The sequence below is a fragment of the Ursus americanus genome, chromosome 34, assembly GCF_024610735.1.
Source record: "Ursus americanus isolate L20-20 chromosome 34, mUrsAme1.1.p, whole genome shotgun sequence".
Classification (NCBI taxonomy): Eukaryota; Metazoa; Chordata; class Mammalia; order Carnivora; family Ursidae; genus Ursus; species Ursus americanus.
The window spans coordinates 21,212,585-21,356,763 of NC_142160.1; the positions used below are offsets into that span (position 1 = coordinate 21,212,585).

Genomic DNA, 144,179 nt, shown 5'->3' on the forward strand with positions numbered 1-144,179 from the left:
TGTATAACAAACAACAAGAATACCTTAAATGGCTTAAAATAATAATACTGATTTACTATCTCTCATGGTTTCTGTGAATCAGGAATTTAGGGTGGGCATGGCTGAGCAGACCTAGCTTGGTTTGGTGTCTCTGATGAAGTTGCAGTGAGATATGGATGGGCTGAAGTCCACCAAAGGCTTGGCTGGGCTTTAAGAATCTGCTTTGAAGATGGCTCACTCACATGGTCAGCAAATTGGTGCTGGTTGTTAGCAGAGCCCTCAGTTCCCCTCTACAGGGCTGCTTGAGTGACATCACAACATTGCAGCTGGTTTCCCCCAAAGGAAGTCACCCAAAAGACCAAGGCAGAAAATGCTATGCTGTCACTTTCTTAGTATTCTATTGGTCACATCTTCCTGACTCAATGTAGGAAGAGATTACACAAGGCCTGAATAGGATACTGGTGGCCATCTTGGAGGCTAGCTATTATAGTGTATATCCTCTGGTTGCTACAGATAGCAAGTTTGTTCTCAAGGAGTTCACAGTTTTAGGGAGGAAGAAAAATAGTAAGCAAGTCCACAAATAAGGATTTAAAACAAGTACATGCATAAAAAAATAACAGGAGACAGATGAGACAGTGACTGTAGATAATGAAGTCAGGGGACTCTCTGAGGTAAAGATAGTTGGGTGAATGATGAGAAGGAACCTCCATGCGGCAACAAGACGGAAGAACAGTTTGTGCAAAGGCACTAGAGAAACCTGAACAAGCTTGGCATGTTTCAGAAACAGAAAGAAAGGCGAGTATGTCTAAAGGGTAGTAAAGAAACAGGGAGTGCCAGTGAGGAGAGGCCAGCGTCCAGAAAGGCATGACCCCTACTTACTCCAAAGCCAAGAAAAGAGAATTTCTAAAAGGAACGAGTCATCAACTATTTTAAAAGCTGCTGAGACTCTGAACAAGAAACACATAAAACGTTGGTCAATGGGTTTGGCAACAAGAGCATTGGAGACCTTGTCAAAAGCAGTTTTCAGGTGTGGTTGGGATTAGAAGCTTGAGTGTGTTAAACCAAGGCTGGATGTGAAGAAAGGGAAGGAACTGGTACGGGATTACTCTGAGAAGAACGGATGTGACACAGAGAAGACAAATTAGCAGTCCCTCAGGGGCATGGAGTTCAGCAAGCTCTTTTGACTTCGGGCTTCAAGTTTGGGTTTTGAACTTTTAGTAGGTTACCCCTACATCGTGGGCTGAAAGTAAGATATGGAAGTCTCTGGAACACAGCAGTCATTCAGTATATGCACTTTCCATCCTTACCCTTGTGACTGGATTTTATTTAGACCCACTAATTTGAGACAGCTAATTTGGCAACTTGGGACATTTTTATTCCTAATTTAATTGAGGATGGTTGCTCTTCTGGTAGCTCTTCTCATTTAACCCATAAGTAGCTATTGAGATTTTAGTGTCTAATTTGCTGAGTTTATGGAAGTAATAAAGGAATCTTTTTTCTACAGTATGCAATTTTAAATTTAGACTTGTCTCTTTTCTTACACTCTTTGGCTTATTCCTACTGCGTTCTCGTGACTAAATGTGGCTGGGTGCAGATTCACCGCCCCAGGCATACCCAGCCTAAGAAATCTCCAGTGATCTCAAGGGGTAGTGAGAATTTTCCTACTGATTATTGAAATAGTCAACCTTTATTTGCTTTAATTATATATACATGCCATAAAGGAGGTATTTTGGTTTTGTTTTTAACAAATAGCCAGATCTCCCATTGGTTGCCCTGAGGCACCCTGGAAAACACAGTCCCCTCTGTGGTTGTGATACTCACCATCAGCAGACTCTGTTCCGCCATTGTAGCTTATTAATATTTTCCTGTTCTCTATGTGCCACAACCTGAAGGACGTTAGGAAATACTTAAAAACACTGAATGGGAGTCAAAGGTCAGACCAGGCCTTCTTGCTTTTATCCTAACTCCTCCTGGGCGGGTCCCTGGGTGTCCCTCCCCCTCACCCCTCCAACTTCCATTGTTTGCCCTGCCCTTCTCCCGTGGAGAGTTCTATCCTCTTTCAGGTCAACAGCCTTGTACAGGACAGAATACTCAAGTTTGGGGTTGCTACCTGGAGAAAGAGGTGAGGGAAGAGACTGATAAAATCAGTGATCCACACGTGCACGTAGGTCAATGGCAATCTCCCTGGTAGCTGAGAAGTAGCATGAACCCTACTCAGGAATCCCGACTCCAAGGGCTCCAGGAAGTGAAGAACCCTAATCAAGAGTCCATACTCCGGATTCTGAAAAATAGTATCTAAATCAGTGCCAAGTTTCCTTAATTAGCATAGGGATGTTAGGTTTAAGTTTTTCATTGGAAAAATAAGTATATTCAGGCTTATAATTATATACATGTACCACCATCCTGCAGGAACAAGGCAGTAAGCCTGCAGAATAACTTCAGAACCTCTCCACTTCTAAAATGCCTTGTGGTCCTGCAAGGACTTGTTGCCTAATTCAACTAGAAGACTTGCTGACCCTTTCATGCAGGATGCTGTTCAGAACACCCATGAGGACAGAGTACAGGGACTGCTTAAGCCTAGAGGAAAGGTTGTGTCATGTTTTTGAACCTGTTTTCCTACAAAAGTGGGCACATTCTATTGGAGGCCAGCTTCCATTTTTAATAGACTGCTGCTTCAGTCACCCGTTGCTGTGTGATGGGCCACCCCAAATTTAGTGGCTTGAAGCAGTGATTTATTCATTTTCAAAATTCTGTTGGTTGGCAGTCTGGGTCATTGTTCTTCTGGTCGCATCATTCAAGTATGGTCATCTGATGGTTTGACTGAGGCCATTGGTGCTGTTGGTGGGGCCCCTCATCCACCATTTGAACACTGAGCCCCCAGGAGGCTACACTAGAATTCTTCATAGATGATGACCTCGGGATTCTCCGAGTGTGAGTGGAAGCTAAAAGGCCTCCTTTTAGGTTAGAGAAAATAACCCAATATGTCTTCCGTCCTCTGCTGTTGGTCAAAGGGAGTCCTAAGACTATCTCGAATTCAAGGAGGCAGAAAAATAGATCCCGACACTTGATGGGGCTAGCAGCAACATCACAGGGCACAGAGGCGTGGCCACAGGGAGGAATAATGCCTGAGGCCATTATTATAGCGATCTACTCCCCCCTTGGTAGTGAGGTGGGGCAGGGGCGGGATACAAAGAACTCTCACATACTCCCACCTCTGATCGTTTAACATAAAAACCCAGCACGTGAAGTTCAAGTGCATCCTTAACCAGAGTAAATGTAAACCTCTTTTTTCAAATGGTCTTCTTGATAATTCTGAACTTTCCTTCTGGAAAAACTTCTTGTGAGATCTAATGAAGCCCTCTTCTCTCCCGCCTCTTTTTTCTCATAATTTATCTGACGAAGAGTTCCAAATATTCCACGTAGGACAAGGATCAGCACGGGCGTTTTTCGTTGTGTATGTTTGTGTCCTCAGCATTATTTTCAGCCTCCAGCTCCACTGCTGGAAGGTTTTTAAGTCACCTCTACAAGTGGTTAAGGTAGTTGGTTAAAATTAGATTAATACAGAAATCTACTTCACCCGCACATGGAATTTGCAACATGTGACAATTCGCTCTCAGGACACCACTGTCAACCCCCACTCCACTGCCCCTGCCATTCCTTGAGGCACCTTGTGAACTGAGTGGGGCACGTGGTGGTCGGCATACGGACTCAGCAGGGATTACACCTGCTTTTAAATATTAGTAAGGCTTATTTTACTATTTTATAAATATGTCAACTTATATCTACATATAAATATATAAATACTGAAGTAGTAATATTTATATACACAGGCATGTATGTATATAAATAGTAAATCTATGTTTATAGATTAAAGCTATATTTTCTTCCCATGCTTCTAATGGAATATCTTTCACACCTCTCTTTGGAGACTCTAACAATTACCTTAATGGAAAGTATCATTTGTTACCTTATTTTATAATTAACTGTGTGTACGTCATCTGTCATACTCAAGGCTGAAAGTGGGGTGAGAGGCATTCACTATGGGCACAAAATTTAAAGGGGTGCCAGAAAACTCTGTAATCAAAATAAATATTAAAAAAAAAAATCTGAGGCAAAAAAAATCCATGATGAACACAGTGTCAAAATTTTAAGTAAAGCCAGGATCAAACAGGATCAAAATTAGGGTGAGGTGAGGGGGGCAGCAGTGTGCAAGGACAGGGTTAGATATGCCTTTACTTAAAATATTCATATTGTGTTTATATTGTGTTTATGACAGATTTTTAAAAATCAACTTTATTTTTTAGAAGTTTTAGGTTCACGGTGAAATTCAGTGGACGTACAGAGTTCCCATATACGCGCTGCCCCCATGCAAACGCAGCCTCCCCACTATCACCATCCCACACCCAAGTGGTTCATTTGGTACAACTGAGGAACCTCCACTGGCACATCGTTCTCACTCAAAGTTTCCATTAGGGTTCACTCTTAGAGGTGTACATTCTGTGAATTTTGACAGACGTGTAATGATGTGTGTCCACCATTTTAGTTCCTGACAGAAAATTTTCACTGCCTTAAAAATTGTGCTCCACTTATTCATCCCTCCCTCCCCTCTACCCCCCCCCCAGCAAACACTGTTCTTTTTATTCTCTTTGTAGTTCTGCCTTTTCCAGAATGTCACAGAGTTGGAATCATACGGTATGCACCCTTTTCTTTCTTTTCTTTTTTTTTTTTTTTAAGATTTTATTTATTTATTTGACAGAGAGAGACAGCCAGCGAGAGAGGGAACACAAGCAGGGGGGTGGGAGAGGAAGAAGCAGGCTCTCAGCGGAGGAGCCTGACGTGGGGCTCGATCCCAGAATGCCGGGATCACGCCCTGAGCCGAAGGCAGACGCTTAATGACTGCGCCACCCAGGCACCCCAAGTATGCACCCTTTTCAGATTGGTTTCTTTCACTTAGTAATATCCACTCAAGTTTCCCCCATGACTTTTCATGGCCTGACAGTTCGTCTTTTTTTAGTGCTCAGTACTATTCCTTTGCCTGGATATGCCACAGTTTTTTTTTTTTTTAATCTATTATATAGGCCTAGGTTTTTCAAGAAACAGAACCAATAGGCAATATATACATATATATATACACACACACATATATGGACACAGAGAAAGAAATTTATTTTATGGAATAAGCCCATGAGATTATGGAGACTGAGAAGTCTCAGGATCTGCAGTCAGCAAGCTGGAGCCCCAGGGGAGCCAATGGTGTACTGCCAATCCAAGTCAGAGGCTAAAAGCAGGCAAAGACTGTCCCAGTCTGAACACAGCCAAAGAATGAATTCTGTCTTTAGTCTTTTTGTTTTATTTGGGCCTTCAACTATTGCATGAAGCCCACCCATATAGGGGAGGGCAATCTGCTTCATTCAGTCTACCAATTCAAACATTAATCTGATCCAGAAACACAAACACACACACACACACACACACACCACGTCAGAATAACGTTTTAGCAAATATCTGGGCACACTGGGGACCAATCAAGATGACACATACACTTAACCATCATATCCACCCACCTACCAAAGGACATCACGGCTGCTTCCAAGTTTTGACAATTCTGGAGGAAGCAGCTATAAACATCTATATGGAGGTTTTTGTATGGATGTTAGTTTTCAACTCCTTTAGATAAATACTAAGGAGCACTGACTGCTAGATTGTATGGTAAAAGTATGTTTAGTTTTCTAAGAAACTGACAAACTGTCCTCCAAAGTGACTGTACCATTTTGTACTCCCACCAGCAATGAATGTGAATTCTTTTTGCTTCATTTCATCACAGATTTTTGCACTAATTTTTGACATTTTAAGAATTTCAGTAAAACATTTATCTTGATCACTGAGTTTTTTGGTGGCACCCTAACTTGGAGCCCAAGAACGGTCCTTCCTCATCTAGCCTAGTCCTGGCCCTGAACATGGCTCCTTTAGGACGGAAACCACGTCATATTATTATTCTCAAAGGAAATTTGGCAAATACAGTAGTTAGTAAAGTAGCAGACATATAGTAAATGCTCAATAAACGTTAGCCATAGTATTATTCTGTCCCTCAAATAGCACCTTCCAGAGTTACCTGAACATAGTAAATGCTTGCTGAATGAAGTATGGCTTTCTACACAATTGAAGTATCCTCTAAACTTTCATGTCTTTTAAAAGCATGCTATTATCTGTTTTGTCGGCTGAGTAGATTTGGTGTTTTGGGCCTGTCCATGTTTGTACATTTACCTCTAACATTTCAAAAGTTGGAAATCAAATCTACTGCTTGTAGGTAGTAAATGCTTCCACTGAGTCCTGGATGGGAAAAAGAAAATATTTTCTATTCAGGCTGGAAAAAAACCTGGTTTCCTTTGCCTTTCTTGTTATGGAGCGCAGTGCAGCTATGCACTTGCTCTGGGATTCTACTGGTGATTAAAATAACATTATGATTCAGTAAAAAAAAGTGCACCAGGCAGCGTCCCTTACACGTGGATACATGTCACTGTGCTTATTTTCTATTTCAAGTTCAAAAACTAAAGGGTAACTCAATAGTGACTTTAGGGTTTGCTCTCCTGTGTTTATCAACTCTAGTTTTACTTGATCAGCATGTATTTCTTCTAGGATTTTCCTCACATCCTAGAGTCACTGAAATGTTGATCCAAATGACTTAGGAGATTCTGGCAAATTACAGAATTACAATTCCTCATGTCGAAATAGCCATAAACTAAAGTAGCTCAGAATATGAATAACGATGACAAGAGAACCTTGTGAAACAGTCTATGGAAATGCCAGGAGAAACACTGACTCTCCAACAGGATACTTACTGATATTTTTGTGACTATGCCAAGAAGTAATTCCGAAAGTTCTCACAATTGCGCAAGGCAAGCTGTTTAATAACCTGCTTTTGAACAGCTGTCAATCGCCGACACAAGGAACCACGCATTACGTACAATGAAATTTCTGTTCAAATCAAACACACATTTCTTGTTTATACGTGTTTCTGTATCTCTCAACCTAACTCAAAGAAATCACATGTGCATCAAGGGCTTTTGTCAAGCCCGGGGGGGATGTCAGCCTCGCCCACTGCACCTTCAATGTGAAGAAAGATAGAGAAAGAGGAACAGAGAAAGTGGTAAGTTTAATGTTTTTTAGCTTGTGGAAGTATTAGCTAAAACTGGTATCTTAACGTTTTTCTGCCCCCATGAGGGGGAAGAAAGGCCAGCACAAAAATCCACGTCAGCACTTTTTCTGTGTGGGTCATTGAACCAACTCAACTAATTCTCCATCACCTCGCCCCCAGAAAACGTGTTGAGTTGTGGCTAGTGGGAAAGCTTCCCTCAGCTATGAATGCTAAGAGGAACGTAGCTAACAAGGGCAGCATGGACTCAGGGCTGAGCTCATCATGTGTGAATACTGCTCCATAGAGGAGTTTTATCAGACAGGCAGGTATGTGCTAAAAAATTTCAGATTTCATATATTTCATACCACCATTAACAGGTAGCAACTGATATTTACTAAGTGCAAATAATCCATTGATTAAAAACGTAGTCGATATCATCTGAATAATTTAAGCCTAATGTCAGTAGAAGAGCCCAGAGAAGATGGTAGACTGAATTGTATTTTTATTTTAACGAAAGCCGGCTGAAAAGGTAAAAAAGTCATAATCTAAGTGACCTAGCGTCTCTACACAACGGTAAGGGCTGAAATCCTTTTGAAGCCCTCCGTTCCTTTTGAAGAGTCCCTACTGCTGCTAATGTGTCCATGTTACTAGGAAATGGGCATCCGTGTTGAAATGTTCAGTTGGATATGGCCATGACAAAGCAGTTTTTTTTAAAATTTTTTATTTATTTATTTATTTTTAATGATTTTTTATTATATTATGTTAGTCACCATACAGTACATCCCCGGTTTTCGATGTAAGGCTCGATGATTCATTAGTTGCGTATAACACCCAGTGCACCATGCAATACGTGCCCTCCTTACTACCCATCACCGGTCTATCCCATTCCCCCACCCCCCTCCCCTCTGTAGCCCTCAGTTTCTTTCTCATAGTCCATAGTCTCTCATGTTTCATTCCCCCTTCTGATTACCCCCCTTTCTTTATCCCTTTCTTCTTCTACCGATCTTCCTACTTCTCATGTTCCATAAATGAGTGAAACCATATGATAATTCTTTCTCTGCTTGACTTATTTCACTTAGCATTATCTCCTCCAGTGCCGTCCATGTTGCAGCAAATGTTGAGAAATCGTTCTTTCTGATAGCTGAGTAATATTCCATCGTGACAAAGCAGTTTTAACAGTATATCGCTTACCAGTAGGGGATTCAGCTCTAGGGACCACGTAGAGCTTTTTAACTATTTAGATGTGTACGTTAAGATTTCCAACTATTTCGGGGTACCTGGGTGGCTCAGTCAGTTGAACGTCTGCCTTTGGCCCAGGTCATGATCTTGGGGTCCTGGGATCGAGCCCCACGTTGGGCTCCCTGATTCACGGGGTGCCTGCTTCTCCCTCTCCCTCTGCCTGCCACTCCCCCTGCTTGTGCTCTCACTCTCTCTGTCAAATAAATAAATAAAATCTTAAAAAAAAAAAAAAAAGATTTCCAACTATTTCATCCTTAGAGTCCATGTCTTCTAGAATGCAGAACATCTAAAATGGATATAAATTAGTATAACAATGTGACCAAATGTTTAGGCACTACTACAGAGGTTAAAATCAACACTAACATTTACATTCTATGCACTGAAAATTCAGAAGTCCACACATTCCAGTGTCAAAATATCTGATATAGTAAATTACAGCCCAGAGAAGGTGGTCATCATGCTGTGAAGTATTAGTTCAGAAATCAGAAAGACAAACACGGTAGACAAGGAGGTTTGCACATCGACAAAGTGGCTATCATGGAAAGCAATAGAAATCACCTGAACCATATTCCTGAATTATTTGTTTGATAGAAGTTAGAAGGACAGACATCTTGGCTAGGTAGAGTCTCTTTTATTCACTCTTCAAATAAGAGTCTTTCCAGCCCAATGATATGTCATGGGATTGAACAAATTGGCATTTGCGGTTATCAAAAGGATGCCTGCCACCTAGAGAGACACGTGAGTTTACTGTCAGTGGCTGGCTGTCAGCGGCCTTTCTGATCTTGTTGCCATGGAAATTGACATTAGATAGGTGGGGAGAGGGGGAGTTATAGGTTGCATTCTTATTTCATTATTTCAAATAAGATGTTTGAACCTTTTGCCTTCTTTGCACCCATCTGAAACTGGTTTCCCTGGTAACAGAATCAGGGATGCCACCCCCCTAAGAGCTGAGAGCAGGAACTCTTTCTTTGCTGATCTCAGAAGACAGCACTGAAGGGGAGAGCCCACAAAGCTATGATTCCTGGGATCGGCCAAGAGGTATACAAGGAAGAAAAGGAACTGGAAGGCACCTGAAACTTCCTAAGGTTTTAAAAAATATATACAAGGTTTTCTTTAATTCAGGATCTAGTCATTCAAGTAAAGCAAATATCCAGGTGGTAGCCTGCCACCAATTTTAAAAACTGCCATCACACGAGGTAACTACCTAAACCCCACTGGTCCACACAATTCCTCTCACCATAGCGCAGACAGCCTGCTCATGCATTCTCATATATATGTCATGCTCGCTTTTCTTAAAGGGGAAAAAATGGGAAAGGAAAATTCCAGACAAGGACTCATTGGGTCATCTCTCCCTGTAGATCAATGTTTTCTCATCCTAAGTGGTTTGCTTTCCAAGGGACTATAAGTTGTTCTTGAAAGGATTTTCACCGCAGAGGGGTATGTTCAGTGAAGAATGTGGTAGCACTAAAATGGCTGGTCTGCTTAAAAAATAATAATAATACACAAGAAACCATAGGGGAAAGGAAAGAGTGGCCATTAAGCTGAACTATTAAGAATGGTTGCACTTTACATTCCCAATATGAAGTTATGTATCGGGGCTATTACAATCGTAGAGTGCTGCGTGGTGGATTCAGTAGAATGGCCGTGTAAATTGAAAAGCAAACTAATGTCTCTTCAAGCTCTGGAAACCACAGAAGGAATTTGCTCCCAAGTGGAAAACTCCAGGCAATCAACCAATGAATCACTCACCCAAAGAACAAGAGCTTTGTCTTTCTCATCAACTGTCTTTTATGCACAAGTAGGATATGGGTCACTTCATACAGTATCAGAAAGAAAAGGCACAGGAGGGCACAGGTTTCAGCACGTAGACCTTATCTGAATGCTGATGGTTTGTATTATGGAAAGGGAAACAGTGTGTGCCTTTCTTTAATTTTGCATATAAAACATTCCCATGAAATATTATAGCCAAAACACTTGATAAAAGTAAAACTCTTGGTTTGAGATTTTGCTTTTGTGCAAACAAGAAAGCCAACTACAGAAATGAAAAATAGTTCACACCCTATGATCTAGCAATCCTAGTCCTGAGATAATTCCAAGGAAATAGTTCAAAGGAAGAAGAAAGCAGTTCTATATGTGGAGATGTTTAATGCAGCAGTAGTTAGTAGAGCTGAAATGTGGTCAAAATAGTCATGCAACATTGCAGAAGTAGTCTAATAAACAGTGGTGAGTCATTAGATGGAGCCAATAAAAAGAGCTGAAGACTGTCCAGAAATATGGGGAAAGAACAGACTCCTGATAGCTTAATGAGAAGAGAAGAATGCAAAATGGAACGAGTGCTGTGCTCATGTATGAATGAATGAATGCATGGGAAATACATCAAAAATAGAAATACTAGGATGGAGATGTTTTGGGTTTTTTAAATGTTTTGTGGCCCCTTCCTTCAATTTTATATATATAAATGGCAATAATTTGATTTTTGGATCCTTCCTGCCTCACTTTTACAAGTGGCTTTGCACGTTGGCTGTTGCTTATTGCATAGCATATAGTAAAGCTGGGTTGTTAGACTGGTTACTTCACTAACTAGACACAGAGTGAGGATAATAGAGAAACAGAGAAATAATAGCATGCTTGCTCGCAGCAAGGGCAATGGCCATGTACATCAAAAAATTGCTGACACCCTGGGCACTTGGGTGGTGCAGTCAGTTAAATGTCCGACTGGGTTTCAGCTTAGGTGGTGATCTCGGGGTCCTGAGATCGAGCCCCGTGTCAGGCTCTGCACTTAGCGCAGTCTGGGTGAGATTCTCTCTCCTTCCTCCTGCTCTTCCCACTTGTGCTCTCTCTGTCAAATAAATAAATATTTAAAAAAAAAAATTGCTGACACCCTAACAATTAATGGAGTAGGTGGAAATTCTGCAAGCCTTAGAGTTCACTCCTTTTGGGTGAAACGCGTAATATAGCCTTTAAAATGGCAAGAGATGCATACCCCCCGAACTCTAAAGGATACTGAAACACACATTTTCCTCTTGGACAGGATGGTCCGAAAGATTAGTGTTCTAAGAAATGAAGGGAACCCTCCCGAACGAACCTATTAAGTTAAAGTCCACTCACTGGCACAGCCAGCGTTTTCCCAGAGCCCAGAGCGAACAGACACAAGTTGTCAGCAGACGGTGCCAGGACGGCTGCACCCCTCCCATCTGAACATGCAATTCCAAGTTTCTTTACAAATTGCCTTTTCAGAAGGTGATATTTGAGTATGGTTATTTCTGGGGAAAGATGCCAGTGCAGAGGGTCCTGGACACAGAGGCTTGACTTTACAAGATATTCAGATATGCTTGAACAGACTGAACTGGAGTTACCAGGGACTGTCCCAGTTACTAATGGGCAAGCTTTTGTTAAAGTCTGCCCTGAGACTATCAACTCAATGCCCAAGACATTCACAATTAAAAGCCAGCTGATGAAGTCAATGGTCAGCTAAACTTGACCTCCAATAGCAAATAAAAGAGAAGCACGACCAGTGCTGTGTTAGATTCTCAAAACAAAGTCTCAAAAGAAAAGAAAAAAAAAAAAGATGAAAATTCTTTAACATTTTTTAGAAATTCTCAAATTTGTTAAAACTGTTATCAGAAAATGGTACTTGTTTAATCCCTTCAACAGCCCTGTAAGGTAGGTATTTTTATTTCAATTTTGTAGTTGAAGAAAAGTCCTGAGAGGGACTAAGGGAGTTGCCCAAGGTGATACCCAATGATAAATCCATATCACACCTGGGATCTGTGACTGATTCCAAACTTGGTGTCCTTCCAACACATCAGTGTGCAGTGGGCTATTTCCGGTTCACATTCTCATTACACGTAAAGCATCATACCTACAACTACAAAAGAACCTTTGGTTTTAAACAACAAAAACGATATAGAGGTAGGTGATAGTTCCCTACTTTTAACTCACTACTAAGGTTTACCATCACTGGGGTTTGTAAATTACCTCTTCGAAGCAAGCAAAGGATAATGGTGGAAAATAATGAACACACTTTCTTAATATTGAAAATAGAACACACAAGCTTATGTAACAGAAACCTATCCTGAGAGAATTAGACATCCACTTCAGGTCTGTAAAAGAAGCTATCCAGGCTCTATGAAAGGTTTCCTAGATCCGCTAATGGGACAGATCTCTTAAGTATGGGGATCGGATGGTCAATGAGCTGACCTCGTCAGGATCCTTTCAAAGAATGAATCTAAGCTCAAGCAAAACTAAATGGGAAAATGAGGTATTGCTTATTGCCCAATCATTAGCAAATATTTTTTAGAGTAAGAACAATGTGGTTGACCTGAGGCAAGCTAGCATTACCATGCTCTGCTGGGAGTAGTATAAATAGGCCCAGGATTTCTAGAAAGCAATTTGGCAGTGTATATCAAAGATCTGAAATAACATTTTATCTTCTGATGCAGTAATTCCATTTTTCTCAGGATTAATTCTAAGGAAAGGAACAGAAATAAGGAGAGAAAATTATATATGAACATTTTCTTTACAAGGATTATAACAATATCTCAATGTTTGAAATAGCCTACATACCTAACAAATGAGAAATGAGCAAATTATAGTAAATCCAACATTGTGAGTTGTTTGTGAATAAATTTGAATAAAGAAAAATGAAGTCAACTGACTTGCAAAAAAACCCTCCAAATAACCCGACTAAAAAATGGGCAAAGGACATGAATAGATATTTTTCCATAAAAGACATACAAATGGCCAACAGATACATAAAAAGGTGCTTAGCATCACTATTAAGAGAAATAGAAATCAAAACACAAGGTGATATCACCTTACACCTGTTAGGACGTCTATTATCAAAAAGACAAATGCTAGCAAGTATGTGGAGAAAAGGGAACTGCTGGTGCGTTGTTGGTAGGAACGCTCACGGTGCAGCCACGATGGAAAACAGTATGGAGGTTCCTCAAAAATTTTAAAATACAACTATCATGTGATCCAGCCATTCCAATTCTGGGTTTATATTCAAAGGAAATGAAATGACTATTTCAAAAAGGTATCTGCACTCTCATGATTGATGCAGCATTGTTCACAATAGCCAAAGTATAGAAACAACTTAAGGGTTCATCAGTGGATGAATGGATAAAGGAAATGTGAGACACACACACACACACACACACACACACACACGATTATTGAGCCTTTAAAAAGAAGGAAATGCTGCTATTTGCAACAAGATGGATGAACCTAGAGGTCACTATGCTAAAAAAAAGAAGTCAGAGAAAGATACTGTGCGGTATCACCTATATGTACAATTAAAAAAACGAATGTTGAACTCATAGAAACAGTACAGGGGTGATTGCCAGGGGCTGGGAAGTAGGGGGGAGAAGGGAGAGGTTGGTAAAACGGTACAAACTTTCTGTTTTAAGACGAACAAGGTCTGATGATAACACTGTAGTGTGTAACTGAAATTTGCTGAGAGAATAGAACTTGTGTTCTCACTACTCCCCCCAAAATAAATATTCGAGGCAATGGATACGTTAATTAGCTTGATGGGGGGAGTCCTTTCACAATATATGCTTGTATCAAATCATTAGCTGCACACTTTAAACATCTAACACTTCTTTTTTCAATCACACCTCAAGCTGAAAACAAGAAAAGAAAAAGAAAGTGAGAAACACATTATAAAACCACACAGACAAGGCGATAGAACAGAATTAAGACACTAGGCTTCGCAGTCTGGCTGCCTCGGTTACAATCTGACTCCAACCAACAATTAGCTCTGTGATATCCAGCTAGTTACTGTCTCTCTGTGCCTGTTTCCTTATCTGTTAAATCATCTTGAACGCAATAACTACCTTAGTTCTTGAAGATTAAGTGAGAGAATACAAAGTGTTCAAATGTCCTTGAGTATTTGGTAGTTGGGAACTAATCAACAAATGTTCATTATTATTAATCACCTATATTATACTGAACATATTTGGTATGAAAGTATTGTTTCGAAGGGGCACCATTATGGGGTTTATTTTCTTCTTCTTACCTTGCTATATTTTCCAAACTGAAATCAGAGGTATATGATACTTTTATGAATAAAAAAAAGTTATCATGCGGGAACATCTGGAAGCCCCTGGCCCAGTGCCCAGCACACAACAGTTCTTCCAAACGCCTGCTGGAATGGCACAATGGGTTGTCCCAGACAGCTGATGCCAAATGAGTAATTTACATCCACGACTGTTGAGAGCTGCCTGTCAATCCTTTACTGTTGGGCTTCCTTAGGACAGTGCCTCACCCATATCCCCCTCCATCACCATCAGCCGATTCTTCCCCAGACCGCTCACACTGGAATCATTTCACCTCAGCCACCAGCCTGGTAGCCGCCTTGCCAAAGGCCGAGGTCACATCCTCAATAAATGCTGGTGGATTGACTGAATCTAATATGATAATCTGAAGAATAAAAACATTCTATAAAGTCAGCAGCTTATTGTTTTACACAAAGTATTCCAATTTTCAAAGAACAACTTTTAATTATTTTTTAAATTATTTTTAATTTTTAATTATGCATCACCACTCCAATTAAGCATTCTTAAGGATTCCACTACATTAGGTCCTTATAGTAGGTTTTCTAACCCTGATAGAAGACTCATGAAACTCAGATTAAATTATGACGAGGTGAAAAAAGCAACTTTTTAAAGTACTCAAGTTGCGTTTAGCTGTATTATAATATTCAGCTTCAGCTTTAGTTTTGGGAGCAAAGACTAATGCAAGCACAGCCACTTCAAAACAGTGTGTCTTGCATTTTATTGTCATTTTAATTCTAATCCTTACCCCAAAGCTTAAAAGATGGGAGAGTTCCAGTCTTAAGAGAATATGAATATACCCTGATAGTTTTTGGAAACACTGATAGCTCCATTGTGAAGACAACTGTTCTAAATCAGCAATTCTCAAAGTGTGGTCTCCACGACAGCAGCCTCATGATCAACTGGGAAGGCGGAGAAATACAAATTCTTAGGTCCCACCCTCACCTACTGACTCCAAAACACAGAGAGATGGAGACCCAGAAATCCGAATCTGTTCCTCCTGGTGATTCTGATGCAGACTAAAGTTTGAGAACAGCTTTTCTAGAAATGTGAACCCAGCTAACAAGCATTTAACTGTTCACGTTCCAGGACAAAATACGAAGCCAAAGCTTTGGTTGTCTGGAGAGTAAATTCCCCAGGGCAGAAAATAACCCTTACCTAAGCTTCATCTTGCTCAGGGAAGCCCGAAACTGTGGTGATCTGACAATTTCATTGCTGAGCGAAGAGTGAAGAGAAGATAACTGAGAAGAAAAAGTCCGTGGAACTAGAGCAGAGTGGAGGGTTTGGAATGTCATCCCTCAATTTCAAGTTGATGACGGAGGCAGCAGTCTCCTGATGGCATGAAACAGCATGCTGAGGTTAGGAATCGGATCTCTCCGATTTGTTGGAAAACTCATTTGGGAAAGTCACAACCTCTGCGTGCCATTAGCACAAGTGTCATTTTTAAAATCCCTGTATGAATGCTCGATGCCTTTAAAACCAGATGCTACTTACTGGTCATGAAATCTTAAAAAAAAAAAAAAAATTAGGCCATCAAAATCCCATCTCTCAACCACTGTGAAGATTGTAATTTATGTCAAACACTTCCCTACCACCTGGCAAACAGCACAAACTTAAAAAAAAAAAAAAGTTAATTATCATATTGATGAAATATCTTCTCCTTACTCTAAGTGCTAGAAACCTCTAGTTACAAAATGGCATTCCAAACCTAATCTGACTAGGATTTCAATTTTTACCCAGCAAACTTCAGTTCCATGGAAGAGCTACAGGGCAGAAACTCTGCATTCAAGGTGCAAAGACTGAGAGTGACAAAAAACCAAGATTAAATACATCCAGGGATGATGACAATCTCCTAGCATTTTTATAGATGAAACTGCCTAGCACGGCTCTTGGCACATACAGGCGATCGATGTCTAGTTGAATCTGAATTTACTGAACCTGAATTGTAATCTATATTCAAGGCATGGGGTATACCAACATCTGGCTTACCAGGATTTCAACAACCCGTGATTCCAGGCAGACATGAGCGTGGGGACAGGAGTGTGACCCCTAATTTCACAGTTTAGGAAGAAATCGCTTTCCCACTCCTACCCTCCAATTGGGAGACAGTTGCCACTCTGTCCTGCTTCACATACCTGCTGCTGCTTCTTCTTCTTTTTTTTTTTTTTTAAGATTTTATTTATTTATTTGACAGAGAGAGAGACAGCCAGCGAGAGAGGGAACACAAGCAGGGGGAGTGGGAGAGGAAGAAGCAGGCTCCCAGCGGAGCAGGGAGCCCGATGCAGAGCTCGATCCTAGGACTCTGGGATCACGCCCTGAGCCGAAGGCAGATGCTTAACGACTGAGCCACCCAGGCGCCCCCACATACCTGCTTCTGATTCCCAGGACTGGGAGAAGCAGGCAGGACTATGGTATCATTCCCATTTTATGAGTAGGGAAGCAATTGTCTCGGCAATTCCCCACGATTCCAAACACCCTGAGGAGAGGACTAGGACTAGCTCTAGAATGTCTCTTCCAACATCACACTAGTAAATGAAGTGGTTTCATCAGATTCAAGATAGTCGATGAGCTGGTCTAGACCCTCAGAAAATCTCATTAGAGAAAGAATGTCAGAAGCTTGGGAAACAAGAAAGCATGGAAGGAAAAAATGCACCAACAGACCGCAGGAGTATTTCTTTAACCCAGAGTCCTTTCAAATGTGCCCCCTTCTCCTTGATGGGCACACAGCTGCACAGCAAGCAAGAGACCCCACTTCCCAGTCTCCCACGTGATTAAGTCCCAACCAATAGAAATAATGACCAGATTCTTTAGTCCTGCTTGCAAGGACATCTGTTTCCTTGGACTTTCCATTTCCCCACTGCTGGCTGGAAGTGGGGGCAAGGGAAGCAAGCACAAAAACACGGAGCTACACTGCTGGCCTGGGTCTCTAAGGGGAGACACAAACCCGTTGTCTCTAAGCCACTGTACTGGTCGGTCTCTGTTGTAGAAATGTAACTTCTTCCCTTCTATTAAAGAAAATAAGGGAGGCAGGCAGGAAAGAAGAGGCAATGGAAAAGATAAATAGTGCATTAATAAGCCATCAGAGTCTGTAGTATAGAAACGTACTTCATTATACAAGGGATGAGAGAGAAATCAGCCTTAGTAATTAGGGCTTTGCTGTTCACTTAATGAGAAGAGAAAATATTTAACAAACTCTCTGCATAAACAAATATTATTTTGGCAAAAAGCAAACAAAATAATGTTAAATGTATAAAAACGAGAAGGTCTGGATAACAAATGAAAAATATTAAGACAAACTGCCAACAACTTGCTGGATCCTAAGAAAACAAGAACATTAAAAATTCCTTAGGTGCTATTTTTAAATAGCCAGGAAACCTGGTTTAAAAATATTAACCATTCTTTTCTAAAATATAACAGTAAATAATAGATATACAAAGAAATGAGTCGTATAGTCTTTTCAGGAGGAAACATGCACGGTCAACTTATTAAAGCCTAGGGTTACGGGTTTCATCTAATCAAATTAATAAAAGCTGGTCCACCAAGAGGAAGACCAGACTAATGAGAGATCGCAATGGCTAGAAGCTGCAGGGAAAGCCTTAATGAGAAGAACGGGGCTCAGTGCTGGGCGTGACTGGTTCAGGTCGACCCATATGACAGATTAAGTATTAACGAGACAAAACCAGCTGGCAGCCCACCTTTCCTTTACAGGTTAATGAATCCCACAGCTTTGTGAACATCATCAGTCTTAACACTAAACACAAGTCACCCACATGTCTTGAGATGTGATGCTTGCCAAGGGAGACAATAATGATTTGAAGATGCTGGACTATCTTCGAGAAGAGAATGGTCTGTCTCCCAGCGAGTCACCAAGAAAAAGCAGAGCTTCAATTTGGGACCTCCAATCACAAGAGTATCTTTAAAAAAACATGAATCTTGATGAAGTTACTTTAGCTTCCCAAATAAGAGTGTCCTTAATAAACCTTCGAGTTCTGACTATTCCTAGTCTTGAGTCCGCAGTAACTCAGAAGCGTGGACTAGGTTCTAGTGCAGTGCGAGTCCACAACCAAATCTATCTGCAAATTCAAAAGTGCATGTTTAAACTTCCTCTGCAAATGTGTGGACTTTGCTTATAAAACCCACACAAACGATCCCGAAGCTTTGATAAAAACAACAAAGAAGGAAAAGGAAAACCACTTATTGGTACTAAAGCCTTTACTGTAATAAACCAAATATATTTACAATTTATACAAATGTTTAACCTTCAACAAAAATACAAAAAAACATTTCACAAGATGCAAAACCAGGAAACAAGTTCATTGGAGACACCACTGCCCTACCAAGCACAGAACGTGAGGGGGACTGCAAGGAACAGGAAGGTAATCTTGGCAGATCACACAGACAGGAAAGAACAGGCTCTGCCTCAGCCCTCGGCCCCTCTGTCCACTCTGCCTCGGTGCTCCGTTTGGTCTAAGTAGATAGGTGACCTTCAGCTGATGGGACTCGTCGCCTCCTCTTTGTAGACTCAAAGTAGTTTTGTGTCAAGGTTTGGAAACAGGTTTTCATGTTTGTTTGTTTGTTTTTCCTTTTAAAGTTACAATTTTTCTATTTCTACAAATTCAAAACATTTTGGCCCGATTCAACTATAAACGTTAAACCACATCATGTTTTCAGTAGATGACTTCATAGACCGTAGCCTTCTTGTCCCCTGAGCCAGTGACTATGTACTTATCATCCACAGAGACGTCACAGCTGAGCACAGACGAGGACTCTTTGGACTGGAAGAGAAAACAATGGGCGCAGGTTTAATGTGAACGGAGATGCTCAGGGGCCCTGCTCCTTCCGGAGGCACCTTCACTTCTGGAGTCATGGTGAATGCCCCGATCAAACGGTCATTCTAGGGAAGGACACTGACTTACCTGGAATATACTGGCTCCATAGGGGGTCCGCCAAGCATTGAGGAGGTTGTCTTTGCCAGTACTCACAAACCATTTACCTAGAGTTAGCAAAGGAACATGGAGGCGAACAAGATTAAAATTCCTCCTATACTGTTAGCAACCTGGCAACCTGGACTTCATCATACTCAGAGTATTTCTTTCCTTTTTTTTTTTTTTTTAAAGATTTTATTTACTCATTTGAGAGAGAGACAGGGACAGAGAGAGCACAAGCAGGTGGAGAGGGAGAGAGAGAGGGAGAACCAGGCTCCCTGCTGAGCTGGGAGCCCGACATGGGGCTCGATCCCAGGACCTGGAGATCATGACCCGAGCCGAAGGCAGACGCTCAACCATCTGAGCCACCCAGGCGCCCCCAGAGCATTTCTAATCATGAACTATCATGGCCAAGAGCTTGGGCTAGGATGGGAGTAGAGAGAGCAGGTTTTAAATCAGGGCTCCACTGTGAACCATCTGTGGTCTTGGGTTTTGTCTAAGCAGTGGCAGGGACCGTGTCAGCCCCACGAGCCACCGTATACACTTCGGACAGCATCACACCAGCACACAGCGGGTCCTCAAATAGTGAATCGATGAAGCTGCTGTCCTCTTAGCCTGTTTCCTCATGATGAAATAAGACTAGGAAGGATTACATGATGAACTTAAGTAAAATGCCAGACATGAACTATGGGACACAGAATGTGCTCAGTGACTAACAGCTACTCATCCCTCCATCCGTCCCGAGAATAAGTATTTGACTCCACGTGAACTTCCTCTCTCTTCGTCTTCACCGCAGAGTGTAACAGTGTGGGGCAAGCTGAGTCCTATCCTGCTCAGTCCGTAAGGATTTAAAATGTGGCTGCCCCAAGCTTCTATAAATCCTGTCCCCCTTCAGAATGGTAACTAATTGCCTTCCACCTCTGCCCCAGACTAACCTGCTAAAAAAAACAAAAACAAAAACAAAAACCTGTATCAAAACCTTGTATTAGGCAACTGCATCCCCTGCTGACTTTTCTCACATTAGGAAAACAGGCTGAAACGGACATCACTATGCTCTGAGGGACATACTAAGACAATAGAATTACTGCATCCAGCTGCTCAGAGAACGTTTTTTCCAGACAGGATCTCTACTGTATTTTTTTTTTTTTGGAAGTATTTTCCATTGAGGCCATTGGCGCCCTCCAGTTTCCTTTCAGCTCCACTCACCACAATAAGCAAATTTTAGAGATAGCACGCAGCTCTCATGGAGGTGCAGCTGGTACTTGTCAGGCTTATTTACGTGAAGAACTTCCACATTGCTACTCTCCATGCCCACAGCCAGCCACTCCCCGGTCGGGCAGTATCCGAGGGAGAATATCTGTAAGAAGCAGGAGAGGCTCGCCAGTGATTTTGCCCAATAAACTGAGAAGTGAAATGACAACAAGAAACGGGGGTAAAACAGCAAGAAGAGGGGGATGTCATCAGCAAACTCCACACTGCAGTAGAGTCCACAGGACATGACACCCAATGCAGACCAGCCGAGTGTTGAACACCTCTATGGAAACAATCAGAAAGTCTGGAATATGTACATCACATGTGACGACATTATCTTAATAATTTTTTAAGTTTACTTCTTTAAGTCATCTCTACCCCCAATGTGGGGCTCGAACTCATGACCCCGAGATCAAGAGCTGCGTGTTCTACTGACTGAGCCAGCCAGGCGCCCTAAGAAATTATTCTTCATAATAACGACATCTGTGTGTATGTGTTTTATTGTGGGCTTTGTCTTTTGCAGATACTAACTGAGATGCTTGTGATGAAATGATACGATTTACTTAAAAGAATCCAGTGTTCGGGGGCAGGGATGATACAGGGGACAAGCTGTGGGTTCGCAACCGCAAAGCTGGGTGACGGGCAAGTGGGGTTTAGTGGACACTCCTCTGTACGTCCATATATGCTAAGACATTCTCTGCACTCGTGTGTATTTGAAATTTTCCGTAAGAATTTTTTTTTTTTTTTTTTTAAAGACAGACCTTGAAAACAGTACCCTAACTCGTACTGGGAAAAGGGCTGGACTGAGGAAGACTATAAAGAACCCCACAGGAGATTAACGGGGACATGAAATTGAGTAATATGCACAGCTGTACACAAGGAATGATCAAAAGGACAATTCCACCCACAGAAGACACTTCAAATGGCACCGTCTTTCCCAAAACAAGTCTGGATTCAGAGGCTCCACGTCTCACTGAGCTCCACAGCCCACAAAGTGGCCGTTTCATACCATTTCTAACCTCCATCAGTCGAGTCAGCCACGAGTCCATTCTCCCAGGGATGAATAATAAAATGGGCTTCCGCGGAGATGCCGCCCCAATTTTTTAAGCTCCCCGATGCAAGGGAAATGAATTAACTGTCAGAGCTGTTGTGATTTTTCTCGACTCCTCATGGTAACTCTGCCTGTTTTTCAAGCTCTCTTTATATGTGAATCAACTAATCATCTCTCACCCCCACACTGGACGGTGGGAATGTGTTACAAAAGGTCAGACTGTCGGTTCTTTACTGAATGAGTTCCTTCGGTGAACTCGTACATACATGAAACTAACAGGTCTTAACCGACAGGGTTTTAGAAGCCACTCTAAGCATTTCGGGGACATTGCTTGTGTGTCCGTGGGGGTTTCTGTTTGTTTTAAATCGGTGTCTCAAAGTTAAGGCTGGTCTGTCTTGTTCTTGCTACAGTGGGGTGTGAGGGAGGGAGAAGGATGCCACACATGGACCACGTTGGACTCCTGGGTGGGGGTGGGGAGCCCGTCACCTGTGAGGTGAAGTCGTGCTGCTGCAGCTGCCGCCCCTCGCGCAGGTCCCAGGACCTGACCGTGTTGTCCAGGCCGCCCGTCCAGAGCTTGGTGCCGTCGTTAGAAATGTCAATACAGCTGGCCCCGTCTGTGTGGCCCTGGAATTGCCTGATAAAACAAACCAGATTGAATACTGATTTCCTGCCAGAGCTCAAGGTAAACACTGTTGTGTTGTTGGTTTTGGACTCGGTGTGTGTGTGTGATCTCTTCAGAGTGCCGATGTGCAACATCACACTAACCCTCCCCTGAGCAGGAGGCAGCACCTGCAGATTTTCCTTAGCTTTTTTCGAGGTCCAAGTGCTAAAGACGTGGAATGCCATTTTAGGTCATCACACGGGAGAACTTAAATACGCTCTTATGGCTCTTCTTACAAATCCGTCTGGAAGGGAAAATTCCTCCCAGGTCTGGAAAAGTGTTTGAGTGTTAAAGAAAAAAAAAAAAAAAAAAAGGACAAACACACGGACTCCCGAGTGTATTCGGTAAAGAAAGATGTAGGCCTGCATCACTACATTACGAGCTCGGGGTCCAGAAGCACTTACTTTTCCATGAGTGAATCCTCACAGCAATGCCCTTCATGACAACAAAGCATGAGCTCACATAGTTACTCAACCTTGCTTTCTGTATTAGAAAAAGCCCTGCATTAGGAAATCTGGACTCCCAGAGACAAAGGGTCATGCTGGCCTCCTGACTCAGGGGCCAGCATGAGACAAAGCTAATTGATAACCTGACCCACGGGCACCTTAGCAGGGACTCTGCTTTGAAGCTGAGTGCAAGGTTGTTCTCTTAAAGGGAAGTCTTGTGCTTCCGTCAAAAAACACTACCAAGAACAATCACCCAACAGGGATATGCAGAGCCAAAGGGTGTGGGGGGGGGGGGGGGTTTGCTGGGGGAGAGGCCACGGTGAGCCACCGTGGGGTTGGTGATCTGTGGATCCGGACCCGGTTTTGCATGCAAGAGGGAGCCAGCGGGGACGTGACCAGAACAGGCCCAATCACTACGGTGAACCAGGTGGGATGCATCAGAGTGGCTTGGGAATTTCAACACCCAAAGTTTCTATGTCTGTCCTTCCTCTAGGTTCCCCTCACCTCACTGTTCCCACTTATATATAAACTGAGCTTAGAATTTAAAGAGTGTGGAAGACAAGACAAAAGCACCAGTTGCCACGAATTCTGAGACAAGATAAGAATGATCACTTCAAAAACCGTGCCCCCAAAAGCTGTTCTGAAGGAACAGCTTAGTCCTCTCCCCGTGCACACCCGACCGTCCCCACCCTGTCCCATGCGTATGTACCCCAACCAGCCCCACTTTCCTCCAAGACCCCCACAGGTCATGCAGGACCACTGAAGTCCCAGATACATCTTCTGAAAGTTCTGCTATTCCTCCCCTCAAACTGCTCTGGAAACCCAAAGACCAATCTGCATTTCACCCTCTGCCTTCTCTAGAACTCAGGAAATACTTTTACTCCTTGACTACAAACGCCTTTCTCCACGGACCTCAGGCGCCTAGTGGGTGCTCCTCCAACCCTCCGCCCACAAATCTTGGTGCTACTCTCAGGCTCCCAGAAGGCAGCTTCAGACCGTGCTGGGTCTCGGCAGACACTAAGAGACTCAGCGGACTCCAGGCCACCCTCTCACACAGAGTAGCCATTAGACTCATGTGGCCAACTCAAACCGAGCAAGACATCCATAAAGCATGACCCCATTATATCCAGCAGGTGTTTACTCCCGGGGGCCGACACAGAGCAGGGGTTCAGAGCACAGACATGAGAACAGCATGCCTGCACCCCATCTTCTCTCCCCCACACCCGACTGTGTGAGCCAGGCAAGCAGACTTAACCTTTCTGTGCCTCAGGTTCCTTGCCTGGAAAATTGGGATAATAGCAGTGCAGATGTTATAAGGATTAAATGGATTAATATTTGAAAAGCCTTAGCATTAAAAGTTTGAAAGTGCTATTTATTGAGTTTTTAAAGAAGAAATCAAAAAAATAAAACAGCAAACACTAGCTAGGCTAAAAATTTGAAGGGGCTGTCAGCTCCAGCTACGTGTGTCCATTCTACTCATTCTGAGCTGCCCAGCGCATGGCAAGAGAAAAATAACAGCCACAACGTCACTTACACGCAGGAACAGAGCCCGGCTCGGTGACACCGGATTCCTATGGAGGAGGTTTGGAGGGAGACTAAGCTGCTATCATGACTTCTAAAGTCCATCCCTTCGCTCTGGCACATGGACCCAAAGCATCAGAGGAGCCCTGCTAAATAATCCACCAGTCCAACACCATGCCATAAACAAAGAGCATTTCTGAGCAAAGAGAAAATATGGAACAAAAAAGCGGAACACATGCCAGGTTTACCTGGAATGTCTAACTAGTGCTTCCCTTTGTAAAGACTTTTCTGTAACATCTCTGGTGTGAACCCGGACTTCAGTGGAGGGAAGGAGCTGGCCAGACCCAAGGAGAGACGCAGAGGTGGCAGGACTGCAGCTGTCACCACAGTTAAGAGGACAGATTCCTGGGTGGAATGACCCCTGGACAGCACTGCTTTAGTAATTGAGAAACATGTATATTTTAAAATCATTTTGTGGGTGAAGTTCATGGAATCTCTCTCTCTCTCTTTTTTACTATTTATTTATTTGACAGAGAGAGAGTGTGTGCTCCCAAGCAGGGTGAGCAGCAGGTAGAGGCAGAGGGAGAAGCAGACTCCCCACTGAGCAGGGAGCCCACCATGGGGGCTCAATCCTAGGACCTGGGATCATGACCTGAGCCGAAAGCAGATGCTTAGCCAGCTGAGCCACCCAGGCGCCTGTGGAATCTACTCTTCTGATGTCCTTTTGTTAATTTTCTGTTATCCTTTATCACTTGGCTCCTGTTTGCACAAACAAGGTTCTAGCCAAAGCCAAAAACACCTAGTATTAAGGACCCTCTGTACCGCCATGTAATCCGTGGTATGTATGCTGCCCGTTGGCAAAAGTCAGGAATATTTTTTGAACAAGTCTGGCATCTGTAAGTGGCTGAAGAATGGGGATGTTGGGGAGGTAAACAGAAAGTGTGGGGACACCGAGCATGGCAGCAAGGCTGTGAGCTCCCCAGAGGGCACTGTCACAGTTTTGTCTTCACACTCCCAACACCTAGAGCTCCAAGCCAGCACACAGGAGGCTCTTCACATGGGCTGAGAGCCTGGGTGCAGCCCGAGAAGCAGAGGGGACAGGAGGCCTTCAGGCCCAGGTACCCAAGGAGGGAACCCCCACCCCGGAAAACCACATCTGCTCACCTCACCAGCGTCTGGTTGTGCAGGTCCCAGACGGCGATGTTACCGTCACTGCAGCACGAGAAGCAGACCTTGGAGTCGGGGCTGATGGCCAGGGCGTAGCAGGCGGGGGCCGAGGACGTCAGCTCTGCCTTGATGCGTGGGGTCGGAGCCGCCAGGTCCCAGATGGACAGAGTACTGGCCTCTCCTCCCACAATGAGGGTACAACCATCAGGGAGCAATTTGCAGGAACGGATGTAGTTATCCCTGTTCTGTGAAATAAACATAATTCAATTGCTACGATGCATGACCAAGCAGAAACAATACCATACTCTCTCACTGCGATCTCGGTTTTTGACTTGAAACAGTGGTGTATCGTGGACACCAGCAAAGCAAGAGATCTGTAGCGAAGACTGGGATCCAACTGTAACTTTCCCCTTGGAAATAGTCAACAAAACAAACAGAGCCCCGCTTGGGCACGTGCAAACACTTCGATGGAACTTTTCCTGACATCCAGTTTCCGGATGAGTAGAGAGAACCCAGGTGATCAGTGGATTCGAGGAAGGTGCACAAGTACTTCTCTGTGAAGAAACCACTTTTCAAAGCTAGTTTACACATCTCTGACCTCATCACCCCTCCCTTATTTACTGTTTGGAAAGTGCAGACCTGCTGCCCACGTTCTGGTTTTCACTACTCTTAAATCTCTACCTAAGGCTTGTGCTGACTCTTCATTAGCCACGTGGATCCTTATCAGGACTTTAACGGAGCTGCTCCCTCGAGGGGGAACACGGCTGCTGCCATGTTCAAGCCTCTCAGTCCAAAGACACTGATAAAAGAGGGCACCTATCAAAACCAGCACATACTAAAAAAGGAAGGTGGGAGGGGCACCTTGGTGGCTCAGTCAGTTAAGTGTCCGACTCTTGATTTCTGCTCAGGTCGTGAGATCAGGGTCCTGGGATCGAGCCCTGCATCAGGCCCCGTGCTGGGCGTGGAGCCTGCTGAAGATGCTCTCTCTCTCCTTCCCTCACCCTCTGCCCCTACCTCCACCTCTTAAAAAAAAAAAAAAAAAAAAAGAAGGAAGGTGGATCTAAAATGACCCTCCCTTCCCTGAAAAAAATAACTGCTATCCTTCAACCCAAATAGATAGCACTGAAGTTTTCGCTATGCTTTGACCATGGGCTATTATCACAAAATACTCCTACAAGTAAAGAATGTCAGCCTATGCTGGAACATGTTGAAATTTCATTAATGGAGATTTTTTAAAGTTATCTGATTAAAAAGTAAATCAATAACTACTCAAAAAAAGGCTTTTGTATCTCAAAAACACTGCTGTTCTTTTTGAAACCTCTGGCTCCGGAATCCTCGGTGGCGGCTAGGCAGGCGGTGGGTAAGCCGCACCACCCACCACGGCAAAGTGCAGGCAGGCCCCGTATCAGGGGCAGGGTGGCCCTGATTCTGCTTAAGGCCAGTGGTATGTGGGCTGTAAATTCCGGGGTCACAGTTTATAGAGATCGGAGCATGTCCCAACACGTTCTATGATCCTGAAAAATGCAAACCGGTATTCTCCTACTCCGGGAGCCCGGGATTAGGGTGCTCCGGGAAAGCGTTCTCACCATTCCTGTTTCGTTGGCGGCTGCCCCGTGTTCTTGCAGTGTGATCCATTAACCTTCCCTGAAGTCAAGGTAATAAAACCCAGCCAGCCCTCCCAGGTTCTCCCTGAAAACACAGACCCTGTTCAGAATACTTTTTTATGCCACATTATCAAATGTTTACTATTCAATATTTATCCGAAGGCTGCAGGGAAATTAAAAGTTGAGTGGATTGCAGGGCTCAGAGTCCAGGCCTCGCTGTGCTTTCATCCATTAAATGGGAAACCCCCTTTTGAATACACATTCAAACAAGGACAGCTTCTGTAAACTACTGTAGAATATTTTTTAAAAGAAATCCATCAACTCTGGGATTTAACCACCGAAAGAGCAACAAATGAAACTTTCGCATTTCAGGGAGAGGGGTGGGGGAGCTAAATAGCTAACACAGGAAACAGAAAGGGCTTCCATTTCCTCATAATGGGAATAAAACCCAGGCCCAAACAGCCATTTCCTCATTGAGTCTCCAGGGAGACGTTACCCTCGTGTGCCAGTTCACGTTCGCTCACCAGACAGTCGAGCTGAGAGACGGGGCTCTTGTTGCCGGGGTGGCTGATGTCCCAGACCTTGACGCAGCCCTTCCCGCCCGTGTACACGTGTCTCGTGGGGTTGCTGATGGTCACGGCGCACACCACCTCCCCGTGGTTCAGGGTGTTGATCTGGCGCGCGTGCCGGGGGATTCCGGGTCCGATGAGGGCGTCGGGGGGGAAAGGGACAGGCTGCATCTGACCGTCTGCAGTAACGTGGAAGGAGTATGCACTTTTGGAGAGGAGACAGAGAAAACACTTATCATAAAGCAGTTGGTCATCACCTCAACAGCATCCGTGAGGAAGACAAAGAAGGGACGAGTCTCTTTAGGATTCTCTTGAAATTGGCAGAAGCTCAAGTATTTACCGAAGGAGCAAATTTAAAATACGTAATAACGGAAGTCTAGGGTGTACCAAAAGACAGGTATATTGAACTATATTTTTAAAATATTTAACGATTTTTCAATTGTGCCTAACCATTCCATAAAGTATTCTTCAAATCCCATATAAAATGCTAACTGTGCTTCCAAATTAACATAAAATACCTCCTTCCATGTACCTTGTATAATTGTATGATTTCTTAGCATAATTTTAAATGATTATTTTTTTATGCTTCAGATGAAGCCCTTAAGAACTCGTAATAATTTCACACAGTAAACAGTGTATTTCAACACTGACAAACAAAAACAGTTTTCTAAATGCACCAGTTCCAGGCTTGAATTTACTCTTTTGCATAATCAAGAGACAATAATAAAAGATCCTCTTACATCAAATAGCTTGATGATGGATTTCAAGTTTTCCCCTCGACAATCTCCCTGTCTCCCTTGGCCGCGAACCCCAGTTTTACCTAAGGCAGCAAAGCTACTCCTGGCTACTCTCCCCAGCTTCGCCACGTCTCACCACTGAGATGTACACGGCTCAACATACATGTGCTGCTGGGTGGCACTAAGCTCATAACTTCAGAGAAAGGGGCCCCGGGGGATACAGAAGGTCTCTGTACTTTTGGCTCAATTTTGCTATGAACCTCCAACTGCTCTAAAAAATAAAGTTTATTTATTAAAAGAAAAGGAATTTTAGGGGCGCCTGGGTGGCGCAGTCGTTAAGCATCTGCCTTCGGCTCAGGGCGTGATCCCGGCATTCTGGGATCGATCCCCGCATCAGGCTCCTCTGCTGGGAGCCTGCTTCTTACTCTCCCACTCCCCCTGCTTGTGTTCCCTCTCTCGCTGGCTGTCTCTGTCAAATAAATAAATAAAATCTTAAAAAAAAAAAAAAAAAAAGAAAAGGAATTTTAAAAGGGGGGAGCATCAGGGTTCCTGCCTGCCCTCTTTTCTTACTCCTTCCTACTGCCTTAACTATGAGCAAGGTGACGAGAGCTGCACCAGCCTGTGGGGGCCACAAGGTGACTCTGAAGATGGAAATCACTTGCTGAAGGAAGCAGAATACAAAGATAGGATGACACTACGGGGCTGTGATACCTGCCCTGGGCTGCTGACAGCAGGTATCTTTTATGGGAGAGAGAAATAAACTTTTAATGTTGCTTTAAGCTATTGTTTTCCTCCCCTGTTCAGTAAGAACAAACCTAATCCTAGGACATTCTTGCTTCCACCCCAAAATCTTAAAGCCTATTTTACGCTTTATGATCTAATGACTTAAACTCCAAGCACTAATAGATCACAAACATTATAAAACATGCACAAAGAAAAGATACTTTAGAGGGTGGAAGATACAAGTGCTAATATCCACCCCCAAGATCCAAAAGGATGAATTATGCACAGGGGACTTTGAAGACGACTGCTTTCACTTTCTTCTTATCTGAAACATCACTAGGCATTCTAGAAGCTCAATATGAAGCCTTTTCTATAGGCCTGCATACATAACAAATGAAGGATGTAGAGTTTCCTCCTTTCCGTGACCCTCTGGGATAAATCTGGGCCCTTTCTGGAAGTTGTCATTGGCACCTTGCAGGCCATTTACAGATCTAAAGACCATGGGTATTAACACAGAACTCAAATTTTCATTCCAATGCTAACTCAAATTTTGCAAAATAACTTAGCATGCACAAAATTGAAAACTGATACAGGGTATCAGGTTTCCAACCTGCTCGCACATAAACCCCACGTACTTCCCTAAACTTGAGAAGAAAATATACGCTATTATTTTCACTCTATGGAAGCAAAATATCAAATACATGAAGGCTTGAGAAAGAACTTCCCCTTCTCTCAACCAAATGACCCGATCTTAGATGTATGTTATTTCCTGACAAACTGGTTCCAATAACTAATACAGCTGGACCAAATCCTTAACATTACTCTTAATTTGAGTAGTTGAGCACACATAATGGGAACCCTACAGAGTGTGTTAGAAAATAAATATACAAAACAACTATAGCTCAAAGCCCTTACATCAAACAAGCCACTAACTCCCCTATTTTTAATCCTTTTGTGTCCTTGGTAACACATCAAGCCCACATGATTATTCTAATACATTCGCATTGGAGTTAGTGGAACCTGTGCCATTTATTATGGGGTATTTGGAGTTGGACTCAAACAGCATTGTGTTGCCCTTGAAGATGGGACCACAAGAACTGCAGTCTAACTCTATTCATGTTCCAGAAGAATTCTCCAAGGTCCAGTAGCAATCATGTGACCCAGGTATCGGGCACCCTGAGCTGGGTCTGAAAAGGCCAAACGAACAAGGTAAAGCTGGGGAAATGACCAGAGTGTTTTGATGAAACGATCAAACGGAACATATTTGGTTAGAACAGTGGTTGACATGGGGACAGAACTTGCCTCTTAAAGCTTCCTGTGCTTTGAGAATAATGGCGCACGTGACGGCTCGTTTCTCTGTCTGCCATAGTCAAGCCTGCCGCCTCCAGGGAGGCAAGCTTTCTATCAAGCACCCTTTCAGCAATTCTGGATTTTTAGGGGAAGAAAATTTTACCTTGCTTCAACAGGAACCCCTCTTGTTACGGAGTTAGATGTTCCAGATTAAACCAGAAGCACAAAGCGCAAACAAAGAGCTGTACACGCATTTTTGGAAGACACCCACTTCTCTCCCAGGTGTCTTCTTCTTTAAACCACACAGGAGGTCTGTGATCATCACACTGAGGCAATTTAAAATTGATTCACAGAGCAGTGAACTGCTGCCAGAGCTGGGAACATTTCTGGGTCCCAGGGGAAACGCACATGGATGTTAATACATCAGTCACAGGGGGCCTCGCAGGAAGCTGGTGCCGCCCGCGGGGCTGGAGAGCCTAATCAAATGAACAAACCAGAACGACACAAAGGGCGGATGGGTTTCAAAGAGGGATCAACTGCAAGGAAAAACCAGGGGAGCATAAGAGAGTCTGGAATTAGTTACCCACCTACAGGAAGCACAAGTGTATCGTTGAGAAAAGGCCGCGCTGATGGCATATCATGACGACGTTAAAGACATCCCAGAAGGAAACTTCGATTCTCTACTTATTGAAGAGCCAGGAAAAGTAAAATCAACCAGGAAGGGGAATTTATAAACACATAGTGAGGATTTATAAATATCTCCCAAGCCTGAATTCAGAAAGAGGCCAGCCACCAAGGAATGCATATGGAATGATTAGATTTATAGAATTTCAAACACGGGCAGAATTCACCCGCGATGTTAAGCCAGAGGGGTGGTTCCCCTCAGCTACTGGAGAGGACACAAGAGGGGCTTCTTCAGTGCTCTTGGTGAAGTCACTTAGCTACACACACATGATTCATGTACTTTTCTGTGTGTCTATCTCAATTTTAAAAGCTGAGATTTATTTGTTTGTCCACAGCCAAGTCGAGAGCCCAGACTCGAGTTAAATGTACGGGAGATGCCTGGCTCGCTGGCCTTACTGGGCCCATCCTTCCTGGTCTGACTACCTGCAGCCTATAATGTGTCTGTTCTTGATCCATAAGATAGAAATATAACCAAGCAGAAGGGATGCAGGGGTTGCTCTAAGGGTGAAAAGAGCTGCAAAACCATTGAACACCGTGCTCCACACCTGCAGGGCCTTCAGAAAACGGGAGCATCATTATCAAACACCCATGGCTTAAGAAGAGGAGAGTGCGGGGTGCCTGGGTGGCGCAGTCGTTAAGCGTCTGCCTTCGGCTCGGGGCGTGATCCTGGTGTTCTGGGATTGAGCCCCGCATCAGGGTCCTCCACTGGAAGCCTGCTTCTACCTCTCCCACTCCCCCTGCTTGTGTTCCCTCTCTCGCTGGCTGTCTCTGTCAAATAAATAAATAAAATCTTAAAAAAAAACCAAAAAAACAAAAAGAGGAGAGTGAGGGTATGCTCAAGCAAGGGCTCTTTTATCAACCAGTGGACAACATAAGGGCCAGGAATGCAGGAAGGGAGGAAGATGTGGGGTGGGAGTCAGGAAAGCACATGGCAATGATGAGGCAAAGAAAATCAGGAAATCCAAAGATCCTGAAGGACGAGAGTGGAGAGAGAGCGCTTGGCAAAGAGGAGAAGAGGACGTGTAGCTAGGACCGTGGCACACCGTGAGGCAGAAAGAATGAGTTCCTGGCGCACTCACTAGGGGCTACACCACGCCAGCCACCCCACCTGTGCCCAAGAAAGCCTCAGAGTACTGAGCTCCCACCTGAACCCAGCTTTCCGCACAAGCACCTGCTGATCAGGACCTAATTCCGAAATCTGGTTGGAGAATTGAAAAGAATAAAGCCCCCTGGACAGCACAGATGTAAAAACAGAATGAAGTCAAACTCGTTCAGAGCTGAGGCCGCTTCCGTTATTGGGCACACAGCAGAGCTGAAGGAACCTGAAGGAAGGAGTCCCCACCGGGAAGCCTCTCAGGGACAGTGGCAAGCTGGAAAACAAGACTGCACTTTGGAGAAGCAAGGTGTTTTTTTCCGAGCAGACCGACTGCTGCTAACAAAACTATGCTGTGTTCTGCGGCCAAAGGAAAACAGGTGTTTACAGAGTCATTGGTTTGCTGGAAATAGATGGGAAGGGCAGCGGCAGGATCCAGTAAACAGTGATGAAGAACCACGGTCCCCGGAGATAATGGCTGTGGCCAAGACCCCGTGGCCTGTGGACTTGGCACTCTCGACGGGGAATCTCGTGCTGTCTTAACAGGTATCAAAAATCCAATCATGTCAGAAACCCTCACGCGCTGTTCGGAGCTCGCCAAGCCCTTCACGATGTATTGTGGCTGGGCCTCAGTTCGTGTGACCGTCCTGTATCCGAAACTCCCTGCCACGTGGGACGACGGGCCAGTCCCCTAAAATACCGCACGCTGTCACGTCTCCGAGTTGTGCACAAACTGTTCCCTCCGGCCGAGAATAGCACCGCCTCCCTCCTCAGTGCTCGTCACTTGCTCTCCTCCTCAGTCTGCCACAACCTCCCCAGGCGGGAGGATTCTTTTCCGGGGTCCTGGCTCTTCCTGCAAATCTCGGCTACGGCACATATCACACTGTGGTCTGCGGCATGTGTTTACACTTCTCGTTCGTTGTTGTCCCCACTCCAGAGTTCTTCAGGGACAGGTGGGCTGACTTCACTAGTCAGCATACAGCTGGCGCTCTATCTCAACACCCCAAGTCATTCATCACTACCCTACTCACTTATAAATTGAGGCACAAAGGTCACTCTGGCAAGGAGAGTAAGCTACAAGAAAGTGGAGGGTCCTCCAACCACCTGGGTCTTGCCGGCCAACTTTCCCTGAGAAATTTCCAGTCGTCTTACCAAATGTCACTAAGAGACGGTACCAACATTCCCGAGGGGGGAAAGTGGTCTCTAGAGAGCCGATGTGGACAAAACAAAAGGCAGTGAAAGCAACCACAGTGATGGAAGGAAATCCATGGCCCTTCCCCAAGTCAGCAGAGCCCAGTGGATGCGAGACCCTTCCAGAAGCTGCCACAGGTCACAGGCAAAAAACACAATCCTGTGCCTGGCAGCTGAAAAGCATACCATAGAGTAAAAAAAAAAAAAAAAAAAGGAGGAGACACAGATTAGAGGTTCAGCTAATCACTAATAAGCTGTGGGGGCCATATGTACCTTACTTGTGCCTCGTTTCCCTATATTTACAACATGCCCTGAGAAAACTTACCCAATAAACATGACTGATGAGGAGTGGTGTAAATGAAGTTGCATAGGAAGAAAAGCATGATGCCCAACAGAGATCCGACCTCTAGTTCTAGTGTCACGGGACGTAGCTCACTATCCCTTATTACTTGGAGAGGAGAAGCAGCAGCACAGGAGAGGGTCACTGGCCCACCGGGCTAGTAAGTGGAAGGGCCATGATTCAAGTTCAGAGCATCCTGGGTAGGCCCGCCACAAAAGGAGAGCTCTTAATCTTCACCCTAGCTTCACACTGGCACTACCTTGGACATTAGCCCCTCGAGAGGGATAACGCGTGCCCGTCGGGATGGAGACATGTGACCTACACAAGAGAAACCTTCCTGTCAATGTCATCAGGGCACTTCATTACACAGTCCTGGCCCCGGAGGATTTGAGGGCTGGGGCATCTGGGTCATCCGAAGGTAGATGAGAATAATGTAATTTATGATTGTGGATGATACTCTTAGCCTCAAGAACTAGTATAATGAAGGTGGTGGCAGGGGGACTGCGATGTGAAGTCACAAGGGAATCAGAGCCATATTATTTCTAAGATTTCTGGAAAAGAAAATAGGGCCTTGGGAATACAATTCATCTTTTTATGGTAAAATCTCCTTCACTCCCGATATAACAAGCTTTACCTTTAACATTTCTTAAGGTCTGCATATCTAACCCACAGCATCTATTAAACACAGGACTTTTCCAGTTTGGCATCCCGACATCCTCCCAAACAGCAAATATGCAGGTCAGGGCACAATTGCTACCCTATTTGGAAGACAGCATATCTACATGAATAGAGGGCTTTAGTAACAATTAAATTATAAGGTGAGAACTTAAAGCATTAAGATGGGGAGACTCTGTGTGTTTCCTTATTTATGACTTTAACGTACAACTATTCTCATTTTTTGAAAAGGCAAATGCAGAACCTCTTAAAATGGACTTGAAAAAGAAAATTACCCCAGGAAAGTCTCCAGAGAAAACGGCAGATGGTCTAGTTGAAAATCTAGGAGGTTCTCTAGCGAAGTTAGCATTTATGATTCTGAACTCCAGGCCCTACTTCCTCTACCAACTAAATGTTTGAAAACGTGTGGACGCCTGGGTGGCTCAGTCAGTTAAGCATTTGTCTTCCGCTCAGGTCATGATCCCAGGGTGCTGGGATCGAGCCCCACATCGGGCTCTCTGCTCAGTGGGGAGCCTGCTTCTCCCTCTCCCTGCCGCTCCCCCTGCTTGTACCCTCTCTTTCTCTGTCAAATAAATAAATAAGATCCTTAAAAAAAAAATCTTTAAAAGAAATCAAAATAAAATCTTAAAAAAAAAAAAAGTCTGAAAACTTGTAAATGTGCTGGGCAGCAACAAGGCTCCCATGCAGGACAAAGATTCAAACCAAGAGATTCCTGGATGAAAAGTAAGACAAAGAAAAGTTTAAAATACAGCCTTTTCAAAGCTCAACTTGAAAATTCTAGCAAAGGAACCAACCACTACAGGCAAACAAGCGTTATGTGAGCAAGAAAGAAACAAAGCACACTTCACATCTAATAAACTGAAAGGCATTTCTGAGAAGGGGAAGAGGGAGAGAAAGATGTGCGGGGAAGCCAACTCCCTAGTAGTGACACATAACCCCCATCAAAAGAAAGGGACTCCCATGTCAATATAATCTGGAGAAATTAGCTACACATTCCCAGAAGATCAAAGAGTAGAAAAACAGAAATTAAACCCAAACCCAAATGTGATAATGAGGCATAAAACAAGCATGTTACTTTTGGCATTTAATAGACCAAAAAACACTGAAATATCATAACCAGTGAAAAGAGGGCTGAATTAATTTTCAAATCCACTAAATAAGCCAGCTGTGGATTCTAGGCATGGTCAACAGAGGAACCAGAAGCAAGATCAGGACTGGAAATGGGGTGGGGGAGGGGGAGGGGGCTGGCCATGGAAACGTCTCCTCGGCTGGAAGCCAGGATGGCCTCTCTTCACTGCTGCATAACATGTTTTCCTAAGAGGCAATTTTACCCCATACGTAGTTAAGATTTTCTTTTCTCTATAGGCTCCAACTCCAAAAAGGTACTTTAAAGATTTATTTAAACACTAAACGAGTGGGTGTAAGATTTCTCAATTACATGTCTAGCGTTAAAACACAGGGTGAAGGAACCTGGAACGAAGCAGGATCTTAAGCCAAACTATTATTAGTCTGAGTTATTACTGACCTCTAGGTGCTACTACACGAGGCAGGTAGGGCACAGCCGCCAGGCATGGATGGAAGGGAAAGTGATACTTCGGGGCCAGAACGCGGTCTTGGGGAACGGCAGTGAGAAGCACAGCAAAGAGATGTTGACCTAACTAAACTTCAGAATTTCTTTTACCGGGGATCTCCATGAAAATCAGGGGAACACATTTCCTAAAACTAAAAGTGAGTTCAAGTGAAGCTGACCAAACAATACCAATTAAATCTCGCCTCGAGGGTTGAAAACACAGTCGGGGTCACCTCTTATAAATCAGCAGTGTTGCACTCTAAAATGCAAACTGCGAGTCTCCTTTGGAAAGGATGAGTCACAGTCTTACGCAATCCCGGACTCGTCTCCCACCTACTCAATGCACCACGTATTTGTCTACTGGGTGTCTGTGCTCAAGGGGACAGGGGGACTTCAGGAGTTTCAATTCTTGTAGGGAAGAAGCAGTAGGAATATGACATGCACACATGATGGTAACTCAAGGCCAAGGCGTGCAAAGTGTCACAAGATGTTACAGGGTGCCCCTGGGGAGGGATCACATTTGGCAAGGCATCAGTGAAGGCTTAATGTTAAGGCGGCAATGGAAGTGGTCTTTGAAGGACAGAAAGTATTCCCACAGAAAGAGGTAAGACTGGTGAGAAGGGACATTGCTCCAGATAGGCGGAGGAAAGGCTTTCAGCAAATGGAAGGTTCTCTTTCAGCCCATGCACAAGATGCAAAGAACACATGACATAGGGCTAGAAAAGCAGGCGGGGGTAACAGTACCAGAGGGGCCTTGAATGCCCCATCACGAGTTTATGTGCAAGTGCTGAAGATCTCTGAGCAAGAAAGGAACCTAATCAGGTAAGCACTTTATAAAGGGGAAAACTTACCTAAGACCTTACTGACAAAAGTGAGTAGGAATTAAGTGAGGATTTTAACAATGAAGAAGACTGGTAGAATGTGACTTAAACAAGGAAAAATCACAGGCTAAAGTTCACGCCCAGATGTCAGAGAGAATGAGGATGATGCCTTTAACAAATATAGAGAAGTTAAGAGAGACAGGTGTGGGGGGGGGTGGAGACAAGGAAAACGACCAGGTTGGTTGGGAAACCCTCCTGAGATCTTACGTCACTTTAACACCAAGTACAGAATAGTGGCAACAATAGTCATCTTCTCTATTCCACTTTGACAAAAACAAAAAAACCCCAACAATGTAAGGCCACAGGGCCCTTGCACATGCTCTTTCTTCTTCCCCTATGGGATTAAAGCAGCTCAGAAAACACTTATTCCTTGAAGCCTGTCACATGCTTTTACAGAATAGCGTTTCTCTTGGTCATAGCCCTTCTCTTGATTATAACTATGCATTCAATTTTGTGATTATGTGATTAATGTGGTCTCTCCATCACTAGGCTGAGAGCTTCCAATAGGGTCCCCTATGCCTACGCAGCAGGTTTCAATGAAATCAGTGGGAGAGGGCAAGAGGGAGGTGACCGTTAGATTTCACTGAGCAGATGGTGTGGGAACCTGAAATCACATCCCACAAGACAGGGCTGAGCAATGAACATATTCAGCCAGAAGAAGAGCCTCGTGGCGAGGCGGCAGTCTCCAAATATCTGAAGAGCTGTCATGGGGATGATGGATGAATGGTGCGCTGTGTGGTCTCAAGGGGTAGGAAAGAACCAGGATTGATGGATAAAGGTACCAGGGAGACAGACCTCAGCTCGGGGGCTGGAACAGTTTTCACACAGCCAGGGAAAGCGGCTTGCTCCAGGCACCAGCAAGGCCCCGTCACCAGACATGCTCAGGCAGAGGCACACAGCCACGTGGTGAGACAATCACGGGAGACTAGAACCACAGACGAGCATTTATAGGAGAGGCACTTTCAAGGCCCCCCCAGCCCCACTGGAACTCTCCTGGCTCTGCCGCTCGGAGGAACTCACCCATCTGCACAGGAATCCCTCAAGCTCCCATGTGCTCGGACCATGTGGCACACTGTCCCCTCTACCTGCAATGGTGCATCTTTTCTGCCCACTCTGCTCTGTGGGCTTGTTCCTCTTGTACATGCTTAGCTTTCGGGGTCTCCTCCTCACCCCGAGGAAGCCCTTCCCATCCTCACCATCATCACTCTTTACATGTTTGCCTAGCACCCACTGCTCTGCCTTCACAGCACCTCACCAACGTACCGCGGCACTTGTCCCTCTAACGTTTCCACATCAGCAGGCCCCCAAGGACGGGGAAGATGAACATCCTCGTTCCCGGAGCTTGCCCAGCATCTAGCACAAAGCCTGACACACAGTTCTCGCCCACATGTCCGTGAGTAACCACCCATCGCCCTACCCAAATATTATTTTGATTGGTATTTGTTAGAGGATGACATTCGCAAACCTTCGCCACACCTCGCTCACCCTTACCCTGGCCCTGTTGGTTTGTCACCATTTCTCTTAAGTGCCTCAGACCAAAGCTGTTCAAAGTGTGGTCTGCAAACATTTGCTACCATCTGCACGGAGATCAGCTCGCTCAGGGAAAGGAAGTGTTGGAAACGGTTATACAGCAACTCAGCAGAGTCAACGCATGACGGCTGACTCTTGTAATAAAAAACTGGGACTGGGGAGCCTGGGTAGCTCAGTTGGTTAAGTGTGTGCTTTGGCTCAGGTCATGATCTCAGGGTCCTGGGATCGGAGGCCCTAGTCAGGCTCCCTGCACAGTGGGTGGTCCGCTTCTCCCTCTCCCGTTACCCCCCACCCCCCACTCATCTCTCACTCTGCTCTCTCTCTCAAATAAATACATAAATAAAATCTTTAAAAAAAAACAAAGTGGCACTTATATTGGGTATCCTTCTTCCCCTATTCATCTGTATTTGTCTAAGAGTACCAGTCTTGGTTATGTTGGAAAAAAACTGGTCATCATAGAAGCTTTGAGAAGCACTGCCCCAGGGAGTATTACTTTACTCAACAATGAGGACAGGAAGCCCCCTCCTACTAATGAATGGAGTAAAACAAAGGGAGTAAGATGTATAGCCCAGATCCCAGAGACAATGGTGAACTCCATTTTCCCCTCTGATATCAACTCGATCCTTCTCACATTACATGGCTCCCCTCAAACTTAAAAGAGAATCCTGGGGCGCCTGGGTGGCACAGCGTTTAAGCATCTGCCTTCGGCTCAGGGCGTGATCCCGGCATTATGGGATCGAGCCCCACATCAGGCTCCTCTGCTATGAGCCTGCTTCTTCCTCTCCCACTCCCCCTGCTTGTGTTCCCTCTCTCGCTGGCTGTCTCTATCTCTGTCAAATAAATAAATAAAATCTTTAAAAAAAATAAAAATAAAAAAATAAAAGAGAATCCTAAAAAATATATTTTCATTGTTTTGGAGAGCAGTAACCACTCCGATCCAGAGACTCACCCTCATAAGTGACTCTCACAACTTTGCTGCCCCGCCCACTGTCATTGACCCTGAGCACGTCGTGTTCTAGCTTAAGGTAGCTGTGAACCCAAAGAAATCCAAGGTGATCACAAGCCAAGGGCATGAATATTTTGGCACTAATAAGCATGACACCAGTGCTATCACTCAGAGAAGGCTTCAACTTTGTGTCTAACTGCATTATTCACACACACACACACACACACACACACACACACACACACACCTGTAAGGAGCTAGGTCTGAGCTAATGGTCCTCTGCACACTAACCTTCAAGACCATCAGAAGAGCTCATAGCTCTTCCCACCCTATCCCATCGGCCTCACATTCAGGGTGGGGTCCTGGCTGCCAGACACACACCCACACCTCCGACTCTTGAAACTGGCTTTCCCTAATGGTCAGTTGAGCTTGGCATTATTTGCTTATTATTTCCTTGAAGATTCATCAGTTACTATTAATTATCTCCTCTCATCACATTACTCATTTGCCCTTTATCCACTCACCAGTCTGTAGGACACACAAGAGCTACACTGCCAGAGACCACAGATAAGAAATACCCACTAAGTGCCCGGGGGAATCCCAGGCTGGATGCAGAGGGGCAGACCCAAGAAAATACGCAACATAGCAGTTCATGGTTATTCCATCAGAAGGGATCTGCCAGGTAAGCAAGCATTTGCACCACTGTCCCACCCCTTAATCCTGCTCTTGCCTGAGGCTAGCTGTCACTGCAAATTCTTAACATCTCTACCAGTTCTCAGTCTAGAAAAAGTTTCATTTCATCATGAATCAAATTATCATGAAACAGATATTATAATGCACGTAAAGCAGAGCCATGGGACTCTGCTTTCCAAAAAGCAGGTAATGGAGTAAGGAATTCCACTTTTCCTCATGCTGCTGGTTTACTTGAAGAAAGGCCCCAATCCAAATCACACAAAGATGACCAGGTAGTTGAATGGACCACTTAGCGTGATGTAATATGCCACACGTAGCAGGTGCGTAACTAACACCTAAGAGCAACCACGCAAAGGTAGAGAGCCTAAGAAAAATAAACTGAAGGCCTATGACAAGCGCTATGTGCAAAAATCAAAATTGTAAAAGGTCCTATGGAAGAGCAGAGTATGTGTTGCAAAGTTAGACAGACCCCCCTCCATATTTCAATTTTACTTTGTATGAAAATTAAGGACTTTAGGAATTCTTCAAAATCTCATTTCTAATTACTAACATACGGAAAGCAAGTGATTTTAAGTTACCCTGGAAGAATAACCAACGAGGTTTCTCCAATTCTGCATGCTCTTTTGCCCCTTTAATCTATTTTTCATGCTTTCCCACAAAGCCACTCTGCGTTTTGTAATTCTGGACCTCTCAGAGTAAGGCACACACCAAACTTTATTGGGGGAGGGGGGCACCTCCAATGCTGGGATCCAACAGATGCCACAACTACCCTCTGTACACTCTAGTTTCCACCAAAATAAGGAAAAGGTAGCACTGAGCCGGGTAAAGGGACGACATGTTTCAAATTTCGGAGATTTCAAGAGCTCGTGACAGCTTACTACTGCCCACAGCACAGTCCTGTTGAAAACCTCCAGCAACTACCCTCTGACCAAAGGCAAAGCAGAACGGCTTTCTGAAGGGTCAAGCAGGGAGGGCCAACCACCCCCAGTTCTTGCCTCCCTCCTGGCCCCCGTTTACAACAGTTTCTCTCCAGAAATAACTAAATGCATGAGATCACCCATAGTGAGAAGACGGAGGCATGACACCTACAAGGTGCCTATTTATAGAAAGTGTTAACACTCCTCAGGAAAAGACACTAGAAATCTCCTTGGAAACGTCCAAGCCTGTGCTCCCTTTGGAATTCTAGTCTGCTAATAGCCATGACTAAGTAATTGCCTTAAAACAAAACTGAAGAGTTACAGGTACTTACGGTTTCCCCCCAGGGATTCCTGCCAGGTTTGGAGGGATGGTAGGTACGCGCATGTGAGGGGGGGGATCAAACCCAACCTGGAAACAAAAATAAGACACTGAAGACTCAGTTTATGCAGAGTAGGCACTCTGAGAACATCTATAAACACTTTTCACTAGAAACTCCTGTATCTCCAAAGCAACATAAACAGGAACAGTACATGTGCTAACATTTTTCAAAAGAAAAACTGCAACGCAAGAAGTAATATAACCACCTATAAATACAACAGGCCACGCTTCTTTCTGGAGAGTCAGTTGGAGTGTGGTCTATTTGTACATCGAGAACCAGCTTCCAATAGTAAATACTTCCTGTGGACTTAGGATGTCCTGCCTTGCCCAAGAAAGTACAGAGGGCAGCATGTTGTCTGAGTCAGGATTTCACAACCTTGGCACTACCAATGTTTTGAGCCAGAGACTTGTTTGGGGTTGTTGTCTTGGGATATTTAGCACCACCCCTGGCTTCTACACTCTACATACCAATAGCCCTCCCCACTTCTGACAATCAAAAGTATCTCCACATATTACCAAATGTCCCTAGGGGGGCAAAATCGCCCCCAGTTTCATACCACTGGTCTAAGTCACTGTTTAAACATTCATGGATTCCCTACTTAGTGCACCCTAATGAACGTATCTAGTCCCTTAGCTGCCTACTTTGCTTTAAACTATCTTACCCACCAATGCACAGCCTTTCTTACTAGTGCAACTTAAGGGGAAAAACCCACAAACTTCACTATCGGCCCAAACTGCTGGAGGTCATGCCATCCGAAGAGGGGAGAGGAGAAAACTGAACATGAGCTATTCTCAACAGCCAAGAGAAATACATAGGGACTTCTATTTGCTACAGGTTATCATGTTTCCTTTCCCTGATGCAATCGAGGATTACAGTCGATTTTGCCATTTGCATACAGTTTTGTATCTTGTCGGTCAAAAAAAGGCTATTTACATAGTTGTAAAAGGCTGGGCAAGCTGGGCCTGCTGCAGGGTTCAGTCACCTCTGTCTTCTCCCTGTTGCCCTAAGATCACTGCTTACACCTGAGTCACTCTGTTGGGTTTAAAGAATAATATAGGCATGGAAAGAAAAAGTTACAGCTTCTCAAATATTTTTTCCTAAGAATTAAAGAGGGGGGAAAAAAAACCCTCAAGTAAATGAATGAAAAGGCTTCTGTGAGCTACTTGAGTCATTCCATTGCCTTCCAAAAAAAAAAAAAAAAAAACTACCTGGGGGAAGAAAACCAGATGTCCCCTGAACCGCCAAAGTAGCTCCTAAACACTGTCTTGTTTCATCCACACAGTAAACCAAGAAGCGCCGCGCCCTAACCTCATGAAGCTGCAAGCTGTTGGCGGCGGGTGGGGCGGGGGACACTGGGCCTCTGTGCCGCAGGCGTGGGTTCCTACCCTGGCCTGCCCGCCCGCGGCACCTGCGCGCCCGCGGCACCTGCGCGCCCGCGGCACCTGCGCGCCCGCGGCACCTACCATCGGGGAGCGCCCGTAGGCCACCACGGCAGCGGCGGCGGCGGCCGCGCTCATCTGTGGGGACATGTTGTGCAGGCTGGCGTAGGCAGCGCCGGGGCTGGTCAGCTCGCCGTTCATGCCGGCGTGGGGCACCATCCCGAACGGGGCAGGGTATGGGCCGGGCACCGCCAGCGGCGTCCTCAGGCCGGCCGCTGAAAGGAAGCACAAGCCACGTGATATGACTCAGACGACTGCTGTGGTCCAGCCTGACCGTCAGTTCGAGAGTCACTTCTGGTGCCATTCATGCGGGGCGAGGTCAAGAAGGAAAGCTTGGGAAGGGTACGTGCGTGTGTGTGTGGCTGGGTGAGTGGGCACGTGGGTGGGTGGTTTCATCACCACCAACTCAGCTGAATTCATCTCCAGGAAAGAACAGACCCCAGGGGAAGCACTGCCACGCAGTTCGTCCTTGGCTTGGCAGCACTGGGAAACTGTTAATTAAAATTAAACAGCAGTATTGTACACAATTCGCAGAAGGCAAACCAAGGCACAGGGCACTTAACCTGTTTACCGGACTTACTCTCAAAAGGTTTTGATAAAATCCAAGATTTCTCCTTCAGTCTAAACTTTCCATGGCCTGCTACCAATCCCAAATGAAAACCTGGCCCTGGGTTTATTACCTAAACCAAAGACTGGGTTTAGGAGGAATATTCTGGGGCCTATTTTCCTCTGGGCCCAAGGTGTTAAGAAAGATAAAGTTAGATTCACAGGCTGGAGCCTCAGTGAAACCCTCCCAATTTCTACTGACAGGGAGACCACAGATTCCTGAGGGACAGACCCCAGGAGAAAACCAGCCAACTCAAGAAAGCAAGCAGCACACTTGGGCCAGCTGTTTCAGTCAGTATTTGCGAACTCAGACACGCGGGGATAGTTTGGTAAGGAGCCTGCATGCGGAATAATTATCGGAAACATTATTGAAGTCCCTAGGATTTAGATTATTTGGGGGTGCAGGGGTGGGGAGAAAAGAAAGCCAAATGTAAACAGTCGGAGACCAAACAGTGTGCAGCTGCTGAACCTAAGGACGACATCTGTTTCTTATCGTGGCTTTTCAGGGATAGGAAGGAGACAGGCAGTTGTGTGTGTTTCGTATTCATGGGGAAATGGCGTCAGGAGTGCACAGACGACGAATCAGGCCGGGAAAGGGAAAAACAAAACAAAGCACAACAAGAGGCGAGGCTCTACCCGCTTGGTTAACGAGGGGGTCCATGGCTGGAGGCTTGCCGAGGCCTGGACGGAGTCCTGGAGTGGCACTGGTGCCCGGCGTTGGCATGTCGCTCCGAGGCGTCGGTGTGCTGGATTTCAGAACAGGCGTGCTGGCTTTTTCATGCTGGTATCATTAAACAAATTAAATGAGTATTATTTTTAATCCAAGCCATATTACACAATTTATCACAACAGCAGCTGGGACACTGGGCACCTTCTAGCTACTCCCTCAGCCAATTTTCATAAATCCACACAATGTTGACAGCATTAACTTGTGAGCGAGAAATGTTGACCTTTCCTCTTCCTGCCAGAATTAAAACTCTAGCTAGAGACACAGAACATGATCACACTTCTTCCTCCGCAGATTTTATTTTAAAAAGTATTTTTCCATCAGGCGTGTGGACTTTGGATCCAGGCCAACTTAGAATGATGACCACCCAGCAAAAAATTCCCAGTCACTCAGAAACAAATGGCCGGGTCACCAAGAATGTCAGAGGGAGGATCCTTTTTCTAATCTTGCCTTTTAGTGGCAGTGGGATTGAGACTAACAGTGAGAGGCAGCAGGGCCCTGGATTTGATGAGAAACAAATCAGCATCTCAAAGGCAAAAGCCCTAGAAGGAGTCCCATCTGTTTGAGAGATGTGTGTGGAGGTAAACACCGCCACTCACTTGCCTACATAACAGATGTGGACCCACCAGCACAGAGGCCTTCAGGAGTGTGACAGTAACAGGGTCCCGGGCCATCATCCTCTGCATCTCAACCTTTCACTCTTAAATCCCAGAATGAGGAGCGCTGCGGAGCAGCAAACAGCATGCATGGGCTAGGGAGAGACCGCAGCTCCCTCTGGCCTTGGATCTGACAGGTAGCATAAACTTGGCAAGTTCCTTAGGCCTTCCTCCCCATCGGTGAAATGGGATAAGGCCTAGGAAGGCCATATAAGAATCAAATGCAGGACTGTTATGGCTCAGTTTCTATAAGTTAACAGATGACATGCTCCACATTATTTGTCGAATGGCTGAAAGCAGGAACCCTGCACCTGCTCCAGGCTTCTCTGGACGCTGCTTGAGTACATTCCCATTCTGACTCCACACCCAATCCCAACATGCCCTGACACAGTGGGTCAGTCTAAAATAAGGTAAACACAGGACTCTAACTTCCTACAAGGTTGTACATCCCCCAAATAAGAAAGCAATGCACAAGGAAGCTTGTTGTCTCTCTCTCATCACGACCCAAAAGACACTACCAAGAGGGAGAAAGGAAACATCGTGTGGGACAAAGAGCAGGAGGAGTCGTCTCACTTTTAAACACTTAAAAATATACCTCTCACTCAGTAAAAGCCCACATTTCAAATACTTTAGGGTCCTCTGAACCGCAAAGAAAAATACACTGCTACATAGGCAAAGTGACGGCTCATGAGACCTACCAAGCTCATTTCTTTGGATTTCAAAGAAGTGGAGCTTCCCGAAGAGGCCGTGGATGCTGGGCTGCTGGAAGCATCTTTCTTCAGCAGGCGGTTTTTGTCGATCCCATTTTCCCTGGGTGAATGGGCAGGGCTTGCTCGCGGAGAAGAAGGGTCCTCGACAAGTATAAGCAAAGCTTGTGTGATTTCACTTATAACGGACAGACCTTGCCCTTTACGGACTGTATTTCCACACTAATTCTCTAAATTAAAGGAGGACGTTCTAAGACCTTCAGATCTCGGGGACCTGGGAGTGTGCACCCTGACTAGCAATGTTGTTATGATTAACAGGATGGTGTTTGCAAACACACCCATGAAGATAGCACAGAGGAAAAGGTATCCAGGAACAATCCTATGCGTCCTCAAGCTCAAATACATTGCCCAGAGGGAAGGAAAGGAGCACCAGGCACCCAACTTAGGAATCTGAAATGACTGGGAAAACAGATTTTTTTTTTTAAAAAGGAAACAAAAGTTCTTGTCAGACCACTATGGCTCCATCTGTGAACAACCACTAAGTTTTTAACGTGTAAACTTGTGAGAAACCAAAATACCATGGCTCCACTTTCTGTTTCTCCAAAGTCACTCTGAAAATAGTTTGAGAAAATGAGTAGTTACCTCATTAGACACATCCACGACTAAGTTGTCATCGCTTTTGTCACCATCGCTGTCCTGGAAAAAGAGATGTTAATGCCGTTTATTAAAGGGTTGGAGGCCCAGTTCGATGTCTACAGTTCTTGGTAACAGACAGACTGAAAAATGGCCCAGGACATGCCTACAGGTTCCCTTCCGGATTGCCAGGCCTAGTCATTAATACTGCCTCCGCCCCCCCCCCCCCTTTATCTGACATGGGGCTACCCAAAGCCCCAGGCAGGAATTGTTACACTAGCATACCTGCTGGAGACCATACGGCTGAGGGCAAGTTGCAAACACTGAGTGCACAGGAAGAGCTCAATAAATGTTTGCAACAGCTCCATCTCTCTTATAATCTGAAATCCGCCCACAGCCTTCTATCAGGGCTCTTTTCCCACTGGAGGTCAAATGAAGAACACGATTTCACGCCCTTCTTTGTGTGTATCATCTTGAAGACAGCCAACAAATCTAGTGTTCACAGCCAATTTGTTATTATAAAGGCAAACTTCAACCATGTTCCCATGGGGTTACTAATTACTGAAAGGGAAAAAAGGAACACTAAAAACTAAAACAAAAAAGCTATCTACTTGGCTGGGATAACGGACCAAGATCTAACCTCATGTTAAGAATAAAAAATTTGCAATCATAATGGAATATTTTAGGAGAGATGGAAGAACACAGGATGGTAAAATCTGGAAGACACTGGCATCCTGCAGTAGGACGTTTATTCCCTCTTCATAAAGCTGTACAACTTGCAAAAGCTATTCAGCTATGCGATCACTCCTACGTCAAGTTGAGGGCAGACTGAAAAGGTCTACTTTCTTAGCCAAAAGGCCTCCTGTCCTTTAGATGGAGCCATACAGTGATACAATGAGCTATGAAAGAAGGAAGATCTCACAGTGGGCCCTAATTCTCAAAAAGGAGCAGGTCACTAGTTTACGATCTACACAATCCTTTTACTGAGTCACTGTCAGTTACAAATACATGAAAGTTTGAAAATTTGTACTAATAAGTACAAGTGCAAGTATTTGCCACGTTGGCTTTCTGCGGGGCCTCCAAGTCCAGCTAGAAAGTTACCCTCAACTGTAAATTCGTATCTTCTATGTGTTTTTTTCTAATTGTACCTAGAGTTTTACATGTGGAAGACCCAGTTTACTTTCTTCAATAGTGTGTTACCAGATTTACTTTAATCACTGTTGTTAAGGCACCATGCAATTCACTATAACAACATAAGATGAGGAAGCCTGGGTAACTCAAAATAACAGCCTGCTGAAAGAAATATCTTCATGTAATAAAAGAAAAAATTAAAACTAAAGAACATTTGCTTTTTCTGTTAGTAAAGACCACAGAAAAACACAAATATTTTCAGGTATTAAGAACACAAAGACAGGGTGTGGGGGAGGGGGGGCGCCTGGCTGGCTCAGTCAGAAGAGTGTGTTATTCTTGAATTCAGGGTTGTGAGTTTGAGCCCCACGTTGGGGGTAAGGGATTACTTCAATAAAATAAATATCTAAAGAAAAATGGCACGCCTGGGTGGCTCAGTCGGTTAAGTGTCTGCCTTTGGCTCAGGTCATGATTCTAGTCCTGGGATTGAGTCCTGCCTTGGGCTCCTTGCTCAGCGGGGAGCCTGCTTCTCCCTCTGCCTGCCGCTCCCCCTGCTTGTGCTTACTCTCTCTTCCTCTCTGACAAGTAAATAAAATCTTGGGGGAAAAAAAAAGATGGTGGTGATGAAAAAAACATAAGCCAAAAGGTTTTCCCTCTTAAAAAAAATTTATAGAAAAGGCTCACCTAGTGTAGAAACTGGCAAAAAGTAGCAAACAACTCATTTGTTACAATGGGACTGTGAAGTGAGTCTTTGAGTAGTCTGTAATTTCAATCTTAGCTTTGTTTTGGACCCTTCTGCAAATGTGAACCTTCACAGTACAGTGTGGACCGGTCATCAGGAGCTAAGGTCAGAGGACTTCACCCCAGATTCTCCAACATCATCTCAACTACTTACACATCTGGACATCCTTAATATGAGCAGGTGATAAAACAGTAATGTAGAGCTATGGATTCTAGATCACTAAATATCTACACGAGCCTCATGCACAACAACTCAAAATTGTATTACTGGCAACTTCCAGATTTCTGCATGTCACACACCTTCTGAGTAGCTTAGGAACAGTTGACGGCATATATAAAAGTACCTGCAGGGGACACCAGCTGTGGGCAAAGGTGAGGGGCAACATTATGTGCTACAAAGGCTTGGACTGGGATGGGGAAAACCTACAACTCCAAGTTCTTAGAACGTTATTATAGTGCACAGTGTGGACCAATACAAGGACCTCTGGCAAAACATCCTTCCCCAGGCCCTCAGCTTGGGGATCCTGGCATTGTGATGAAGAGCATGGATTCTGGAGTTAGACCGCCTCCAGGCTTCACCATTAACTCTGAACCTGGGCAAATCACTTACAAGCTCTGTGCTGCAGTTTCCTCATCTACACTGGAGGCGATGGTACTGAACTCACAGAATTGTTTTAAAAAAGTCAAATGAAACAATCCATGTAAAAGCATGAGGTACGTGGCAGGAATGAGCTGTTGCTCAGGAAATACTAGAAATACTAGCCACTGGCCACCTATCGGCTTGAACCAGCCAGCAGGAGGCAGAGAGGTCTAGTAAATTTGGTAGCCCCATCCTGCCAAGACGCCTGCCAACCGTAGCTGGACGCTTCTTCCATAAGCAATGGGAAGTGAACGAATCCCACTTTCTACTCTCATACTGTTCCCGACAATGTGTCCATCTTGAAATAGACACACTTGGGGATACACAAGAAAACTCCAAGTCATCTATCAGCAGCAATGTTTATGACCCTCAGACTTAAGCCAACTGCCATTTGACTTGGTTTGCTCTCCTTGTGAAACATGGTTCCAGCTCGATGGAAGTCAAGAGCCCTCCCTCCGCAGTCATGTGTTCTCAGTCTGCGGGGTCTGACCTAGATGCCTGCCAGGTTTTTTTCCATTTTTACGATGGACTTACGTGGCCCAACTGCTCGCTGTTCAAGAGGATGAACTCTGCCTCAAGACCGAATATGAGCCTCAGTAAGTCAACAGAATAGCATTCAAAAAGGTATTTTGTGACACCGACATTTTTACCCCAATTATCTTAGCAGGACGGACTACCAAATTTGCAGGGGGCAGGACAGCTGAAAATGCAGGCCCTGGTTCAAAAACTGAGAATTTGAAGATGGTGAGAACAGAGCATCAAACCAAGGGCAAGGTCCCTTTAAGAGCAGAGCCCCATGCAAATGCACCGGCTGAAGTGTGCCCCTGCATGCTGGTATCCCCTCTCATGAGGAACTTAGGCAGAAAGCCTAAAATGTAATCAGGAGCCTGACAGAGCAGAGTTTACAGCTGTAAAGGGAAACAGTATGCTTAAAAGAATCTATCCCCTTGATAGTATTATTTCAAAGGATGTGGAATTATCACTAAGATCTTAGAGTATGCTTATATGCTCACTTAGAAGGTAAGCAAGTAAGTAAACAAATACTGTTTCAAGTCCTTTATTTACTTACATAGTGGCTGGAGTCCTTATCATCCACCTTTCTTTTTTTGATGTCATTGGAAAATTCAGGCCCGTTTCTGCGTTTATCTGTGCCCCTTAGACTGTCTGGGACCAAGAGGGAATTACTCTGCAAGACAAAAAAAAAAAAAAAAAAAATCAAAGATTTCTTCCCAGGTCTCTTTGAACACATGAAAACCCAACCTGGATGGGACAGCTATTTTAGAAAGGTGATACCTACACTTCCTTTCATTCCATGTAGTTCATCTCGTCTGAAGACTTTGATGGCAAACATTTATAGAGGTTTAAGCATTTAAAACGGAGACCCTGACTATGCAACAAAACCATCCAGAGCCTGGTGGGTCCTTCAGGCCCTACTCACTTAAAATGCTCTTCCATTCTCTTTTTACGGTTAGAGAGATGGGAGCTTGCTGTTTACATGTGGATGTTTTTATTCTTTCCCACTGCGATTTCCCGGTCAGGAATAGAAATGGCCTAGGAGTGGAACCTTGAGATTATTCTATCAGGCGTATTCTGTGACTGTAACAGTGTGTAGCCCTCGAAAAAGACACAGAGAGAGCAGGTGGGATTAACAGCATGGCTTCCTAAAAGGCAAATCACATTCTACACAGCAGCAATGAAGGAACTCTTTTGAATTCTTTTAATTTACTGTTGAAAATAAGATTTGGTGTTCTTCGCCAACAGCACTGAAATTCAAGACCTAAAGCGAATGTTTCAGCCAGCGAATCTTCAACAGCGAGGCCTGCTCCCCCATGCAAAAGGAGGAACAAGGACTAATCTTTTCAACCAACCACACAGGATACTTTCATTCCCATGTGCTGAGTACGAACTGTTGACCCAAAGAAAACAGGCATTTTAGATATTTGGGGGTCACATGACAAGATCTGACATCCCTTCAATTCCCACCTCCCCTCAGGCTAAAGCATCAGAACATGTTACAATGAGTTCTTTTAAGTACAGGATTAGCATATGCAAGGGGGCAATTTGTTCAGTGGTGTGTTACTGCCTCGAACAATGCTGAAGGAGCTGTGCAAAAATCTCCCGCACAAAGCCCAGATAACCCCAATTTCTGCAAGACGCTGGAGAACTATTACGGGGATGTCCAGGGGCAACAGACAATTATGTTACCTTTCTCTGCCACAATTTTAAATAGAAGGGGCTGGGGGAAACCTTTAAGTCAGACCACCTCTAATGCAATGGCATGCACGAGAAGCGAATTTTAAAAACGGGGGTGGGGGGGTAAGGGAGAAGGTGTGTCTTTGCTCCTAACCAGCCCAAGGTGATCAGCCAGGTGGCTGGGTCTCAAAGCTACCTCATGAAAACTGTGGACCCCACCACAGGAGCATTCCCAGCTCAACCACACACAGGAGGAAATCAAAACTAGGGACCGGGAGGCCATCTGAAGCTGCTCTGCCCACTGCAGGGGCTGACGCTGAAGCCAGCAGAGCTTTGATTCAAGACCGTTCAGGCTACACAAATGCAGAGGCTTACATAAAAGCGGAAGGAGGGACTGGTGCAATTCAATACAGAGTAGCTCAGAGTAATGTCTTCAGCACAGTGTGTGGGGCTGAAAGGTGAACTGGCTGGATCCTTCCACTAATGACCGTGGTAAATGTCTGCTAAACACTAACCCCTCCGACCCAGATCCACTGGCTGATAGGACACGGGACACTTAACCAAACTCCTGAAGTGCTAACGTGCACTCCAAAAAGCTGAGCCACGGGAAGGGAGTAGCAGCTTGAGCTCAGATATAAACAGCGTCCCAATACACCTGCCTGTGTTCTAGATTTTATCGGCTCTCAAAGGTCTCCTCGTCCAGACTCTGACCAGAGGCACTGAGGGCAGCACTATACAGCACTCAACTTTGCATCTGCCCCAGTGCCCAGAATGTGACACAGACTCGGTGTCCGCTGGCAACTTTAAAGTTAAGTCTCTCTCCACAGGGTCGCCTTCATGGCCTTCCTGCTATAACCAGCGCCGGGCATCCAAACCGCTCAGCCATTCAAAGATAGCTTTTTAATGATCTTATTTATTTTTAATGGCGTCAAGTGGTACTGTAAACATAAAAGTAAACTACGCTCCTGTTAGCAACAATGCAATTTCTGTTAGAAACAGTAACATTTCTATAGTTAGAACCCCGAAGCCTGTCAAGCTTTGAGGACTCTGCTTCTATGTGTTAGAAGTTACTACTGTAATTCTTGCTTGAACGGCTTAAATGAGGCCTATAATCTGAATAGGTTTTGAAAAGCTCTGGAAGTTCCTCTAAATTTGGACAGGGCTAGTAATTAGCACCGCTACTTATGTGAAAATTGGCTCCATTCAAAATGGCAGACTCAGACAAGTTGCAAAACACAGTGTCTCATCGTACCTTTGATGCTGTAAAATGGATTCAAAACAAGGCAGCAAAGACTGTGGGCTGGGAAGGCCTGGGGGAGCCACAGTCAGGAGCCGGGGGGGAGCTGATTCACACAGCAGCCCCGCCAAAAATGGACTTCCTTTTACCCCTGTTCCCATGAACCCGGTCTTCTTTGTGTAATTGTCCCCGACATCTTCCAGCCCTGACACTGCTTTCATTGTTGTTCCTGATTTAAGCAAATGGTTCCAGCCTAATGAACTTCACTGTCAGTAACAATAGCTGTTTTGGTTAATGACTGCCTAGGTGACCCTAATCTTCATGGTTCCCTCGTGTGTTCCCCAGAAACCCAAAAGTGACTTCACAGGTGTTACTGGATGTCTCATGATACCAGAAGTTTTGTGTTGTTTTCTTTTTTTTCCCCCCCTCATGCTCTCTGTTTTCCTCACACACCAGCTTATGCTCTTCATGACCCAGGGTGGAGTAACCACCATACTGATGGTCATTAAGAGCCATTTTAGGGGCGCCTGGGTAGCCCAGTCGTTAAGCATCTGCCTTCGGCTCAGGGAGTGATCCTGGCGTTATGGGATCGAGCCCCACATCAGGCTCCTCCGCTATGAGCCTGCTTCTTCCTCTCCCACTCCCCCTGCTTGTGTTCCCTCTCTTGCTGGCTGTCTCTGTCAAATAAATAAATAAAATCTTAAAAAAAAAAAGAGCCATTTTACACACGTTTTAAGAATAAAGAGATTATACCTGGGTATTGAACGAATATCATTTGGATCTTTCAAAATTTATCTTGATTCTATCTTGATTTGTTAGATCTGGACTAGAATAAGATAGGATCACATTTAACATTAATGTTTAGCATTTAATCAACATTTAAGAAGAAGCCATTTGCAAAAGAATGAAACTGAGGTTGCTTGACTTTAAGTTTTTTTTTTTTTTTTCAAAACTTGTGCATTGGAAACACAGAAGGTAATTAGAATCCCACCTTTGAAGAGGCCAAAGCAACCTTTAAAGACTTATTCATCTTCTTCATCCCCCTCCTTTTATCTGGAGGCTGACCAGAGAGGGGAGGCGATTTATCTAAAATCACCAAGCTCTTCCCATTAAGTCAAGGCATCTCTACTCCCAGAGGAGTGATTCTTAAATTATGTACATAAAATCCTTGCCCCCACATACTTATCACTGAAGAGTCACACTGGCTCTTTAGCCATTAACATTTAACCATTTAACATTCTAATGTGACATAATAATGCCTAATGCACCCTGCATGCTTTCTCTGACCGCCCTCCGCAAACCACAGTCTGTCTGTCTGTCTGTCTCTCTCTCACACACACACACACACACACACACACACACACACACACACACACACACGGTTTTATGCCACCATACAAAAACCGCAAACATACTACAAAAAAGTACATTCTACATTAAAATGACCTGAAAACAGCCCCAAATTCCTGCCTTTCCACTCATGAATCCTGCCATTTATAACCCAAGATGCGCGCTAAAACAGGCCTCAGCAGAGAGCAACAAAGCAGTCCGGAGACACACAGTGCCGCTTCATGCGACGTCACTCGTGGCCGCCTGCAGCTCTGAAGACCGAGCTGCCACCAGACTTCTACCAGTGTCCATATTTTGAAAGACTTTAATCTACCAAACAGCATTCATCAAGTAAAGTTCATTTTCAAACATTTAATCTGCCAAATAAATATTTAATTGTGAATCAGTGGGGTTTTTTTTTTGTTTTTTTTTTTTTTGATCAGCATGAGAACTAGTGTTACCACACTGACTGATATACTCTCATTCTAGCCAAGAAACTCAATGTTTTATTCACCTTGCAGCTGGTAAAATTTAAGTGTCTGCCAGAATTTTTCAAAAACGATAATTACTGGGCAGATTTCTATTACAAATGTCCCGAGGTCTGGGATTTTCAAGACTGTATATATAAAGTTTCCCTTTGTTTTAAAATTGTTTTAACTAAACAAAATCATCTTATTTACTTTGTGTCTTCCACGAGAGCTCAAAATTGGACATTTATACAGCCCACAGGGGAGATTACAAATCTGAGCAAATCAAGGCCGGAAAACACACTATCACTTCAAAACAAACTAAAATTCTAAAACCATGATGAGTTTCTGTACTTTACATGTTGCACACACTTATGGGAATGGAGCCAAGTAAAACGATAAAGGGAGAGGTATATCTGACAGGCCTCTGGAGAAAAAAGATCCCCCCTGGAGCATTGAGTACCGGAGTCAGAAAGGGAGTCCACAAGACCCGTTAGCCCCACAGGCGTACCTTTCCCTCCATTTATAGGTGGAAACTACACATGAAATGAGGAGATGAGGGGCAAAAAAAGAGAAAACATGCACCCCAAGGGAACTCTCCCTCTTAAAAAATCTGGAGCACAGAAAATCTCAGTGTGCGCCTTCACTGACCACAGGCCAACTGCTGGCTACCACTACTACATGCTTCCTGAGGGTCATTTCTCTCGCTCACAGTGGTGTGATAAGCTACAAGACCAAAAGAGCTACTCAGAGAAGAAAAGGAAAAGTAGCAGAACTTCTCACGTTACAACTGGTGTATGCTACCTCGAGTTGCCAAATCCAGATCACGTCATCCTAACTGGGTGAACCATGTTTCGTAAACACACATACCACGACTAGCCTCTGCTGTAGTCCTCTGGGTGCAAGGTAACTAGAGAGTTGGCAGAGTGTTTGAACCTAGTGGGCAGAAGTGCACAATTCTTCTCTCAAAGCAAAAACAAACATCCAAATGCAATCCTTAAACCATACCTTCATATAAGAACTTCCAATGGTAAAGCATCAGTCTGTTGCACTTGAGAGAACATTCAGTTGAATCAAAAGAAAACATCACCATCTGGACTCTGTGTTACCTTTATTCTCACTGTTTTGGACAATGATGTTTCTATTTCATGCTCTGAATACCCACCCAAGATTGAGGCAGGGAGACCCAGATGCTTCAATACGGATAAAAGCCCGTCTTGGTTCCAAGACTTCCACTTTTCTTTAGCAATTTAACAGTAATGGCTGTTCATGTAAACGGAGATATTCTGGGAGATAAACTCCAGGAAATATGAAAGAAACAGGTTTAATGGAATGTTACCCTGTCAGTGTTACCAGAACATTCGTTACAGAGCCTTCATGTTTCCTTCATGGATTCTGAGACCTCAAAGCAACTCTTCTGCCAACCATGTCTAAACCTTGAAGCCACCAGCAGCAAATCTGAAAGGAAAAGCCGCTCATGGAGACAGCAAAAGCTAGACAGGTTTCCCTAATGTGAAAATAATGCACATTATTCAAATGGATGTCTTGAGCTGCCATGCTGATTCCCCTTGGGAACTTTCTCCTCCCCGCAGGAAAAGTGTTTGTGTCAGAGGTACAGACTGGAAACTCATGACACCTCATTTATCCTCAGTTACACTAAGGCAGTGGGAACCTAATTTGCTAGCACACTCTACACTGACAATTAACTTCCCGGCGAACATTAAAACAATTAGGTAGTGACGCACCCCCATCACATCTGTGTGCCTTCTCCATCTACACCTGGTACCAATTAAGCCGTCACCCTGCGCTGTACTTTTCACGGCAGTCCAACGGGGTCATTCACAGATTCTGCCTGACATCTCAACAAATGCATTTTTAACCCCTAAAACTAACGGGATCCCCACTTGTCAACGGGGAGAAGGGTTAAGAAAATGAAGATGTGTGGAAATGTGTCCACTTGGCAACCGCATCACATCTCAGGAGCCCTGCTTGTGAAGTGGGTCTGAAGGGTACACAGCGACTTTTCATATAGTTTGAATGCAAAATAGGGGAAGGAACCTGCGTGTTCTTGCACCTCGATCTAGGAACTCGGCACTGTCAGATGCAGATGAGTGGTTCAGTCAGGAGAACTCCCAGAAAGGAAGGTAGCCATGTAGAAGGCATACAGATCCAGCAAATACGTGAGCCGGGAGAGGGACTAGAGCACGAGATAGATACCCCCAGCGTCACTCGCAAAGTAACGTAATATTTTCTATCGGCTTTCTGGTTTTTTAGAGTCAAGATGACCGATGCCCCGTTTTCACTGCGAGCACAGTGAGATAAAACCCAAACATTTCTCCAGTTACACTTGGGCCCCAATATCCACCCGGCGAGCTACAGCATCCACAGTAAAAACACACCTCCACCTGGTACAGGACAGACCACTCCCGACCATCTAGAAACCACTGTCATTTTCCTTTCTTCCGGGGTTTACCCTTCTCACAGCAGTGATGCAGTGAGCAGTTTTCCCAGAGGATCTGTTTTTTAAGCACGTAGTTTTCAATTTTGCCAAAAAGGAAATCTGCCGAGACAACTGCTGAAGAAAACTTAGTGTTTTCCACTGTGCCTAAATATTGAAATTTTAGGTGACTCATCTCAGTTTTATCCTTCACTTCCAGGCAATTCCTTGAAATAAGTCAGGAGATAAATTCATAAACAGTTAGGCAGAAACATTTCCTCCTTTGACGAAGTTATCAGGAGCCCAACCGAGTTCAACACGGGCTGGGGTCAGTCTCCTGCTCTCCACACAGAGAAACATCAGTCACTGTCTGCTTCTCCACAACTGCCTCACACATTTGAAAACAGGAAAAGAAACCACCAGTAACTACACTGAGTGTGACTAATAATGCATTTATGGCTGTCTTGCTACCCCGTAGGTAAAGAGGATGGGGAGGACATTCCTAAAGGCTTGCTGTGCTATGTCTGATGTCTTCCCGCTTGTGGTCCCTAAAACCCCTCACCCCCGTGAGGCAGCCCCCATCACCAATTTATAGATGAGGCCAGGGGAAAGTTCCAAAGGATGAAACACCTGGTCCATGCCAGAATACCACTGACGTCTGCCTCTGTCCAAAACCGGTGTTCTTTTTATCACCCCATGCCCCAGGGCTACTGGGAGCTAATGTGATATTCAAAAACGTAAAATTTCAGAAAAAGGACAACAGTAAAGTATTCTCCAAAGAGACTCATGTCTTACATTCTCCTTGCACTCTATAGCGCTGAGTTCACGTGATTTGAGGAAAAAAGACTAAGGGTGGTCCTTAGTAGGATCTAGTAGGATTTGGTCCTACCAATTAACTAGTTAGAAAGAACAGCTACAGAAGAAACACAAAGACACTACCTCATATTAAGTAAAGTGATGGCTGTCATCACTATTTTTTAACTAAGTTCTAAAGTTGAACTCGGTAATTCTATAAAGTCAGTTTGGGAGTGACAACCCAGTCCCTCAGAAAGACATAATCTAAATCCCTACCTCCATTAATTAACTGTATGATTAGAAGTACCTAGCCTCCTTGAGCTTGGTGTCTTACCGGTAAGATGATGGTGTTGCACCATCGTGACCTCTAAATACATTAACAGGGCTTACACTTGTTGGGGCCAGGGACCCCTTTTGAGAATTTGATGAAAGTTATCATCTCTCTCCACAACTACAGAAAAGAACACCAACCCAGAGCACTAAGCACACAGTTTTAGAGGGGTTCAAGGACCTCCTGAAGCCCACGCATGGACTCTGCCTAAGTCCACAGACCCCGTGCTCGGGAGTCTCTCCCAGACACCTATCCCCATCATCTCATCCCTCTTCCAAATGTTCCAAATAGTGATCACATTCCAATGTTTTTCATTTAACAAATATGTGGCTGTGACATTAAAAGATATCACTGCAAAATGGCAGCAAGTACAACTGACCTTTGAACAACTTAGGGAGCAGGGGCACGCCCCCCCATCTCAGTCAAAAATCCATACCTAGCTTTTGACTCCCCCCAAACTTAAGAGCTAGTAGTCTACTGTGGACCGGAAGCCTTACCGATAACACCGTTGATTAACACATATTTTGTATATGTACTCTATACTGCGCTCTTAAAAGTAAGCTAGAGAAGAGAATGTTAAGAAAATCATTAAGAGAAAACACACTTATGGTGCTGTCCTGTGTTTATCAACAAAAATCCACACATAAGTGGACCTGCACAGTTCAAACCCGTGTTGTTAAAGGGTCAACTCTACACACAGTGCCTCACACAGTGCTCGGCACACAGTACAGGCTCGTTAAATATTCATTAAACAAATAGTATCAAAACACAGGGTCTTACTCATGTTTTTTAGCCCCCATGCAACGCTTTGTCAATTCTCTGATTCCAGGTCTTTCAAGCAGATATATTGGAAGATTGCCTTCAGCCAAAACTGAACACAGTTCATCTTTACATTCACTGAAATATCTGCAGTTTTTATTACTACATAAGAAATAAAGTCCTTTTTGTTAGGTCATGCCCTATTTCTTTGCTCAACTGTAGAACTCTGACAAGTAGCCTTATGTTTAAAAAAAAAAAAAAAGCAAACAAGTTTTGCAAATTAGTAAAAACAATAGTCAGATCTTAATTTAAAATCAACAGCCAAATAGCCCTCTTAAAAGTTATTCCCTTCGTCATTCATCCCCTTCAAAAAGAAGAGAGTTAAAAAATAGTGTCCATATTTTCACTGTCCTTAGTACCTTCATTTGGGGGGGGGGTTTACATTAAAACAGGCTACAGTAAGGCTCGTTTGTTTTCCTACCAAATAATCTTAAAATAAACAAATATAAACTATCTACAAACCAGGTTTAGACTCGCAGATGAAAATCCATACACACTCACGCTCCCTCTGGGTCTACAAAAGTCCCTGACTGCTGCACTTGATACATATAATTATCATGTTTGTTCAATACAGAAAGAACAGCAGGAAAAAATACGACTATATAGTAGCGTGGAATGTTTCAGAACTCTTTAGTCTTATTTATGACAGAGGTTCTCCGTTTGGTCCAAGGACCCTTGAGGTTCCCGGAGACCATTACAAATCTCTACGGGGGCAGATCTTCCTTCTACACCTCAACCAAACCAATGTACTGCAACAGACAGGACGCAAAAACTGATGAGAATACATCTATCCTCTCTTCAGGCACCGAAGATAATGTGCAAACGAGCAGAACAAAGCCACTCTTCCCGCTGTATTTTTTTGTTTTGGAAAATATTTAATTTTCATTAATAATGTTACTTATGCTAACATAAATTAAGTAGCTCTTTATCAGTTCAAGTGATTTTTTTTTTTATTTCATAATCCAGAAAAACTTCAAAATATATAATCCACACAGAGAAAAATTCTCTGGGGTCATCAATAATTTTACTTTAAGATGTAAAGATCCTGAGACCATAAGGTTTGAAAACCACGGCCCTGTTGCAACTGCCCTTAACCCCTCAATGGTTAAAACGGCAGCAATACAGAGTAATCAACTGACTTTTTCTGCCAAGTGAAATTTGACTTCATGATTCAGATCACTTTATTAAACAGAGAAGCACTACAATATTTTGGTCCCTAGCAGTACACATCATCTCATTACCCACTGCTTCTCATATTCAGTTCTACACAAGTTTAAAGAGCTACGTCATTTTCTGTAACTGCAGCAAAACCCCACTTATGTGGACAGCGAACAGTTTCATTCCTCTCTACAGATGGAATTAAATGTTTAGGTTACAAATTAATGTAGTTTTCCCATTTTATATCATCATCACCAAGAGAGGTCTATAATAATTAGGCGGAAAACACATTTATTCTGAAAATGCCCACTAAAATCATCATTAAGACTTGTGAAACACTGGATGTGAAAGAGACATGCAGATAGCACGTTAAGTAACCAGTGACTTCATGTTATTATACAGAGTGGTTTATGCCATGCCTCCACATACTTTGACTTGAAAGTTCATTGGCGGTGAACTCAACGTGAGGACCTACAAACAACTGAAATTCAAGGGCTGTTTTGCACTTGGAGGGTACAACTCTCGCCCTTCCACCAGCCCCACCGTCACCTCCCCAGTGCATTAAGTTCTTGCATTTGCAGCCAGCACCACAAACAGGTTATTTGATATACGCAGACACACACGCAGAGCTATGGAAAAATGGGTTCAGCCCGCACACCTCAGCTATCACTCCTGCCACAGCATCTTGCAGAAATACATACTATGGTCCCCCTTCCACAACTGTCTAGAACTCTTGCTGAAACTCTCTACAATCTGAGATCCTCCGATATTTCTGTCACCTTTCCTCAGTGCTTTGAGAAAGTGCTTGTAATATGTGTGCCTACATACCCCTGACTATAGCTACATTTCCTGCGTTGCCTTACATCTCGCAAGCACTCAGCAAACACACGGTGACTGGCGATGAGACAGTACTGAGAACAGAAAGCTAATTTAGAAATACAGTTCCAAACCGAGAATCAGTTCAATGAATGAAAACCTGCAGCAGACGACAGGACAGCAGCATTCTCGACATCTTCTGCCATCTCTGTTCTTCGGTCCAGGATTAGGGTTTTTAATTTGACATTCTATTGAGTGAACATGGCACAGAAGAGGACAATCTACAGTGACACTGAGACAGCCACAAACATAAAGGTCACCTCCATCAAAGTCAGTTTACTTAGGTTTGCACTTTGGGAGTAGGATATTTTATTCCCTAGCTGGAATTTTTCCTCCCCTCTTTCCCTCCCAACATTTTCCAGAGAATTTTAAAACTAGCCACCCCATCCTTTCACCTTATCTATTGCCCCCAACGCATCCTGATATGTAAAGTACACAACCAACTTTTGATTTCGGCTCAGGTCATGATCTCAGGGTCATGAGATCGAACTTCGCACAGGGCTCCGCACTGGGCGTGGAGCCTGCTTGAGATTCTCTCTCCCCCTGTCCCTCTGGCCCTACCCCCCATCTCTCTCCCTCTCAAAACAAAACAAAACAAAACACACACAAAAAAAACAAAACAAAGTAACACCAAGATCGGGTCTCAAAGAGAATTTTTAAAGTAGCCCCTATTCTACACAGAAGAGGGAAAAAACTTTCTGCGCGCAAATGCTTTACCCACCGCCCCCACCCCAAACTGCTAAAAAAAGGATCAGAATGATTTAAAAGTTCAGTATCTCAATTCTGCTACAATATTTAGATTTAACCTGGTCAAAATACTGCCATGTTCAGAAGGAAAAGAAAGGCGGAAGAAAGGAGGCAAAAACTGTAGGTTATCCTCGCTGAAAAGGGGCCAATTTCTCACTCCATTTACTCATGACAACATTTGAGAGATGCATTTCAGATTCGCTCTCCCCACAGCTTACTGGCAGATACACGTACAGACTGAACGTGCAGTATGTAAAATGGGTAAGATTTAGGCCGGTGAAAAAAATGAACCCTTATAAGCCCAGAGCCTCCGTCCACTGAGTTTCCTTGTTTTTAAGAGCTTACTCAGACGCTCTGTTCTTTGGTCAAAAATAAATTTAAGTTCAAGTTCACCCTCCAAGGACAATTACGAAAAGAAAACTAGATATGGAAACCTAGCAACTAAGATGCATTTGTAGAGGATAATGAATGGTTTAGGTAGAAATAACACATTACTAACCAATTTCACATATGGATTGTGACCTCTTGCCTGTAAAACTGATTTAAGATAAAAACGAATACTCTTTTAAAACTACAGGCAACCTGGAGTCGGAATGCAATGATAAACATATTTTTTAACGTGGGTCTGGGGCACAGACTGATCAAAGTGTATTTCCAAGTAAGTAATCAAAGCAGACAACTCTGCCTCCAAATCATGTCCCTCTCATCTCACAGGTTTTATTAAAAAGGAAAAAAAAAAAAAAAAAAGACAAAGGTGGAGGAGGGGGGTGGACAGTCATATAGAAGAAAGAAAGAAAGAAAGAAAGAAAGAAAGAAAGAAAGAAAGAAAGAAAGAAAGAAAGAAAGAGAAAGAAAGAAAGAAAGAAAGAAAGAAAGAAAGAAAGAAAGACCAGGTCACTGAGAGAGACAGGGAGCATATGCGTCTGTGTGGCTGTGTTTTAACAAAGGCAGCTTGGGGTACATTGCAGGAAGGGCAATGTGTTTCTGTACAGCACGCGTTTGAGTACTTACTGTGCCCGGTTCTCTGTCTGCTCCCGAGGTTACCAAGAAACGCACAGACATGCCCGTTCAGACACAGAGGCAAGAACAGAAATAAAAAAAAGGGGGGAATAATTAGAACACAAGCCCCAAACAGTTTTAAAAATGGCTTTTATTTATATAAGTCATTGCACATTCCTAATACAGTGATTTCCTGAAAATTACAGTATTTTGTAAACATAAGATTTACAGTTTAACCATACACAAAGCCTATTTTTTTATTTCTTGACAGAATAAATTACTTTTCTTCAAAAAATTAGTCAAGTGCAATTTTGCCCAATATTTAATGCATACTAGAATTAAAGCCTATGAAACTAAGTAGTAACAGATGCAATTATCAAACCTTTCATTTGAACACATTCACTTTCAAATTTAACTTCTTATTTCGCCCCATTTAACAACATTACTTTCTTTGAAAATTACCCAATTAAGCAGTTAACAGTTTTCCATAATATGGTACAGGCCACTGGCATTAACTAGGCAGTTGCCAAGATGTCAAGATGCCTGCCATCTAAAGAGATCGAGGAATCTACAGATGCCCACGGTAAACCCTGAAAACCTCCAGGGAGAACTGTGTTTCAGTGGCCAAGCTTTGCGACAGTTCCTCTTAGCTCATTGTTTGCTCTCTGTATGGGGTGGGGCTCTCTTGAGCGGTGCACACAACTTTGCAGCACTGTCTGAGTATCAGGACCAAGTCCTAATCTGGCTTGCCCGGCCTCTCACCTCTGTGGTGTTCTGCCTCGTGGTGCTTCTTGTCATCTTTTATTGCCAAGTGAGACTGCCCACTCAGAGCACTAGACAGCGCCAGGAGGCCAGCACTGCCCCCGAGGGGCGGCATTCCAGGTGGCTGAAGTCCCGAAGGGTGAGGCGTTAGGGGCACTGGGGGTCCGTGGCCGTGAGAAAGATGCTGAGCTTGCAACTGCTGCTGCTGTTGGTGGTGGTGAAAGAAGAAGGGGAAGAGGAGGTACAGGTGGGGAGGGGAGGAAGAGATGAGAGGACAGGGAAGAGGGAGAAGAAGAGGGGAGAGAGGAAGGGAAGGAGGAAGAGGTGAGAGGAAGGGGTGGAGGAGGAAGGAGAGGAAGAAGGGGAGGAGGTGAGAGAGGAAGGGGAGGAGGTGAGAGAGGAAGGAGCAGAGGATGAGGTGAAGGTGGCAGCAACATCCAGGGGAGAATGGAGGAAACACAACAGGAGGTTCAACAAACACATGCAGGGACCAAAGAGACAAAGGGAGGAAAGGGGGGGGGGATGTGATTAGCATTTTCAGTTCATCAAAAGTTTCCATCTATACAGTTATCTTTCCCCATCTTCCCAAAATATCATCCAAGATCTATCTACACTGCCTCCTTCTGGTCTGAGTCCTGCCCGCAGAGTGCGGCTGTCATGAGCAGTAGGCCAGGCTAGCACTCCCGTGTTAGATCCATCTCGAAGCGCCTCCAGGGATGAAATCACCGAAGGCGAGACTCTTCCTGATTTCAGGAAGGTTAAGATGGGGGAGGTGCAGATGTGCACCCTGCAAACCAGAAACTCTACTCTCCACTAGTCACCAGTTATGAGGTGACTCTGTTTCCCCAATATTCTTGTGCTAATTTACCACAATGGTATGATGAGGCGTAACCAAAATACTACCATAAATTAATGGAAGGCTGAAGAAATATCTAGCCTCTCGTAGGCACGCACCTCCCCCTCCCAAGTAGCCCTGTGTCCTTATTTCACTGAGCCCTCACAGAGCTAGGAAGAAGCACTGATATCCCCGTGTCACAGAAGGAACCAAGGCGCAGGGCGGTAAGGAACCTGCCGAGGTTCTCCCACCAGGCGGGAGGGGGGTGGGGTCATGTAGGAACGATCCCCATGACAACACTTGGGTCACCGTCCCACCACACACAGAGGGAGGCCCTGGGGGCCACGCTGTGACAGCCTGAAGAAACCACAGGTGGAAGACCATAGCATGAAACTGCTTATCACTCCCTTTCTCCGGAGCCCCACACCCCAAACTCACCCCCCCCTCAATGTCACAGAGGGATGAGACCCAGAGAAGCCATGACGGGGAACTGTCATGGTGGTGTGGGACTGTCCCCACAGTCACCCAGGTCCCCACTCCCAAATGCCTTTGCCTCTATCCCTTAACCCATTCCAGAAGTCAGAAATGTGCTCACACTAAAAAGTACCATTGCTCTCATATATTGAAGAGCGTGTTATAGTAAATGAAAAAGTATCCAAAGAAATGGCCCCTGAGCCATAAATCAGGCCACATTTCAGCTGTCCAACATAAAACTAGTTTTTGATGAGACAGTAAAAACGATTAAAGCTCAATTTCTAAGGTGTAATGTTAGAAAATTCTTAAGATTCTGATTTGTGCTCACTTCCCTGGGACTCAATTACTCGTTTATTTATTACCCCCTTGCGTGTACTGAATATATTAAATCTTCACGCCAGATCTTTGGTAATTTCTACCCAGACCACTGATCTTTAATTGAATCCTAAACATGCTTCCCGCCCTCCAGAGTGAGAGAAAACAGCATCTTAAAGCCAGAAATTGGTGTCTACAGTCAGTTTATGGAAAATTTTCAACCCCTCCTAGCATCTTCTAAAAAATCTTCAGGAGCCAACCTTGTCTTGAAATTCCCCTTCTTTCCAAAGAGGAGCACAGTGCTCATCAGAGAAGTGGAAAGGGGGAGAGAGAGGTCGGAGAGGCCAGCATCAGTAGTATTCTTGGAAAGTATTTATAAACTCCTCACTCACCATTTGAGATCATAATAACAATTTCTTTACGCGTAAAATCACCTTCCTGTCATCCCAGAGACACTAATTCTTGCTCTGTCACCTTTTAAGAACTTGGCAATAGCAAGACATAAAACTGGAGGAACTGGCAGCAGCATCATGGTCCGCTAGGCATGCTCATTAGCACTTAATTAGGAACTAGACACCTGCCATAAGAAATGTGCTCGGAGAAGGATGAGGAACAGGTCTGCCCTACCAGCAATTGCTATCATTACTTAGAGAATAAGAGCTATGTCCGGCTTCTGGGGGGAAAATGCAATGATGCATACACAAGCAAGTGCAACGGGGTAATTAAGCACGGCACGGATTACAAGACGAGAGAAGCCAAGCAGAGGGGAAGGGATTTAACTACTGGGTGGGGGACACCACCCCTTCACCCCTCCCTGCACACCCTGCTCTCCCAAAAATCCAGAAGGGAGTCACCGAAAGACATTTCCAGAGCTGTGATTTTATGTCACAGCAAAGGCATACTCAGGCAAATGTCTGGATACACGAGAAGAAAGTAGAGCTTTTCTGCCAGACCCAAATTGGTTTTTAGAAAGATGAACTAGAAAGCGTTCTATGATATATTATTGAAGACAAAAACTAGCTTCTGTCATAAAGGGGCTTCGCCACAGCTGTGAAGTAGACCCACGTGATTAAACCCCACATTTAGGCTAAGAACCATCAGCAGGGATGTGCAACAGCCTTCACGGGCCCCGGGCAACTCCCACCTCTACCCAGCTGTGGGTTTCCAGGATCCTTGAAGAAAGCTCACTGTCGTTATTGGAGGAAACCAAGTTTCTCCATCCCTTGCTTGGCCATTTTGAAAGCTGCTACTACAGCTTCTTTTTATTTTTATTGTTTTATTTTATTTATTTATTTTTTTTTGAGAGAGCATGGGGTAGGGGGGCAGAGGGAGAGGGAGAAAGAATCTTAAGCAGGCTCCATGCCCAGTGGGGAGCCCCACTCGGGGTTCGATCTCACAATCCTGAGAGTCAAAATCAAGAGTGGGACGCTTAACCAACTGAGCTACCCAGGCACCCCAAACTTTCTTTCTTTTTTTTTATTTAAAGCAAAATCCTACAAAGATTACTAAGCAGTGAGAGGATGGCTTGCAACTTCTAAAGATGCTGGAGATCCAGGAACACAGAGACTGCAGCCTCGTGTTCTACTTCTTACCCTGACATGCAGGGCTCCGAGATATCCCCTGCCCACTTCCCGGCCTCTGCTTGGAACACACCCAAGGCAGGCAGGGTGGGCATCGTGGATCCCATTTCACAGAGGAGAAAATGGCTTGCCACGGGGCTCAGAGCCAGAACGAGGACTGCAGACCTTTTATTCCCTACAACAGCTTTCCTCCTGTGACCCCAGTAGCCCAGTCACGTTCACAAGGAGTTAGACTGAGCGTTCCCAAGCACTGGAAAGGGAGAGGGCAATCTCCTTCTCCAACGAAGACCTCATTGGGAGGCCTTGAGGGCGCAGAATGCCACACATGCTGAGACAATCCACCCTCCCCAGAGATAAACCCATCTTTACCATGCAGCCTTAACGGCAATGATGGAAATTAAGATGGAAATTTGTTCTTAGGTTTGTGCCTCCTGAGTCCCAGCTCTCTAGTCCCCACTTCCCAATATCCTGAGTCCCTACATCCAAAAAAGAAGGATCTCTTTAGTTTTCAGCTCTCTTCCAAGGAAGCATGTGAAGAAGAATCAAGCCCAAACAGTGACAGCCATGGCTACACTCTCAGAAGAAGATGCTTAACAAATAAAAAGTGTCGTATCTGAGATAACACACACACACACACACACAAACACACACACACACATACACACACGGCAACGAATAAAGGACCTGCATCCGGGAGAGGAAACAACTCCAAACAGGCAGCCCATCTGTCCCATGTGTGTTTGGAAGGACATTTTCTACCCAACAAGGCCTACCTGAGACAATCCGATGCCTGGCACCTTCCCCAAAAAGGGAAAAAAACCATGAACGCTACTTTAAAAATGTATTTTAGAACAAAAGAGATACTGACATCCCTATACAGCCAGCAAACCCTCAAAATAAAAAACCCAAGGGCTCTACCAATTGCAGCATCTACATGCATTGGTCCGCCACAGACATAACGTGCACAGATCAATGGGGCAACGGAGATATTTCTCAACAGCACAGCGAGGGCGGGAAAATCCGAACCTTCTACTTCCTCGTTACCTGACACTAATTAGTTAGTAAACTTTTTTTAAGTGAATGCTTGCAGATTTATATTGCACAGGGCACACAAGCAGAACAGTTTGTAAAGCTATCAGAAAAGTCATTTTTGATGAGCAATGGTGAGCAACGATGCATTATTTGGCAATGCAGGTGGCCTCTCAGAGGGCCAGTGGTTCTCAAACAGGGATTTTGACACCCCCCCCTTCCTCTACCCTGGGGAAATCTGGCAATGTCTAGAGACATTTACGGTTGTCACACCTGGGGGGATGGGGGGTGTGGGAGAGTGCTGTTAAACGTCCTACAATGCACAGGACAGCCCCCATCACAGAGAATTAACAAGCCCCAAACGGCCAACAGTCCTGAGGCTGAACATCTTTAGCCTAGATCTAAGCTGGGATTCTGTCCCATTACATCAGAATTCATGTTCTTATACAGCAAGCGACCTGACAAATTGTTGCTTAAAAAATAAAAATGCTTTTCAACACTCAATTGTTCGCTGTCCCTTCATCGCCATCAAGTACCTTGTCACAACTCAAAAAACAAGCATCTGCTTCCCAGAGCGGACTCCACTGACAATTTTAAAATAAAACAAACAACAACAAAAAGTTCACATTCTGTCAAAGGACTTTGAAAAAGCGACACCGGAAACGCCCGCGTATCGGTGTTCTGTGCCTCAAAGGTGGCTGCAGAAAGGTTTCGCTGTTGACAGAAGGAGAGACATGCACTTGCTCTTACCCAAACAATGTGGACAGGCTGGGAGTGAGACAAGGAAAACAAACACCAAACCCTGAGTTAATGATAATGAAAACCCACAACGAATAAAGTCACCTCATCCATGTCAAACAACAGCCACGCATTCAGAATTTTAATTTGCGCTTTACCTCGTGCAGCCTGGGTCAATGATGTTACTATCATGAAACTGACTCTGCTGTTTACATTCAGAGCTTTAATGTAATGGTGTCGTGGTTTCCACAGTCTTGTTTCTAAAGCAGCAGGAGCACGTGCTCGATCGCCGAAGGGCTGCCTATACAACCGGAAAGGACACCCAGAAGGAGCACGAAGGCCAACGCCCACCTCAACCTCTCGAGATGCTAAGCTCTTTATCACCGACCACAGAATCGACTTGAATTTTTGGAAATCTACCCCGCTTTATAACCTAAGGGAAAACCATGTCACACAGATCACAAAGGGAACCCAACCAGAACTGAAACCATGAACCCATTCATCTCTCATGCTAACAGTGTGTCAGTGAGTGGCATTTACAGCATTCAGTATTTAAACACTTTTAAAAGGGGAAAAAAACGTGAAAAGTAGCATTTGTTGACAGTTCTTTCCAAATCACTCTTCCTCGATTTCTGCTATCTCCCTGTTCTTTAAAACACTCTGCTCTTATCTTGGGAGACTGCAGAAGGAGAAAATTGGCATGCTACAGCAAACAAGCGGGAAAGTGGGCAAGAGCCGTATGGGAGCAGAAACATCAAGGACCCTACTATAGGAGTCATCTGAAAACCTCCCATTATGTGAATGGCCTCTCTCATGAAGAGGGGCAAGGGTGATAAACAGGCAGAAACTGCTTACCGGGGCCAAGAATTCTCAAGCCACTTGAACACAGTTTAAAAAAACAACAACAATCCACTGAAAGACCCCATCTCCATGCAGGAGTGTACAGAAAATGACAACACAGAGACAAAACTGATGGCCTGTATGGAACCAGGCACCAGGATGAAGGCCTAAAACTCTACAAAGGAACTGAACTCATCTTCATTCTTTCTGCATTGCAGCGAATTCGCAAAGGCCAACTCATCCTGCATCATCACTGATGGGCTTGCTCGTCCTAGCTGCCCCGGATGACGGTGACAGCTGTGACAATGATCAGAACGGTGGACTAAAGGGCCTGAATTAGATGAAGTTTTAAAAAGCCACGTTTATTTAAGTAGCTCCACTTCTAAAGCCATGGAAAGTTTTGATGAAAAGATGCTCAATATCATTAGCCAGCAGGGAAATCTGCAAATCTAAACCACGAACAAGATACCACGTCACACCCGCTGCAACGGCTAGACTCAAAAAGATGGACAATAACATGTGCTGGAGAAGACGCTGAGAAAGTGGAATTCTCATCCCTTACTTTGGAAAACAGTCTGGGAGCTGCTCAAAAAGTTAAACAGAGTTATCACGTGACCCAGCGATGGCACGCGTAGGTTCCGAGAGAAAATAGGTCCACACAACATGCACACAACGTTCACTGCAGCGTTATTCATAAACAGCAAAAGGTCTGGAAACAACCTCAATGTCCATCAGCCGGGGACTAGATTAATAAAGGTGGTGTACTGATACAATGCAACATTATTCATCAATTAGAAGGACTGAAGTACATGCTACATGACTAAACCTTGAGAACTATATGGGAAGTGAAAGAACCCAGCCACAGAAGGCCACATTAGCGGATTCCTTTTACACAGAATGTTCAGAATAGGCAAACCCAGAGACAGAAAGATCGGTGGTTGCAGGGACAAGGGGGTGTGGGGGCCAAGGGAGGGGTAACTGTTAATGCTTATGGGGTTTCTTTTGGGAGTGTGATAAAAATGTTTTAAAATTCATGGTGATGGTTGTACAAGTTTTTGAATATACCAAAACCCAATGATGCGTAATGCTTTGAAAGGGTGAATTTTATGGTATGTAAATTATACATCAATTAAAAAAAATGCATAGGTCTAATTCTTAAAATGGGGTGCTCTACTTTCTACTCTGAAAAGAGAGAAAATAGGATAATGCCTCCTTCCAAGGAATCGAGCACAAATCATATGAATATATGCAGGGAAATTAAAAAGTGAACAATGCCTCAACAAGTTTTCTAGCAACTAAAAAGCACACTGACTATTCAGAAGAACCCAGACATTGAAGCCAAGCCCTGCGTCTGTCAGAGATACCCACCTGTACTCTCAGTAAAAAATTTAACTTGAACCCAAGGAGAAGTAGGCTACATACCAGACTTTGCAATATTGCTCCTTCTCCTTGGAAAATTAACAGAAGGGCTGGACTACTGGAATTGAAGTGGAGGGTAGATCACTAAATGTAAGTTAGTACTAGAGCCAGAATATCAATGCTAGCTGTAGTCCTGTCATTTTCTGCACTTGGTAGCAGGCTAGGCATTATTCTCTGAGGGTGAATTTGTTTTATAAAGAAACTTACAGCTGGGTTATTGATGGGCTTTCCAGGGATTAACTGCATACTCATAAGAATAAGAGACTAACCTCATCCTCTTAAACTTCACACGCTACAATCCTATAGATAGCTGACAGCTACAGCCGGAGAGAAAAATAATCCAACATTCTGCTAATCCTTAAACCAATCATCTCATGCAACAATGGGGAGCCCTCAGGTCTACAACTCAATCTCTTAAGGACAGGAAGCCGCCTTCTACAGGCACATCAGGAGTTTGTATTCATCGCCATCCCCTACATAAACATAGACAGACATCACAAAAGCCCCTAGACTTCTTTTATTTCACACTAAATTGTTTTAAAGTATAGAGAATTTTAAGTTCACCTATGAAGCAGGGATATAAACATCTGACCAGTAACTGGAGCCCCAAAGGCCCTGACAGAAGTTCTTCTATTCACAGAAAATTAAGTCAGACTAGGTCCAACTAAATGAGAAAGGAAAAACAAGGTGGCCAACACTAACCCCAAATGTTCTCAGTTCCCGAAGCTCACAGGCATTGCTATGAGAAACTGCTCAAATTTTCTTACATCCAACAGTCAGCACTGGGACAGCTGTCAAAAATCAGGCATTCTGGGATGGGAAGGACAGTCCCCACTGGTCACCTGGCCATCTCTTCTCTCTCTCCTTCCAATTCCATCACCTGGAATGGTGATGGATGATCTATTCAACCCCTCAGGGCCAGCAAAGGCCTTGTTCCCCTTTCTCTTAAGTAAGGAAGCCAATGATGTCTTATCTTCCTTCTGCTTCTCAATTTTCTCTCCATCTGCTCCCAAATCTTAACTCCCCACCACTCTGTTTTGAACCTGAAGTCTGTTCATCAAAAGTTAAACAGCCAATACTTCCTCACTGCTGCAACCTTAGTAAAAGTCATTCATGCATGACAACTGAAGGCAGGAGCAGAGCATCTGGGTGGGTCTAATCTCAAACACTGACATCCATGTAACCACTAGAAAAGACTAGAGGGGAAGTGACCCGCTGCTCGGCGCCACTACTCCTCACAGAGACTTGGCCAACTGGACCCAAAGATCTACTACAGGCACTTAGAGAAACAAGGCAGACAGGACCACGGTTCAAGAAGTCAGGACCATGCTGGGGAAACGGTGCCAGCCACGGTCTTATCCTCACAAAAGCCACTCAGGGTAGATGGTATTGTCCATCTGTAGATGGGGACACTCAAGGAGGTTAACTGTACGAGGTCACAAAGCTACAAAGTACCAGCACCAATTGTTCCTACTCAACAGTCCATCTGATCCTAGACCCACGCTTTGTTCATGGTAACATAAGGCAAACGCTCTTAGAAAGGTAAGCACAAAGCACCATAAAGTTGGGCAGCCGGTACTTGGATGCAAGTGGACATACGATTATGCAATTTTTTTAAAAAATTACACTCAGCCAATCATTTTTTACTTTTCAATCAAAAAGCAACCATCTTTCCTTGGGGGTGGAGAAACACTGGCTGAGAAAAAGTACAAGGGAACTTCTGGGGTGAAGGAGAGAATCTGCACCCCGAAAGTAGTGTGGGTTACGGGGTGTGTGCACATGCCAAAGGGGTCATACTACATATTTAAGATTGGTTATATTTAAGATTGGTGCAATTCACAACATATAAATAATACCTCAATTTTTAAAAAAAAGGCTGTGTGTACAAATACATATGTATCTGTATCTATATGATCTGTATTAATTACATGTGATATAAACCCACTAAAAAGTTCTTAGTTCCAAACTCCCCCAAATAATACTGGGGAAAGTGATCTTGAAGTTCAATCATTTTCCCTGCCTTCAGGAAGACATCAACCATTCCACAATGGTTGTCATCTAAAAATCTATTTTGTTTTGAGCATTAACAGAATTCCAAATTGGGGGGGAAAAAAACTTTGAGGAAGTCTGCTTACATCACGGAGACTGTACTGATGTAAAGAATAAATTTATTAATTAAAAAAAAAAATCAAGGTCTCCAGTAAATTCCCTTCCCACGTGAACCTGTTTTCTAAAGCACAAGTGAGCTGTGTGTGACACCAAATAAACCCTATACCTATTAAGATCTCTGCATTATTAAATACTCTTTCTACTGCTACAAGAACATACACGTTTAATAGCAAAGCAGCTACTAAAAAACAAAATTCAAAAAGTAGGGTTGCAGTTATTCTGCCAATTATCAAATTTGCTATCGGTCACAACTGTTTAAAAAAAGTATCACATGAAAAGTAAGTATTTCAATAGTTTCTCCAAATATCAAGTATCTAAGAAGCTTATCTTCCTGAAATACCAGTAATCTACTATGTAAGTCGAAGGCAGGTGTCATCTGGAGTGAAAAAGGTTTAAAATTCAGTATTTTCTGTCAGGTAGGGGAACCAAGTTTTCCATGCTGGTGAGAAATGGGCATCATTAATTCACTCAACATGGACGGGGGCGGAGGGAACTCTCTCTTCCTCCTCCAAGACCATCCACAGTCCCAGGACACAAGCTGAGCCCACCTGAGCAGCTCTGGTGTCCTTGAGAAGATTTCACTTTTTCCAGGTCTGCTAAAGAGAAATGTCTTCAGCCCTGCCAAGCAAGCAGTAAGCCCCTTGATTGTACCTTAAAGGGAATGAGAATGTTTCGGCTCATTTGCATTTTAAAGGCTACTCTTTCATGATCTTTCACACTTGTAATAGATGTCTAAACCGTTAAATTACTATTTCTTTTCTTAGCCTGAAAGTCGATGCAGATGAAGAGCGTGGCCTCTCCCATTGTTCTTCATCCTGAGCCGGTCCCTGAACAATACTGACAGCTGCTATCAAACCGGGGCTGCATTTACCCTGTGCGCAGCTGCTGCTTGTAGGAACAGACAGCCTCCCGGAGCCTCCTCCCCTCTGGGGAGACAGGTTGACACACTGCATGTTCAATGAAGGAGTGCAAAGGTCCACTGAATTGTCAACCCAATTTTATGCTACTTCAATTTTCCAGGACGCGCACAATTCCTTTCAAGCAGAAATCAAGCATATGCCAGAGCATGAAACTTACGGTGCAGGATAATTATTGATCACCACAAACTTTCAAAGAGCCTTCTGACATAAATTAATAGACTGAGCCAAAAATTTACAATTAGAAAAACCACACAGGCTGGTAGGCTGTAGACATGGAATTGGCGCTAAGTCTCGTGCTTGGGGCCCGATTCCCTGATTCGGGTTATTGTCACTAGCTATCAGAGCTAATCTGCCTTTATAATCTCAACAACATGTTTCCTGGATGAAAGCCATTCATAAAATTAGTGATTCATCTGCCCTTCTCTAGCGACCTGCCATTTTCATTTTCTGATTCAATTCAAGAGGAGTCTTACCTATCAACATCTGGTTAATACAATTTCCTCCTTTCTCACGTGTGGGACAGGGCAGGGCCTTGGAGAATTTACAGGTACGAGGTTCCCCATCGAGAAATGATATGTAAAAATTTAGAGACTATCAGAAAACAAACATGTTCCACAAACTGTAACTGGGTACTTGAGAACTGCTTTGCATATGTTTCTCTTTAATCAAAACAGGCTTTTCCATCCTCATTCATTTGGGTTAAAAAATTTCTGTGCTCGAGCTACAAGTACAATTTGCTATTAGTCTTTGCTAATCAAACACGGTACATGCAAAAGTACCAGTGAATATTTGATTTGATCTCTGAAATAAAGCAATTCATTACACAAGAAAAGGGTACAGAAGGCAGCCGACAAATGCAGATGTAATTGTGTTTTTTGTTGAATGTGATTAGAGAGCCCACTAAGTAACAGTCAAAAATGTGATCTAAAGAGGGGGGGAGAAAGGCAGAGCCTGGGTCTGGGGGGGAGAGGGGGAGGGGAGAATTGTTTATGCAGAGCTAAGCTGTCAAGTGTAATAAAGCAGCTTGAATAAAATTTAAGCTGAAAATCCACTGAAGCTCCCCATTTCAGGGAGGAAAAAGCTATTAAAAGGAAATGAAGGTCACCCTCCCACTTTATTTCACCTAATTGACTGCCAATAGCTTACCACAGGCAACCCGACTGCAGATCGGCAATTGAGAAACTGATGAAAGGAGAGTTTTCAAGCTGAGGCTCATTCTTTAATCCTCCTTGGCTCTTATGTTTTTTCTCCATCTCCAGTTGGGATGTAATTTTAAACCCTGATGGATTAACTGGTTCCATTGTCTGTGGCCATCATTGGACTATGGCACTCTTAATCCGTACAGCAGCATGTCTAATTATCATTACAAAGTGTCTGAGGGAACTATAAAGACCAGCAGGGCATCTTCTCACAAGCAATTAACATAAATTGATAAATGAGTGATTTGAATCCGCTCAAGGCACTCACATATGAATAAAATCAGAAAGGATCGTCCCTTGTTTCAGCTACTTCTTTGGCTTAGTCTGGAAGGGCAGAAAACATGAGAACCATCCCAGGGTCCCCAGGCCTGCTGAGGCAAGGACGAACTCAGGGGAAGTTGGGGATGGGGGTGGGGGAGATGGGACACACCGCACGGTTCACCAGGCTCATTAATGCAGAGCAAATGACCTGTGATTGACAACCAGTCGCCAGCGTGGAGTGCTAACTGAACTCAATGTAGGAGAGCAGAAACCTGGTGAAAGGCTAGAGAGCACTGGGGCAGACAATTATCACTTCTTCAACGGCGAGAGAGCGCTCTTTTCACTGGGGTGCCACTTAAAAATTCATGCAAGAGGCACAAGGAAGAGAAAGATCAAACAGTTATCTAGGGTCTAACACCCCAGAAAGCAAAAGGCAAAAGCAAAGATGGCTAAAGGAAAGAATCACTCTGAGACCTGTCTTGACCTCCCTGTGATCCAAAGTTACAAGCCCGAAGTAAGGAAAGTACTTAAAACTCTAACCTGGAGCTTTTTACTTGACTAAGAGAGCAAGGGTGGTTTAAGTGTCAGGGTATAAACTGCATCTATTTTCCCACTAAACAGTAGATCTATTTTTCTAAAATCTCTAAATTTTCCTAAACATATTTCTATCAACTTCCTTATGCTCATCTGTCTTCCCCACGCATACCTGAGCCCACCTCCCCCACCCTTTCCAACAGGCCCACGTTAAGCCTACATGACATTATTTATATAAATAGATTAAGCCATCAAATTAATAAGAAATGAAAGCTGGTTATACACACTGTAGGAGGTAGACCTGGTAGGCCACGTACCCCGATGATGGCATTCAACTCTGCCATGGTCACCTGTTTGGCACGCTCGACAGCCTGGGCCACCTGTTGTTGATGCTTTGAAAACAAGGAGAAGAAAAAGTGTTAGCAAGGCAGCCAAAGAACTTCACTGTACCTTCCAACAACAACAACAACAAAAATATAAGAGCATATGCAATGCAGATTCAAGCAGAATATGGATTTAAATGCAAAGTTTCTCAAAGACTGTTGACTGTTTCACAGAACACACGTAGAGCAGGAAAAGGAAAACAGAGGAAGGGGCTTCCCTTATTTCTAAACAACGTCCCCACTTAACTTCAGATGGGAATTTTGGGGTTAGAATGATAGAAAAGTCAAGGAAGACGTCAAAACTGGTAACCGGAAACCTTAGAAAATCATTGGTATTGGGGATTCGGAAGATCACCCAGGTTTGTAAAAGGGGTTTGCTGTTAAGTTTGAGCAGGTCAAGTTTACAGCCAGTTTAAAACCCCCATTTCTACACTTAAAATTTAAACATTAAATCTTTATTACTTCTCTGGTCAACGAATCTCAACCCACCAGCAGTTTTTGGAAACCCTGGGGATTCCTCTCCTTCTTTAGCCTTAAGATCTATCATCCTCCTGAGGGGAAAAGGAAGGGTTCCCCCCTAACTCTTAGTTCACAGGCTGGGAACACTCTGCATGTCCCCCAACTTCACTCACAAACAAAAACACAGCCACATCTTTGCTCTGGGAGGCATGAGACTCTAGGAGCAACCAGGATTACTAAAGTCTAATAACACCATTCCAAAGGCCAACAAATCTAAACCGTATCATTGAATAGATGTCACATGGGAAAAGGCAGAGAGGAGACAGGCTATCCACTTTGAAGCAGGAGATGCCAACGGGAACAGACACCCAGTATTCCAGCTGTGGGTCCAGTAAGCTTTTCACCATCTCAAGATACATGCATCCCGTGCACACTAAACACACAGTTTATCATTTATTAGCTTGTACCCAAAAGTAAACTTGAAGGCAAAACTAAAATATATTGGTTTTGAGTCTATTTCATAGATTACTCATATTACGAGCTTTTCCCTCTTAAAATAGGAAAAGTTCAACCTCTGTGATTTTGTAACTTAATAAAATGGCTTACATATGTACCTGACTCTGTTAAGTTATGGTAACATGAACATTCATTTTATCCTTAAGAGTATTAGCATCTGCTTCCTCCATGGACAGCATTACGTGAACCTGACTTCATGTACAAGGACAAATGAAATACCTGCTTCCATGGGCAAGTCAACCCTGATGGAATCATTTTTAAAACGCAGTAAAGGAAAAGCTCTCTAGAAGGACACTTGAATCATCGGTAGCTTACCAAGCTTACACTAGTCTTCAAAGAAAAGAAAAGCTTTACGTTGGATCGTCATTTTGCAGTCTTCCACGGGGGGAAAAAAATTAATTTGAGGCTGAGCTATTGTCACCACGTTTACAGTGTGCCCTGAGCGCTGTTCGATGGGATGGCAGGGGGTTTACACACTTCAGCTGCAGCAGATGCTCTTGACACTTGTTCCTTGTGATAAAATTAACATCTTAAAACTAGCTAATTTGCAAACAGAGAAGCAACATAATTGCACTTTAACAGCTGAACAGTTTTACTTACTTCCTGAGACAGAAATGGGATGACTTGTGCACAAATTGTATTCAATCTCTTGGCGATTTCAGTCTATAAAGACAAAGCCATATAATGTTTAGTATACTTCATAATCAGTTCAGAAAGATAAAACTTCATACCCAACACTTTAGTCCTCCACTACCTCACTCTTGAGGGCATAAAACCGCTCTCCCAAGCTGTGTTACTAATATTTATTTTGAGATAAACAAGAGATATTAATCCCACTTGCAAAGTAAGACATAATCACACACTTTATTGGTCACTTAAAGAAAAGATAATGGGTAGTTTAATTGAGTCAGGAAATCTACATGGTTTAAGGCTATACGATCCTTTAACCTGGTGAGTGCAAACCCCCTCGTATGCTTATTTAATTATGGCGTACTACCACATTTTTATGTCGTTACAGCAAGTTCATTCCAACTGGTGTCAGAAGCCAGTGGGGCAGGGGGACCGACAAACTTGGTCTAGCCTTCAAGGTGGACAGTGAGAGAGCAGAAGAAAGGAGCGCACGGAACTGCTTCCGGCCTGTCCTCTTACACAACTCAAACGGTCTTTAACGTTAGTAGCCTTCACTGAGTCTCACTATTTCAAACAGGCCAAGAAACACTGTTGAAACAGAACCACATCCAGCATGAGGGTCAAGTCAAGATGTGCTGGATATCTGTCAAGTTTCACCACAATGTGGCATCGAATGCAAGCACCTTGCTGAGAGAGCCCCATGGGTCAGCTGAACATCACAAAATATGTCCTGACAGCCTCTGGCACAGGCTTTTGTAAAGAAAGTAGAAGTCCCTGCTCAGTTCCAAATCCACAGCAGGCCCTCTGCTACAAGGGACAAACTGGCCAAGGGAGGCAATAAGGAGCACTCTGTTTCCAGCCTAGCGTAGAATCCACCTGCCCACTGGCCTCCAACCTCCTCCAGCAATGCAAAGCAGCTCTGCTTTCCTTTGCCTCTGAAGAAACTGCTCTGCTTTAAAAAAAAAAAAAAGAAAAGAAAAAAGAAAAAAAGAAAAAAAAAAGGCATCTGAAAAGAGTCCTATCCTTGACCTTATTTATTTCATCATTTTCTGTCAATGCTTACTAATGCCACCTCTGTTACCGAATTAGGCAATGAAAAGGAACATGAGGAGAAGAAAATTATGAAGCATACAGACCAGGCCCTTGAGAAACGGAGAACGGAATAAGATGAAGTAGAAAACTCAGAAACTGGATAATCAAGTACTTTAAAAAGAGCTGCCTTTGTCCTCCAAGATGATTCCAGTTAACTGAGCAACAAGGCCTTTGGTTTTACAGAATGGGATTTAGGCCAAACCAACTTCATTCTCCCTGACCACCAGTGAGATAGGGTTACAGACCTCGCCTTGGAAGAAAGGGGGAAATGACTGGTATAGAGAGCAAAGCCATGACCTTGCTTTAACCAGCGGGGCAACAGATCTATGCAAAAAGGGTGCAGCTGTACCAGGTGCAAAAACAGAACTGTGTCAGCCCCACCCAGCTCATTTGATCATAGCCATACACTCAAGCTAACTCAAGGTCATAGCTCTCCTCGAAAGTGTGGGCAGGCTTCCCCTTCCTTTGCAACAGGGTTCTGCACTGTGTATTTGGGTACCCAAGGAGGAGTAGGGATGCCCTTTGCAGACTTGTAGGTCCTTATTCCCTACTCCCTACCTACCGTACATTCCAACAGCATTCTGTACTTTCCCCTTCTCCAAAATTCACACTTAGGGTCCACTTTTAAAGAGGATATATGCTCACTTTGAACATACACAGGTACACAATGAGTTATATATACAGAAACATAAAAGAAAGTCAAAAGAACCTTAAGTCTACCATCCAGGGATAACCACGATTAAGATTTTGGTGATTCTGGAAAGGATCACTCCAGGCTCTCAATGCATTATGTGTGCACAAGCCCAGAGTGGAAAGATATACTTCCTACAGCAAGGCATCCCATTACATAAATGGCTTTTCTATAGTATGTTATTTCCACCCAAAAATGTATTATGGATACCCTACCACTCTGTAAGTACAAAGATGAGTAAGAACATCATTCCGGTATACAAGCATACCGGTGGTGAAGCACTCCCGGTATCTGTGAATATTTATGCTTCATCTAATTTTCCACAGTTACAGACTCTGTGTCGAATAACCCTCTACACAGATCTCTAAAAGGAATCGCTAGAAGTGCAACTGCTAAGGTCAAAGGGTATACATGTTTTACACTGTAATGCATGCTGATCAACTGCCCAGCAGAGAAGGTTACCAATTTACAGTATCACCCGTCTATGAGCGGACTTGCTCTCCTACCCAATGTCAATATTGGGTTTTGTTGACCTTTTTTTAATCTCTATCCACCCTAATAGATTAAAACAATGACCTCATTTTTATTTGCATTACTTAGATTCTTCCCGAAGCTAACTAAACATCTTTCCACATATTTATCAGTCCACTATTTTCCTTCCTTTATTTTTCCTTTGGTATTTATTCATCACTGTCTTTTTGTAGGAGTTCTCGCCATATGACAAATACCAACCCTTTCCATAGTTTTTTCAGCTTGCCACTTGTCCTTCAAACTTGCTTACTATGGATTTGTTGCCAGAAGTAACTTTAAATTTTTATGTGGTCACTTACTAGAGAAAAATTTTCCTATGCTCCTGGCTTTCGGCTCAGGGTTAGAACACCCCAAAATCGTAGAAACCATTCTTAATTTTCTCCCTAGTGTTGCTAATGGAATTTATTTTGGTTTAAGAAGGAAAGATGATCTCTTTAATTAGTAATAATAATTGTATGTGTTATTACATAGAATGGCTTCAAGGTAGAACTGAACTTCACTATCAGGGGACAGTTAAGACTGAATGGAATGAACTCATAAACCTTTAGTACCATCAAAGTTACTAAAAACAAAATAGAAGAAGTACAGATTAAAGCATAGGCCATATAAATTAGGTGAGAGTAGGTAAGACTGAAACAGAAGAAGAAGGTTAAAGATCAAAGCTCAAACCGATGAAGAGACATTAAAAGCCGTACCATCTGTCCTGGGAATTCTCAATAAATGGTCTGGAGAAAGAATGGAAATAAGAGCGACATAGGAGGCTGTTATCCCAGCTGTCTCCCCGCTCTGCCAGGTCTCTAAGCCCTCATCTTAAACTAGCCTCCGACAAGTGCACTTGATTTGGGGCCACAAAGCTAAATTCAGATCTCACCTCTGGTTTACCCTGAAATTCTTCAAGCTGTGGTTCTCCCTCACGAGTGTATACCTCCCGTCCTGGCAGCATGAGAATGCGACTTGTTTCCCTGACAGTGCCTTGTGAGCTCTAAAACATCACCGCCACCCCGGGAGGGTTTCATAAACATTTTCCCCAGCCCTTATAATAGTGTGGATGGCGGCATAAAAACTGACAATAATTCTTTAGTATATCTCTTGCCTCAGTGCAAGGATATTCTGATAAGAGCTTTAATTCAGCACAAATTAACAAGCAGCAGTTTGCTACCTGGCCTTCTACTCCTGACCACAGAGTTTGCAAGCAGGTTACACTGGACATCTGACCCAGCTTAAGCAGGTATGAGGAAAGTTCTGTGACTCTTTTAAGACTGCCTTCTACCTGGCCCTGAAGGCTGGACAATTCCAGTGGGAAAAAAAAAAACAAAAAAACCCAAGGTGAACCGTATTTTCCACCTGGAACTCAATCTCCTGCCCAAAGCTGCAGATATATTCGGTACCTGCTAACGGTCATAACGCTTACAAATAAATTTTCCCTGCGCCTGTATTTAGGACACCACATAAAGCGACAACATTAAGGCGTTCAAGAGCTTTCCCCAAAGCGGATCTGCAAGGCAACTACGTGCCCAGAAACGTAACCAGCAGGTGAAAGGCCCCAGCATCAAGCCTTACTTCATGGACAGGCCACCACACACTGAGGGAGCAGGAAGCAGGAATCCCAATGACCCATCCAGGACGATCTGCTATTCTCCTTGTCAACACCAACTCCCCACCCTGATTTGCTTCTGATAACAGAGTTAGCCCTGATAATCCAAAAACTTGGGTTTGCCTCTCAGCAGATGGGTACCAGATGTCCTCAGGGAAGTCACTTCAACTGCTGGGCCGCAGGTCTCTGCCAATCGACTGCAGAGTTTTGTCAGAATCAAGTGAGCAACTATGTCAACTGTATCTACACTATCACAAAGTGCTATACTCTTACCCTGACCCTCCGAGGCCTTCCTCACATCCACTTAGAAACTGCCCCTTCTCTAGGCCCTTCATGATCCTCTGTAGCTTTTACTGTCATTTAGCAAACAAAGCCTATATATTTAAAATCACGCTTTATACACAGGGACGCCTGGGTGGCTCAGTCGATAAGCATCTGCCTTGGGCTCAGGTCATGATCCCAGCATCCTGGGACTGAGACCCATATCAGGCTCCTTGCTCAATGGGTAGCCTGCTTGTGTTCATACGTGCTCTCTCTCTGACAAATAGATAAAATCTTTAAAAATAAATAAATAAAATCGCGTTTATATAAAGCTTCTGTACGGTTTCCTAACAGCTTTTAAAGTCTTCTCCACGCAAGATGGGAAGCATGAGAGCAAGACTCCTGAACGCGGACACAGCTCCTCACCAGACCTGCCCCACTAACACTGACCGCATGGTACACATTCAACACACTTTCAAAGGAATGCTTCACTGAACTAAGACGGAATCCCCACACACCCTGAACTCAATGACCAATATGCAACCAGATAAACTGTTTCTAAACAGTGTCTGAATAAGGCTCTGTTTACAGGAAGAAATACAATCTTAGGAGGTATGAGATTCATGTACATGTATATTTTAACTGAGTTCAATATGGGCCAATACCTCTGAGGCCAGCAAGGACACAAATCCTGGAGTATTTTACAGGGCTCTTACACGGAACACACGTTCTTCTGGGCATCTGAACTTAAAGTTTTAGGACTTTATGATTCCTAAAAGCTTGGCTCTCCACCTTTTCATACTCCTTACACCTTGTCTAATTACTAGACTGAAGAGCCCACTCCCCGACGTCTGCCCACTTTGCCACTACACACAGAGTAATATATAATGAGTGTTGTCTGAAGCTCAAAACAGGGCGAAGACTACTCAAGAGTAATTGCCCATGGGTCTCAAAGCAATCCAATGGCACCTTGCCCAAAGTCAGCTTAGGGAGGGGAAACTCCGCCACCATTAAATTGCAAATTGATGGATCATAAAAAATGCTGCTTGTGCTGAGGCCTGGCAAACTGATCTTTTGGTTTCCTTGAACCAAGCGGGAAGCCAAGAGAAAAACACAGTGGAGTGTTGGTAAGGAGTGTCTGGCAACAGATAAACGAGCAAGAACATGAAAACAAAGCATACAAAAAAAGGAAATAATCTCTAGATCCCTTCTGAGTAGAAGTTTCTGAGTCTGTGAAATGACAGCCTGAAATAGAGAAAAAAAAAAAAAAAAGTTCAACCTCACCGACAACCAAATAAAATGCAAATTTTGTTGTATGTAAGGAGGGTCATTCCGCACCAGTTAAGTTAGTTTATAAAAAAAAAGAAAAAAATTAATAAAATCCAACAATGATGAGTCCTCTGGGAAGCTGGAACAATCATACATTACCGATGACAGAGTAAATTGGTACAGTCGTCTTGGAAAGAACTGGGCAATGTGTTTCGAGAGCATGAAATTATTCAAACCCTTTGGTAAGGCTTCCCACAGCTAAGAATGTATCCTAAGGAAATAGTTCAGATGAAAAGCATTCCATGCATGAAGCTGTTCACTGCAGCACTCGTTTCAAAGCAAAAGAGAAAAAGCCAGGTAAAGACGTTAACAGCAGCTCCACACATCACATCCATCTGCAGAGTTTTTGAAAAACTTAACATTTGCCCTCCTGATAAATCAGCTGTCTAATACTAGGAGAATGGTTAAATACACTACATCAACCCAAAGGCATGGCCAGTAACCATTAAGGTGATTTTTATGGATAATGATGCTTAAATGGCCAACACATTTACTAGATGAAGCAGGAGGGCAAGAACAAAGATATGGTGTTAGTGTGCCTATTTTTTTTTTTTAACATATGCACGTGGCCAAGCACTGTAATTTGACACCCAAAATAAAAACAGTGATTATGCTGGGGTGGCAGGGTTATCTGTAACTTTTTTTCCCCTCCAGTGACCTTGGGAACAGCACCCATGATTGACTGTTTAAATGTATGATGACACAGGGAAGGGAGAGAAGGGCAGTCGGGCCCACTATGCCTGTGATTGATGGTGGCAGTGAGTCACAACAATGCTGGCAAAGCCTGAAACCCTTTGGGTGCTCAGCCCTCTTACAATCCTCTTATCACACGTGGAGAAACCGATGCCGAAAGGAAATGATTTGCCCAGGATCATAAAGCAAGATTAGAAACCACATCCTCTGCCTTTTCCTTTCTCTAGGAAGTAGAAGTGGAAAATGGCGACAAGCTCAAAACCCAAAACAAAGCTGATGAACTCTCAGCCTTGTCTGCAGAGCGGTACAGTCCAAGCAGGACTGTACAGAGGCCAGAGCGTGTCATCCCTTGGCTGATAACAGTACCCCAAGAAGTGGCCCCCGTCTGTCGGTGACAGGCAGAAGGTGCTCTGTAAGGCGGAGGAGGAATTTTGTAAGGGACCTCGGTTATAAATTGCAAACAAATAAAGAGCAGCTTCCCAACTAACTGCACTTTCATCGTCCCCTTCACAGGCAGAAAGAATTAGTGCGTCAGCCCCAACATCAAACCATCTAGCACCCCAGGAAAGCAAAATCCACAAAAACACATCCATAAATACATCTCTAGATCCTAAAGATGACGTCGGATATACCTAAGAAAAATCCAGGATGTTCGAATAAAAACTGCCTACCTAAAATGATACATGCAAAGCACTGTAAATAATTTCTCAATGTTCTCCCCTGCCCTTTATAGGAGGGGAAAGGTTCCCTGCCTGGAGACTTTCTTCAGAAGGTCGGCTTTTCACCAGCCCGTCTCCCATGATGGCGCCTTGCTTCACCAGCACGCTCACAAAAAGGTAATTTTATCTTAAATTCTAATGCATCAGAGTAGCCTTCTGTTTAAAATATAATTATGTCGATAAAGGACTAACCACATTTTGGGGAAATCCAAATGAAAAGGGCTTGGCGTCTCCCTGAGGTTTTAATGGTTTAAGAGGTTGTCAGTGGTTTTCCAACTTAAGGGTGCAGCAGGATTACATGAAAGCCTTGTTAAAACACAGATGGCTGGGCCCTACTCCCAGAGTTTTGGAGTCAAGGGATCTGCAGCCCAAGCATCTGCATTGCTAACAAGTTCCCAGGTGATTTGCAGCTTTTGAACCGGGGACCCCACTTTGAGAACCAGAGGTTCTGCCAAGACAGCAGCAGCGTCTACTGTTTAGCATACATACCAGGTCCTCTTACACCTCGTGAACAGCACAGGTGCCCAGTGGGAAGGGTCTGAAAGGTTAGCAAAACCCGCCTGGGGTCAGAAACAAGCGGCCCGGGAGGTCAGACCTGCCTCTCCTCTAGAGCTTTGGCCACACGCCATGGCGCCTTCTCCGCCCAGGTTTTCTAAAACAAGACCATGGCAGGAACACAACCCAGGGGTGCAAGAACACATTTGCCTACTGTGGGAAACCTCAAACAATATTCATTTAAATGATTCCATCCCTGGCAATGTAGCCTCGCCCCTTCTTAAACCCTATGATTAAAACAAAACAAAGAGTACCAGATGACAGAAACCCTTTAGTGGCTCAATTAATCAGAACAGAAGTCACCAATTACTGGCAGATAATAACTTTTATGTCCTACCTCCCTCTCATTTGGCAGCTCCTACCGTGTTCTAAACCTGAGCCCTTTCCAACTGGGCACATACTCCATCCTTTCCCTGCTCATCTTTTACACTCGCGGCTTCTCTGAAAACAGGGAGGGGTTAAAAGGAAGAAGGGGAAGAGAAAAAAAAAAAAACAAACACAACAACCCTGCTGAAGGCTGCCGGGGCGGAGATAGCAACACTAATTGCTCCCATTCTCTGGCTCCTCACGAGGCAGATTGCAGGGGCCTGCATCTCCGGAGAAAGCTCTCGTATCTTACTTCGCGGCAGCTCTCAGCAGAGCAACTCAAGTGCCCTTAATTGTTTATGTTCTTAATGCAGAGCCTCTTGAATGCATTCATTTTTAATAGCAGGCTTGAGTGTGGGGCCCATCAAAGAATGACAAAGCAACTCTATTCATTGGTTCTCTGTCCTGCAATGATGGTCTTTGGATTTATTTGCAAATGACAAGCTTGGCAGGCCCCACTTGAGGGCTGCCCTCATTTTTTTTTTTTTTTTAAGAATTCAGTTGCATTTTCCAAGATGAAGTTGAGTCTGCAACGCTGTGTATTTGTGTAAAATTTTCCCCCTTCAGTTCCTTCTAATTAATGACTTAAATGTTTTGACCCAACTGTTGCCAAGCAGAGCATTTGGGCTTTAATTTGTCATTTTGGTAAAGATGCATCCTTGACAAAAGCATCGCAGCTGTTTCAGGGCCCAAATAGCACATTTCCATTATTCAGAAACCCTTGTTATGGAGTTTAGCAAGTGCTGTTCACATGAAATCCTACTGACTTGTCCCACGATGGAAAAAGACAGCTTTTCGTGGCCTTAAAGGAAAATGCACTGCTACGCCACAGGTTTTCAAGACACACTCTGTGGGGTGAATCACAGAGCAAAACCATGAAGTCACCACCTATTGTTCTCAGAATGGAAAGAGAACAAGCGTCTCCTGGAACACACCCAGAGCAAGCCTACACCTTTCACCCTCTTCACAGGTCTTAGTCATTAGGGAGCTCATGAGAAATTAGATAATATCATACAATAGCAGGATTAGTGGGAGGAAAAGCAGACTACATCATGCTGGCATGAAGGCTAAAATTACAATCACGAAAATAAAATATGCCCATGTAAAGACAAAGGCTGCATGGGAATATGCAAAAATCCAGTTACCCCTGAAAACTGGGTTTACGAGACTGTTCCTTTTCAAGATTCGTAACATTATTTTCCTCTCAATAAAATTTTAACATTGTCTTTTTCACTGTAGCTACCTTTTAGGCCTGAGTAACTGGCCTTCGGCTGGTACCGACTTCTGTCTACAATCACTATCTCCACATCTTCCATCATGACAAAGCAAACAACCAGTGCACACGACCTATAAAGCACTAGTTATCATTAGCTTTAACATTAACCATTGCCTTGCTCCCCGCATCTTGTTTGGAGATTACTGGATAAACAGCTGGGTATGAGTATATCCTTAACAGGTTGGAGTCTTTAGCCAATCCATACAGTGGGAGAGGAAATTCCTTCCTGGGGTGACCATGAGCCAGGGGTTCCCTTATTTTATTTGATTTCACTTCATTTTTGAGAGCTCAAGAGTGCATGCATGTGCACACAAGGAGATGGGGGAGGGGCAGAGGGAGAGAGAATCTTAAGCGGGCTCCATGCTAGGCATGCAGCCTGACACAGGGTTCAATCTCACAACCCTGAGATGGTGACCTGAGCCTAAATCAAGAGTTGGACGCTCACCCGACTGAACCACCCAGGCACCCCAAGGGTTCCCTAATTTTAAAAGCATGCCGCAGCTGAATCACCCATGTACATACGTGACAGCTGCTACTCTTCTTCCAAAGCAACTTCTTCGGCAAAGCAGCTACTCTACCAGGAGGCCTATGCCATCAGTGCCACATGTCATGGCAGCAGAATGGCCACCACAGGTTAGATACACGATTGTCATGGTGAGAGCCCAAGGCAAAGCCTTCAGAGCCCCAAACTCAGGCTCAATCTCAAAGCACTAACCCCTCCAGGCTGAGCTTCCTTGGGGAAGGAAGATAAGGAGCCTGGCCTTCCCAGCTGGAACCTCGGATTCTCTTTTCAGTCCGCATCTTGTGCCAAGAAGCCCCCCAAGCTCAGAATGCAGCAAACACGGGGCATCACAGGCTGGGAGCCACTGAGGTAGGAAAAGAACTTCTGCACAGCAAAATCAACAGTAAGGAAAAAAAATTATTTTCTTTTTTTTTTTTTTCTTTTTTTTTTTTTTTAAAGGCACTGTGCTATTAGTATTTTTTTTTTTTTTTTTTTTTTATTTACTCGACAGAGACAGAGACAGCCAGCGAGAGAGGGAACACAAGCAGGGGGAGTGGGAGAGGAAGAAGCAGGCTCATAGTGGAGGAGCCTGATGTGGGGCTCGATCCCATGACGCCGGGATCACGCCCTGAGCCGAAGGCAGACGCTTAACCGCTGTGCCACCCAGGCGCCCCAAAAAAATTATTTTCTTGAAAGCGTCTTAGATCATGATTAAAATGAAATGTGGGATGCTAGGGAAAATTTTCAATGCATACTCCTTTTGCAAAAGCTTTTAAATATTTAGAAGACGGTAAGTACAAGGATTCTCGATGACAGACTTCACTGGTGTATTAAAGATTCACAGAGTATTTACTCAGCTATGCAGGCAGAGGCAAACAGGAATCTCATTTTAAATACAAATTAAATTACTAAAAAAATCCAAAAAACAAAACAAAACACAATTCTGATCATTGCATTACAATACAATCCACAGAGAAATTGAAGCAACAGAAAAATAATTACCAATTCTTCAAGATAACAATCAAGCTACTTTCAGGGGAAAGAAAAAAAAGTGTGCTGCAGGAGAGGTAATTTATTCAGGGTTACATGGATGGACCAAAAGTATATGTAATTAAAAGCATGTCAAAGAAAAGCCCGGAGTCCTCTTCTACCCAGTCATGCCAACTTATAATTTGAAAATGATCCAGCGTTACGAGGTTACTGTGCTGTCTAAGCTATACTGGGGAAACATTACATAGAAGGGGGAACAGCTAGGCCCATGAATGTGAGAACGAGTTATAAGCCACGGGCCCCCAGAAGTTACTGCTCCTATAACTCAACAGTTCTTTTACAAGCGGACAAATCAATTTATGTGCTCCTGTGTGTGTTTAGAAAGCATCCCAGATACCCTTTCATTAATTATGTGGGTTTGGGACATGTCAATTCTCGTTTCCCAGAGCAGCAGAAACCAAACTGAACCCTGTATTCTGTTACACTGGTTCCCACTGGGCTGGGCTGGCTCGATAATGCTGAGCTCCTTCTGGAAGAACAGAATAGACTTCCTGCCATTTGGACTGTGAAACACAGTAATCCACCAGGGAATAAAGGTCAATGTTGCACTTTTGGTCATTACTGAATCATTTGAGATGATCTGTGGTGAGGATGAGAGGAAAATCGAAGTCTGCGAGAACGCTGCAAATGGCCTGACCTCAGACCAATTTTCATCTCCATCTGTCTAATAGACATGTGGATAAAAGGCCCTCCCCTCCCTCCTTCTGGGCCACTCGGCTGTTTCCAAATCCGCGGCACAAGCCAGGAACCAGTTAAACAATACATTAATGAGGGGAAATAACCTTCTAAGCCCCAGACTGACGCTTACTCAGGTTTTAGGCCATCGGCTAAAGTTTGGAACGCAATTTTCCAGTCTGCAAGCAGTGCTGCAAAGTAGAAATTTTAACGAATACAGAGAAATCATCTGCAGTGCAGGGGCATGTGCCAAAATCTCCTTGTTTGTACATGCAAATATATGCATACTTACACCTCCACCCCCCACCAAAAGACAGCCACACGATTTCCATTACATCTGCTAGCACACACACAAAGGGGAACAGCAGCAGTTCCAGAAACTGCATGCTGCTACGAAATAAATCTTTTTTTTTTAAGTGTCCAATTAATGCTGCTTAATCATTATTAAGGCATTTCAATCCTTAAATACAAAATATTCCTGGGAACCCGGAGCCTAATTATCATTTAAGCTGTGGAATAAATGTTAACATCCTGACTTTATACTAATACTCCCCTTCACTGGTTTGGCCGAGCTACTTTTTTTTAAGGTAATGTTGCACCATATATAAGTTTAGGCCCCCACAGTATATCAATGTCAAACAACATCGTGTCAAGCTAAGATTCAATTCAGGTAAGTGCCACTGCCAAATTTTCTTGTTCCCAGACGGGCTTTAAGATTATTTTATTGCTTAAAATTTAATTTGTTCCAACTCGTGTCTCCATGACAACGTTGGCTAACCCTGCAAATCATTTGGGTAATTGGATATCTTATCTTTCTATTGCTCTCAAATCGAATGATTCTGCTAGAATTGTAACAGCCAATCAAATTTACAGTCCTCCTGAGTAATAGACTTGGAAAAGTAGCCACATTCATCTCCTCTTTACAGCCATATTAACCAGTATGCGACAAACAGTAGAATCTGGTCTTCAAACTATACTCCAAATTATAAATGGTGTCAATACCAATATTCTCACGGTGCAAAGCCTACTCAAAAGCTCCTTCCCTTTTATACTGTTTTAATTTGAGAAGCAACAATTGGTACTCATTCCATACAAACCCTGAGCAATTCCAGTACTTTGAGGGAAACCGACAAGGGTGCTAATCAGAAAAAAGAAAATAAAAATCACAGCTTTGGGGGTATTTGACCTTGCAATAAAATAATGACCAAAGCCATGGCTATGTAAGATTATACTAGTGCACCGACATTGATCTGTCTGGGTTCTTTGGGTGGGAAAGCCATAGTTGATGCATTCGTCAAGAAATAAGAATGAATACAAGATTTAACAACTAGCTCAAAAATCTCCGTTCCCTAAGAGAAAGCCACGTCGCCAAAATGTGATACCTCTTTGTACTTCATTGAATGTACGAATATCACAGCATCTAGGGGAAGTCAATTATGGAATACAGATTTCTTAGAAGATTCAAAAGTCAGCAATTTCCCTCTTGAGTTAGTGGTATGCTTCTGGCCCTTGGTCAGCTAAAAAGTACAGAAGTTGGATACATTTCCATGGTCCAATTCCAATCTTCTCAGTAGCTGTGCAAGGAGACTGGCTCTGCAGGCGGGAGCTCACAGCCCGGGCACTGCAGCAGAGCCAGCGGCTCACAAATGGAAAAGGCTCTAGAACCCCGGCCAACTGGCAGGCTGGATGGGTTGTCAAGAACCTCGTGCTTCCCCTGCAGATACTTGGGACTTCAGGACCGCTTCTCAAGCTCAACACAAAGAGACAGCAACGTGGGGCTTCTCAGCACACAGATGTCAGCAGGCTGCCGAGCCTTTAAGCAAGTGTGAGAGCAGGTACTGGCACAATTTGTCTGAACACAATTTGAGCGGTGCCCTCCTTCCTCCCAAATGCTTACCATGACATCCAAGAAGTTTCCACGGCATCTACGGCATTATGCATGACGGTAAGAGCCAAAAGCTTAAACTTCCAGTGTGTCTAATCCCAGTGCCCCTGCTTTTCTCCCCTGTGCATTTTTTTTCTTGTTTCCCCAGGATTCAGCACATAAGCAGCAGCTGTGACTGGACTATCCACAAAGATCTCAAGCCCGTGCAGTACATGGGGAACATAACACAAGGATCTACTCAAACTTCTACATAGCATTTAGCAGATCTCCACAGCTAAGGAAATGGTCTGTGTGTATACCTCACGGAGGCTGGAGACATCTTCCTTCTCTAAGCCAGCAACAGCTTCACCCGGCAATTCTCACCTCGCTTTTCTCAGGATGACAAAGCCTCTCTTCCAATTAAGAGTTGGATTTTCCACATTATATTAAAAAATAATAAAATAAAAAATAAAAATGCTCCTCTCGTCCTTTTATTCTGCCAAAACTCACTTCCACAAAATGAACCAAATCCTCTTTGTTGCTTCTCCATCCTCTTAAATGAAAGAACTCACCGTAACTCTGTCCTCACTGGTAGTTGTATTAACTACTTAAGGCTGTTGCCTGCCAAGGGCACATTTTGCTGTTTGGCCTAAATAAGGCATTTTAATTCTGCTAGATTCCTTAGACAACAGAGGCTGCCAATAGGTGATTTAAAAAAAAAAAAAAAAAGTGAAAGTTTCATTTTGATCCTAAAGATAAATGCTTCAGATCTTAGAAGGAAACAAATAAATACCTTTGTAATTGAGGGGAAATAATGAGAAGTGAATAATGCAGATGTAGGAAGGAAGCTTCTGGGCTTGGAAAAACAAGATGGGAGCCTGGCCTAGAATTTCAACAGCAGGGTACAGTTTTAAAGGGAGCAATAATAGCTTTAGATTATCAATTTCAAGAACACGTATCCTTCCCTCGGGGTGCCCCAGTGCCAGGCACCAATGTAACCGCTCCTGTGTCAAAAACTCACTCCTGATAACTACCCTGTATGGAGTAGGTGCTGTTGCCATCCCTTAACCTACTAGCCTGTTTTCTCTTCGGTGAGGAGGAATAATTAATATCACACAAAAGGAGGCTGGAAGGATTTACAGACAGCTCCTAGGGCACACGGGAACTCAATGGATGGGAGTTGACTGCTCACTCTGATGTCCCAAATCAGCTTACTCTACAATAATCAGCCCAAGGAGCTGACTTTTGAAATCCGAAAAGCTGGAAAAGACACCGGGGCCGCCGGGGAACGGAGCGGGCACCTGTGGCTGCAGGCTGCTCAGAGACCGGGTACCCTTCCTCTGCCACACTGGCCCATCCTTTATTCTCTCCATTCCAGACCAAGATGCAGATCAATGTTAAGACCTCCTTTCCTAAACCAAATGTGACCTTTTTATTTTCACTCACTAATCCATAGAAGCCTTTCAAATGGCACAAATAAAGGCGGCTGCATTTTGTTCTCTAAATCAATTTTCTCCCCAGCCATCAAGTAGATGTTCCCGCACAGAGAAAGAACAGCCTTCCCTTCTAATTCAAAAATCCATACTGCCATTGCCCTTGCAAACTGCTAAACAAGCAGTATCGGCAAGTCACTTGTGTTCTGTAATATATTTACTGCAAATCCCAACGGCTCGCCTCCTAATGCAGTTTTCTGTTGTGTCTGTGCGTGTCAATACACTGGCTGGTCACCTTACTTGTAAGAGGCTCTGACCAGCTGTTTGCTCAAGGCATCAAGAGGGCGCCTAGGAGAGACAAAGGCTGTTGCTCCTGGAGGGCCCAGCATTCGAGAGCCTCCTCCTCACCTGGGGTCCTCAAAGAGGTTTTGTTTTCTAGCACTTCACATCCTTGTACCACCCACAGCCTCTGAGGCCAACTTAAACTCTTTAATAGGACAGTTTCCATCCATCTGAAGTTCCAAATCAGAGTCCTTTAGCACAATTTTTTCCTGGTTTCCTACCTAACAACATTAAAACTATGCCCCCCTCAGAGAATATGCTGATGGCATCTAAAAGGTACATTATGAAGGACCAAAAAGTAGGAAGGCTTGGTGGGGGGGTGGGGGGGCCTGGCTTTTCTGTTAAGTGCAAGTCTCTGCTTTTAGGTGACAGCTGAAAAAGCAAGCACCCGAACACCATATAATACAACCATGCCAAAACACAAAGGGCAATGTCTAGGAGGAAAGTGCTATAAAATGTAAACACCTGTTGAGATGGAATTCTTAAAATCCACTTGCAGAAAAGCCCTCCTTCACATGTCAGTCTAAAACGGGGTTGGGAGCTAAGAAAAGGCCTGGCCCAAGTTTTCCAGAATTATTTTCTCCCTTATTTACTGGGGGGAGGGGAGCAAAAGCTCTATGTTAAGATTTATGTGACAGGCACATCCTGGGATCATACAGGTGAGAACAGCATGGGTGTTCACTGTTTAGCTCCTTCTTTTCCATGTATTTGAAATTCTTCCCAATGACATGCTTGGTGGGGTGAAGGAACTATGTAAAGACCAAAAGTAAACAATCAAGGGGTATGATCATGATTATTAAGGTATCTGGCAACTCAGTCACGTTAAATGTCTTTATACTTGACGCACTACGAGCTACTTATCCTCAACTCCGTTTTAGGGCTGTGGTGGTCTTGAGGGGACCAGCAGCGGCCCCAGGGCCAGTGATGCGTGCCCATTCTGTGCACAGAAACTCAGGCCTCAACAACACGCTACTTCTGTTCTCGCTCTCTCCAGCACAAACCCAAATACATCACTGTAATTAAATTCCCCATGAAGAAGCCTCCGCGGATATTCGGACTATAAGTCACTCGTTCAAAAGAAAAACTTAGCAGAAGTGGTTATACGAGAACTGAGGTCCTATAAAATATCTAACGAAATCAAACAGATTTCATTCTTAATTTCGGCACCAGAACCCGGCCGGGTACTATCGGCTCAAGTTTTTAATCTGGATTCCATAGATTTACTGAAGGATCTTAAGACGACCCGAAACAGCCAAAATTGTTGGGCAAAGCTATCTTGTGTATAAAAACATGGGGGATTTTTTTGCCCAGCAACTTCCACCTGATTTTCACACGGGTTCAGGATCCAAAATGATTACAACTATCACTTTCTTAAGAAGCATGCTCAACGCTACCTAACAATTAGTGTCCACTCCGTCCAACCCATTGGGAAGGGTATACAGTAAGTCTCAAATGCAAGCTCCGAGCAGACGGCAGCCTAGTCGGAACAACAAAAGACACACGTGAAAAAACATTATTACAGAAATTGGCGCAAAAAACAGTGATGGGACAGGCTCCTTTTGGAGAGGTCATGGAAGGCCTTAACGTAAACAGGGAGTGTTGTTATTTGAACTGGACCTTGAAGGATACTGAGGAAGGCCATTTGAAGCTGGACAAAGAAGACCTGGGCTTTTTATAAAGAAAACTGAAAAATGCACAGAAAAATGCACAGTATATTTCAGGCAGGAAGAAGAGACCCACTGGCTGGATTAAAGTACTTGGTGGGAGGAGGACAAAGGTGACCAAGTAAGACTAGCAGGGACAGTAATCAGGGGCAGACACGCAAGGCTGTGAGTGATGGGCACAGGGGCCACTACTGGAGTGGGAAGCCAAAATCAGAAAGAACAGACAGACCAACATACCCAAAGACCCAAGTCCCAAAAGGGGTTTTGCATTCACCCTTTTGAAAGATGCTCCCATCCTGGGGCTGGAGTTCCCAGCGTTTGGGTGTAGGTTTCTTGTGTCTAGAGTGCGTGTACCCTAGCGGCTGCACGGGACATGTCAATAGGGTGCACGGAGGATGTGAGAACTTTTATTTTAACCCCTCTGCTTATAATTTCCGTTTCTTACAAATGGAAATATAATGCTTTTATAACTTATAAGTTTGTAAGCAAACATGTCTGGTGATATATTTTCAAGCTTTTCACTGACAGGTTTCACAAAATCCCACGGGCTAACTAATAATCTAGTTACACCAATAATGGTGCCCAGGAGCAGCAAACCCAGTAGAGTACCGCATGTACTTCAACAGTTCCACAAATGGCATGATTTGGATGTGCAAGTTCAAATACACTTACATTCTCAAAAACTGATTCCACTTTGTCAAGTGAATAATGAAAATCTAGTGAGTATCCTCCAGTACACTGGACATAGTTGTACATACACCTCTGCCCCTTCGGCGTGTGCAGGGATATATACAGACCACACTTAACAGCACTTTTCTCTATCTGGCAGATGAAGAAATAAATTCAATGGATGGAATCTTCAGGGCTTGTTTTTCCCTCCCAGTCTTCTCCTTATATCCCAAACGACCTTCACCCTACCCTCTTCTGGCTAACGATTTGTGGTCCAAGAATGACTAAGAAGCAAATAAAACTTCTAGAAAAACTAAAAGATTTGTTTGTTATGCCTACTGTGAGAACAGGTGGGGGAAGGGCCTACACACTGGGCTCACAATTGCTTTCATGTTGCTTCAAAGCAGGCAAACAGAATTAAACTTAGTAATTATTAAAAACTGAAATGTGAAATAATGAAATACAGGTTTGTGCAAAATCACAGGTTATTTGATAAAACGTGTGCCAACATTTCTTGAAGTTTCATAAAATGCATGGCAAACCGGTGGTCTCTAAACGATTCTGTAAACATTAAAGCTTTGCGAACAATTTCAGAAACCACTTTTTGCTGAGCCCAAGTGAATAACAACACATGAATATCTCAATTTGTTAAAATTTCATTGTAATTTTTTTTCTTTTTTCAGATCAAACCATGCCTCAGAAAAAAATGAGAAAATCTCTCCCACACCTGAGTGCCCACACCTACACCCACATACGCTCTAACTTAAAACACCAAACCACAGCCACAGAACAATCCTATGGCACGTTTCATATTACAAAACTCACCAACCTCATTGGTGAGAGCTGCTCTCAATCTGTAAATGCCTACTCTTGTCAAATAAGTCTACCTATAAAAACAACTACCTAAAATTCAATTAAAAACCATTATATGAAATATTCGACATTAAAGGTACTAGTTCTGAAAATCTACATTTTTCAAAATCTGAAGTAACAGTAAGCAACAGGGATGGCAGGGGGGGCATAGGGACAATCGAGCCAATTGAAGCCTATGAGAAACCCAGTCAGTTTCTTAGTTTCTTCCAATGTAATCCACTCCTGAAGACCACAAATATTTAATAATAGAAGAGCAAACACTCAGATCTATGGAAACCTAAAATGGTTCTATGAGCCAGTAACTGAATATATCGTTAGTATCACTACCACACAAGATGATTTATTTAAATATTTGCTAAAGGAGCAGATTCTTTCTGTTTCTTAATAAACACTATTTGGAGGAACAGCTTAAGCCCTCTGGCCAAAGACTGCACTCAACGGACGCAGGCAGGCACCGGGTTTTGAACACTGGGGGGGGCGGGGGGGCGAGGAGGGTTTAGAGGCACAACTCTCTTCACCTAAGAGGAGCCATACTGAGAACCTGCCTAGTCTAACCCCTCATTTTACAAGGAGGGAAACTGATGCCCAGGCAACTAGTCAATGATTCACCTAGTCACTAATCAAAGTCCCCTAAATAAGGGACCTCAATGAGCTATATTTTATACCAAGGCCCATCCTAAAGATCACATATTTTGTGCCTCATAGTGTTTTCTGGCATTAATTTTGAATTTTAAAAATACTTTTTATCTGAAGAACTATGCTTTTTTGACCCCTGCCTTAAATTCTGTGCCCGAGACAATGCATCCCTCACCTCACCTCTGGATAGTAACCACGAACTAGCCAACTGTTGAAGGGGTTGAGTAGGGTGATAGAAAGTAGGGAGGAAGCCCCCTGCTTGCTGATAAAAAACAAAGGCTAATCTCGTGCCTCAAAATCTGGATTCTAAATACACAGGGAGCTTTATCTCTTTCCACTGAAGCTTGTGAAGGGCAGGCCTTGCTAATGAAGTGAAGTTGGGGACTACTCCAATCCTGATGACAGCTAGTCCCTTTGTATTACAAGGTAATTAACACCTGGTGGAGCTTAACTCTAAGTGCAAGTACTCCAGATAGTTTTTTTCCCATTCTGAGACTTGGACTTAGGGGGAAAAAAAAAAATCTCAAAGTGAGAAACTGTAGATGGAAAACACACGTGGTTAAAAAGCAGGAAGAAAGGTTAAGACTTGCAGACAAATAGTAAGGGTCACATCTAAGGGATTAACCTGCAGGTGAACCCCTAACGGTTCCACCTAAGCACTTTAAAAACGCTACCAGAGAACAATTTATTTTTTAAGAGAAACTTAAAAGCACACATCAAAACTGTGAAAGCGGTTTCACTCCGAAATTTACGTGGTCTGAGATACCGTGCTGGCTGAAACATCACATGGCACTTGGGTATGTTAAGCTCTCCTCTGTTTCTCTTTCTCCTCTCCTTCCCCACCCCACAACCAGCACTGCAGAATGTGTCTTTCCTTCCCGAGCGAGTCCTTTCATTTATTTTTAAATTCTTGGCCGCCCTGGAGAGCCCCGAGTGCTCACTCTGCCCGCTCTTCAGAAGAATAGAGGGACAGAGAGACAAAGTGACTGATCACACTCGCTATGCCCTGGGCCTCAACCAGGAGTCCTGACAACACTTTACAATTCTCTTTTGTTCTTAGACATTTTTTAACCTGCAGATAGTAGTGCTCGGTTGGCTACGACTCTCTACCTACCCATGGCTGTGACCTCCATAGGCCAGTCAGTACTGCTGATTTTCGTGAATTCTTCGAACATGCATCTAGCCCCGACGTGATTGTGCACCGCGAACTTGCCAGCACAAAGAGCAAGAACAGGAGAGACATGCAGCCAGGCTGACTGGATCACCACACATGGGCTCAAAGCAGGGTCCACCACTGGCCTCGTCCCCCAATGGCAGGGGCCTGGGGAAAGTAGAGTGGCACTGAATTCTAGGGACCAGGTGACCCACACTCCAGCTTCAGCAGAAACCTGGCCTTGACAAATCCTGGACTCTGAACACATGCCCAAAGCCGCAGGCAGAGCAAAACACCTCCCCAGCCTACCTCACAGGAAGAGGCAAATCCCTTTAGAAGACTGTTATGTGCTGTACAAACGCACGCCACCAAAGACAACTTAGGGCATGGCTTCATCAGCAGCCTGAAGAGATACACTAGTGGAATAAGTAAGGCTTAGGTATGTATTTACAGTGCATCTTGTTCCAAAAATATCACACGAGGTCATACCACAGCACATGACAGAAAACAAAACTTGAACGATCACACTGCCAAACACACCAGGCACAGCCCTCAAAACAACCAGACTCACGTTCACCTGCTGTTTCCTGACACACCCTAATGCCCTGGTGGCCGTAGAATTGCCTCGAGGTTTCAGGAGATGTCTCTACCTCTCCTGGATAGATATACCTAGAGTTTACAATCTACCTGGAGAGAGATAGACAGGCAGAGATCTATAAAAGACACAAACAAAAACAACAACAAAAAATAACTCTTTTTTTTTTAAAGATTTTTATTTTGAGAGAGAGAGAGAAAACACCCGTGTGAGGGGGAGGGGCACTGGGAGAGGGAGAGGGAACCTCAAGTAGACTCCCCACTGAGCAAGGAACAAGATGGGAGCTCAATCCCAGAATCCTGATATCATGACAGGAGCCAAAATCAAGAGTCGGATGCTTAACCGACTGAGCCACCTAGGCACCCCTCAAAAAAGAAAAAAGAAAAAAAAAAAAGGAAAAAGGAAAAAAAAAAACTGTCTTAATGCTACCGTAAAAAAAAATTAAGTACCCGTTACCATCCTTAGTGCACTGACTTTTCAGTAACTAGCCACATATGGGAGCAGAAAAAGTGAGGGGAAGGCTTATCAGGAAGTGTTGACACAACATAAACATGGACTGTGGGCACCAAACCAAGTAAGGAAACCACAATTATACCATTCTCGATTTGGACCCGCTTCCACTTTAAAACTTCCAGACGGAAAAGTCAGTGGTGAGATTTGACACTGAAATCTCTAAAACTCACTCCTTCGACAAACCCGCTGAAAGGTGGGGAGAGGGAGCGGTCGTCACACTGCAGACAAATCTTAACAACATTAAAGCTCTCTCCGTGGAAAGTTTCCCCATCGCTGCATTTTTTTCAGTAACAAAGATGTTGTCAGAAATGACAATTTTTTGTGTCCCCTGATGATGCCTTGCTAGCATTTGGTTATAAGCCATAAAGCAGGACTAATTTCAGCCTGTCAGGAGTCTCGCTAATGCCCAGTTTCCCCCCAGAGAGAATTCCTGTCAAATCTAATGAGAGCTCCAAAGGCCCTCTCTACAATATAATGAGCACTTAGGCCGTGCTGGTGATCAGGCGGCAAAAAGCATCAATTTGAGCCTGGCTACACCCTGGGGGCCAGACGTCACCAGTTTTAATAAGAATTATGATTACTAGCTGCACCAAATGCCTCCTCAGAACTTATTATTAATGTGTGACATTCAGAAGGATGTTTTTCAAATGTAAGGCCACTTTAAACTGAATTACAGCACTGCTTTGCACACCACTCTAGTTAAGGGTCTGTCAGCATTTACAATATAAACTAAATTTCAGGGGGCTTAATACCCTACTATGAAGAACATGGCATCTCTCAGCTTTTCACATTTTTCAAATTACCGAGCCAATTATACACAGCATATTATTAATGCATACTGGCTCCTGGATGGACAATATTACCCACAAATGCCCAATAGTGTATAGAAACTCATTAGAAACCTATTTTCACACCATGGGGCTCCTGACCCTCTTTGCCCCTTCTTCCTTCTTCCTACTCGATAAAGAAGAGGTCATGTAACCATGTAACCTACAGGAACCCAGAAGAATTACACACTTCCTTTACCTCCCTAATAAATCCTGTACCAGCATACAGCATCACACAGAGGTGGTGTTTCCTTGTAAAAGAGTTGGTGAAGTTATTAAATCCTTTGAGTTTAGAAGTTAAAGAAAAAGCGCAGTCTTCTCTTACCCTTCTAGAATTTTTGTTAGCAAAAAAATGTGCCTTTGGGGTAACTTAAAAAAAAAAAGTGGCAGGTTTCAACTCCTTCACCCAGTTTATTTGCATAATTCATGTAAATGACCATAGATCTTCTGGCCCAATTACTATCAACAAGTTACAACTGCCTCAATCAGGCACTAGCCATTGAAACACACAAAAAACAAAGGCACAAGCCCAACGTAATCTAGGCTACCAATTTTGCAAATCAGAATAAAATCAGCATTTTAAAGACCCAATTATATTATTAATGAAAGGCCTTGAACCTAACTATCCCTTTCCAAACACATATCTGAGAACAGATCTAATGTACACGACTTAACATTATGAAATCTATGATGAATTAAAAATCAAAGAGTGTGGAGTTACAAAAGCAGAATTCAACTCTGAAACACACTTGCTTAATGAAAGTCTTTGAATATAAGGAAGATCTGAAGGCTGAACTAATCAATTTCTCCACTGTGCCCCAGCCGGTCAGCCATGCTCTTTAATTTAATGAAACAAGGGTTTGAGATGAAATAGCACATATACATCAAGTAAGAATTGTATTGTTGCACTTTGAAATGTGTCCAACTGTGCAACTTCATCTGATGATAATTTTTTAAGAGGCAATCGATTTCTAAAAGACTTATTGTACCAGCGTCTTGATGAAAAAGTGAATGTCAGCATATCTCCAGAATACTTACACCCTGCCATTAATGCTTTCTTTGGCAGACAATGACTACTCAATCGAGGGTCCTTTGGGCTGAGCAATCATTTAGCTTTTCTTCTCTTATGAGGTCCTTAGTGCCTTGTTCCAGCTCAATACTCTTTTTATACACCATTATAGTAGCCATAAGTGTGAATTTTATGGGAACTTGCAAACTCATAGTCATAGCTAGAGCTTTCCAGTCACTAATCTTTTCATGCTTTTAAAACCACTAGGACTGAAGCAACTCCCAACATATGCTGTGGCCATAAAAGAATGCTTTTTCACCTCCAAATCTGCATCAATTGAGAAATTTTTCAAAAAGATGTCTGCTAATAACCCACTAATCATGTCACTTTATGCAACCCCAAAGCATGAAGAGATCCCCACAGTTAGTCGTATACCAGCATGTTTAACTTGCTTAAGGAACTCCTGAATATCCTTCTTTCCCCTGCAGGACCACACTGCTGTCCAAACCGGCAAAAAAAACAAGCTATTCTGAATTTCAGAACTCTACGGGATATCCAGATCTTTCAAGAGGAGAATCTACCCAGGTGGAAAAGTCAACTAAGAGACTCAATTTCTATCAGCCTAGAAACAGGTTGGTTCACATTTCCAAAGCACCTCTCACCTAGTCATTTAAAGATTCCATAATCGTCAAGAAGCCACCCTTCTGCAAAATACTATCACCAACTCACAGGAAGGGAAACCAAGGCAAGAAAATGGCATACAAATCCCCCCACCACTGAGGACAAAGCCAGTTTTATAGAATCATAATGACTGATTTCTCATTTCAACTGGAGATTTAACTAAAGCTTACCTGTTTATGCATTTCTATGTTTAATCCATATGACATTTCATAATACTGCAAAAATAAAAAACAAATCAAGCATTTCGTTAACTCACGTTTTGCAATGCTAGGAACACATATTTGCTAATCTTACATGAAAAGGAGAAAAGTCTAATCTCTGATACCTACCATCACATAGTGCCTCTGCATTTCTGTCTTTTCACTTGCCAGTTTCTCACATTCCAATTTAAGGCTACAAAAACAAAACAGGGAACTTAATGTAAACATTATGTCACTTGTTTTAACATCTGCCTCACATATTTGCACTTCAAGTAAAAACACAGACCAATTTGGAAAAGCCATAAACTATCTAGGTAAACATGCAAAAGCTTTGTCCTTGCATTTTATAGGGAAAAGGGGTAAGGTGAACAGCACAGGGTCTCCACTCAGCTACTATTCTTTTTCTTCTTGGTGCATACCTGGTCAGATGCCAAGAATGAAAAATCTGTCAAAACCTCTGATCTACCCCAGAAGACTGATTTCCCCTCCTACTCATCTGTTCACTCCTACTTCCCCGCACCAGTTTGCTCCATTGGACTCCACTAATATCTGGCCTTTGCACAATTTTCAGCGTCAGACATAGGCTGTCCCATCTCTGCCAGCTCAAATAGTCTCTAGGTTTGAAAACTGTACTTGTAAAGTTACTGCCACAATTGTTGGTCCCTTTTAAAATCTTCGGTTTTTAAATCCCTGCCAAAATATGTGAAGCAGCTACTGCAATAAAGTGGATTGAAGTCCTCCCTGCTTGGTAAACACAGTGTGGGCAGGTATGCCTCAAGTTCCAGAGATTATGATCTTCGAGCAGACAAAAGGTCAATAATCAGAAAAACCTCTAACAAAACAAGAAAATTCACACCCAAGCATGTGTGCTTTTTCTCAAGCATGACAAAAATAAAAACTGTCATTACACAGTTATTTCTTAGCTCTAATCAGCGAAGACTTCATAGGAACAAGGGAAGAAACTACCATTTCTGGAAAATCCACTATGGACAGGATGCTTTCCAATCACTTTTCATTTACAAATCTTTTGAAGTAGGTCTCATTAGATGAAGAGACTAAGCTGGGGTATATATAAATGAGACTCCAGTCCCCTGTCCTGCCCAAACCAACCCAGAATGACGACAAAGCAGGGGAGCTTTCCCTGCACGTATCCACCTCCCTCTTCATCACCAACGTTGGGCACAGCTAACAGCATCTAGCCTTCCACAATGGACTTTGCCTCAGACAACACAATCCTCTAGTATGGCAAAGAGCGATTTCAACACGGGCTCTGCCTCCCCAAACCTGCACTCCGGGGCTGGGGCATCGATTGAACCAAGGTTTCAGCTCAGCCTGTTGCAAAATAAATAAACGAACTGCAAATATTGACGGTTCTCATGCAACTCCTAAATACTCAAAAAAAAAAAAAAAAAAAAAAAGGCTCCCTGGAACAGCAGCAAACGGGCAAAAGGGAAACAATGGTAGGAGGAGGAGACTAGAGAAGAGGCGGCCCGGGAAGAACCTAGAAAGGGGGTAACTTGAATGACAGGTCTTAACTGCGACTCCACACGCCACCGCCTGGACGCAAGTACTAAGTACAGCTGCCACAGCCACCAGGCTGGGCGAGGAGGGGCTGGGGCTGCCCCCAGGCTACCACTCGCCCGGCGCGGCCGGACACGCACCTGTGATACTGGGCCTGCAGGAACTGGAATTCCTCTTTAATCCGGTCCAGGGACTCCGGGATAGTGAACTTGAAGGGCTGGCCTGCAGCCTGGTGCGGCGTCTGGGGGCGACCGGCGAGGGGAACCGCGGGACAGGGATGCGGGTAGATAAATAAAGCAGTAAGTCAGAAGACGGAGAAGTGGGTGGGACATAAACAAAAAATAAAGTTAAAAGTGGCGGAAAACGGAGCCCTGAACTCGAGTTTGCGCTGCACTTTATGCGGGGAGAAAGTGGACCCTCGCCCGGTCTGGAGCCACCAGATTCCGAGCCTCTTCCGTGCTCCAGGGCGGGTCGTGGTACGTGCGCCCGGGTCACCGGCTGGAGGGACAGGGGCTCCCCGGCGGCCGGGGAAGACCAGGCCAAATTGTCGTCGTAGCCACCAACCTCTCCCCACAGGGGCGATAATGACCCCGGGGATCAGAGGAGAAAAACAACTCCCTAACGCTCCTCGTTCCCAGAGTCGCCGGGGCCACCTCCAGGCGCACCGGAACGGGGGCTGCATTGACATGTAAATAGGCGAGACGAGAAACAAAGGGGGGGGCGCCCTACCCATCTCGGGGGGGGGGGAGGTGGTAGGGGGGAGCTGTCGCTACGGGAAAGAAACCCCAGCCCCGCCGGGTGCCCCCGCCCGCCCTGTCTAGACGTCAACTCGGAGGGGGCCCGGAGTAAAGGGAAAAAATTGAGAGTTTCAGCTCACTCCCCACACCAGGAGGGGAGGGTCCGGACCCGCCCCAGCCTTGCACTCCTAGAGGCTCGGGTGGGGGGGGGGGGGTCGTCCAGAATGTAGCAGACACCAGTCTCCTTACAACATAGGAAGAGCGCCGATCCCCACCCCACCCCACCCCCAACCCAATGCTTTGCCCCTCCACCCAGCACCCTGCCGCGCCTCACCGGGTGCCGGCTCTGCGGGAACATCGCTCTGGCGGCGGCCGTAGCTCTGTTTCCGGGCAACTCAATTCTCCGCTCAATTTCCAACTTTAATCCCGCCGAGGAAAATTAAGCCGAGAAGCCAGGCAGAAACCGGGAGCGCGAGGAGCGCGCTGGCCACGCACGCAGGCGCGCTCGGCGGGGCGCACCGGCCACTCGGCGCCCAGCTGCTCCTGCTCCCGCCGGTGCGGGTTCCCTCGCTCAGGGCCACATCGCGGGGCACCGGGGGCCCGGCTGTACCAAGAACCTGCGCGGTGACGCCGGCGCCCGAGAAGAGGGCGCGGGGGCTATGATCCAACCCGCGGGCCTCCGCTGCCCGGGCGGGGAGGTGGGGGCGCGGTAACTCCGGCCGCGCTCCCCTCGGCGATCCCCGTACGCGGCACCCGTCCCGAGCAAACAAATCCAGGCGGGCTGCTTTTCTTCGCTCTTCTCCCGGTCCGCCTCCTCTCCGGGTTTTCCCCGCGGCACCGGCCGCGGGCGAGGTGCAGGTGGCCCGGCGCCCCCGGCTAACCCCACACAAACAAACCTGACGACGTTCGGGACCAACCGCTGCGGGTCAGGGCAGCGCCTTCAGCCGGGCGCTCGTCGGTTCCCCGGAGGCGGTGAGGAGCGAGGTCCGGGCGGCGGAGGTTCCGCGCCTGGCGCTCCGCAGCCCCAGCCGGGGCGGAGGAGCGCGGGATGACGACGAGGCGGGGAAAGTGCGGAGGGCGCGCCGGGAGGCGGCTCGGCACGCCCCGTACGACCAACACTCGGTGTTCTCCGCGGTTGCACAAACCCTCCTGGCCCGGCGGGGCTACACCGCGGAGCGCAGTCCCGCAGTCGCCCGCTGCTCCTCGAGCCCGGGGCGCATCCGGGCGCCGCGCCCCGCGCGCACTCGCCCCGCACGGCCCGCCCGGCCGCTCCGGACTCTTCCTCCAAGCCCCTTCCTGGGCCCTCTTTCTTTCCTTCCCTTCGTCTGCCTCTCCGCAAAGGGCGCTCCAGCCCGCTGCAAAGTTCTCTCACGACCCGGGGGTCGACATCCACGAGATGGTGGGCGGGGGGGGGCGTAAAGCAGGAGTGCGCTCCGCCGCTCGGCCTCCCTCTCCGGCCGGCAAACTCCGCGGACGCGTCCGGAGTAGTCGCGGGAGGATTAAGTCGGCGCGGGCCGGCTGAGGTCTGGGCTGGTGGCACGGGTCCCGCCCGGCCGTGAGAGGGTGGGGGTGGCGCAGTCGGCTGCTTCGGGGACGCGGGGCACAGGGTACTCGCCGCTGCTGCTGCTCCTGCAGCCGCCGCTCCCGCCGCCGCCGCCCGCGCCTCTCGCGCCGGTTACATTAACACGCGGTTTCACACTCCGGAGCTAACCAGCGCCGGCCCCGCCCAGCCCAGCGCGGGCGGGGGGCGGGAACGCAGAGCCGGCGGGGGACGTGAGTCCGGGCGGTAGCGGGGGGGGGGGGGGAAACGGGGAAGCGTGCGCCAGCCAATCGCGTGCGCCACGCCCAACGTGGGGTGCTGACGCGACGCCTGCCCGAAGCCTATGGCAGCGCAGCACTGGACGGGCCGTCTTCCCCCTCCTCTCCCACCCCACTAGCTTCCATCTCCGCTGTCTCCCCGGTCTCCCTTCCCACCCCCCCACCCCTCCACCCCTCCTCCGCCAGCCGCGTCCTCCCGGGCTCGGTGAGGAACTGTTCCTGGAGGAGCCGCGGGACGCCGAAACCAGCCAATGGGAAGAGGCGAGACGCGGAGATTGGCACCGAGGATGGGAAGGTCGGTGGGAAGGAGAGCGGCGGAGCCGGGCTGTCAATCAAAGTAACGTGGGGCTGGAGAGGGTGCGCGCGGGAGCGCGCGAGCGGGAGGGACCGGCGAGCGTGCTGCCGCGGAAGCTGGGGGCTCGAGTTTGCAAAAATCCTGCCACTTGTTCACTTTTCCCTTTAATGGAAATCCTCAGATCTCAGTGAAAGTAACTCAGAGACTAACCGCGTAGTTTCTTATGGGGGCGGGGGGTTGGTAGTTCGAGCCAAATGCGTCTTTCAGTGCTTGCCCCTTGTTTGATGCTCCTGTTTTGAAAGTAAGGTCACATTCAAAAATTTCTCTGAGGATTGTTTTTCCTTGAGCTGCCTTTTCGTGAGAAGGAGTGGACTGTGCATTTGGTGGAAAATGCGGCAGCGCATTGGCTGGCGTACGTACACCGCCGTCTAAGACTAGGCTTTTAATGTTCACGCCCCCCTTTGCACCCAAGGTGGTAGGGATTGGCTTTTATTGGAGCATTTCAAAGGACTTTGCAAAAGGTCGGCCTGCCTTCGTTTGGCGGGAAGGATACCCTAAGATGCGCCCAGGGTAAGGCACGCGCGTCCCAGTCGCGAGGCTTTTGCCGGCGGCGCGAAATCTCTGGTCCGCCCTTGTCTTCGACTTCGCTGTCTTGGGGTAGGGGACCGCTGAGAGTTTTAGGGGCCTCTCAGCAACATGACTAGGACTCTGTTTCCAATTACTAAAAACAAAGGGAGACAATGGGATAAACAGCTTGGAGACTTGAAAACCTGTCTTGCCCGCCCTTACCCCCCATACTTCGGGATTGAGCTGCGTAAGGAGCTAAATGGGAAGCGTTGGGTACATTATCTGGCTAAAATTCTTGTGAGTGGAGCTTGTCCTAAAAGATACTTTGAGTTTTCAAATATGGGGCATACTGTGTAAATCTCCAGTTTTTGTCCATTTCTCCAAATACACCACACAGCAGAAAACCTTCAGTATTGCCGCATTTATACTTTTGTTTAAAGAGCAGTTAGGTTGAGCTATTTCCACACGATTCGTGAGTGAATAATGCTGTTGTAACCAAATGGTGGTGAGTTCTAACGTAAGAATGACACATCTTTGACAAGCATTCATCCTATTGGAATATACTTAACAAGTTTTGGGTATTAATAACCCCCACGTCTCATTATTTTACTTTCAAGGGACTTATGGAAAGGCATTTATTTAAAGAGAAATACATTTTATTTGAAGATTTGCTTTCTCAGAGACCTTTTTCTTGAAATATTAAAAGAATCATTTTAGGTAATACATCTCACTGTTGGAGTTGTTTTTAAATATGCATGATATTGATTTGTCTATAATTGCATCAATCCCAAATATCAATTATAAATGAAAAATTAAAGGAGCAATTTTAGCCAGCCTGTACAAGGCCACAGTAAATTCTTAAACAAGTTCGGCATGTGGTTTTGCAGTGTTCTCATTAAGTGGGGCTGGGAAGGGGGGTTATAGTATTCATTTTGCTAACATGAAGAATGAAAAGGAAGCAAGCACTGTCCCTCTTTCCTAAGTTAAATTGAATAATGACTGGAGCGGGCTTGTTCCACATATGGGACTTTTTGAAATAATATGATTCATGGGCAACTAAGCTTTGTCCTTTGGCAACCTGTGTTCCTTGAAATCTTCATCTAGTGACTGGGCCCCGTATGTCAGTCTGTGGTCAGTTCATCCCATAATCAGCTCCAGGACTGTGTAGAAGGAACTTGAATGCCACAAATATGCCTATGCGTGCTGGGCCAGCTGAGGCAACTGACACTTCTTCCTGGCTTACCCAAGCTTTACTTTGATTTACTGGCACACACTGGTAATTGGGCTTAAACAGAGAAATTAAAACGGTATATTTTGAGACAGGAAACTTCTGAATTTCTTATAGTGTAGTATCTGGAGAAAAGAAAGAGTAATGATTTTTAAATTGGAAGACCTTTAATTGTGTGCATAAATATGGTTGGTTTTCGAGTGCATCCCATCCTCCTTGACAAAGGGAGAAAGAAGGCTGGGCCCCTTTTCAAGGTCACATTTTCTCTGTGATTGTCATCCTGTAATAATTATGCTACAAAACTCTCATCAAACTGCATTACAAATGATGATGTTTAAACAATCAAGTCGCTTTAATCTTATGTTTTAAATAAATAATATATGTGCAGATTGTCTACAGCCTGTTTAAAAGAAAATAATCCTACTCATGAAATCTATCTTCTATTTAAAGTCTGTTAACCATAATCTTTTTTACCTTTAACATATTCATATGTTGATGATGTTTTTACATGAAATTATATTAAGTACTCCGCTTCCATAGAAAATTATCTCTGAAAAAAACAATCCCCTTTTTATCCTCTGCAAAGAAACAAGAAGATTGCCAGATCGTTTATCGTTGATGCATGTATGGGTATATTTCCATTCGTTTGTTGCTGACTATCGAATTTTCAACCCAACCAGCGACATAAGTCACCAGAAAAACTAGATGTTATATATTGTGTAGGTTCTAGACGTGATAGAAAAAGCTGTGGATGGGGCGCCTGAGTGGCGCAGTCGTTGGGCATCTGCCTTCGGCTCAGGGCGTGATCCGGCATTCTGGGATCGAGCCCCACATCAGGCTCCTCCGCTGGGAGCCTGCTTCTTCCTCTCCCGCTCCCCTGCTGTGTTCCCTCTCTCACTGGCTGTCTCTCTGTCACATAAATAAATAAAATCTTTAAAAAAAAAAAAAAAAGAAAAAGCTGTGGATGCTGGTCATAGAAATTATGCATCTTTTAAATCTAATACTTTTTTATGAAATGAGTATGTCAATTTCTGAAGATCACTTGTTATTTTCTCTTCCTTTTAGCTGTGAGTTATTGCTTATACATTTTCTTATATGACTTTTTTTTTTTAACTAACAGTTTTCTTAAACCCGAGAATGCAGGGTCCTGAAGAATTTTCCCAGCATTGCTTTATAACCTTTCCCCCCAGCCTTTTACCAAAGAAAAGAGCAGGATGGGCGTGGGGCATGGAGAAGAGAAAGCAAAGAAAGAAAGAAAAAAAAATCAGTAGCAGATCCATGCAGCAGTAAAACCTCAAATAAAATCACATCCAAAGAATCTCTTGCGGTTTCACACAATATGGTAAAATTAGAGATTGCAGGAAACCAACTAAATTAAACTGGGAGCATTTGAAGAGAAACGAGTAGAGTTTATGAAAATGACACATTGACTGACCAGTATGCTTTTTTATCAACAATTTCTTTGTTAAGATGCAGATCAAAGGAACCTGCATATGTTTTCATTTTGTTCTAACTAGAAAATTACATCCAGATGTTTAATAGGCATTTGGTTGGTTTTTCAGCATTGATTAGATATGTTGGTTCTGTTTGCTTACAAGTGTAGCCGGATCATTAGCTAATGCAAAGAAATGTTTGCTGTGAGTTGCTAATTAGGGCTTTTGGAAACCCTCCATGCTCAAGAACAATTTGTACAGTGGCCAGATGAACTTGAGGGACTTGAGGAAGTTGTTTTCCCTTCTCTGTCAGGGTGGGGAGAAGCAGACAGCCCCATTCCCTAATCTCCCTTTGCCTACGGGGATTGGGATGCGCTCCCTGAGGATTAGAGTGCAAATAAATTAGGAAGAGACCACACAGGCACTCCCAAACACAGAGATAAATGTGCCTTTTTTGGAACCACCAGTATGTTGTCTTGGGGTGGGGGGTGGGGGGCGGGAAGCGAACGTCTAAAATGCTAAACCAGTAATGTGGAAGATGCTTGGTGCTAATGTTATCAAATACACAGCCTTTTTAAGTATACTTTAGAGACAGATGGGAAAGCCCTTTATGATAAACGAGTGTACTTGAATTCATTACTGTAGTACTTATAATTAAAAATGTCTCCTTTGCAATTTCAGTACTTCTACGGGGTACAAGAGACCAAGCTTGGGAAGGGGAAGGCTGGGGCTAGTGAAAGGGATGGAGGGAGTGGAATTTTGGAGCCAAGGATGAGCCTGGGAGGAAATGCAGTGTTTACTTTCACAGCCACTCGTTTGTTTACCTTGTTAAAGCCCCGAAACTTGTAGAAGATTAGCCATTCACATGGTATTCAAATAAACTGTTTGAGAATTTGAGGCACCAGGCTGAGATACTTCTTAGCTGGCCAATCACAGTTTTTTAAAAACACTTGGCCTGTAGAAAAACACCACCTTGGTGGAGGCTGAACTTTTGTTTATTTAAGTCTGTATTTCTAGAGAGGTACCAGTCCAAAACAGCCTGTGTCCATAAGCCATCACAGAAGTGCAGCCACAAATGCCACTGGATCATTTTCTCCCACGTATTAATGCCCTCTTCTAGGCCTGTTTACATCTCATACACATGGATGACACACTCCTATGTGTTCACATAGAGTCATGATTAGTTTTCCTTGAAATTGTTCAAGCAGAGGGACTTGCTGTCAGAGCTCTCCAAGTCCTTGGGGAGCTGCCCTTGAAAAGCAAAGAGTATTTTGGGGCAAGATCAGATATTTCCTGGAGCTCAGAGCATAACATGCCAATGTGTCTCAGTGAAGTTAGCAAGCCCCCACCTTTTTTAAACCTATTCTACAGATTTTTTTTCTTTTTTTCTTTTTTCTTTTTTTTTACAGATAGAGGGAGAGAGAGAGTACAGGCAGGGGGAGTGGCAGGCAGAGGGAGAGGGAGAAGCAGGCTGTCTGCCAAGCAGGGAGCCCGACACGGGGCTTGATCCCAGGACCCCGAGATCATGACCTGAGCCGAAGGCAGATGCCCAACCAACTGAGCCACCCAGGTACCCCTAACCCATTCTAAAGTCAGATAAAAGTTGAGATAATACACTTTTTAAAAAATTTTTCAGTTTAACCTTTAGCCTAACAGAAGCCAAAGAGTCATTTGGTAGGCAAAAGGAAGTTAAAGGAAGCACCTTTGCTGATCCTTCCTACATGTTCACCTAAAACAAGAGCTGACCTTGACCCCTGAATGCTGTCTGTGATGACCCAGGACTTACTAGGTCAACATTAAATCAGGACACCTCTCCTTTGACCTTAAGAGCTTTTGCTTTGGCAGTATCGTTTAAGTACCCTTTCTTCTTGAAACTAGCAATTGCTTTGAAGAATTGAAGCTAGAGTTCAGCTAATCTGTGATCTCTTGGTGTTCCTCATGGTTGAAGGCAGGTGAGCTCTGGGAATAGATAAGTAGCTAGAACGCTAAGCAGTATTCCAGATGTCTTTGCAATCTCTAGAATGGAAATTCTAGGCCTAGATGAACAAGTTAAAAGACATAAATACAGAATGTTGGGACATTTCACAAAACAACTGGCCTGGGCTCTTTAAAAAGTCAGTGTTAGGGGTGACTCCAACTGGCTGACTTTGTCATTAGAGCATAGGACTCTCAATCTCAGAGTCGTGAGTTCAAGCCCCAAGTTAAGTGTGGAGCCTACTTTAAAATAAACAAACAAATAAATGAAAATAAAAAGCCAGAGTTATGGGTGTGGGGAAGGGAATGGGGAGGACTATTCCCTAAAAACAAAGACACATGGTGGAAATGTAATATGTAAATCTTTATTGGCTCCTTGTTAAAACAAAAACAAAAACAAACAAAAACCCCCAGCAACTATGAAAGACTTTCTTGGGCAATTTGAATGTGGACGAGATATTAGGTAATATGGAATCATGGTTAATTTTCTTGATGTGAGAAAATCGTGGTTGTGTAGGAGGATGTTGTTCTGAGAAGATTCTTGGTAAAGCCTGCAACTTCAAATGATGTCTGCAACCGCAAATAAGAAGTGTGTGTGCAGAAAGAAAGCAAATTTGCTGAAGGGTCTATGGTCACAGAATTTAGGGATAGAATCTGTCACTACTCCTTTAGTATTTCAACTTTTCTGTATGTTTGAAATCTTTCATGATAAAAAGTGGGAAAACCATTTCAGGGTTAGGGTTACATCTTTTTTCTTCGTGTGCCAAAATGGAAATTTCCTTTGTAGTTAAAAGATTGATTCATGATGTTTCAAGTTTTAAAAAGTGTGAAAAAAATGGTGTTGTGTTTGTTTTTTTCTCCGATCATGGAAAAGCTGTCACACTAATAACCAGAGGCTTACCCACTCTGCTCTTGATCTTTTAGTTCTTTTGTTATTTGTTATTTTTGTTTGTTTTCCCTGCAGTCTCGAATGACCCTTAGTTATCAATTAATATAAAATGGAAATCTTTAAATAAATTAACACATTACATTAGCAATCCTCTGATGCATCATTTTGTGGGCCATCAAGCTCGGAATCACCAGAAAATCTATAAAACAAAAAAGAAAACTTTATATATTAAAAATAAGGTAGTGGCAAATAAATTGTATTTTAATTTCTTAATTCCTCTTATAAACAGTGGTTCCCCTGGCTTTTCCATTGCTTGAGACTTGCAGCGAAATTTAAAAATTGTTGGTTTGATTTTGGAGTCTCCTTAATAGTTTGAACTACAATACTGAATCAGATGATTCCTCTGTGTACTAAGCTTGGAATATTAATCTGGAAAGAAATGAAAACAGCACTAAATCTCGGACATTGATGTTATGTTCATCTAGAATCGCAGAGGCACATATTTATGATGTGTTAATAAATAAATAATTTCCCCAAAAGTCGTGAAAAGTGGCAAGGAATAATCTAAGAGTTGACAGTTGGAAGGTCCCATCTATCCTTTCTTTTTCTTCCATCGTAGCTGTTGCGCGTGTTTTTGTTTTTCCTATCACCATTATGTTTATTGAAAGGAAAAATTTCTGTGACAGTGGTGAGCAGATTCTGGTTGGTGTGTGAACAGATTAAATCTACAACTTTCAGCGAAAAAGTTGAGTACCTCACAGGGATGCAAATAGGAAGATACAGGGAAACCGAGACTTTTCACACACTGACTAATCCGTCCATCTAATATTTCTGGCCACCGTCCACCTAAGCAATGATTGTGTAAAATGAAAATGATAAAAATTACAGCTTCCCCCTAGCAGAACAAGCCCCCAGGGGACAGAGTTACCATTCTGGTTTCCCCATTCACAGCCTCCACACTTCAGAAGAGCTGGCAAGCTACAATTGGCACTTGAAAAAGTGTTACAAAACACTGACAAGTATTAGAGGAATGTTGATTAATGTAAACAGCCTGCCTCAAGGAATCATACCTTTCTTAGGAAAACTGGTTTTCCAATTAGCATTTCTGTGGAGACAGGTATCTCCAGGTAACTCTGGGGAGTGTTTCAAGAAGTTATTTGCCTTTGTTGGAGAGAGAGGGTGTCGTCATATTTACATCTTTAAGTTCTGAAAACTTGGAAAAAGCAATTGATAGGTTAAAAAGTCAACGGGCCTTAAAAAGGAAGGAAATTCTGACACGTGCTACAACGTGGACCAACCTGTAGGACATTATGCTCAGTGGAATAAGCCAGTCACAAAGACAAATACTGTATGATTCCACTTATAGGAGGCACTCAAAGTAAGCAAATTCGTGAACAGGAAGTCCAGTTGGCAGGGGCTGGTGAGGGGAAGGAATGGGGAGTTACTGCCTAATAAGTACAATGTCTCAGTCTTGCAAGACGTCCTCTGGATGGATGCTGGTGATGGCACCACAACCATGTGAACGTACTTAATGCCACTGAACTGTGCTTAAAAAGGGTGAAGGGGTGCCTGGGTGGCTCAGTTGGTTAAGCATCCAACTCCTGATCTTAGCTCAGGTCTTGATCTCAGCTTGTGAGTTCGAGCCCCATGTTGGGCTCCATCCTGGGTGTGGCGCCTACTTAATTTTTTTAAAAGTTTAATTTAAAAATGGTTATGATGATACATTTTATGTTATGTGTATGTTACCAATCTCTTTGAGTCAATAGGATTCCTTTCTTTGGTCATTCATCAGTTTAACAGTGGATTCTCATCCTATTCATTTCCTAAATTTGTGCATACCCTTGTTTATTGAGGACTTACTATGTGTCAGACATTCTTCTAAGTGCTTTATTTGTTTGTATCACCTCATTTGACCCTCACGTCATTTCTATTAGGCAAGTACCATAATCATCCGTGTTTTATTGACAAGAAACCTGAAGCCCAGTACTTTCCCAGAGTCGCAGTTGGGAGGGCTGGTTTTGAACCCCAGTACTTGGCACTCGGAAGAGCTCAGTAGGAACCACTTTCCACAGCTGAGTACCTAGGTACCATTTCTCACTCTCCTTTCACTCAATCACATCCCTCATTGACCTACGGATAGAAGGACGTTTATATGTATTGTGCCCACAAGCTTGGTAGGATTTCTCTTGGCACTTTGGAGGTAAGGTTGATACTTTAAGAATTTATATTCCTGCAAACAGAGCTAACAGCTGCCTCAGGGCTCTAGAATTGTTCCCGCCAGCAGAGAAATGCAGCCACTTTCAGACGTGTGCTTTCTGGCAGCATCCAGTCCATACCCCATATTGTAGTTCAGCAAATAAAGACAGGCTCAGTAGCAGAGGAATGAGGGGGACCGTGAGTCTTAACTCGAGTAGGACAGCAGGGCAACTGCTTATGTACAGCTCTACAAATGATAACATTTAAAAAAATAAAAATACAAAATTGGGTGGGGGGCATAGATAGTTCTCTGATTAATAGTGGTTTGAGATGTCCTGGTGACAGTAGACATGTAGTCAGGGCCCTGATAATACGTTCTGGAAACATTTGGCCTGTTGAATGTGAATGGATTTATTTCTAGCCTCCAAAGCCCTCTTAAAATCAATGGCTTTCAAGGATCTTTGACCACAAACCATAGTAAGAAATACATGTTTTAAATCTCGGTCTAGTTCTCTGTCTTTCACACATGCACACGCATACACATACAGGTCACAAGCACACATTGCAACACCTGGAACACCTGGTTTAAAAACACTGCTTTAAATTACACAGTCATACTGTGAGGGTTCTCTAGAGAAATAGAACCAGTAGGGAACCGAAGTTAGGAACTGGGCCGTGGAGTTACAGAGGCCGAGAAGTCCCACCATCTGCTATCGGTAAGTTGGAGAACCAAGACAGCCAGTGGTATAATCCGGTTCACGTATAGAGACTTGAGAACAGAGGGACCACTGGTATAAGTTTTGGAGTCTGGAGGCAAGAGGACTAGGAGCTTCGTATCCCGGCTCAAGAAAAGAGGAGAATTTGCTGTTCTTCCTCCTTTTTTGTTTTATTTGGGGGACCCCTAATGGATTAGATGATACCCACTTGCAGTGGTGAGGACGATCTTCTTTACTCAGGCTACTGAATCAAATGCTAATCTCCGGAAACACACCCACAGACACACCCAGAAATAATGTCTTACCAGCTATCTGAGCTGTCCCTTAGCCCAAATTGCCATAAAGTGAACCAGCACAGCTATAGAAATTTTAAATTTGATTAACACCTCTGACTTATGGGAAGTCATTAACCCCAAAACTATAATCAATAACATTAGGACAGATTGTTTCTTTCCTTTACACTTTTTACAACGATAAATCATAATCCCTGCCTTAAAGTCAGTCATAGTTCCAAGTCGGTAGGATTCAAAGCTCTTCAGGGAATATCCTTTTGTCACTCCCTGCTCTGCTGGCCCTTTTCTGCTTCCTCCCTTTTCTGCTTCCTCCCTTTCCCTCTCCGAGTCCCTATCCCAGCCCCCACATCCTAGGGTACCCTTCATCCACCTCCCTGCCAACACACACACACACACACACACACACACACACACACACACATGCGTGCGCGCGCGCCAAGAAACAAAAACAAAACAAAGCAAACAAACAAAAAACCCATAACAAACATGTAACAAAGAGAGTACAAGGGTCAGAGACAGAGGGTCTTGACATGGAATTCCTATCTGCTTCTTACTCTAAGAGCTTGGGCATACCACTTCCACTCTCTGGGCCAGTCTCCTCACTTACAAAGTCAGAATGATAGCACTGGGTTTCTCCTGGTGGTTGCTAGACTGAAGGAGATGAGCTGAGATAATAGTAGGTCTTTAACACAGTGGTTGGCCCTAACAGCCTTGTTCCCTTTCCCTTTTTTTGCCTGGGGCTTGATGAAGACCCTACCCTAGCTGGGAAAGTACCACCTCTGCTCTGATGCAGCCTGGATTCCAAAGGGGTTTTCTGTGGAACTCTAGTCCGGTCATAGCCCAGTCCTCTAGGGCTCAAGAAGTACATCATCATGGTATTTCCTGGGGACAGGATAAGTGGATCTCAGGGAAAGGCAGGAGCCACTAACCTTGAATGCCCTTCCCCCTCTACCCCCCCCCAATACCCTCACAGCCTGTTTCATACTCAAGAAGAAATAACACTAATACACATATCTTTTTGGAAGTAAAAATGGAATTTGGGGCGGGAGGGCTATGAAAAATAATGAACAACGGTTCATTACAACATACAACAGTTGCTTTTGGTGGCTAAATGCCCTGTGTTGCCCCTTTAGATAATACAATAAGGAAAAAAAAATGTAGCTAACTAGTGAGAGCTTAATGGAATTAGGCTCCTCCTGAATGTTACGCCATCTCACTGAACAAATACGAAATTGTGCGTTGGAAAGACCTTGAGAAACACACATAGAAATTAGGAAGTCATTTAGATATTGACGGAACTTTTTTTTAGGAGTGTGATCTGGTCTAGGATTATTTTTGAACTGGGAACTTCCACTTTCCTCTCAGAGACTTTCCTTTCACATCATCTATTTTATTAGTGATGGCCAAGGTCTCTCAAATCTGTGAATAAGGTTTAGTGAGAATTGATGAGCCCTGTCTAAGTAAGAATCCTAATGGCCGTGGGTTGCTGTTATATGGTAGAAGTCAAACTCAATTATCTTTAAATTCAACAATTCTGTGTCTACCAAGAGACTCTTTAGGACCTCTTCTATGTGTCTTTCTTCATTTGAAATCTTTCATTTGAAATCAGGCCTACTTTAGAAAGATGGAAAAAATTGAAATATAAAACCTGTGTTTATGAGAAGAGTGAGTGAAAGAAAAGAAGGGATTTTTCTCTCTAGGTGTGGCTGTTTCCAGTCTGGAAAAATTAGACCATCAGGTAAACAATCTTGGCTACTCAAATTAGGCTTAAAAAAAAAATAACCTTACAATTTATAAAACATAGTATGTTTAGCATTGTTGTATCTGTATTTACACCAATCCTATCAGCTTTCCCTCCCCCATGGCAGCCATTTCAGGGAAAGTTCTGTTTGGGAAGATAGAACAAAGCCTATCTTTATGCTGTGAACAGTACTGAGCTCCCAGGATTGGAGGAGGGGAGATGGAGAAGGAATAATGAACAAGCAGGAGGTGGTACTTAGTTCTTCTTAAATTTCACTCAATAAGAATTCCTTCAGTGTCAAATGGGGAGGCATGTTAAGGATTTGCAGTCTGTCAAGTGTTATCCAATGTCTTCAAACAGGTCCTTCGAAATACACCCCTCTTTTTCCCTCAGTGTGTTGACATAATAATACATTTTGGTATGAGCGTGGACTAGATGAGCATGGACTAGAAGGTCCATAACTGCACTGGGCTGGAAGTAGGAGATTCTTTTCTATGCATGAAGTATTCTCATTTCCATCATCCCTTTGGGTTGAGTATAGCAGCCAACATGGTGGTCGGGAAAGGTGTGGGTGGGGAGGGGGTGTTCGTTGTGAGTGGAAGAGGCTAAGGCTGAGAATGTTTATTTCCAGTGCAAAAAGAGCCTTCCTTCCGTAAACCCGGTCATTCACATTTCTTGAAAAATGTCCTGATAGGATAGTTTGCTGTATAGTTCCATAATCTCAACAGATATCCAGTAAGAATCTCAAGCTACGTTTAGTTTCACCAAGTTTAGCTCAGTGGTCTATGTAGAAAGCAAAAGCCACAGTTCTTTCCTATGTAAAAGGAATCAGTAGGGAAATAGCCTCTTGTTAGGACCCAGAAAAGTGCAAATCATTTACAATTTGGTAGTGATGGCCTCCAGCAAGCCATTAAAGGGAATGGAACTTCTTTGGTAGAGCAGGGTTTTTTGTTTTTTCTCCCCCCCCCCCCCCCCCCAGCAACAACTCTTAGGGGCTAATACCCTACTCATAAAACTCCAGCTATAGACCTCATACTATGGGCTTTAGTAGGCAGACATTTTCTAGTCCCTTAACTATTAAGACTTAGCTGCCCCACATCTCATTTTGGGGGTGGTAATGGAAGTTAAAAATTTTGACGCATAGTCCATTCCATGGCACAAGTTATTAACCAATATGTTTATTTAGATGTACACTAAAAATATAGCTCTCTTCTAGGCATTGAAGACATAGGAACTATATAAAAGTCAATTCTTCTTTCAGAGAGTGTAAGTATAACTGGGAAATAAAAACTAATACTTTAAATGATGAATAAAAACAACAACAACAACAACAAAACCCCAACCCTGTAGGACAGTACATGTTAATGGTCAGCTGGGTGTTATGGTCAGTGAGCCCTGAACGAGAGAGGAGCCCCGTGCCTGGAGATGGCATGAAGGCCTTCAGTACCTCATGTTGGGGACCCAGATTCTCTCAGCTAGTCCTGAACCTGGACGCTACTATCCTCTTGGTAGGGCAAAACCAAATACTGACGTATTTCATTCTCTCATACAAATTATTCTTACTAGCAGAAAATAACTCATATTTATACAATTGAGAATAAAAACAATTGGGTACATCTTCATGAAAAATAATCTGGCTATTAAGCTATGCCTGGGCGACTGTTTCTGAGCATTTCCAATAATAATTGTTTTCTACTCATTAATTCTTTCCCGAATGCTCACTTAGCACTAAAGGTGTAAAAACTAATGGGATGAAAATTTAAGTTAAAAAATTCTATTCATTAACTTAACTTTGGTCTGCAGTTGGTGGAGAGAGCCAGGGAAGACTGTCATTACTCTGTTGTAGCAATAAATTACTTTGGCCCAGCTCCTGAAACAGTAGCATCCCCTGAAGCATAGTTTGGGGACCGCTTTCAAGCTATAGCAGTGGTCAGAGGCAATTTTAGTACCAGCAGGTTGAGGGAAGATGCCTTTTGACACCTTCATAGTCACCATTATCATCATTATCACCTTCTAACCTTTGTTCCTGAGTTCACTGTTCTGACTACTTTACATATGAATTCAGCTATTCCTCACAATGACTCAGAAGTCGGTACTGTTAACACCTGGAGGGTTAATCTTATGCGTCATCTTGACTGGGCTAAGGGGGGTGCCCAGAGAGCTGGTAAAGCATTATTTCTAGGTGTAACTGTGGCAGGCTTTCAGGAAGGGATTAGCATTTGAAGCCAACTGAGTAAAAAAGATTGCCCTCTCCAGTGTGAATGGATGTCATCCAATCAGCTCAGGCCTTGCATAGAACAACAAAGGTAGAAGGGCAAATTTGCTCTTCGCTTCATCTGAGACATCCATCTTCTCCTGCCCTTTAACAGCACGGCTGGTCCTCAGACTCTGATTGGGATTTATACCATCACCGCTCCCACCACCCCTACCATGGTCTCAATCCTGTTCACTCTTTGGCCTTTCACTGAGAGTTACACCATCAACTCCCTTGGTTCTCCGGCCTTTAGAATCCGACCGAATGACACCACTGGCTTTGGCTTGCAGGTGGCCTTCTCAGCCCCCATAATCACACAAGCCATTTCCTGTAATAATCCTCGCCCTCCCTCCCTCCCATTATATATCTCCTATTGGTTCTGTTACTGTAGAGAACACTGAGGAACACATCTCTGTTTCACAAATGGGAAACTGAGCCCCAAATCTCACCACCTTACAGTCAGCGTTCTTAGTCCGGATGCTGGCTGCCTCTTGGGTGGATTCCTGACCACCCCTTCAGCTAAGGCCTAACCTCTGGGTTTAACTGAAGCAGCTGCACTTAGAGCAGTCCAGTTTGGAGATGTGAGGAGTTTCTGTCACCCAGGAGCATCAGAAGACCCATAAAAGGAGGAGATCTCTCTTGCGCTCACCACCAGCAGCAATATGGTAGTGGCATGTTTTGGGGACAAGTACAAGATTTATCAGGGTGATCAATATCTCCTCTGATTCTTCCCTGGCATCTTTGTCTTTTCTTTTTTTTTTTTTTTTCTTTTTTTCTCCGCTAAGCTTTTTATTTTAATTCCAGTATAGTTAACATACAGGGTTATAGTCCTGGCATCTTGTTCACTTCTGGCCCTTAAGGAAATCGAGACAGCTTGTAGCAAGTCTTGCTCTTTCCAAGGGCCTCGAAGTGTCTTTTGGTCTTAGTTTGGGTGAGCAAATGTGGACTTTACGTCAGGGAAGGAAGAGTAAACGTGGTTGGAGAGTATGCCTGGTAGCACTTGTAGGAGAGGGAATCCCATCCCCCTCTTGTCGCAAATGGTAACTCAAAGGGAGTCTAGGAGAAGTCACATTTCTGCCCCCTTTCTACCCTCTTCTTGACTACCTTTCTCTCCATCCTCCATTCCCTTCGGTTTGCTCATCTGGGCCACACATTTTTGGTGGCTGTTGTTACTGTTCATTAATGTTCAGAAATCATGCCCATCATTCTCTTTTTCACTGCCATCGTGAAAGCTTAGGCTAGTCTTCCTGGTGCATTCTGAAGATGCTTACGCTAAGGAGGTAAATGCAAGTGCCTTGCTTACGCATCCTGGCCTTGGCCCCGTCTTCCTCTGCAAATGTACCAGACACTCCCTGATTTGGACAAGGGGCGTGAGTGGGAGCTGGTTAGTGCACATGCCTACCTAGTTCTTTCTTCCCCATTTGGCTCTTGTTCAGAGTGTGTCTGTTGTCTCCATCAGCAAAGATCCCTGGGAAACTAGAGAAGGCAGGGATAGGAGCTGTATGTCAGAACTCTCCCCTGAACTTCTAATATCAGGAGGACAATATTAGATAATGCTACCGCTTTAATACTAGCAACTGACACAGCTGAGGGAGGAGAGGCAAAGATCTATGGTCCCAACAGGGCCCATGAATGGACTAGTTGTACCTTTGTCAATATTGAATCAAGAGCCATGAAATATTTCATCTTCTGTAATCCAATAATCTCACCGCTGGAACTGTGTCCCGAGGAAACAGTTCAAAGTAAGACAAGATAATGGTAGGTATACAGTGTCCAGATCTTAGTTTCTAAATACCATTATCCAATAAAAGATATTAGAGATCCTTGGAGAAATGACTGATTCAGATCTGGGGCAGGGAAACCTTTTGTTGTTAGTGGATGAGCAGTTTTGAGTGGAGAGGTAGTGCATTGTGCTTTGGATTGAGTGTGAGGTACCTGGGAGATAGCTACAGGTGTTCAGTGCGTATTACACAGATATGGATGTGGATGTAGTTCTGTGTAGACATGGAGGTATAGATAAAGACAGATTGCAGATTGGTAAAAGGGCCGGCCCAGTAGTTCCTTCATCACTTTGCAAAAAAATTCTTTCAGGTGCTTGGTGAAAATGCATTTTTTCTAGGTCCCACCTCAGGGAGCAGAACAACTGCATTTTTATGATATTCCCCAAATCATTTTGTGAAGCATATGTCAGTCTAAGTAATATTTAAAGGATTGTGAATATGCAATGAGCTATTGTTGGAGATGGAGAAGAGTTGGAGAAGCATGAGGAGTTAAGAGGTAACCCTGGGTGATATAGGGCCCCATGGCCAAGAAGCGGAGTTTCACTATGGGGCCCTGGCCGATGTTTTTGAGAGGGGAAAAGGGATACTAAAAGCATAAATGTAAAAGGGAAAAAACATAAAACAACAGGAGAAAATATACATAAAATCTTACCCAGTCACAAGGTAAAAACTTTGTAAGCATACGAGCAAAGAAAGGAAACACAGTATGGCCAGGTTTGACTTCATGAATGTTAAATACTTCAGCATGTCCAAAAAAAAAAAAAAAAAAAATCACACACACACAAAATTAAAATGGGAATGGAGGAAACCCTGTAGCATATATGACCAAGTAAAATTATATCATTAATATATGGAACTTTTGTAATCCATTTAGAAAATTATGAATAATTTAGTAGAAAATGAGCAAACACATGAATAGGTGAGTCCCAAAGAAAATATAGTTGTCTATATATGAAAAAAATGAGTATGAAATATATATTAAAAATATTTTTTTATAAAGTAGGCTCTACAGCCAACATGGGGCTCAAACTCACAACCCCAAGATTAAGAGTTGCATGTTCTCTAACTAAGCCAACCAGGTGCCCCTAAAAATACCATTTTTATTTTCATTACTTTTTAAATGCCATTTAAAAAAATTCCACATGTGAGATCATGCAGCACTTGTTTTTCTCTGACTTATTTCACTTAGCATAATGCCTGAAATGCCACTTTTTTAAAAGATTTTATTGAGAGAGAGAGCAAGCACATGAACAGGGGAAGGGGCAGAGGGAGAGGGAGAAGCAGAGTCCCCGCTGAGCAGGGAGCCAAACTCAAACTCGGGGCTCGATCTGCACCCTGAGATCACAACCTGAGCCGAAGGCAGACTCTTAACTGACTGAGCTACCCAGGCACCCTCTGAAATGCCACTTTTAACTCCTCAAGTTGGCAACTACTTTTACCAAAAAGTATAGTAATGCTTTGGCATAGAGACTAGGGAATAAGCAAAGTCACCCATTGTTAGTATAATGCATCTGGTGCAAGTTTTCTGAAATGCATTTGGAAGTATGTATCAAAAAGAAAATACTCCAGCCCTGCAAAATCAATTCTGCTTCTAGGAACTTCTCTTTTACATTTATGTAAAAAGGTGTTCCTTCCAGTATTATTGGTAATATCAACAAACTGGAAACAACTTGAATATACAACAGCACTGATTTGATTCAATAAATTATGGAGGTCACATAATGCTGTATTTTCTTTCTTTCTTTCTTTCTTTCTTTCTTTCTTTCTTTCTTTCTTTCTTTTTCTTTCTTTTTTTTTTTTTTGGTCAAGATTTTATTTATTTAATTTAGAGACAGAGCATGCAAGAGAGCGAGGGGGGAGAGGGCAGAGGGAGAGGGAAAGAGAGAATCTTAAGCAAACTCTCCACTAAACACAGAGCCCGACATGGGGCTCAGTCTCACTCTGAGATCATGACCTGAGCCAAAACCAAGAGTCGGACGCTTAACCAACTGAGCCACCCAGGCGCCCCATTGCTGTATTTTCTAAAGCTTTTACAAAACACGCGTTAGTAAAAAGATCCCAAACCTGGGTGCCAAGCAGTAACAGAACTGAGTGAAGTAGTCTGGATATGAAGTAGAGACATGAAGAAGAGAAGGATTATTTCACTTTCCTGTGAACCATACTATTGCTTTTTTTTTTTTTTTTAAGAGTGCACGTGAAATTAGAAATAGTAACTACCAGTCTCAGATGGAGAACAACAGAGTAGTGGAGACCTCAGTAGAGAGCACAGGCCCTGTCTCCCGGGATTAGCTGTCCCTCAGCTCCACTTTGCTGACCACTGCGTGAGCCAATCAAGCCTCTTCATTGGCTATCAATTTACAACCTTTGCCTTAAAATTTTTTATTGGCAAGGAAATATGTGTAATTATTAAGTGAAAAAAGTACTTAATGCAGTAGCGTATGATATTAGTATATCATAGTATGGTATTGGATACTACTTGTGCGGATTGGTACGTGTGTGCATGTCTTAATATATGCCCAACAAAAAAGCCTGGAAGGAAATAAACCAAAATATGGCTTTATGTAGGTCTTATGATCAAGGCTATTTTAATTTTTTCGTTTTCATTTTAAATATTTTTAAAAATATTTTCCACAACAGATGCATGCATACTACTTTTAAAAACAGCCAAACGGGTGCCTGGCTGGCTCAGTCAGCAGAACATGTAACTCTTGATCTCAGGGTCATGAGTTCCAGACCCCATGTTGGGCATGAGGCCTACTTAAAAATAAATAATAAAAATAATAAAACAACCAAACAAATCATCAAAAGTGTATTGTGAAAATATCTCGGCTGGAGTTTTTCATTCTGTTTTGTTTTTCCCCAGAGGCTTGAGTTTTGACACCCAAGAGGAATATTCCTGAAAAGCTCAGCTGAAGTTCTAATTCTAGCAGTAGTGTTGTCAGCTCTTGACCTGGAGCTAGGTCTGATAGCTTGGTTATTTATTATTATTATTGTTGTTGTTATTATTACTACTACTATTTATTCTGTTGTTTTTTTAAATGCTCACTGGCTTTTGGCAACCTCATCACCATTGCCCAGAAGTTTATGGTAGTATGAACCAGTGAGAATTTCCCCGTTCCAAGTTTTGGGAAAAGTTCTATTTCTTCATAGTTCTGGATGTACACTGAATAAAGACAGCTCTGGAAATATATAATATCTACTCAAGACCTTACAGCACTATTAGCTTAAATAGCACAAATCCGTGTGCTATACGTCAGTTGTTCAAATGCCCTTATAAAATTGGTTATGAAAAGTTGCTGTTCACACAGGTACATGGGCAATCTTAAACAGTGAGAAGTTGGCTCTTGCCCCCCCCCCCCCCCCCCCCCCAGCTTGAGAACAGCCGCGGATTCACACTGTGGAAGTCAGGCCAACAAATCTAGCGAATGCAAATAGAGAGTTGGAAACCTGTGAACGCTTTTATTCCCTTCACAGACTTATATAGCAAAATGGATTGCTTTGCAATTGTGAAGGGGGAAAAAAAAGAACAGGGAAGCAAAGAAGAAAAGAATGTGTTGGCTTTGTCTGCCAGTGGTTTGAGTAGAGGGTGGTTTTTTTTTTTTTTTTTTTTTTTTGGATGAAAAGTAGGATCTTAATGGGCGCTCAGTCAGCTCAGACAGCCTCTGAAAGCTCCTCTTGTCAGCTCCCTGGATAGAAGGACCCATTGTTTTCCAAATCTGAAGTTATCGCTCTTCCCTTTATCCTTTCTTTTGGACCTTTTAGTGTGTTTGCTTTATCAGAATATTTTAATCCCTAATGTGGTGACTTGCTGTAATTTATCTCATTAAGCCTCTCCTATTTTCTTCTGTTTACATGACTAATATTATTGTGTTTTATGGAGCTTATACCAACAAGCCACTCCTTTGTCCCATTGTTTCAGCTCTCAGGCCAAAAATCAACAAATGAAGTTTTATCTTCCCAATCTTGGGCCTCACCTACTTGTCATTCAGTTTGTATAGATTGCGTGAAGAGCATGTTCCTTTGAAAACAATGCAAGGATTCATTTTTATGACCTAAAAACAAACAATTACCTCTCGAAAGGTCCTGGTCATCTCTCTTTATGAGTATAGACTGGCACAGACTCAACTTATGAGGGGAATAAAAACATATACTTCCTTGTGGGTGGAAAGCCCAAAGTCCCCTACTAATGATGCCCTGCTCCCTAACTTGTATTTCTTTTGTGGTGTATAGAATATCCTAGAAGCAGAGACCCTGAGCACTGGAAGGCACCTAGTGGGTTATCTTGTCCAAACCCTTGCCCTTCTCCAAGACCGCACCCAAGCCAGACTGAGCCAGACAGAGGAGAATCAATCTTATTTTTAAGGCATGAGAAGGAGAGCCTTCTCTCAACGAGTTATGTATTTGAACTATCATGTCAGAAAATTCCTTTTGCAAAAATCCAGTCTCATAAAGCTTCCATTGTCATTTCCTCAATGACTTTTTCTTTTCCAGATTGAAAATGAGTGGGTACTATCATCAGGGATCAACAACAATTTAATGAGCAATGATTTCCTACAAGGCAGTGGGTCTCAAACTTTAGAGACCATCAGAATCACCTCAGGCTTATTAAAAACGTGGATTGCTGGATGCCACTCCCCAGAGCATCTGATTACGCAGGTGGAGGAAGGCTTGAGAATTTGCATTTCTAGCAGGTTCTCAGGTAATGCTGATGCTGTTGGGCCAGGGACCCCACTTTGAGAGCTGCTGATTCAAGGACCTCTCAAGGAGAAATATGAGAATAATTAGGAGGAAGAAACAAGTAGATTAACAACAAGTTAAGCAAGTTAACCTCCACATGGAACATGATGTTAAACAAATTAACCTCTACATAGAAAATACTAAATGCCTATCAGAGAAGTTCTTTGCTGTCACAGAACTCACATGCTCAGAGGCCAGCAAGCGAGGCTGGCCATGAGCAGGAGTTTAGGATGTTAGCCGTTAACACAGGGAGCCGTGTGAGTACAGAGGAGGAATACAGCATTTAGGCGAGGTGAAGAATAGGTCTGAAAGGTTCCCCGAGGAACAGGAAGGCTGAGGAATTAATTTCCAAGTTGATTCGTCAGGAAGGGAAGGAAGGCATCCAGACAAAAGGGCAGGGGTGGCCTTCCAGCAGAAGGAAAGAGGGAGCAGGGAGTTTTCATGGAGCAGCAAGTCATTCAATTTTCTCAAAGGGGGAAGGTGACAAATGAAGTAGTGATGACAGAGCTGGAGACGTGGGCAGGGGCTAGATCAAGAAGGAACATCAGAGGGGCACCTGGCTGGCAACTCTTCATCTCGGGGTTGTAAGTTCAAGCCCCATGTTGTGTGTAGAGATTACTTAAAAATAAAATCATAAAAAAAAGAGAGAGAGAGAATGAATTTGGCAATATTGTGAAGACTACTATTTGACATAGAGTATAAGGACAATTTAATAAGGCTGCATATAAGGGGGCATTTGAGATGAAAGAGAATAGACAGGACAACTCTCTCCAGTGCTTGCACTTCCTTCTCTCAAACTAGGGCTCCTCTACCCAGTTTACTTTGGTTTTCAGCTGATAATCAGGGCTCCACTAGCCTTCCGGCCTAGGTGTAGACAAAATTCCCTTTCCTTTTCATTTTGCTGAGAGATTTTGGAATTTCATAAAGGGGGTTTGTAAAGACACAAGGCAAACAAAACCAAAGTGAACAAAGAGAATACAAAAGTTGGGTCTGGAAGTAAACAGATGAAGCTTCTAGCTTCATTCTTTACTAGCTATACTGCCTGGAGCATGTTACTTAACTCCTTGTGCCATAGTTTCTGTACTTAAATCAAGACTTAATTCCTTAGTAAGATCCATAAGATTTTCTGTGGTCTGGGCCCTATGTGCCTTTTTCAGCCCCATCTTAGATTCACCTGCTCTTTCTGCTCCAGCCACATAAACGATTCTTTAAGCTGTGTTCGTTATGCTCCCTTCTACCATAGGTCCTTTGCACATACTGATTCCTCTGGAATAGTTCTTGCCTCCCTCTTTGGTAATTTCTGCATTTAGGTCTAAGTCAACTCCCTCTAGGAAATCTCTGATCTCCCTGAATAGGTAGGGACTTCGATGTGATAGCACTTCATGGTTATTATTTGTGAAATTATTTGCCTAATGTTTGTCTCCTGTTAGACCAGGCAGGTTCAGCAAACTGTAGCCAACTTTGGCCTGCACCCTGTTTTTGTAAATAAAGTTTTATTGGAACATGAGCAAGTCCACTTCTTTACATACTATCTGTGGCCATTTTTGTATGACATTGGCAGAGTGTAGTAGTTGCAATAGAGACTTTATGACCTAGTAAAATATATGCTGTGTCTTTATAGCAAAAATGTGCCGATTTCTGTAATAGACTATGATCTTTATGAGAGCAGGTACAAGTTCTGCATTTGCTTGTTCACCTGTCTTCAGCATCTAGCCCAGTGTCTGCTACATAGAAGATAATATTTGTTTTTGTTTTTGTTAAATAAATGCAAGGGGATTTTTTTAAATGCCTATTTTACCAGAGTGTTAAAAGGGTTACATAAGATAATATATGTAAAGAACCCCGCAGTATAGTACCTGGAACATAGCAGATGGTTAATAAATGTTAGCAGTAATTCTTAGTTGTTCCTTAGTGCAATTTAATCATTTTTCTAGGTCTGTAGCTAAGCTGTCCCCTAATGGGCTGAATTGCATTCCTGTCCTTCACCTGCCCTACCATCCCTTGTCCTCTCGTCTTGGCCTCCTGGGATAAGAAAGACATTTCCATTTTGGGCTCCAGGACTCCTTCCTTGGAGTCAGATTCTTAGCAATGTCTTCTCCACCCTTCCTGGAGATTTCCTTCTAGGATGTTCAGTCTATTTGAAAGCATATTATTCTCAAAGCTTGTCCTAGCCTTAGGGTGACACTCCTTTCGCCTGCCCTGGAGCTTAGCTTCACCGGGTCACCTAAGTGATGGCAGCTCTGTCTTATCTTACGGCCACCTCCTTCAGGGACAGCAGACAACCTTTCTTCTGGTTCAGGAGGAGAAGCTGTAGCATTGGAGGAGAGCCCCTAATGAGAGTGCAATGTGCAGAAGCTCAGCAGCTGAACATGTGTGGTTTTATAGGCAAGAGGAAAGAAGGATCAAAGCCCAGCCCCAGAGGCTGTTCGGCCTGCATGCAGGCCCAGCTGGATGCAGAACCCCAAAGGAGGGAGCCTTTACGAAAACCAGAGGTCAGCAAGCTGTGACCTCTGGGCCAAATCCAGCCTTTATCCAGTTTTTACGAGCCTCTTGCACTGAGGATGGTTTTTACCTTTTTAAATAGTTGGGGGGGGGGAATCAAAAGAAGAATAACACTTCGTGACACGTAAAAATTATATGAAATTCAAATTTCAGTGTCCATAAATAAAGCCTTATTAGAACACAGCCGTGCGCATGGCTTTACGTTTCTGGGTGCTTTCATGTTACAAAGGCAGAGTCAAGTAGTTGGCCTCAGAGATCATTTTCGGCCCATAAAGCCGAAAATGTTTACTCTTGGGCCCCTTAGAGAGAAGGTTTGCCGACCCCCAAGTTACACTACTAGTCTGAGCTATGAGAATGACTTTGACCCGAGCTCAGCAGAGCTGAGCTGCATGATCTGTGTGCACCCCACCAGGTCCCATCTCGGGGTGCAGCCCACGGTGTGGTAGGGAAGGAAAGGGTTAATTCATTGGATTAATTAGAGGAAGCATTCCTGATAGAGGTGGGAAGGGATGAGAGGAGAGAACAAAACAGTCTGGTTTCATCACTTCCAGCAGTGGCACCCTGAGCTGGTGTCTTCACTTCTCTAAGTAGCAATTCTCACTTTCTGAAATCTGAATAATTATTCTCAAATATGAAAGTGATGTTGTGAGGACCGAATGAATGAGTAAATGCACGCAACAATGCCTGGCATACAGTAGGCACTCAATAAATATTCAGTGCTATGAGTAGGATTGGATGGAGTACACCAGGGGAAGAGCTGGCCTTGGAAAGGAGAGAACCACCTCACTCAGCGGCCTGTAGATTAGAATAAAAACAAAGGACATTGGCGATGAACACACCCGGGTCAGTTCAGTCTCTGCTGGTGATGCATGTATTCATCACTGCTGTTTGAGCTCAGTAACCTCGATCGACTTCTCTGAGGCTCAGTCCCCCTGCCCCACCCTTGATGTAGCTCAGATGTCAAGTGGGGCCTTCCTACTCTTTGATTGAGGAAATATATCCTTCTGGTACCACCCATCACCATTTCAGGTGACACACACAGAGCGTCTGTTTCACCCTATGTCAACAAAGCGCATTCTGAGAATTCTCTTTTGGCAAGCATTTCATAAGTTTAGAACATTTATTGGCGGTTAGAAGAGTTTCCCTTTGGAGAGTGGAGCGTGTTGTGCCCCTCGCCCCACCCCACAGTCTTTTTCTAAACCTCTTGCTCTCCTCTTCTTTCTGAGTGAGGAGCCCCCGGTCTCCCCCCACCCCCAGTTCTCTACACATTGCCCCATATCCCTGCTTTATAGCCCAAAGAGGCTGATTAAGGCATTTTCCCACAAAGATGATTCCGTCCCCAGGAGGAATTCTTCTACCAGCTGCTAAAAGAATAAATTTCCTCTATCCCCTAACAAGCAAAATAGGGATAATTATGCCTACCTCACAAGGTGTTTGTGGGAATTAAATGAGGTAATGTATCTGCCAGTTCCTGGCGTGTAGCAGGCATTCAGCAAATGTTACTTCCCTCCCCTCGTGGTTCTTCCTTTGAGATTTGAAGGAACAAAGAGAAGCGGAGAGACATTTTGAGGTGGGACGAGGATAGAGAAAGCAGCCAGGAAGGTCATCTCCTTGACCATCACCCTTTAGCGAAGTAGAGGAGATTCTCTGCCAAGAGAAACTGGAAAAGGTGGAGGGGCTCGGGGCGGAAACCAGACAAGACTAGTTTATCTTGGAGTCCATCCAAAAGGCTTTAGTTACTAAAACAGCAGTTCCTCTACATAAATCCTTCAGGTTCTTGAAAAATATTATTAAATCACTCCAGTATCATAAATAATCCTAATTTTATTAATCTTGCCTCTCAGGCCAAAGCGCAGCTCCTACAAGGCTCCCTGCCCTCCTGAGCACAAGGCTGAAGGGGAAAGGCCCCCAGGCGGAGGGCAGTACTTGGGGCCTGGCTGAAGGGCATTAGGTGGCCCTCTGGTGAAACTGACATTCCCTGACGCTTCCAAGCCCTTTCAGAGTACGGCTCTCCTTAGCAATCTTTCCTTGGGTGCAGGACTCAGAGAGGGAGCTTTATTAGTAAGGCTCCGCGTGCAGGGGCATGGGAATTCATGGAATTGTCTATTTGGACTTGACGAATGTCCTGTTTGCATTAGTATTCTTTTGCTTTCTTTTCTTTTTCTTTTTCTTTTCTTTTCTTTTCTTTCTTTCTTTCTTTTTTTTTTTTTTTTTTTACCCCCCGGGCTTCATTTTTTTAAACTTCTTCCAAAAGAACTGGTAGAGGGCTCTCTTCCATTTTGCTAGGGGCCAAGGATGTTTCTACCCGATGTTGTGAAAACAAATGGTTGCATTTAGTTAATGCCAAATTGTACCCTGATGCTTTAGGAAGCCCTTGCTGTCCTCCCCAGCTGCCCTCACCTACCTCTCTCTCTCTCTTTCTCATTCTCTGTTGTTTGTTTTTTAGCCAAGAAATTTCTCAGTTTTTCTTTCCGAAGCAAAGGTAAGTTCAAGAATAGCAACACCTGTTTCTGTTATTTGGCATCGTTTGGGGCTAACACACACACACACACACACACACACACACACACACACACACAGAGGAAATACCTAGGGATTTAGGAAACATGGGTTCAGTTCCTCTTAGTCCCCTGTGTGTCTTCTGAAAAAGTCTTTATTAAATGTTTCAGCTTTATGACTTAATGTTTTCCTCAAATATAAAATAATTTGTGAAACCAAAAAATATCAAGGAATATAAACAAAAACCATGCATAAAGTCCTTCCACCCCCAGAAACCCCACTGTGAACATCCTGATGCATTTCCCTGGAGTTCGGTTTTCTCTGCAGATGTGCGTCCATAGTTACCAAATGTGGTCTGTTGAAGCGGGCTTTTCTACTTAGCTTTGTTTCATGAGCATTTACCAATCATTAAAAATTCTTCAAAAGCACCCTTCTTGGTGGCTGCATAATATTTGTAGTGTTATTTAATCATTCTTAGATTGTTCCACAGGTAGGCAGGGTCTCCTTCACTATATAAATAATGCTGCAGTGAGCCTCTTTGTACCTTGTGCTTGCATATTTGAAAATTTCCATAGATGGCATTCCTAGAAGTAGGATTACTGGCAAAAAAGAATCCCGGAAGCTCAGCTAGTCTTCACTGCCTTCAGTCACTCCAAGGTGTTACATTTTGGATCACTCCTAAACAAAGTGTTTATTTAGGAACTGAACTAGTGAAGGTTCTGGCTAATTTTTGTCTATATGGTGATTTCATGGTATGCAGCTAGAGGACCATAGAATACAGTGTTGTGTTGTAATTATGATTTTGCAATATTCCTAGGTGGTAATAATAATAACTAACATTTATTAGGTGGTTAATATGTACTGGGCCCTGGTTTGGTGTTATACAGAGACTAACTTATTTAATCCCGCCACAGCTCTAGGAGGTAGATATGATTATCATCACCATTTTACAGATGGGAAAGCTGAGGCACAAAGGAGTTAAACCACATGGTAGATGGCTGAGCCAGGGTTCAAACCCAAGCATTTAGGCAACAAGCCTTTAACCGCTAGATGATCCTGCCTGGAAATGACCACGTGGATGAGATGCCTCATCATCCACATGTTGAGGCTGCAGTGCAGGGTGGGTAGGGTGCCTAAGCTGGAAGGGGGTGGTGCCTCTACCACTCACTGCTGAGTTACAGACCTCCTTCCTGCCCCCTTCACTAGCTGTGGCCGGCCTGGCAAGGACAGGAGAGAAACCAAGCGGCAAAGCACTCAATTCTGTATTTGAAAGGAAAGAGGAATATATATCAGCATGGTCTCAGGAAGCTGATTAGGCAGGAAGGGAGGAAGGGGAAAAAAAATACCCTGCTTTAGGGTTTTGATTTTTTTGTTGTTCTCATTTTTGTTTTTGACAATCAATCGAGCATTAGGCTTGCGTAATTAGAAGCAATATTTTCCTTACTTTTTTTTACCACTCCCATTTCGATGGGCTCTCAGCTCATCTGTTGCTGCAGTATTCAGAAGCGAGCTGCAGAATAGGAATCTCTGGAGACGACCGTAACCGTGCATTCTGAAGGCGGTAACTAATCATTTTTGATCCTGTCCACTGCAGATCGCCTTGGTTACAAATGACCTCCAAACAACTGTTCAACTTGGATGGTTCTGAAGCCACCTGGTTGTGGGGAATGCTGCTCAGGACTGAAGTTCTGATTAATAGCCATTTTCTTTAGTCCCACCTCCTTATGTTTACTTAAAATAATACTGGCGTGACAAAGATTGCACGGGGTGTTTCTATTTAGGTAGCGAAGACTGGTGATGTGGTGAAGCAAAACACAACACAACCACCACAGCAAAAAACAAACACAGTGGCAAGTCCGTCCTGCTTTACCTTCCTGTCTTGCCGGGTTCCTCCTAGGGAAATCCAGCTAGAGGATTTGCCTCTGTTCACCCCGCTCAGGATTGAAATGGGTAAAACTTGAAAGAGCACCAGCAGTGAACTAAGGAAAATGAACCAGAGAACTTTTTGGGAATGCTGCCACCATAGAAATCCTCCCAAGGGGTCACTGCAGTGGTCCCAAGGAGAAGGGGACAGATGGAAGCCATCTCACCTTTTATGACCTGTTCTCGAAGTCATGCAGTGTTATTTCTGCCTCATCCTATTTGTGGAGACAGTAGATCCCCACCTCCCGCCCCAGGTTCAAAGGGACCTTGCCTCTCAATGAAGGAATGTCAATATCATGTTTGGAGAAGAGCGTGTATGCCAGAATTTATATTAGTGTGGACATCTTTAGAGAATAGAATCAGTCATACTTGTACACAGAAGAATCTTGATTCGTACATGGAAGAATCCCTGAAACTCAAGAAGTTATCAGAGTTCCCAGAAAATTATCCACGTGGTGATGGAAAATACACTGGTTGGTGGGTACAGTGAGAATTCTTTTTCTTCCTACTCTGAATTAATGAACGGCAAATTTATCCATAGGTAGGGACACCTGGGTGGCTCAGATGGTTAAGTGTGTGACTTGGACTCACGTCGTTGTCTCAAGGTCCTGGAATGGAGCCCTGTGTTGGGCTCCCCACTCAGTGTGGAGTCTGCTTGTCCCTCTCCCCTTGGTCCTCCCCCCACTCATGTTCTGTCTCTCTCTCAAATAAATAAATAAAATCTTAAAAAAAAATTATCCAGGGGTTCCTGGGTGGCTCAGTCAGTTAAGCATCTGCTTTCGGCTCAGGTCATGATCCCGGGGTCCTGAGATTGAGCTCTTCCCCCCACTTCAGGCTTCCTGTTCAGGCAGGGGGGAGCCTGATTCTCCCTCTCCCTCTGCCCCTCCTCTCCACGTGCTCTCACTATTGCTCTCTCTCTCTCAAATAAATAAAAAAAATTAAAAAAAAATTATCCATAGGTGGTCTCACTGGGTTTTACCTAGGAAGCAACATTTTAAAGATGACTTATGTCCTTGATTCCAGAACCATCTTTTATTTTATTTTACCATATAATTAGGCATGGACCAAGTTCAAATCCCTTGTTACTTATAGCAAAAGTTTCTGGTCATCTTATTTTCCAGTGTTATTTGTAAGCATATCCTTTTTTCTTGCTTGGTGAATGAGGTTTTCCCTCCAACTGGATCCTTCTCATGCTTTTAATAAATAATGATCCTGGTTTTCAGGATCCAGAATACTCCAGAGCTGTAAAGTAGGCACTGCCGAAAGATGTATTAACTCCTTCAGGCCTCCAAGGTGCTATTTAAAATGTTATTGCTTCATATCCCGTGATAGAGGCTTGAGCCTTATTGATGGCCTTTCTCTCAATTGTGTATGTGTGGAGGGTGAAGGCTAGGAGAGCAAGAGTTGATGAACTGGAACAGGAAGCTGAATTAACTCTTTCAACAAGGTTTAAAGGAAAAGATTTGTTCTTAGAAATTCTAAACCTAAATGGTACTGAAGCTTCCAGAATAAACCAGCAGCTAAGATAATGTTATTAAATGTAATAGTTATTGGAAGGATTACATCCTTGTTGATGCTGGCTGAAAATAGGTATGTTTTGTGCTTACGTTATGGCAACGTTTTCCATACTGTACAAAAACAAAGTTAACTATAAAAATATGCACAACCTGATTACATGTAGAAAGCTTCAAGTTGTCATCTTTTTTATTATTATTAAAGGTTACTCAGGTTTGTGCAAACATCTTCAATTCATAGGTTCAGCTGTTATTTGAAATATGGAATAGAAAGATAAAACCATTGATGGCAAGTTTTTAAAATTCTACCTATAATAATAAATGAATATTTGCGAATACAGGGGCAGCCGAATAATAGGTATATTTGAGATCTTGTATAGCTAGTGAGTGTAGGTAACAAACAGCTCTCAGGCAAGGGCCCCCTGACTTAACAGCATTTGCCAGTTTCTATGGTGTAAATATTTCCACCATGACTGATTTCATGCTACCAACATGACCTTACAGAATGCAGAGCTAAGAGGAGATATGTTCAGTGTGGGCTCTTGTGAGCTATATGAGCCAGTCCTGTACACCACTGTTTACAATTTTTGGAAAGGTAGTTGGATGATTCCTGGATAAACCTTAATACTAAGGGGAAAAAAAAGACAAATTTTAGGTGGCACATTCTGTGGCAGGGACATTTAATGCTCATTGAATTTCTGCTTGCTCATCAACATTTCTCTTGGGCCGATGGATTCGGAACACAGACAGAAACATTTAAAAATTGATAGGCAATACCCAGCCCTCTCTTGCCTTGCCACTGCAGTAAAGGAAGTCACGTGTTCCTGGGGCACCTGGGTGGCTCAGTCTGTTAAGCACCTGCCTTAAACTCAGGTCATGATCTCGTGGTCCTGGGATCGAGTCCCATATCTGGCTCCCTGCTAAGCGGGGAGTCTGCTGCTCCCTCTCCCTCTGACCCAACCCCCTGCTTGTGTGCATTCTCTCTCTGAAATAAATAAATAAAATCTTAAAAAAAAGGAAAAAGGAAGTCACATGTTCCCAATGGTACAGATATAAGATGTAAGGTAACAACCTGTATCAACATGGTTCCATGAATGTCTGTGTGGAGCCCAGCCCCCATACACCAACACTTCCTGTCTGCCGTGCTTCTGTTAGCAATCACTGCCTAACCAGCCATCCCGTACAGAATGGCTTAAAACAGTTTCTTGTCATGTCTCACAATTCTGTGAGTTGGCTGGTCTTTGCTGGACAGTTCTGCTCTTCTCCTTTTGGGTTTCATGTGATTGTGGTCAAATGGTGGCTGGGGCTGGAGTCCTTGGAAGGCCTGAATGGAATTGAACTGAAGATGGCTTCTTCAGTCACGTCTGGCACCTCAGTGCTTCTCCACATGGAGTCTCATTCTCTAGGCATCTGTGTGTGGCCTCTCTGCAGTAGGACGGCCAGACTTTTACATCATGGGTGACTTCAAATACAGAGGCTGTCGGGATTTCCTAAGGTTGAGGCTGAGAACTGTCACAGTATCAGTTCTGCTACATTTTCTTATGAGTCACGGGATTGGTGCAGAGGCAGAGAGGGAGATGACTATGCAAGGGTGTGATTCGAGGAGGGAAGAGTCACTGGGGGCCCTCTTTGGAGAATAGCTACCACATATCACAAATAAGAATAAACCTTTGCTATGTTAAGCCACTTAGATTTCAGGGTTAATTTGTTCCCTTAGGAAAACCTAGCATAATCTGACTAATCCAGAAATCATTCATTACTGCATTAGTGAAGATAGGGTAGGCTCTCCTGCAAAAGCAAACCTCAAAATTTTAGCAGCTTAACACGTGGTCCTCTGGGGGTCTGATGGCTCCCCAGTGCTGCCTCTGTTCAGTGGTGACTCAGCAGTTCAAGTCATTTGCATTTTGTTGGTACACCAGCTAGGACATGTGGCCTCCAGTTTAGTGGGGCAGGAGGAAAGAGGACAATGGGGAGCTAACTCATGGCTCCTGAGGACCTATTGACCACAACTGGTCACATGCCTCTTGTCCCAACTATAAGCAGGCCAGGAAATTTGATGGAGCATGTGGATATTTTGTGATTAGTGAATGTCTCTGCCATAAAATTCTGGAGCTCTTTGCCTCTTTTGTTTTTCTTCCCTTCCCCTTACTTTAGCCTGTATAAGAAATTTAAGAAGGAGAGAGTGAAGGGGGGAGGGAAAAAGGAAGGAAGCCACGAAGGAGAGAAGTTAGAATACAGGAAGGAATTTATAGGATGCAAAATATGATCATTAAAACTATCAACAAAACAAAACCATTAACAACTACTGATAAACAAAAACTATTAACAAATAACTGTAATAGCGGAGGTTTTCACTATGCCTTTAATCCGTTTTTTTTTTCTTTTTAATCAGCAATGATAAGGAAACTAAACCAGATTAAGTGCTATCTTATTGGAGGTACAAAGGCAAACAAGGGGAAAGAAGTGATTGAAGAGCACTTCAGAGAGCTCAGGACATTCAAATCAGCAGGGCCTGATTACTTGCGTCCCAGGGTACTTAAGGAATTGGCAGATGTAATTGCAAGACCACCAGCCTTTATTTTAGAAAAGGAAGGTTGGATAGGAGAAGGTCCTGACAAGTGGAATCAGCAGATGGAGTACCTGCCTTTTTTTTTTTTTTTTTTTAAACAGGGAAAAGCACAACCATGGTAATTATAGACTATTCAGCTTATCTTGGATACCTGGGAAGATGCAAGAACAAATCATCAAACAATCAATTTGCGACCACCCAGAAGAGCACAAGGTACTGGGTAGTAATCAACGTGATTTTGTGAAGTACAAATTATGCCAGACCAATTTAATTTTATCTATGAGAGACTGATGAGCCTGGCAGAAGGGAAAGCAATACTACAATTGGACTTCAGTAAGGTTTTTTTAATTTTGTTTTCTTTTGTTTTTAAATCCATCTCCTGACAGTTTCAGCATCATCTGTCCAAGAGGACGCTACCTACAACAGGATTTGGGTAGGCATGTCTCTGGATCAGGCACTCAGAGTGGTAAAAGCAAAGATTCTGCTGCAGTCTGACACATTTATTAATAATAGTATTATTATTTTAATGAACTGATGTGAACAAAGAAGACGACAGTAGTGAAGAAGATATGGAGGTACAAATAGCATGCTCCACCACTGATGGGAAATATGAAAGAAAAGAAGAGATATAAAAACCTGTCTAAGAAATCCAACAGCTAAGTAATACGAGATCCAGAAAGGGAAAGAATGGTAAAAGAGAAATCATATAAGAAAATTTCCTGGAAAAGGACATACATCTTTACATTAAAAGAGTCTCCTAAGGGCCAACTATAATAAGTGGGGAAAATAACCCACTTGGATGCAACTTTGTAAAATTTTAGAACTCTAAGAATAAATAAAACTTTCTAAAAGCTTCCAGAGGGAAAAATTAGGCCACCTACAGAGGAATGAAAATTGAGCAGCCAAATTCTCATTAACATCTCTGGCTGCTAGAAGATAATAGAGTAGTCCTTTCAATTCTGGGGGAAATTGAATTTGAAACTAATTTCCATATTCAGCCAACCTATCAATCAACTGTGAGAGTAGAACATAGGCATTTCACATAAACCAGCACTGGGAAAGTTTATTTCCTGGGACCCCTTTCTTAAGAAGTTACTTGAATATGTATTCCAGCAGAATGAGGAGGTTATCCAACAAAGAAGAAGTCAGGGGATCTAACACAGGAAAAGGAATTCAAATATGATATAAAATCTTCCTTTTTTTTTTTTTTAAAGTAGGCTCCACTCCTAGCATGGAGCCCAATATGGGGCTTGAATTTACGACCCTGAGATGAAGTCAAGAGTCAAATGCTTGACTGACTGAGCCACCAGGCACCCCTAAAATCTTCCATTTTGGAGCAGGAGAATGGAGAACTCCAAAGGGAAGGATTCCAGGGCAAAAGAGAACTCCATGCAGTTCATGATGTGATTAAGAGAATGAAAATCAACCAACTGGGCAGGTGGGTTGCTCAGTCAGTTAAGCGTCTGCCTTCAGCTCAAGTCATGATCCTGGATTCCCGGGATCAATCCCCAAGTTGGGCTCTCTGCTTCTCCCTTTCCGGCTCCCCCTGCTTGTGCTCTCTCTCTCTCTCTCTGTAATAAATAAAGTCTTAAAAAGAAGAAGAAGGAGAAGGAGAAGAGAAACCAACCAACAAACCAACAAGAAAACCTTGAGAATAAGATAAAGTATATATTTAGTCAATAAAAAAGATAGGCAATTAAGAAATCCAGAAAAACAAAAGGCTGATTAAGACTATTATGATCCAATTTTAAGGAGCTATAATATATTGAATGGAGTGTCAGAGAAAGACTACCACGTGGTGCTAAAACATTTTCCTTTGAAGTAGATGAGAGGTTATGACATTGCCCTCATAGGAAAGGAAATAGCAGTCCTAACATTGTACTTAGCTTGGCAGTGCACAATATTGATATAGTCTTAATGCAAGTACTCTGATTGATTTTAAACTCTTACAGTCACCCTAAGGACAAAGTAAGGAAGATCTTGGTTATGTTACAGGGAAAAAAGGCAAACATTAATCTTCATAATATAAAAGTATAGCTGACAGAAGGTGGAAGTAGAAAATGAAGGAAATAGGAGAAGAAGGATAGTATCACTGATAATCCACAACTTCTATAATGGGAAGTCAAGATAGTGACTCAAGTTTTTAGAATGATAAATTGAGGCATAGCATAGCATACTATTTAAAGTTAACAGCGATAACCAAAACAAAACTGGAAAATAATGATAATAAATACCCCAAACTTAGAGGAGTTGGGAGGAAGAAGAAGATAACATAAATGAGCTGAATTCTTATTATTTCACAACTGGAGGCCATTTATGACCAAGAAATTGAAAAGAGGAATAATTTTCCAAACATCCCATATATTCAAAGAATGCATAATTCATGAGTGGTTTTTCATAGGCATACATGTAAGATCCTGGGGCACAATCTCAGAGCACAGGTATCAGCAATCTCTGTAGCTTAAGGACACATTATGGTGCCGATGGTCTTGCAGCCATGGCGTTTTTTCCCATTCCAATATTCGTTCCCAATTATAAGATGATGTTTGCAAACTTCAAGTTGTATATGCTTTAATACTCTCTTAAATTTTTTCAGAATTATCTCTAATATTTCGCAGAGTGCTCTCTCCAAAATCAATAGTGTGGTACATGGCCATGTGGCCTCCTTATAGTACTTTATTTCATTTAACTTCTGTTCTAAAATAAAATTCTCAGAATTGGGTTTTTGCTCCCACTGAATGAAAGCTTAGATGACCTTGTTACTGGATAAAAACTATTTTAAAATTATAACTCTAAAGATTAAAATAACATAAAAGTCACTTGAATCACATCTCATCGTTCCTGTGTATTTAAATAACAGCATGGTTCGCAAGCTACTATTAAATGGTGGCAGGTGCAAATAAAACTCTGCCATAACTTCCTAAGTGAGATCTAAAAAATTCAGTCACTTAACATGTGGAGACAACTCAGTGCAGAGTTAATGAAATGAGCAAGGTGAGCCAGCTGCAAGAGGACAGGAGCCAGTCACCAAACTTTTCATATCCAAATTCCCATTATTCAGGAGGGTGTAATTACAAGTTCCACTGTACCTCTGATTACTGGCTAAAGTGGCATGCCACATAGGCACACAGATAAACACAGTTGCCATACACACTGCCTGCTAGCTTTAAATTATGCAGTTCCTGATTACTCTTGGCAGGAGTTAAACTATTTCAAATTTTGCACAAAACACGTACTTACCCAATAGGCAATTACCCTATTTCAAATATTCATTATTCTAATTTATCTAAAATATAACCATATTGTAAAAGAGCAGTCCATATTTAGTTCTTAAAATTGGGGGACGGGTCGGGGCTGTTTACAACCAGAAGAACTAAAAGCAGAAACATTTAACAGTGTTTACCAGAGATGACTGGGGTTGGGGAGGAATCATCATAAACTTCATTGTACCATTTCATCTATACTTATTATAAAGTGCATTTACTACTCTCACACTAAGTATTGTACTTCTTTTATTTCTTTCTCAAAGAAATACTTGTTAAAATGCAGATTCCCTGGTTCCAAACATAGCCCTACTGAATTTGATCCCCCTGGGGCCCAGGAATTGGCATTGGAGCTATTGGTTTAGGCGTAGATCTTACTAAATGGTTTGTTTGTTCATCCTCTTCAACTGTATTTCAGGATTGAGCTTCTTGTGAGAGCATTACATGCTGTCCTCTCTTCTGTAGTGTTTACCATATCCTAGCATCCTTCCTTTTTATTTCTTTACCACCAAGATGGAAAAAAAAGATGACTTCTCTCTCTCTCTTTTTGCATATGGTCTTATCTAGGGGAATAACAGTTCTTTTCAAGATCCCTTAAGCTGTGTCACCTCTTGAACATAGAGCAGCTAAAAGAATCTGTTAAGTTTTGAAATTCATGGCAGTGACCGGTTTCTTAATTATGTAGGGAGAAACATTTTGAGACTGTCTTTGTATCTTATTTTGGTGCTGATCATTTTTTTTCTCATTCCTGCGACTGCAGGAATATTGATCTCAGCTTTACTTTGACCATTAATGAATTATGATGGCAATAAGCAGAGACACACACCTCCAGCCTCCTGGGAGCTTAATCTTCTGCTACAACGTTTGCATTTGTAAGTCAGCACCTGTGTAATCTATATTCTAACTATTTGTTATTCTCCTTTAATTACATATTGGTGGTGGTCCATTTGCAGCCTGAGAGCAACCAACTGGAGAGGCAAAGAGATTATTAAAATATTGACTTTAAATTAGAAGGCCAAAAGGAAACGCAGCTGGGTTTGTTCCTACCCATTCCAATATGATGGTTCAGGCATAGTTATTCTCGTTCATGTCAAGGAAAGTTGGGTCTAAAAAATTAGTACAGAACTTTCACCTTTAAAAAAGCTTGAAGTATGACTAACATACAACGTTATGTTAGTTTCAGGTATACAACATATTGATTCAACAATTCTGCCTATTGCTCTGGTCACCATGGTAAGTGTAGTCCCATCTATACCGTACAGTGTTCTAGTGTCGCCAGTATTTCTATTAGCATAGGCTCTACCTCATCTGGTAAACACCATTTTGTTCAGCAGCTGATGCATTTTTACACCCTATACTTCCTACGTGGTACAGATCAGTCACTCAAGTTGGGGTTTAGGGCATTGTGGATGGCCAAGTCACTCCCAGAAATCTTTTCCTTTTGGCATTTTGGTAAATAACATTTTTATTTTGACATAATTTCAAATTTACATGAAAGTGTCAAGAATGGTGCAATAGACCCCCTTTGCCCTTTACTGAGATTCATATTTATTTATATGTTGCACCATTCACTATCTTCCTATGAATCTATTTTTATTGCAAACTCTTTTTCTTTCCTAAATCATTTGAGAGTAAGTTGGAGACGTTATGCTCTTTTACCCTGAAATGTTTGCGTATGTTCTTAAGAACAGCATTCTCTTTAATAATCATGTATCTGTAACCAGGTATCTTTTTTTTGTTTTTTTCATTTTTTCATTTTTTATTCTGTTCAGTTAGCTACCATATATAGTACCTTATGAGTTTTGGGGTTTTTTGAAGATTTTATTTATTTATTTATTTATTTATTTATTTATTTATTTATTGGCAGAGAGAGAAAGAGCACATGCAGGGGGAGCAACAGAGGGAGAGGGAGAAGCAGGTTCCCCACTGAGCAGAGAGCCTAATGTGGGGCTTGATCCTAGGACCCCAGGATCATGACCCAAGCCAAAGGCAGACGCTTCATCGACCGAGCCACCCAGGCACCCCCATCATTAATTTTGCTGTACTGTTCAGTGATTCACTAGTGGTGTATGACATCCAGCACTCATCACAATGCGTGCCCTCCTTAATACCCATCACCCTGCTGCCTCGTCCCCCTACTCCCCTCCCCTCTGAAACCCTCTGTTTGTTCCTCGGAGTCCATAGTCTGTCAGGAAACCAGGTATCTTAACAATGATACAATATAAGCCAAATGCCGAATTTAAATCACATTTTCTTAATTGTCCCAGTAAATAATTTTAAGCTAATTTTTTCCCCAGACCAGGATCCTGCATTGAACTGACTTGTCATTATCTCCTTTGTTTCCTTTATTCTGGAAAGGTTTCTGAGCCTTTGTTTTCTTAGCTTGACCTTTTTTTTTAAGATTTTATTTATTTATTTTAGAGAGAGCATGTGCACACATGAGCAGAGAGGGGCAGAGGGAGAGGGAGAAAGAATCTGAAGAAGATTCCACATTGAGCATGGAGCCCCATGCAGGACTCTATCCCACAATCTCGAGATCGTGACCTGAGCTGAAGCCAAGAGCTGGACGCTTAACTGACTGAGCCATCCAGGCACCCCTTAAATTGACATTTTTTAATTTTATTTTTTATTAAGTAAACTCTGCCCTTAACATGGGGCTCGAACTCATGACCCAAAGATCAAGAGTCACATATTCTACTGACTAAGCCAGCCAGGCACCCCATTAACTTGACATTTTTTAAAGAGGGCAGATCCATACTCTTCTTTGTTTTTGTTTTCTTAATTTTTGTTTTGTTTTAATTTTGTGGAAGGGCTCCTCATTCTGGTTTTGGCTTGGGTCTCCTCATATTTCGACTTGGGTTATGTATTTTTTGTCAGAGATACTATTGAGGTGATGTGTCTTTGTTTGACGTATCATGTTAGGAGGTACCTGATGTCCATTCATCCCAGCATCAGTTACGTTGGCATTGGTCTCTTGGTTTGGTTACTTTCTCTACCACAAAATTACAGCTTTTCTCTTTCTCAGTTACAAGTAATTTCAGGGAAGATATTTTGCGACTATGTCAATGTCTTGTCTCTAAATGTTTTCTGACTACTTTAGCATACGCTGCTGATGTTCTAACTCCATTATTCCTTCTGGATTTATCAGTTGGCGTTTTGCTGTAAGGAAGAGCTTTCCATTCTCCCATTTACTTATTTATTTAAGTATGAACTCATGGATTCTTATGTTTTTCGGTGGGTTATCATGTCTTATTGTCATTTTTTATTTTGATACCCAGATTTTCCCAGCTTTGCCCAGTGGGCAGCCCCTTCATCCTCGTTTGTCTTTTTGCTATGGTTCCATGATGCTTCAGTGCACCACCTCACCCTCTTTAGCTCGTTTTCTATTTACTCCGCCCCATCCCGGGAATTAGTCATTTCTCCAATAACCCCTAGGTCAGCTGTGGTAAGAAAATCGAATGTATCTTTTATGCCCGCCCTCAGTTTTCCCTTCACCTTTCCGTAACTTGTCCCATGAGTCCCTACTGGGACCATGATTTTCAGCATCTAGCTAGAGAGAGAATTCTGATCAACTTATTTACCTTGAAACTGTTTTGGAATGATCGCATTAACTTTCTTAGAATTGTTTGCAGTTTAAAAGAGGAAACCAGTTCGGAAGCAATACTCAATTGAAAAAAATTAATCATAGGTTGTTAGTGGTAAAGGAGATGTTAGGTCACAGGGTCACAAACTCACGAACTCAGGATCCTGGCATTCAGCACGAATGTGTGAAAAGGCCATTGGTGTCAGCAAGAGTGTGGTACGGGATGGTGGAACTGAGGGCTGCAACATTTAAAAGAGAATAAGTGAATAAATAAAACACTGGGCATAGCAAGCAAAATTTGTTTATAATTCTTATTTATCAGGGAGTCTATTGTTAAGGGCTTTTGTGTTAGAGAAAAACTAAACTCTGGTGGTTTTAACACTCTACTTAGAAGAACCACTGAGGTGCCTTATGGAACTTTCCTGGGGGCTCTGGGGACACTGTGGACAGATCCACTTGACCTCCTAAACTTCTTCTGCTTCCTTATTACCCATTCGATGTGATAGCAGTGGGTGAGATTCTGTATGAAGCAAGGGACCTGTGGATTTAAACAATTTTTTAAAGATTTATTTATTTTAGAGAGAGAGAGCGAGCGTGCAAGCAGAGGAAGGGGCAGAGGGAGAAGGAGAGAGAGAAACCTCACACAGACTTCCCGCTGAGCACAGAGCCTGATGCAGGGTTCAATCTCAGGACCCTGAGATCGTGACCTGAGCCAAAATCAAGAGTTGGCTGCTTACCTGACTGCTCAAGCCACCCAGGCGACCCAGGATCTGTGGATTTTAAAACAAGTTTGAAAACCACAGAGGCAGACCAGCTCCCTCATCTTGCAGATAAGTAACCTGGAAAATCAGGTGCCAGCGGAGTGGGGTGTCCTAATGTCATATACTGTACACAATCAGTCATGTCTGAGTGAAGATGTCCTGGTTGACAGGAAGTAGACAGCCCTCCATGCTCTGAAGACAAATGTCCATCTTGATTCTATAGTTTTATAATTTGAACATGTATATGAGTGCATATTTGGGTAGAAGAACCAGGTGATCAGACACTTTAGTTGCTGATTGGCATGTCAAAATGACACTTTATAAGGAAATATTATTTTTTTTAAGATTTTATTTTTAAATCTCTACACCAGCATGGGGCTTGAATCACAAGCCTGAGATCAAGAGTCATACGCTCCACCGACTGAGCCAGCCAAGACCCCACAGAAAATATTATTATCAGTAAATTTTTCAAGTATAATTCTTAAAACTGCTGGAAGTGTTTTTCTTAATTGACAGAAAGTCAAGGAACTTTTCCTTTTCCATTCTTATGAAATCATCCTTTTACTTTCATAAAGTTTTTCATTTCCAGTTAAAATTCATGTATTTT

The 144,179-nt window shown here is 43.6% G+C and overlaps 1 protein-coding gene across 5 annotated transcripts; it reads right to left on the minus strand.

The window, feature by feature from the left end:
* Positions 1–18,606: 18,606 nt before the first annotated feature.
* Positions 18,607–103,513, minus strand: TLE1 (TLE family member 1, transcriptional corepressor). Of its 5 annotated transcripts, none has more exons than XM_045780993.2 (20): positions 103,371–103,513; positions 102,440–102,540; positions 100,908–100,971; positions 100,749–100,793; positions 76,956–77,018; positions 75,315–75,389; positions 62,685–62,886; positions 61,935–61,951; positions 49,604–49,720; positions 46,035–46,088; positions 45,384–45,536; positions 43,939–44,083; positions 42,721–42,911; positions 41,210–41,286; positions 27,563–27,812; positions 25,432–25,679; positions 22,126–22,273; positions 20,544–20,694; positions 19,329–19,405; positions 18,607–19,187 (listed from the first exon to the last, which is right to left on the minus strand). In XM_045780993.2, exons 1-20 carry the CDS (start codon positions 103,392–103,394, stop codon positions 19,080–19,082), a joined length of 2,310 nt encoding a protein of 769 aa, XP_045636949.2. In that variant the 5' UTR covers positions 103,395–103,513; the 3' UTR covers positions 18,607–19,079. The 5 variants fall into 5 exon arrangements, with proteins under 5 accessions (XP_045636949.2, XP_045636948.2, XP_045636946.2 ...); XM_045780992.2 differs by having other exon boundaries at positions 62,685–62,889; XM_045780990.2 differs by having other exon boundaries at positions 75,285–75,389.
* Between the last annotated feature and the right edge of the window lie 40,666 nt (positions 103,514–144,179).

Coding starts and splice junctions, on each gene's coding strand:
- TLE1 (XM_045780989.2), bottom strand. CDS start 103,394: ATGTTCCCGCAGAGCCGGCACCCG. Junction 46,089..49,603: donor ATAAGGACTCCAGCCACTAT/GTAAGTAAATAA, acceptor CTCTTTTTCCAG/GACAGCGATGGTGACAAAAG. Junction 19,406..20,543: donor TCTAAAATTTGCTTATTGTG/GTGAGTGGAGCT, acceptor TGCTAACTCTAG/GTAAATGGTTTGTGAGTACT.